Consider the following 139,876-nt stretch of genomic DNA (forward strand, 5'->3'; position numbering starts at 1 on the left):
GAGACATTCATTGCACTTGGTGAATACATCTCTGAGCATCGCTGCACCTCATGGTCAATGGTCCACGCCATAGCCCACTCTCCCCCACAGTCCACCCACTGGGCCATGGGAGGACATACAATGTCTGGTAACTGTCCCTGAAGCACCACCCAGGACAACTCCAAGTCCCAAAAACACCCACACGTCACATCTCTTCCTCTCACTCCCTACCCCCAGCAGCCACCATGGCCACTTTCTCCACACCAATGCCACATTGTCTTCGATTACTAATCACAATAGTTCATGAATAGAGTATCAGTAAGTCCACTCTAATCCATACTCTATTCCTCCATCCTGTGGACCTTAGAGTGGTTGTGTCCACTTCACATCTATATCAAGAGGGGGCTTAGTTTCCACATGGATGCTGGATGCAGTCCTCCTGCTTTCAGTTGTAGGCACTCTTGGCTCCCTGGTGTGGTGGATGACCTTCTTCACCTCCATGTTAGCTGAGTGGAGTAAGTTCAATAAACCAGAGTGTAGGAGTCACAGGTCTATCGAGGCTCAGGGCCTGGCTATCCTATGGTCAGTCCAGAGATTCAGGTCCCCTGGGTATACATTAAACACCAGCACCAACTACAGTTCCAGTAAAAGTAACAGGAGAGGCTTGTGGACAAAGATCACATCTGAGTCCAGCTCCATCACACAGAAACACAAACTCCAAAGTAGGGCCAACTGACATGACACTGAACTCCATCTGCCATGACCATAGAATGTGTGGGTCTCTGTATCCCTCAGAAGAATCAATACCTGGGGTTGTATCTATTTTATCTGTCTCTGGGATTCTGCTGAGGTGTGCATAAGGGCAACCCCTCTGATAACCTCCTGGCTCTTTTTGGAGACTCATAGCCATATAAACTCATTTGTCCTTTCCATTTCCCCCTTTTCTTCAGGTCAAAAAGCATTTTTAACTCCTGGTATTATATGTAGACTGAGATATTCTGCTGGTCCGAGTTGAACCTTTTATTCAAGGTCATTTTCTAATTACATCATCAGCTGGTACTTGGTAGTAATCCCTTGGCACCAGGGAGGCTTATCCCCAGGAGTCATGTCCTATGCTGGGGAGAAGGCAGCACATTTACATGCTGAGTTTGGCTTCGAGACTGGCCACATTTGAGCAATACAGAGGCTCTCAGGAGGTAACTCTTAGGCACCCTGCAGCTCTAGGCCTTGTTCTTATTTCAGGTGCACAGGCTTACAAGCATAGTCATTAGTATCAAGGGCTCATTGTTGTACCTTCCTTCTTTTTTGGTCTTTTCCATTGCACTTGGGGGATTGTTGCTGTTCCTTTAGGGACTGTGATAGAGCTCCCCTGGCTAGGAACTCAGCCCTCCCTCAGTTATTGTTTTTAATTGTAACCACTATGAAAATATCCAAACATTTTTATGTACCCTGGATATATGCCCTGTAGAACTCTCTGCCAACCATATGTCCCCTATCAATAACATCCCACACCAGTATTCCTCCCCTGCCATTATTGAACCTCTCTGTGATCCAAAACTTCTTCAAAAGTGAAGGGGATAATATGATGCAGGACAGGCTCCTAGGGAGTATGTGAGTGCTCATTTTGCCATAGTGGGTTATATCATGGGATAGAGACCCATATAATGAGAGTGAAAGTATACCCACATCCTGGGGAAGACTGATGTTCTTAAATAGAGGGAATTGTATCTCTCGAGAGAAATGGTGGCCCCCAGTGCATTAGGGCAGTTGAGCATGTCAAGCCCTCAACACTGTTGCAAGTATCTCTGAACATGGCCCTTCAAGCAATGAAGATTGACTGTCACTGTGGACCCTAAAGGGAGGGGGAAAGAGGTATTGAATAGATGGAACCAATGTAACCGTGTGGGCAGTAGAAGTGTTCCACAAGAGTATGCAAGGATGGATATAAGACATGTTAAATTACACCAAAAATATATAGGGGCTGATAGGCTAAAATGTAAATCATAACATAAAACATAAGATAACTAAAAATTTAGAAAATTGTATAGTCTAAAATATAAACCACAATGTAAACCCAAATGTTACCTTGTTTGAAAGCTATTGTCTCAATATCTGTACATCAATTTCAGTAAATATAGTATGAATATGTAAAAAGATTATTACAGCAGGTCTTAGAACTTCATTCCTTCTTATGGCCAAAAATATTCCATTGTGTATATGTACCACATTTTGTTTGTATCTGTTTGCAACCCTGTTTCATTCTCTTTTAGTATGTATCTAGAAATGAAATTGCCAGGCCAAATTGTAATTCTATATTTAATTTTTGGAGGAACTGCCATCTTGATTTCCCCAGTGGCTGCACCATTGAACTTTCCCACCACTGATATACTAGAATTCTGATTTCTCTACATCCTACCAGCTCTTGTCATTTGCTGTTTTTCATATCCTTGGGAATGTGAAATACTATCTCACTGTGGTTTTAATTTGCATTTCCCCAATGGCTAGTGATGTTGAGCTTCATTTCATGTGTTTGTTGGCTATTCAATGATCTTTAGAGAAATGTCCATTCAAGTTCTTTGCCCATTTATTAGATTGGATTATTTGTATTTTATTATTGAGATGTAATAGTTCCTCATATATTCTGACTGTTAAACTTTTACCCAATTTATGGTTTGAAGCTATTTTCTCCCATTCTGTAGGTTGTCTTTTAACTTTCTGGATATTTCCTTCAATGCACAAAAGTTTTAAATTTTGATGGAATCAAATTTACCTATTGTGCTTGTTGCTCATACTCTTGTGTCGTATCTGAGAATCCATTGCAGAATCCCAGATCATGAAGAGCTGCCCCTCTGTTACCTTCTAGGAGTTTTGTAGTTTTAGCCTGTTTATTTAGGTCCTTGATCCATTTTGAGTTGAGTTTTGTATATGGTGTGAGGTAGGGGTCTAACTTTGTTCTTCTTCATGTAGATATCTAGTTTTCTCAACACCGTTTGTTAGACTATTCTTTCCCCACTGCAAGTGGTTCTATATGAATGCGTTGATCAGTTTTTCCATTTCTACCAAAAAGCCTGTATCTTAGTTTGCCCCAAAGGACTGCCAATGCAAAGTACCAGGAATGTGTTGGTTTTATAAAGGGGATTTACTGGGGGTTAAAGCTTGCAGTTCTGAGGCTGTAAAATGTCCAAATTGGGGCACCATCAGTGGTGCTTTCTCACCCACGTCAGCTACTTTTGACCCTGAGGTCCTGCCATGTGGTGATCAGCCTACGGCAGGGCTCGTCTCCTCAATGCTGAGCCGCTCCGTGGGCCCAGCCCCTCGGAAGCCTCTTTCTGTGCCTCTGTGCTCAGCTGAGTCGAGTCCAGACTCCAGGACCTCTGCCAGCCCCCGGGTCTTCTGTTTTCCTGCAGTCCTCTCTCACATGGCAGGGTCAGTGTGGCAGCTTCCTCTCTCTCTGTCTCTCTCTGTGAGTCTCCTTTTATATCAAGCCCAGCAAGTGCGTGGGGACCCAAGCTGGCTCGTGCCTCACTAGTGTAATCCAATCAAAAGCCCCAAATCGATCTTATCAAGTAATCTCGTCAACGGCCCCTCACCTGAGTTTAGTGCAATCAAAGGGCCTCCTACCCACAGGAATGGATTAGTTCAAGAGCATAATCTTTTCCTGGGATTCACAAAATTCAAACTGTTCCGGGTTGCTTGATTTTTAATAGGGATTTCATTGGGTTTATATATTGTTTTGGGTAATATTGACATATTAACAATGATTACTCTTCCAGTCTGTGAACATGGGATCCTTGTTTTGCCATTTATTTAGATACCCCTTCATTTCTTTCAGTGGTATTTTATATACAAGTCTCAGTTAAATTTTATTCCTAGATATTTTATTTTTTTAGGTACTACAGTAAATGGAATTGTTTTCTTAATTTCCTCTTCAGATTGTTTATTGCGAGTATATAGGAACATAATTGTTTTATGTGTGTTGAGTTTGTATCCTGCCACTTGCTGAATTCATTTATTAACGCTAACAGTTTTCTTGTGGATTCTGATGGGTTGTCTAGAGATAAGACCATGTCATCTGTGAATAAAGATAGTTTTATTTCTTCCTTTCCAAAATAGAGAGCTTCTTTTTCTTTTTCTTTACTAATTGCTCCTGCAAGAACTTCTAGTACAATATTGAAGAGCAGTGATGAAAAGCAGGCATCCTTGTTTCATTCCTGATGTCAGGAATGCCTGAGTTAGGAAGTGTTCTCTCCTCTTGAATTCTTTTGACGAGTTTGAGAAGGATTAGTATAATATTAATTCTTTAAATGTTTTATAAAATTCACCAGTGAAGCTATCTGGTCCTGGGCTTTTCTATAGTGAAAGGTTTTTGATTATTGTTTCAACCTCTGTACATGTTGTAGGTTTGTTAATACTTTCTATTGCTTCTTGAGTCAATTTGAATAATTGATGTATTTCTAGAAATTTCTCCATTTCTTCTCGATGATCTAGTTTGTTGGCATTCAATTGTTAACAGTATTCTTATAATCATTTTTATTTTTGTAAAGTCAATAGGCTATCACTATTTTCCTTTCTGGTATTAGTGCATCTTTTTTTTTCTTTGTTGCTCTAGCTAAAGTTTTGTCAATTGTATTGGTTTTTTTTGTTGTTGTTTTGCTAAAAGACCAACTTTTTGTTTAGTCTCTCAATTTTTTTTTTTTTTTTAATTCTCTGCTTCATTTGACTCCCTGGTCTTAATTATTTCTTTTCTCTGCTAACTTTGGATTTATTTTCTCTGACTTTTTTAGTTCCTCAAGATATAAACTTAGATTACTTTGAGACTGTTCTTTCTTTTTAATGTAGGCATTCATAACTATGAATTGTCCTCTAAGCACTGCCTTCACTACATCCCATAACTTCTGGTATATTATGTCTTTGTTTTCATTTGTTTCTAAGTATACTTTCTAATTTCCCTTGTAATTTCTTCTTTAATTCTTTCATTGTTTTAAGAATATGCTATTTAATTTCCTTATATTTATAAATTTTCTAGTTTCCCTTGTTACTGATTTCTAACTTAATTTCATTATGGTCAGAAAGGTTACTTTTCATGATTTCTATATTTTTTAATTTTTTTATTTTTTTTATTCCTCCCCCTCCCCCCCCCCCCCCCCCCCCCGTTGTCTGTTCTCTGTGTCTATTTGCTGCGTCTTGTTTCTTTGTTCGCTTCTGTTGTCCGCATGGGAAGTGTGGGCGGCGCCATTCCTGGGCAGGCTGCACTTTCTTTCGCGCTGGGCAGCTCTCCTTACGGGGGCACACTCCTTGCGCGTGGGGCTCCCCTACGCGGGGGACACCCCTGTGTGGCAGGGCACTCCTTGCGTGCATCAGCACTGCGCATGGGCCAGCTCCACACACATGATTTCTATATTTTAAATTTTATTTAGACTTCTCTCACGCCCTAACATATGATTTATCCTAGAGAATGGTTCTGTGCACTATAAAAGAATATGTATTCTGCTGTTGTTGAGTGGTGTTCTAGATATGTCGGTGAGATCTATTTGGTTTAAAGTGTTATTCAGGTCTCTATTTCCTTACTGATCTTCTGTTTAGGTATTCTATCCTTTTTACAGTGATTTTTTTTTTAAGTTAGGTTTTATTTATTTGTTATTTTATTTTTTTCCCTCCCCCCTCCCCTGCTTTGCTGTTTTTGCTGTCTGTGTCTATTCACTGTGTGATCTTCTGTATCTGTTTCTCTTTTTGTCTTCTCTTCTCTAGGATTCCCCAGGATTTGATGTGGAGAGAGGTTCCCTGTCATTTGCACCACCTCAGTTCCTGGTTTCTTTTGCGCCTTGCTTTGACCCTCCCCTTTGTCCCTGTTTTGTTGCGCCATCATCTTGCTGCATGACTCACTTGCACAGGCACTGGCTCACCACATGGGCACTGGGCTTGCTGCAAGGGCACTGAACTTGCCACGTGGCTGGCTTGCCACGTGGGCACTGGTTCACCATGCAGGCACTCATGTGGGCACTCAGCTCACCATATGGACATTCACATGGGCACTCAGCTTGCCATGTGAGCACTCACACAGGCACTTGGCTCGCCGTGCGGGCACTCACGTGGGCACTCAACTTGCCGCACAGGCACTTGACTCACCACGCAGGCACTGGCTCACCACACAGGTATGCTTTCTCTTCTTCTTTTTCACCAGGAAGCCCCAGGGATAGAACCTGGGTCCTCCCATATGATAAGCAGAGGCCTTATCACTTGAGCCATTATCTGCTTCCCTACAGATATGTTGATATCTCCAACCATTATTACAGAATTGTCTACTTTCCCCCTCAATTCTACCAGTGTTTGCATCGTATATTTTGATAGTCTGATGTTAAATGCATATATGTTTATTATTGACCCTTTTTTCAATACACAATGTCCTTCTTTGTCTTGTGTGACAAGTTTTTACTTAAAGTCTATTTTGTCTGATATTTATGTAGCCACCCCCTGCTATCCCTTGATTACTCTTTGCATGCAATATTTTTTTTCCCCAAACTTCTAATTTCAATCTACCTGTATCTGTGGACCTAAGAAGAGTCTCTTGTAAACAGCATATAGTTCGGTATTGTTTCTTTATCCATTCTGCAACCTCTACTCTTTGATTGGAAATAATCCATTTACATTTTAAAAAATTGCTGACAAGGCAAAATGTACTCCTGTCATTTTGCTAATTGTGTTTTGTATGTCATAGATCTTATTTGTTCCTCCTTTCCTCCATTACTGCCTTACTTTTTGTGTAGTAAGAAGTAACATGAGCTGTTTTGAATCACTTATCCTTTCCTTTTGTGTATAATTGTTAGATATCTTCTTTATGGTTACCATGAGGATTACATTTAGCATATTAGAAGTCTATTCTGACTTTTTGTGTTGATTCCAAGTTGACTTCAACAGCCTGCACGTAAATAGTACCTACATACCTCCCTCCCTTTTGTATTGTTCCTCCCACATATTATATCTTTATGCATTGTGTGCCCAGTACCAAAGATTTATGTTTGTTTTTTTATGCCATTGAATGTTATGCCTTATAAGAAGTAAAAGAGCATTACAAATGAAAAATTAAATAATACTGGCATTTTTATCTACCTATATTTTTACTTACGGTGGGGATCTTTATTTCCTCATCTTACATTGAGACACTGTCTAGTATCTTTTCCTTTCAACGTGGAGTACTTCCTTTAGCATTTCCTGTAAGGCAGGTCTAGTGGTAATGAGCTCCCACTGTTTTTGTTTGTCCAGAAATGTCTTAATTTCTCCCTTATTTTTGTAGGTAACTAATTGTCGAGCAACAGTTTTTTTGTTGTCTTTCAGCACTTTAAAAATATCCCCCCCACTATCTTCTGGCTTCCATGATTTCTATTGAAAAATCAAATGTTAATCTTATTTAGGGTCCCTGGTATGTAGCATTTTCTTCTCTTGCTGTGTTTAAACGAGAGTCTTTGTCCTTGGCATTGGACCATTTGATCATATAATGTGTCCCAGAGTAGGTCTCTTTGGGTTCATCCTGCTTGGTATTTGTCGAGCATCTTGGACATAGGAGATTTGGGAAGTTTTTTACCATTATTTATTTGAATCTTTTTTCTACCCCTTTATCTATTTATTCTCCATCTGGAACTCTTAAGAGGCAAATCTTGGTCCAGTTGATGGTGGGTATCTATAGGTTCCTGAGGCTCTATTCTTCCACGACCCCCCCCCCACCTTTTTTTCCTTTCTATTTCTCAATCTGGAAATTTTTAATTGTTTTGTCATCAAGTTTGCTGACCATTTCCTCTGCTACCTCCACTCTTCTCTTGAACCCCTCTATTGAATTTTTCATTTGATATTGTACTTTTTAGTTTCAGAATTTCCATTTGGTTCTTCTTTATGACTTTTTTCTCATTACTGAAATTCTCATCTTGTTCATATATTGTCTTCCTGATTTATTTTATTTCCTTGCCCATATTTTCCTTTATTTCATTGAATCATGAGAATTGAGAATTGTTGTAATTATGAGAATTTTTGCAATGTCTTTGATTAGCAGTTTCAGAGATAGTACATCCACTCTTCCATTGAATTCTTTTATTCCTGTGCCTGGGCCATACTTTCTTACCTCCTTATATATTTTGTCATTTTTTGTTAAGAAATGAACATTCTGAATATTTTGTTGTGGTCACTCTGGAAATCTAGTTTTCCCACTCTTGATTCTGCCAGACAAAGAACATGAAGGGGAAAAAAAGGGTGGGAGAAAGAGAGAGAAAGGGAAAGAAAAAAAAAATTCCTAACCATCAGAGAAAACACTCACAGAGAAAACAAGTAAGGAAAAAACTATTGATGTACACTGCTTCTGCAAGTCTCATTATGTGAGAAGTCTCTCATTTTGGTGAGAAGCCAGAAGCTACTGTTTTTGAGGCCAAAATGTAGGCCCAGAGTCTCTGCTCATCCTTTTACATTTGTTTTTGGTAAAACCTGTCCTGATGGGGATGGGTATATTAAAGTGTTGACTGAACCTGGGTCCCTGATGAGAAATTAAAGAACTGTGAACTTCAGAAAGTAGATCTTGGGGAATATTCGCCAATACACTGACTCCCGTATTTGCTCCTCCTTCAGCCACAAACATTCATTGTGTGCCTCCTCCCTACCAAGAACCAAGCGAGAAAGAAATAAGAGGACTGAGTCCTTGCCACTTAGTCAGCCAACTGTGTTAGTTACTCTTCTTGGCCAATAACATCTCCAAATGAGGAAGGCCATCTCTTTATATAAATGATTAAGACCAAGAGGAGCTGCATAAAGCAGAATCATGGCTGTAGTAAAATTAGTTAATAGTGTTTGAAGACTTGGCTGAGTAAAGGGGAAAGTTTAAATACATGGACGCCCGCCTCTAGAATGAGCCAGTGTGAATCCGCTAAAATGATGGTGACGAAGGCCTTTATTGACATAGCACAATGTTAAAAAGAACAAGCAGAATACAGAATGAGCTATACCGTATGAAACTTAGATTTAAACTCAGATCCTGTGGCCAAAAGGGGATAAAAACACTTGGTTGAACTTTCCTGATTTTAAAAGTCCTTCTCCTCGACGCCCGCCCAGCACAGCCCTTCCCGCCCAGTTCTGCCCTCCTGGGCCCACCCGGGCCCGCGTGCAGTGCGCCTGGCATTGCCCGTGGCGTCTCGGGGTCTGGGACGGCTCCCGGATCCGCGTCGCGCCTTTTTTGCTCCCCGGAAAGGCAGGGCTCCACTTCCTCCAGCTTCTGTCCCCTTCCGCCCAGCCTGGGCCAGACGGGACAGCCCTGGCCTGGGTGGGAGGCCTCAGCTGGGGACACAGGGGCAGCGGAAAAAGGGTCTGATGGGGGCAGAGCGGAAGGTGCGGAGGGTCGGGGCGGTGTGTGGTCAGGCCGGGGGGAGGATTCTTGCCCAGCTTTGGGCCTAGAGCTGCAGGCGGAGTGGTCAGGAGGCTACTGCAGGTGGCCGGTGGTCCCAGCCGGTGGACTGGGAGGAGGCAGAGGGGCGGTGGAGGCGGGGGACACCCCCCCCCCCCGCCGGCCCCGGCGTCCGGGCGGTGCTCCTGGACGGCGCATCTGTTTATCTGCCCCTCTGGCAGCCGCCCTGCCGTGTGCCAGACGCTGGGGGATTCCAAGTGGCAGAGGCACATCTCATCCAGGTGTCCTCGGGACCAGGCGGTCACCCCAGAGGATCCCCTAATTACTACCTAGGAGTTTGTGAAAGGAAACCAGGGACTCTGATCCCACGTGTCCACCTTGGCTTGTGCGCGTCTGGGACCTGTAAGAGCCGGTGCCACTGGCCACATGGGCAGGCCAGGGATTTTATTCTCCGTCGAGCCGAGCCTTCCTGTGGGCTGTTTCAGTAGTCAGCATTTTAAGGCCAGTTAAGATGGCCCTATGGGGAAGGACGCTTTTGTATTTCTGCATCTTCCACCGGGGACGAGGGGTGGGAATGAACCTGAGTGTCCAGAGGAGCCTCACTGGGCAGAACGGATGTGCCTGAGCCGTCCACCCTCATCCCATCGGGGGCTTTTACGGGGGGGTGTCTTTAGGGCCCCTGAAGTGTGCGGGGGGCGCGGGAGGCCGAGGCGGGCAGCGCTGCCCTTCCAGCCTGGGGAGGCTCGTCTTCTCACAGGGTCCCGCGCACGTCCAGAGCGCAGCCCCTGGGGTTCAGCCAGTGGGGAAGTTCAGTTCGCGCCCTGGGCGAGCTGGTTACTTTCCGTTCAGGTTTGCAGCCAGGGGGCGGAAAGATTCCCCCCCCAGCCCCCCACCGGCCTTCCCCAGCCCGCCGGGGCCCCTCCAGCTAGGCCCGCTCTCTGCGGGTTTATCCCCTTGTCTCAGATCTCAGTTCTTCTAAGCCCCCCTCTCTGCCTCCCCAAACAACGGCCCCCTCTCCTCCACCCGCGGGCCCCTGCCCCCAGCCCGGCCCTCATGAGGGGAGAGCGGGCCTCGTGGGTGCTTCGTGGAGAACAAACGTGGACCTTGTTCTGCCCCAGTAAGAGGTGAAGCTTGTGGGTTTTTGGATTTTTTTTTTGGTCAGTGCCTTGGAAAGCTCCAGATAGAAAAAAGCAAAATAAAAAGCCACCAGGGCCTGGGTTGGGACCACTGAGACATTTGCATCTGAGAAAGACTTGTAAATGCCTGCCCTGGGCCACTTTCTGTGCTTGCCTGGCAGGCTCTGATTTGAACTGGGTTTGGGAGTTCAAGTTTTGCTCCAGGTGGTGACCTTGAGCTGATTGCGGGCCTGCAAGGACAGTGGCTTTCCCCTATCCTCCCGGGGCCCTGCCTGCACAGCTCCTACCCCAGGGGCGCAGTTCCCTTATCCTACGGGCCACAGGGAGGGCACGGATGCCAAATCCCCCACCCCAGGACCTCACCCGGCAAGAAGTCCTTCTGTTGAGCACCTGTACCAGCAGCACCTCCTGGTGGGAAGGGCTACACGCGTCACCACGGTCACCTGACCCTTTGGCGTTTCGGCATCCGTAAAATGGGGTGACAGCACCCACCGAGCGGGATGGCTCACGGGAGCACCTGGGCAGATTCACGGAAAGCATCGTGTCGTGCGCACAGGCGCCCGCGAGCGTTGTCGCTTCCTTCCTGAAAGGCTTGAACTGACACTTCCAGAAAAGGCAGCTCAAGTGCAGAGCCACTGGCCTCACTCCCCAGTGGCCGGTCCTGGCCGACACAGCCCTGATGTGACTGGAGCCACGGCCAGAGGTGCTGAAGACGCCCCGCCACCCTTTCCCTAAGGGCCCCCTGAAATGGGAGGGCAGGTGGAGCCCGGCAGCCAGGGGGAGCCCAAAGACCCAGTCCCCAAGACCCAGCACCCAAAGAGGCAGCCCCAAAAGACCCAGCCTCCAAAGAGGCAGCACCCAAAGACCTAGCCCCCAAAGACCCAGCCCCCAAAGAGGCAGCCCCCAAAGATGCAACACCCAAAGACCTAGCCCCCAAAGACCCAGCCCCCAAGACCCAGCTCCCAAAGACCCAGCACCCAAAGAGGCAGCCCCCAAAGACCCAGTCCCCAAAGATCCAGCACCCAGACCCAGCACCCAAAGACCCAGCCACCAAGAACCGGCCCCCAAAGATGCAGCATCCAAAGACCCAGCCCCCAAAGACACAACACCCAAGATCCAGCATCCAAAGACCCAGCACCAAAGACCCAGCCCCTAAAGACCCAGCACTCAAAGAAGCAGCCCCCAAAGATGCAACACCCAAAGACCTAGCCCCCAATGACCCAGCACCCAAGACCCAGCCCCCAAAGATCCAGCACCCAAAGAGGCAGCCCCCAAAGACCCAGTCCCCAAAGATCCAGCACCCAAGACCCAGCCCCCAAAGTCACAACACCCAAGACCCAGCACACAAAGACCCAGCATCCCAGCATCCAAAGATGCCTCGCAATGGGCCAGGCCCTTTGGGACAGAATTCAGCAAGGAGCCAGTAAGGCCTACAGGTTGATTCCAGATAGCACCTGCCCAGGTACAGAGTGGGGGAGAGAGAGAGTTTGGAAATGAAACAGGTCGACCTTTTCAGGGGTTTTACTTAACTCTGGGTTCACAACAGGCTCTGTTTGCAGAGACTTCTGGGGACCTTTGCTTTGAGGGAGGTGACAGTCAACCCTGGAGCCCTGTGGTGGTCGGGGGTGGGCACTTCCTCGTTGCAGAGGAGCCGGCTAATACCAGCTGCATGGGGTGAAGGGCGCGCCCAGCTCCTGGCCTTGCCTCCAGGGGTCTCTGGGTGGCCCCTGGGGCTTGAGAAAGCCGGAGCTCCCAGGCAGAGGTGGCAGAGGAGGAAAGAAGGAGCGAGGTCCCCGGAGCACAGCTGGGTGGGCCACACTCCAGCTCTGACAGCCTGGGCCCCCCGAGGCCCTTCACTTTCAGGGACCTCGTGTTCTTGCAGAGGGAAGGGAGAAGGCAAAGCCCACGAGAGGGCAGGCGCTGCAGGTACAGGCAGGGCTGTCGGCCCCGAGGGCGGGCCAGCCCGGTGTGCTGAGCGCTGAGTGAGGGCGCCCGCCCTCCCCATCCGCCAGCTCCCTCCGTGCGGCCACCACTGCCAGCCGCCATGATTGGGGTGCCGTCCCTCCACGCCTGGGCTGAGCCCAGCCTCTTCCTTTGTAAGTTGGGTTACTGTGGTGTAGGGAGTGCACAGTGAAATGTCCCCTTTGTAGGCATGGAGTCCTGTGAACCCTAACCAACGTACACAGCTGTGTAGCCCCCACACAGTCATGACGTGGGATGCTCCATCTCCCCGCAGCCACCCCAGCCCCCTCTGCGGCCACCCAGCCCCCTCTGCAGCCACCCCAGCCCCTCTCCATCATCCCAGCCCCCTCTACGGCCACCCAGCCCCCTCTCCATCATCCCAGCCCCCTCTACGGCCACCCAGCCCCCTCTGCGGCCACCCAGCCCCCTCTGCAGTCATCCCAGCCCCCTTTGCCATCACCCCAGCCCTGACACCCCCTGTTCTGCTTTCTGACCCTGTCCCTTGGCCCTTTGCAGATGGTGCCACAGCTGGCTGAGCTGGGCTTGTGCAGGGCAGGAGCAGGGTCCCTCGTCCCCTGAAAGGGCTTAGCTTTCACTGGCACCTGCTCTGAGGAAAAAACCCACGCACCCAGCAGGCCTGGAAGATGCCACCCGAGGCCAGCCTTTGGTGGGGGAAGTTGTGCCGTGGGCAGGTGCTGCTGAGCATTTGCTCCGTCTGCACCCTCCATCCGCGCCCTCCATCCACGCAGCAGCCTTCCGTGGAGGATGCTGTTGTCCCCATTTCACGGGCAAGGGAACCCAGGCTCAGGGAGGCTCAGTAATTCACGGCGGTCACACAGCCGAGGCGCGAACCCGGGTCTATGCACTTCCCTCTTCCGTGCACACCTAGAGCTGCTCAGGTGGGTGATCCTCACCAGAGGTGGGTCCAGCCCTGGCACCTGCTGCAGCTGGGGGTGGAGATGGAAGGAATCCCCCAGAACTGAGCCCTGTCTCTAAGGGGGGCCCTTTCCGGGGAAACAAGCTTGCGCCAGGTCCTCCCCAGGAGGCCAGGCCTTGAGCCGTTTAGCAGGCACGGGGACTCGGGCACCGCGTTCCGTGCCCTCCCCGTGTCTCCCCTGGGCCCGCCCGGCCATGCAGGGGAGAGGGCGCCTGGCGTGGGAGGCAGGGCAGGGGCGCCTGGGCCCCCAGGCCTGGGCTGTGGGGAGACTGGAGCCGTCCTCACGGGGCCCGGAGCGGACGGAGGCCACCAGAGCCTGGGCGGCCGCGCGCCGGCCACGGGGCGAGCTCGGGGCAAGGACGAGAGCACAGGCCGGGGCCAAGTGCCACTCTACCCTGCGGGTCATGGGTTTTCAGCCCCTGGGTAATAGGAGACACCTAAAATGCGGCCATGACTCAGCGAGTCCCTCACCTCCCCGGCCCCGCCGTTCAGCAGCCTCGCACGAAGGACGTGGCCCCGCCTCGCGCCCGGTGCGGATTTAATGGGGTTTCCAGCCAAACCTTCCATCAAGTTTACGGCGGGGCCTGTCTCCTGACCTCCCCCCTCGCACACGTGCTCGGGCAGGCAGCTGCGAGTGGGCTGCGAGGTGTCACTTCCCCACGCGGGAGATCTACGGCCGGAGCCGGGGGATTTAATCAGCGGGTCCCGCAGGGGCCCTGGGTGGGCGGCGCGGAGTGGGCAGGACAGGTAAGAGCCAGTCCGTTCCCGGTACTTTACATATGGCAGCCTGGGGCAAACTACAACAGAGACGCGTCCCCACCTCCGGGGTGGGGGTCCGCGGGAACTGTGGCAGCGTCTGTGGACTGGGGGTCTGCCACGGAGTCAGGCCCGACGCTCGAGAACGCACAGGCCACTCGGGGATGTGGGCGAACACCGGACGGTGGTTTCCGTGGGGTTTTTTGCTTCTCGGGCCCTCACGATTCAGAGAAGGGGGTTCTCGCCACCTCCCCCCAAGTCTCAAATGGCGCGCTCTGGGCCCTGCACACAGCTCCTTCCTCCCACCCGGAGTGGCCCCTTCCCCTGCTGCCACCGCCCGGAGAAGCAGACAAGATGTCACCGGCACCCCCCCCCCCGGCCCCCTCGTGTCCCTGCTGGGCGCGGCACGTGCTTGCCGCTGTCCCTTTCTGGGCTGCACGTCTTCCTTGCTGGCTGCACCGAAGGACCGCTGCGCCCCCGCGGACAGACAGCTCAGGCAAGGTGACTGCTGACACCGGGGGTGGGGGGTGGGAGCAGGTGGCGAGTGCCTGGACTGGAGGCCACATGGAAGGATGACGAATAAAACCGGCCGCTGCTCAGAAGCCTCGGCGCTTTGGGTGGGGAGGCACGCTCAGACCTAGAAGGAGGAAAGTGGGTCGTGCCCACCCTGCTGCCTGCCGTGGGAGGGCGCGCCCAGGACGGCCACGGGCGTCGTTCGCGTTAATCATTCCCAGGCTTTCCCACGCTGAGAAAGAGGCAAAGGGACTCCCACCCCCTGAGCACCCTTTCCCGGGCGCCGGGCGTGCCTCTTCCCGCTTGGCCAAGGGGCTGCGCACGAGCCCGAGACGGAGAATGCCTGAGCGGGCCACGGGGGGGCAGGGTGCTGCTGGGTGCCCTCGAGGGCAGGGAGGGTGCTGGAGGCCCACGCTGGCGGGGAACGCCCCGAGTGATGGATAGGAGAGAATTCTGGGCCCGCGATGCGGGCTCAGAGCCGCGTAGTGCAGCACGCACTGGCGACCCGCCCGCGTTCCTCTCTGTAGGGGCCCCTTGAGGAAGATTCCTGGCCCCCCGGATCAGAACGGGCGCCCCAGGGCCTTGTCTGGCTGGCGGGCTGCTCCCCCGGCAGGCTCGGGGGCAGCTTGCCCGGCCTCGGCGCCCTCCAGGTCGGCCTGGGGTCAGCCCGGCCCATGCCCTGGGGAGACGGTCAAAGGAGGCGGCGCGTACGCACACCCCCCCGCGGCTCCCAGCGGCCCGGCGTCCAGTGGCCGTGTGTACACAGGCGTCATTGTCGCCAGGCCCTTCTCCCGCGGAGCCCATTGTCCGGGGGCAGGGTGCTGTTTGCCTGGTTTTGTTTGGGTCCCGATTTGCATCCACTTGATGGATTGCCAGGGTCGGGGGTCTCCTCCTCAGGGAACAGTCGAGTGGCCCCTCAGCCACTCCAGGACGAAGGCAAACACTAGCGCGGCACTCGCCCGGGTTGGAGAGCCGCGCCGCCGAGCGCCGTGCTAGGCCGACGCGCTGACAGGCGCCGAAGCGGCCCTGCCGTGCACTCACGAGCTCCTTTCATCGCCAGGCACAGCCGGGCGCCCGGGGAGTCCACGTGGAGGCAGGGTGAGGGCGCAGCGGGCACGGGAGCGCCGCGTCCGCGTCTCTGCTTCTCCCGGGGACCCGGTGTGGTTGGCGCCTGCCAGCGTGACCAGAGCAGGCTGCCCCCGCCAGCCCCTCTGCAGCCCCGTCACTTGCCTACTTTCTGTCCTGACTGGGTGCTGAAAAGAAACCTCCAGAAGGGAGAGCGCGGGGCAAGGGGAGGGTGGAGGGCCGCCAGTGCCCACGGGGGGATGCGTGGCCCACCTCGCCCGGGTGAACAGTCGTGCTGCCAATTGCCCTGCAGTTTGGGGGTGCCGCTGCCCCTTTAGGCGGGGCGGGCAGTGTCTTTGCTCTTCTCCTGGGTGTCTCTCTGGAACACCTGGGCACCTGCTGCCTTCGTGTGTCCTCTGACAGGCCATCGTGGCATCAGGAACAAAGCCCAGGCTGCTCAAAAACAGGAACCGCAGCGCCCTCCTGTTTGTCTCTGTGCTTTTCATCGCCTTTTCCTCTCCAGAGCCGAAAGCCTTAGCCCCATGCAGCGCAATGCAGGGGCGTGCTGAAAAGAAACGGAAACGTACGTCCACCCCGAGGCCTGCGCCTGCGTGTTCACAGCAGCTTTATCCGTAACGGCCCCAAAGGCGAATCAGCCCCGACGGCCCTCGACAGAACGGCTGAGCAGACCGGGGTGCGTCCCTGCCGCGGGACCCGCCCCAGCGATGGAAAGGAGCGGGCTGTCGAGGCACGCAGCCACCCGGGGGAATCTCCAGGGGGTGGCGCTGGCTGGAAGAGCCAGTCGGAAGAGACGTCGATGGCGCGATTTCATCCCCGTGATCCTGTGGAAATGGCAAGCTCGTGGGCATGCAGGACAGATTCGCGGTTACTGGTGAATGGGGAAGGTGACAAAAAGGTGACATGAGGGACACGGAAGTGCCTCAAGCAGCTGGGTGCCCGCCTACCACATGGGAGATCCCGGGTTTGGTCCCTAGTGCCTCCTAAAGAAGATGAGCAGGACAGCAAGCTGGCACGACAGGCTGGCATGACGAGCTGACGCAACGAGCTGATGCAACGAAGAGACACAGTGAGGAAACACAGAGACACAACAAGCAGGGAGTGGAGGTGGCTCAATGATTGGGTACCTTCCTCCCCCGTGAGAGGTCCAGGGTTCAGTCCCAGGGCCTCCTAAAAAGAAGACGAACAGAGCAGACAGTGAGTGCAAAAACAACAGACGGGGATAAATAAATAAAAATGAATCTTTAAAAAAAACCACAAGGGACACATGTAGGGATGGAACTCTGCAGTGTCTTGACGGCGGTGAAGGCTGTGACTCTGCGCCCACAACGAAATCGCGTTGAGCTGAACGTGCAGCCACGCACGCGAGAACGCGTGAACTGGGGGCGTCTGAGCAAGGCGGCTGGGTTGTAGCCGTCTTGGTTGTGAGGTCGCTCTCTAGTTCTGTAAGACGTTTTTGGGGAGACCTGCATGAAGGGTAGCCAGGCTTCCTCTGTATTATTTCTTACAACTGCTTGCAAATCTAAAATGATCTCAAAACAAAACTTTCCATCTGAAGAGTGCCGCGTGGCGTAACCTCGTGTGTTCTTGGGCTCGTTGCTCTTTCCCTTGGTGTCAGGCCCACTTCCGACACCTCTGCTTTCGTGGAGACGGGTGCACTATAGAGGTGGGGCAGGGGTGCCCCCAAAGCGGGCGCCCAGGTAGTCAGGAGGGGCGAGAGTGAGGGTCCTCAGCCTCTCCCTTCGCCACTTCACCTGGGTCTGCCCCCTGGGAACGGCTTTCCCCCACAGGCTTGCCCAGGACTGCACACCTGTGTTCAGCCGTGAATCCGTTTGTCAGCAGCAACGAGGGGGTCCCAGGCTTGGGGCCCTCCTGTCTTGGGGTGCTGACAAGATGTGGGAGCGGTGGGCAGGGAGCCAAGTGATGTAGCTCATCCGTGGGTAACCCTCACCCCAGTAGTGGGCAAAGAGGAAATCAGGAAGACTTCCCGGAGGAGGCGGTGCTTGAGCTGCCCATCAGAAAACAGAAGCAGAGCAGGATTCCTTGTGGGGCGGTCCTGCCTAGTGGTTAAGAGGCCCAATTCTGGTGTTGCTCGGCCAGCTCTGGTCCTCAGGTTCCTTTTCCATGAAACGAGGGCCAGAACGGACCTACCTCAGAAGGATTGTGCTGAGGGTTCCAGGAAACAGCTCCAAGTGAGTACCTGCTCCGTGGTGAGTGGGGCGCGTGTGACAGTAAGGTGAGACAATGAGGTGAGATCAATAAGGTGTGATCAGTAAGATGAGGGCGGCTCTCCCAGTGTCCCCGGAGTGGAGAGGCGAGAGGTTAGGGCTGCAGGGCCAGCCTGTGGCGGGAGAGCAGGTGCCAGAAGGCTTTGCAGCCGAGGGCAGGGCCCAGAGTTTCCCCAGAAGACTCTTGGGGTGCCTTTTCGTGGGGTTCCCTCGGCTCATGTTCCTGAGGATTTTAGAGCCGGGGGACGCGCTTGCTTTCTGTGGGGCAGAGAGTGCTGCTCCTGCCTCGCGACTCGTCCCTGCTCCCTGTAGCCCCCCATTTGGGGGGCCGCAGAAAGGGGCACCTTCCATTTCCCAAGGACGGAGACCTGGGGGTGGGAGAAGCTGGGCCGACTCTAGGGATCGTGAGTTCCCACTGCACCCCCAGACCCCAGCGCGGCATGGAGGGGGAGCCCCCGCCCCAGCCCCGCCGTTGGCTGCTGGGCTCTGCAGGTGGGCCCTGGCGGCTGAACCCCGCGCACTGGCCAGAGCTCGGCATCGCAACAGGCCCCCCTTTAAAAATACCACCTGTCCCCCCCATTCCAGGCGGCGAGGGGGCAGAGGGTGATTGGGCCTCGCCTTTTCTGACCTCTTGAAGGTTCTCCTGGGTCACGGGAGAAGGAGTTTTGGAAAAAGAAGTTTGTTTCAGAAGCGGCTGCTGCAGGGGGTGGGTGTGAGCCTGCAGGCTGAGGTCTGGGCCGAGGAGCCTCGCGGCCCCCTTCAGGGGCAGTCCTGCCTGTCGAGCGGTGCACAGAGCCGCCCGGGCCTCCCGGCTGGCCCGCGACCACTCGGGCCTGCACTAGCAGCTGCTGCGCCTGCACTTGCTGCCGCCTCCTCACAGTGTGCGGACGCTGACTAGCCCCGGCTGATGTCCAGCTGTGGCGTGGCTGCTCCCCTAGTTGGGGGGCCAGGATGATAGGAAATCAGCACCCAAATGGATGACCCTGATTCTCAGACAGTGGGTGAGGAATCGGAGAACAAATACCCCAGCTCCCTCACGCCTCGGCTGGGGTGTCTTCCCCGGCTCCCGGGTCCTTGTTTGCCCCCTTCCTCAGTGCCCTACGGTGTCCTGTCACCTCCAAAACGAATCCCTTGCACACACGTCCTGGTCTCAGGGCTGCTTTTGGGGGAACCCAAACTGGAGGCCGCTCCCCCGGCGGGCCTCGCGGCTCCTCATTCTGCAGGACAGAGCGCCAGCGGGACAGAGCGCCAGCGGGACAGAGCGCCAGCAGGACAGAGCGCCTGCGCCCGCCGCCGTGGGCGTGCACCCTCGTGCCTGCCCCGCGAGCCCCCCCACCCTATGCCGCGGGGTTAGTCGTCTTCAAGCGACCCGCCAGCCGGGCCGCGGGTTCGAGGGGGCTGACGCGCCGGGCGGGGGGCTTCCACCGTACTCCTTTCTCTGACTTTGTTTTTGTTCTTGCTGTCGGCGGAAGTGGGGGGAGCAGGGGGAGCTCAAGGTGAATGACCACCCCGGCCGCCCCGGGGAGGGCTGTTTTCAAAGCCGGCGGCCCCTGCCCTCGCCGCCCCTCCCCTCCCGGCGCATGTGGGTGGCACCCGGCGCTCGCAGGGCGCCTGAGAACTGGCTCCTTTCTGGGCGCGTTTGTAAGAGATTTCTCATGGCTGAGTTCCCCTATAGAAAGTGGGGATTGTCAGGCTTACGTCGCTCCGGGAAGAAAGCGGAGGAGTGAGTCAGAGCCCACAAGAATACGTTAACAGTGCTCCCGACAGCGTCTTGGGAGGAATTACCTAAATTTAAAAAAAAGAAAAAAAAATTAAAGGGAAGAAAAGAGAGAGAAGAAAAGCTGGGCACAAAACCAACCGTTATAAAAAAGAAAGCAGAGAAAAAGCTCGAAGCAGCCTAAGAAAAGGTGGCTGGGAGGCCTGCACACGTCCTTTTCTGGAAGCCACCTGCCTCGGCAGCCCAGGCCTTTGTGGGCCTGGTTTGGGGGAATATTTAGCCAAGCTGTTTATTTTGCATAAACCCGAGTAATAGCTCAGGCCGAGGGAGCGGGATTGTGTGAGGCTGACAGCAGGGTGATTTAGGGATTAGCTACCTGACCCCTGGCACCTCCGCAGCCCCCTCTGCAGAATAAATTCACATTCTTCGGAGCCCGCTCAGCCGAGCCTGAGCCCCCCTCGCCCTGGAGGCCCATTGTGGGGAGAAGAGCCCTGGAAAGGGTGGCCAGGCGTCCCCAGGGGCTCGGCCGCTGCAGCTGAGCGCGGGGCGCTCGCGAGCCTCGGTGCCTGCTCTTGGCCCCTTGCCCGAAAGCCACCCCGCCAGAAGCCTGCTCGCCGTGCTCCTCAGCTGACTTGCTTTCCTGGTTCTTCCTGAGCGTTTGCCAGAATCCGCTCGTTGATGCTTTCATGCAGCTTTGGTGACAGCTGCCCGTCAGCCCAGCACCGACGCAGACGGCCCCTGGGCCCACCTGGGTGGCCCCGGCAGGGAGGGCGCGCGGCCGCTGTGCCTCTACTTCCCCGGGCACCTGCTCTGCTGCCTCTGGAAGGGGAATGCTCAGAGACCCGGCGTGGCTCCGAGTCCATCCTGGGCGGATGGCAAGGGCAGACGGAAGGCGGGTTCGGGTCCCTGTGCCAGCCGTCCCCTTCGCTCCCCAAGCAGCTCCGCGGTCCTGCTTTCCAGCACCCGGCCGGGCCTGCCCTCTGCCCCCAGGCCAGCAGGTCTTCCCTCTTTCAGAAACCGGGAGGAAAAAGACAACCACCGTGAAAAACAAAAACAAAACGCGCGCACAGCTGCAGAGACCGACTGGGTTGTCAGTACAGAGCAGAATACTTTGCTCGGGTTTGGTGCTGCGGGAATTTATGGACAGAAGGGTCAGAACATCAGGGAGGGCGAGGGAGGGGAGTCGAGCCTTTTCTTTTTAAAATCAGGCTGGAACGTGGCTCCGTCAGGAAGAAATGCCTACTTCTAAGTGCCCTGCTGCAGAGATGAGGAACCTTCCAGAAGCCGGTGGGTCTGGGGGTCGAGGAGCCCCGCAGGGAGTCCCTGGTCCTCCCCATCGCTGAACCCCTTGGGGTCTTCCTTGCCCCTTTTTTGGAGTGGAGGCGACGCTCCCACGGCAGCTGCTGCGGCCCCGCAGCGCTGCCACCTCTGGTGTCTGCAGTCGTTGGCGTCACTCGCACTCGCTCTCCCGCATCACTTCCGGTGGGGCACGTGGGCACCATGGCCCCGTGTGGTGAGGACACTGATCAGGAGAGCGCCGGACAGAGGAGCACCAGGCCGGGACGTGCGGTGGGGGCTCCAGGCCGGTGGCGCCACCAGGTGGAGAAGGATGCCTGGCAGGTCGCCCGGCCCCCCTCGCCCCCCCTGGAGACCCCGGCTCGGCTCCCGCCCGCCTCGGTGGTCGATGCGCCTCAGGGTTACATGGCTCAACCTCTCCCTCCCTCCCCTGGCCCTTCTTGCTGCCCTCCCCCTGTGCCCGCCGTGGACCCCCAGGAGGGCCCCCGCCCACCCCAGACCCTGTGGTTGGGAGGGGGTCTGGTTGGAGGCTTTGTGCACCCAGAGGATGACGCGCTCGAGCCAGCCCGTTCCTGTGCCTGGGGCCCTGGTGCGCGGGCCCTTGGGGCTGCACCCAGGGCAGGACCTGCGGTTAGGCAGGGCCCCGGGGGCCCAGTCCTTCTCCCGGCGTCCTATAAGGGGAAGGAGAACACCACACACCCCGTCCCGCAAGGGAGGGCAGCCCGATCGCCCGCACCTGTGCAAGACAGGCTGGGGGCTGGCATCGGCAGAGCAGCCGGGGGGGGGGGGGGGGGACGGGGGACGGGGACGAGCCTGCGCCCGACGGCCCACCTGAGCTCAGGGAGGAGGCGAGCCTGGAGGGGGCGGCGGAGAGCCTGACCGCCATCGTGCCTCGCCACGGGGCAGGAGTCCAGAGCGCCAGCACATCCTGCAAGACCACATCTCCGATGACACTTTCATTTTGGACACTTTCACAGCCTTGCACCTGTGAGCTTTTTTTTTTTTTTTAAAAAAGCAAGACTTTTTCTAGCCCCTGCCCCCCCCCCCCCTCCGCCTCATTGTTTGAGCTCACTGTGCTCGTCTTCTTTATGTTAGGAGGCACTGGAACCCAACCAGGGACCTCCGATGTGGAGGGAGGCACCTAATCGCTTGAGCCACCTCCGCTCCCTGTGTTGTTGTGTCTCTCATTGTGTTTTTCCTCCTGTGTCTCTTTGTTGCACCAGCTCTCCGTGCCAGCCTGTCACACCAGCTCGCTGTCTTGCTCTTGTCCAGGAGGCACTGGGAATCAAACCCGGGGCCCCCCATGTGATAGGAGGGAGCTCAATCGCTTGAGTCACATCTGTTTCCCAAAACCGTAAGCTTTTCATCTAATCAATTCCTGTTATAAAAGCCAACCCATTTCTGGTATGTGGCATAGGGCAGCTTTCAGCAAACTAAGGCAGTGGGAGCCGGAGCTTCAGAGCTTCTGCCGGAAGGCTGTCGGGAGATCTCTTCCCGAGGGCTGGGGTGGAGGCTGAGATGCGTTAGCCAGGCAGAGGCGCTGCAGAAGGGGCTTTACAGAAGAAGGGAGCTGGCCTTCCTCTCTGAGAGGACACTCTTTCTAAAGGCAGGCAGTGCCAGGGGGTCGTGGTGGCAAGGCCAAAGGGTGCCCCCTGCACACGCACCTGGCGTTTTGTTCTAAAGGGGAGGATCCTGGAAGGCTTCGACTGGTGCCCTTTGAAACCCACCTGTGCAAAACTCTTTTGAGGCCTGGTCATTTCTTCTCTTTCTGAAGGAAAGGAATCCCAGCCAGCTTGGGTACTGATCACCCAGGAGTTAACTCGGGTAGATCTGTTTATGGACTTTACCTGCATGTTGTTCTGGAGGCAGTCTCCCAAAATGCCGAGTTTAATAGAGTCAAAGCAGAAGAGGAGGAGAACAGAGAAAAAACAAGGGGGTCATAAAATAAAGATTAAGCAGTGGAGCTGGGTGCCAGCGTGTGTCCGGCATGCAGGATTCTGGCTCTTCCAGGACCCGGCTGGGGCGTGGGGGGAAGGTGACGGTGGCGCCTCGGGGTGAATGAGGGAGGGCAGGGGCTGGGGGAAGGCCTCCATGCTGCCCTGTGGGCAGACACACGGTGCTGGGTGGGAGGACACAACCCCCTCTTCAGGCTCCCCCAGATGTGGCCGTGCTCGCCCAAGCTCCTCTCCCTTTGGAGCTCCGTCGTGCGCCTGCCTGTGGCAGATCCGTGCAATTTCCTGACCTTGCACCAGCCTTTCCAGCGGGCCAAGTCCTGCTGGGGGGGAGGGCTCTGCCCCGGGCTCCTGCGCCTGGAAATTGTGTGCGCCCTGTGCCCTCCCGCTCTCCAGACTCCTCCCAGCTCTGGAGAGCATCTTCGCAGTGCTCAGCTTCCCCTTCCCACGGGGAGCAGCCTGAACGCTCCGGCTTTCCTAGAAGAGATCCGCTGTTAAAAAATGACAGCAACAATAATAAAAAGCAATTGAAATGTTATTTTTGTTAAGAAGGCGTCAAGTCAGGGGGCCAGGGTTTCGGCGTGACCCTTCCTGGGAATTCCGTGAGCCTGTCCCGACTTAGCTGCTGGCAGGACGCTCGTCCACAGGGACCCTTTCCCACCCACCTGACGGCCCTCACCGGTGTCGTCATTAGGGACACTTGACATCATTGTCGCAGACACATTTCACAACTCTTTTCTGGAAAAACTGGCAAAGGAGACACGCTATCGTAGGCTTTGGTCTTTAACAGGTGTGCTCAGGGGAAGGCAGGTAACATTTGGAGCCTCAGTTTCCCTGTGTGTGCAATGAGCAGTGCTGACTGGTAAGGACTGATGTCTTCAATCCTATGCACAACTTGATCGTGTTTCTAGGTCCCTAAAATTCTATGAGAATTTTCTCACCCGGTTGCATGAGACTGTCACATAGTTCCACCCCAGGGAGTGACAGTTTAGCACTCAGTAGACCTTACTGTCTCGTTCTGTAAGACTGACCTTGGCCCTAAGGCTTGGAGTTGACCTTTCCAGCTTGCACTGTTCTGAAGGCGTGAGTAGGGTTTTTATTACCTACCCCACAAGGACCCCTTCACCCTTCGTCTTTTTGTATTGTGATATGGTTTCCATCACCCAATAGCAGTACCACCCCCTCCCCCAAATGAGGGTGTGATGTAATGGCATCATGCACTGATCTCGTAGATTTTTGCAAAAAAAAAAAAACCAAAATGATAGGCATAAAAATAAATCATTCCGACCCTGGGAAGTTGGAATTCTTCTTTCCCCGGGCATTTGCTGTGTTTACAGAGAAAAAATAAAGATCTCTCTAAATATGGGCTATGTTTATGGTGAAAATAAACATCTAAATAAATATCAAGCTATTAAAATGAGAGCACTCGCAGAAGTCAAGGCAAATGGATGGAGGCAAGGCTGCTAATCCAGGCACAGGTTCCCAGATTCGCTTACCTGGTGTGCTTGTCTTTCTGTCCACGTGGGGTGTGCAGGGCCTGGCTTTCAGGTGGGGGGAGATGAACATTTATTTATGGCGCATCCACTCTGAGCTCGGCATTTTATTCCATCGCTATCCAACCCTAGGGGGTAAGAATTTTTAAGGAAACTTAGGCTCAGGCTGCTTAAAAGCTTTGTGCAAATTGACATGATAACCAGTTGATATAACTGGATTTTTCCCTCTACCAGAACGAGAATTACTGACTGCATGCATGCATGTGGGAGGCAGCACCCTCTAAACTCAGAATATGGACCAGAGCAGAGGGCAGTGGCAGTGATAGCACATGCCAGCTCCATGCTAGCACACGTCATCTCCATGCTAGCACATGCCAGTTCCATGCTAGCACATGCCAGTTCCATGCTAGCGCATGCCAGTTCCATGCTAGCATAACCGCCTCCATGCTAGCACATGCCAACCCATGCTAGCACAGTAAGCTCCGTGCTAGTGCACCTCAACTCCATGGTGCTGCATACCAGCTCCATGTGCGCCTTCACCAGCTCTGATACCACATGCCAACTCCATACTAACACATACCAACTCCATGCTAGCACACAGCAGCTCCATGCTAGGGTATGTCAGCTCCATGCTAGCACAGCCAGCTCTATGCTTGCACACGCCAGCTCCACGAGAGCCTTCTCCAGCTCCATGCTACTGCATGTCAATTCCATGCTGGTGCATGCCAACTCCATGTTCCCACATTCCAACTCCATGCTAGCACATAGCAGCTCTGTGCTAGCACATGCCTGTTCTGTGCTGGCACACGGCAGCTCTGTGCTAGCCCCTCCCAGCTCTGTGCTGCCCTCACCAGCTCCATGCTCACCTGTGGCCACCCTCGGCTGGGACATGGCAGCTCCATGCCAGCGCACAGCGACTCTGTGCCAGAGAAGGCAAGGGCTCCTCTCTGCACTCCCTCCAGAGCAGGGCACCTGGCTGCTCTCATGTTCACAGCTCTCCACCCCCTACGGGGGCCTTCCCCAGAAACTCCTCCAGGCGGCCAGCCCCACACCCCACCAGGACGGCCCTCCCCTTAGCTTCCGTGAGGGGTCTGCAGAGAGCGGGCGGGCCCTCTGTGAGCGGATTTGCAGCTGGGCCTCGTCTGTGCTTTACCAGCGGGCGTCTTGGTGGGAGATGGGTTTTGCAGATTCCTGTCACAGAGAAGCAAAGCCCCTGGGAGCGGCGGGACAGCACGTTGCTCACTTCAGGGTCAACTCCGGAGGGCTTCCCTACCTGGAGAATGTTCTGTCTCCTCCTGTACACGCGTTTTTCTAGCGGCTCCTCGCGTTGCCTCTGCAGAGTCAGCAGCCGAGGCAGGCGCGTGGGGGAGCTGCAGGGAGCGGCTGCTGAGCCGCAGCCCCCGCACGACGATGCCCACCGCGCGGGCCGGGCCGCTGCGGCCCCGCGTCGCCCCTGGGTTCCGAAGGCCCGGCCGGCTGTGTGGGGGCAGCGTCCAGGGAGCTGAGGGCGATCAGGAGAGCCCCGGTGGCCGGACTGGGAGCTGGGCCCACGGGCCGCCCTCGTTCCAGGCCTGGGCTGGGGGGTGACAGCACGGGGCCTCGGTCCCGCAGGGGCCCTCGACGAGGCCGTGGCCCTGGGAGGGGACGCGAGGTGAGGGAGGAAGACGCCAGGCCTGCCCGGCCAGTACAGGTGCAGCCTGTTTTTGTCCCTGCTCTCCTGCCCAGGTGCAGGCCTGCAGTAAAACGTCACCGGTGCGGGGAGCAGACAGTGGCCCTTTGCGGGCGCGGGAGGCCGGGCGGCCCTCCGGCTGGGGCGCTGCCGGGCCCTGCCCCCCTGCTCTGGCTCTGCACGTCGGGGCGGGCCTGAGCAGCTTCGTGTTAATGCAGGAGGTGCGGGCGCAAGGACCACGCTCGGAGTCCAGGACTGAGCCCAGGCGATTGACAAGTTCCGCGGTCACTTCCGCTGGGAGGCCGCGTGTGTCCTGTTCTCCACGAACCTCTCCAAGCAGCTCACCCACTAGCTCCGCGACCCCGTGCAAAGGGTCTGGGCGCCGTCCTCCTCCGTGGGGCAGGAGTGGGGATAGACCTGGCGAGCGGGGTTGGGGGCGGCTAAGTGAGAGGAGAGGGATGTGCCTCGTGCGTTTTCAGGCCTGGATAGACATTAGCTCCTGCCCTTCTCTGAATATCTTTTTTTTTTTAAGATTTATTTTATTTCTTCCCCCTCTCCCCACCCCCCGCCCCAGTTGTCTGTCCTCTGTGTCCATTTGCTGCGTGTTCTTCTGTGTCTGCTTGTATTCTTGTCAGTGGCACCGGGAATCTGTGTTTCTTTTTGTTGCGTCATCTTTTTTTTTTTTTTGAAAAATTTATTCTTATTGATGATTATACCAATCTGAACAGTACTGGGAAAACTATGGAAATACTGTATCAATAGAAATACCAGGTTTAATGTGCACAAAGCCAAGAAAACCAACGATGCCAGATACTGAATTTCTATAGCACTGTCTTTTGAACTCCCCAGCAGGAAAAAAATGCTGAGTGCAGATACCATGCAGTGCAATGTTGCGTCATCTTGTGTCAGCTCTCCGTGTGTGCGGCGCCATTCCTGGGCAGGCTGCACTTTCTTTCGTGCTGGGCGGCTCTCCTTAAGGGGCGCACTCCTTGCGCGTGGGGCTCCCCTACGCGGGGGCACCCCTGCATGGCAGGGCATTCCTTGCACGCATCAGCACTGCGCATGGGCCAGCTCCACACGGGTCAAGGAGGCCCGGGGTTTGAACCGCAGACCTCCCATGTGGTAGGCGGATGCCCTAACCACTGGGCCAAGTCCGCATCCCTCTGAATATCTTTTACCTTCACAGCCCCTCCGTACATCGGCCACGGGGCATGTGGCGATCGGGGTTGTATCAAGAGAGTAGAGTTCGGCGAGGTGGGGCACTGGGCTCTGGGGAGGTCCAGGAGAGGCTGCCCTGAGGGTGAAGAGGGGAGACCCGCCAGAGAATCTCCTTGGCCTGACTCTTCAGGAATTTGAACTCGTTCTTCCTTTTTTTTTTTTTTACGGTAAAAAAGGAGACCAGGTCGCTTTTGCCTAATGGGTACAAATCTTAGCTTTGGGGGTTGTGAGGTCTTTCTCACCCTCCCACATGCTTAGCCTCACCCCTGTTCTTGTCTGTAAATGTTTTTTAAATGTGCATTTTCTTTCGAAATAAAGCCACTTCAGCTTTACCAGAATGAGTTGCTGACGTGGAGTTCGTGTTTGGCAACCCTCTGTCATCCGTGTTTTACTGAGTATGGACTCTTGTAAATTAAGTGAAGTCACCGCCCCCCCGAAGTGGTTCTGGAATCTGCGCTGTTCCTAAGTAAAAGATAAATTATGGCTGGAGCTAAAGAGACATCGTTTAAAAAGTGTCAGGATACAATTGGGTTCTTAAAAACCATGCCGAGCCGCTAAATTCCCATGAAAATGGAGTGCTGAGGGATTGCCTGGGGTGACAGTGTCCTTGGCACTGATTTATCCCGTCTCTTGGCCAACCCCATTACTCTCGGGCTCTGGTGTGAGGCAGCATCTGCCCGGGAAGGCTTCTCGGGGAGTCTGCAAGTCCTCGTGCCCCCAGCCCCCCGCCAGCTCCCAGCACCTGGAGAGCAGGGACCCCTGAGAAAAGGATAACGGTGCATGTAGAATTGGACTTGGGAGAGGCCACCTCGGCAGGGAGAGCACCCTTTTCTCATGATAAAATCGCTGCCACATCCCCTGGAAGGGGAAGTGTAGGCTCCCTGTAACCACTTCTACCCCATGCTGAACTTTTCAGTTACCTGCAGCTGTTTGAGCCAATCATTTTTCCTGAGGTTTTTATCCAGCACTTGATTCCCAAAAGGTGGGTGCCTGAGTCAAAGGGTATGAAACTTGGGATGTATTTCCCAATTATTTCAACAGGGTGCTTCCCAATGCCCTTTCCAGCACTGGATATTCTTGTTAAGAAAAAAAGTCTCGGTAATTTTTTAGGTAGAAAACGGTATTTGATTTGTCAGAAATAAAATCAGATTTTGTTTAGTTTTAATTTAAGGAGAGAGTCCTTGCTTTAGGGGGGTTTGGGGGCATGGAGGCCTGATTTGGCAGGGCTGTGCTGGAGCCTGCTTGTGCCACCTCTTCCCAACTCCATATTCAGTGACTCTTGTTGGCAGGTTGAAATCAGCCATGGTAGGAGCATTTATACCAAAGGAATCAGCAGGAATATTTACACCAGGGGACTTGGCAGAGCACTCACACCATGGGAATCGGGAATGCTCACACCACAGGAATCAGCAGGCATGCTCATGCCATGAGGATCAGCAGGTGTGCTCACACTGTGAGAATCGGTGGGAATGCTCACACCACAGGGATCAGCGGGTGTGCTCACACCGTGGGGATCAGTGGGCATGTTCACACTATGAGAATCAGTGGGAATGCTCACACCGTGGGGATCAGCAGGAATGCTCACACTATGAGAATCAGTGGGAATGCTCACATCATGAGGATCAGTGGTGTGCTCACACCATGGGGATCAGCGGGAATGCTCACACCGTGGGGATCAGCAGGCATGCTCACACCATGGGGATCAGCAGGAATGCTCACACTATGAGAATCAGTGGGAATGCTCACATCATGAGGATCAGTGGTGTGCTCACACCATGGGGATCAGCGGGCATGCTCACACCATGGGGATCAGTAGGTGTGCTCACACCATGGGGATCAGCAGGTGTGCTCACACTATGAGATCAGTGGGAATGCTCACACCATGGGGATCAGCAGGTGTGCTCACACCATGAGGATCAGTGGTGTGCTCACACCATGGGGATCAGCAGGTGTGCGCACACTATGAGGATCAGCGGGCATGCTCACACCATAGGAATCAGCGGGCTTGCTCACACCAGGGATCAGTGGGCATGCTCACACTATGAGAATCAGTGGGAATGCTCACACCATGGGGATCAGCGGGCATGCTCACACCATGGGGATCAGTGGGCATGCTCACACCATGGGGATCAGTGGGTGTGCTCACACCATGGGGATCAGTGGGCATGCTCACACCATGGGGATCAGTAGGTGTGCTCACACCATGGGGATCAGCAGGTGTGCTCACACTATGAGATCAGTGGGAATGCTCACACCATGGGGATCAGCAGGTGTGCTCACACCATGAGGATCAGTGGTGTGCTCACACCATGGGGATCAGCAGGTGTGCGCACACTATGAGGATCAGCGGGCATGCTCACACCATAGGAATCAGCGGGCTTGCTCACACCAGGGATCAGTGGGCATGCTCACACTATGAGAATCAGTGGGAATGCTCACACCATGGGGATCAGCGGGCATGCTCACACCATGGGGATCAGTGGGCATGCTCACACCATGGGGATCAGTGGGTGTGCTCACACCATGGGGATCAGCAGGCGTGCTCACACTATGAGGATCTGTGGGAATGCTCACACCATGGGGATCAGTGGGTGTGCTCACAGCATGGGGATCAGCAGGCATTTTCACACTATGAGAATCAGTGGGAATGTTCACACCATGGGGATCAGCGGGCGTGCTCACACCAGGGGAACTGGCAGATACTATAAGCCTGTGCTCCCTTTCTACCCGCCCCCCCCACACACACCCCAGGCCTGGTTGTTGTTTTTGTCAGCACATCATTGCAGGCATTTGACAATTGATTGTAGATGGCTCCTGGAGAAACACAGAATTCTACTAAGAAAAGCCTTCGAGTCTAGTAGAGGGAGAGGTAATGAGTCGAGTCGAAGGAGCAGTGCTGGTTAATAGTAACTGACATTCTGTAAGTAGGGGCTGCAACTTTGCAGCGCATAGTCCCTAAATGAGACAGGAAACATTCCCATCTGGCTTGAGTGTTCCAGAAAGGCCTCGTGAAACAATTAAAGCTCCAGCCAGGTCTCAGAGGTGGGGTGTGGGGGAGGAGTGAAGGCCGAAGCGCTGTGTGCTCACGGGCTGCAAGGAGACACTGGTTTCTTCTCATGGGTGATGGCTGAAATTAAACCGCCAGCGGTGCTGTGAAATGAGCCAGAGCCCCTCCAGGGCTGTGGGCCCCTCCCCGGCCTCCCGGGCGGGAGTCATGGTGGGGGGACGCTGGCCACCTCCAGTTCACCCCTGGCATCTGCTTCCTATTCAGCAGAGGTTGGAGTTCTCCGCGAGCTGCGGCGTGAATGCATTTCAAAGGAAAGGCGTAATTGGTCCCCAGCCCTGGGCTTTCTTCATCTCCCGAGTTTTGCCTCCCTGACAGATGAGGGAGGACAGGTGGGGTCTGTGAGTAGGTTTGGGAGCGGCACAAGCCTTCCTTTTGAGGACTCTGTAATAAATGATTCAAACCGAGGTGGGGGAAGGAAGCGAGAATCCAGAAACGGACAGCGTTTATCGAGGCCAGGTCTCCCCAGCAGAATTTGGGGTTCGTGGCTAACCTGGGGGTTAAAAAGTACAGTTTGGACAGTTGCCCTAAACTGCCTGAAGATTGGCTCTGTGGGAGAGCACTCAAGGTGGGCCTTGGCCTCCTGAGAAGGTTCTGAAAAACTGTCCCCAGAATCCTCTGCCTAAGGACCTCTGGCCCAACCTGAGGATTCGTGAGAAAAGCCAGCCGGGCTCTGAAAGCCAGACTTGCACTTGTTGGTCCCTCGCTTCATTTCGTGCGTCAGATCTGCAGCAGGCGCTGCACGCGGGGTGACATAGTCTGCGTAGATGAGGGACCCGCGCCAGCAGCCTCCACCAACCGCGCGCGCCTCCGCCTGCTCCGCTGCCCAGCCCCCTTCTTCCTCTGGAGCCCGCACCTGCGCCTCCGAGCACCGCCTTCCCCGCAGGGCGCTGAGTTGGTCGAATCCACTTCGTGTAGTTAGAAGTCACGCGCTCGTTCCCTCGCCCGCTCGTTCTTCCTCATCCTTTTTTTTTTTTTTTTTTATTTTCTATTATTTATTTTCTATTTTATTATTATCCATTCTTACCATTATTATTTCATTTTTTTCTACTTAATATTCTCTTTTTTTCTTTTTTTTCTTTTTTTTTTTAATTTTTTTATTTTTTATTGACTTTGTAATAATATTACATTAAAAATATATATGTGAGGTCCCATTCAACCCCCCCCCCCCCACCCCCCCTCTCCCCCCCCCCCAACAACACTCGTTCCCATCATCATGACACATCCATTGGATTTGGTAAGTACATCTTTGGGCACCTCTGCACCTCATATACATTGGTTCACATCATGGCCCATACTCTCCTCTATTCCATCAAGTAGGCCCATGAGGATTTACAATGTCCGGTCTTCCTCATCCTTGAGTACAAACCGGCGCCTCTTCCGGAGCGGCCCCAGGTCCCCTTCCTCCCAGGCCGTCGCTGCCAGCCTGGCTGGTCCTGCCGGAAAGAGCGTGGCGTCATGTCTCCACCGGCTCTGTGTGCCCTCGTGGCTCCTGGGTTTCGGTTCTCTCCCCATCGCGCGGAGGCCGTGGGAGGGCAGGACCGCGCGCCTGCGGGAACGTGCCGGGAGCGGTGGAGGTGGCCGCCCAGGGCAGGCCGCGCCGAGACCGAGGACCCCTGCGGGGAGGTGGCACAGGGGGTCTGCGCAGCCCCCGCCCAGCAGGATCACCTGGCACAGGGGTCCCGAGCCCCCAGGGAGACAGTCCAGGTGATCAGGGCTGGGGTGGGTGCTTCTCATTTGTGTCCAGGACTTGTGCCCCACGTGGGGTGAGAAACAGGGGAACTTTGTGCCCCCCACGTGCCCCTCTGCCTCGGCCTCTGGCTGAGTGGGCAGGGGGGAGCTGTCTGACTGCAGCTGGCCGGTCGGCACGGGGCAGGGAAGAAGGAAGGGACAGGAGAGCCCCGAGCGGCAGGCTTTCCCTCGGCCATTAAAGTTTATTGCTGCCACGGACAGTGATTGAAAAAGGCTTTTTGCGGGACTGAAATGTGAGCAATGAAACTTGCCAGTTGATGCCGACACAGGGCACTTATCTCATAAAAATATCCTCCGTGTCAAAAGGCTTCAGTAAATGTGCCTGGAAGTATTAGCAGTCATTTCAGCCTGCCTTGTGCTCCCCCGGGGCCTGCAGCGAGGGGCTGTAAAAAAAAAGGGGGGGCACTTAGGAGGGAGGGGAGAGAAAGAGAGAAGGGTAGAGGAAGTGAAAGCCAGCCAGGCCTGCTGGGAATGGGAGAGGGTCTGATCCTCCCAGCAGGGGCCTCCCGTCAAGCACTCCCTCTGACCCCTAATTGCCAGCTTGCAATTGGTCACCCGGCAGCGAGCTAAGACCGAAAGTGATGGGCGTGATCTCTTCAAGTGTGCCCGGTGGCCCAGCAAGGGCAGGAAGTTTCACAGGAAGAAACGTGGGCTCAGAGAGGTTAAGTGACTTGCCCAAGGTCACACAGCTAGTAGGTGGGCCAGCTGGGATCAGGAAACCAAGCCCTGCCCCTTGCAGACACCTGGTGCCTGGAATGGGCTCTCTTGCTGTTCAGAAGCTGTGGAGCCACCAGAGGCCTCTGTCTGTCCCCCCAGGGCCGCTCCGGGGCCTGGGCTTGGTGGGCAGCTCAGGCTGAGGCGCGCTTCCCCCAGGTGAAGGGCTGCTCACAGGGTGCGGGGGCAGGCCTGGCTTCTGTGCTCTCTCTTCCCACGCAGGAGCCAGCCTGGAGCTCAGCCCGCAGCTGGAGCTCACAAGGCAGGCGTCGGCCGCCCCCGGGCTTCCCAGGACGGCTGGGGAAAGGCCTGTCGCCTTGCACCGGTCCCCGTGTCCATCCCAGGCCCCGGCCCCGCTGGGCGCTGCTTCCCCCTCAGCCCGGGGTCAGGCTGGCTTCTCTCCGCGCAGGTGGCTCTGCTGGCCGTGGTGGAGCCACCGGCCTGCTTGACCGGCTGCCAGCACGCCCCTGGCCAGGTGGGGAGTGGGTGGGGTGTGCCCCAGGCAGGCCTGGTCAGGGCCTTGGGCACGGCCGGGGCTCCTGAGCCCTGATACTGGAGTGCTGTGGGTGGCTGGGGGTGGGGGGGCTCAGCTTTGGCGTGGCTTCCCCTCTCCCTGCCCACACCCGAGTGTGGGTGATGACGGTCACTCCACAAGGAGGCGCTGAGTCCCGCGGGTGCCATGCGGGTGGAGAGGTCAGCTGGCCTCCTGTCTTGGAGGCCGGGCCGGCTGCCCGAGCACCCGGCACCCAGGACCTGGCGTCAGCTGCACAGTCGGCCAGGCCAGCAGCTCACTGGGGAGCAAAGGGCAGCTCAGGCCACAGCCTGGCCCCCCAGCCTTGGTCTCGGCTCCCCCTGCTCTCAACACTCACCTCGTACAGTTTCATCCATACTTACGGCCCCTCCACCAAAGGCCCACCTCCCCCAGGTCACGGCCTCCCGTCCGGGGCACCGCCCAGTCACCCAATGCTCCCTGAGCATCTCCAGCTCAGCAGGTCAGAAGGCACCCGTCATCCTGCTGTGGGTGACGCCTCCAGCCACCTCAGCCCCCAAGTTTCCACCTGGCCTGGCCAGCTGCGCCCACCCAGCACAGCTGCCGGCCGCACGCGTGCATCCGGAGCTGCTCACGAGTGCACGCCCTCTCCCACACCGCCTGCACCTGCTCCATTGCTCACCAACGTGGTCCCAAGGTCAGGGGGTCTTCATTCTTCCCGGTGGCGCGGGCGTCATCTACGCACTCTGCCCTCCACCCTCTAGGACGTGAAATGCAGCGTGCCCTGGCGTCCCTGCACCTCCACCAGCCCATGTCCAGGGCCCTTGAGGTCGCCAGGACCTGCCGTGCCCAGCCCTGCCCACCACCCTGCCCTTGACGCTAACAGAACAGCACTGCCCGTGTCCCCTGGCCCTCCCCCTGTAGACCAGTGTGTCCCCGCTGGCCTGGGGACTCCATGAGAGCAGGGCTGGCGAACTTGCCTTTCCGAGTCGCCAGAGCAGAGCCTGGGCCTGAGCCCGCGAGATTTCTCCAGGCGTTAGAGCAACTTCCCCGGCTCGAAGAGGCGGGAGTGTAAAGCCGAGAAGCTTCTGGACCGAGTGCCGGGGACCCCGAGGGGCTCTCAACCCAAGTGGCCTCCTTTGGGAAGAGCCACAGCGCCAATTAATGCATGAGCCCCGGGAGAGCAGTTCCTGCAGCTGGGGGCCTCTGTGTCCCCACATGCCAGCCAGGTATTCTACAGCCTTTTAAGAGCGGTGGCTCCTACCCCCCAGCCAAGGGGCAGGTGAGGAAGGCTCTGGAATCAGCCAGCCAGGTACTCGCCGTGTGACCCTGGGCACAATCCTTGGCGGGGGAGGTGGCTAGAAGGTCGCCTTGGGAATCTTGGTTGTGCGTCCGCGAGAGCCCTTTAAATCCAGCCACAGCCCTCTGGGCAGCAGGGACGGCCACGAGAGTGGAGGGAGCGCGCCTGGGCGCCTGTCGTCCAGCGGTGATGGGGAGGCCCTCCACCTGGTCTGACGCCTGCGGGGCTGGGGGCGCATCTGCTGACCCCAGGGTGAGGCACCCACGGCCGCGGGAAGGGACATGCTCCCTCCTCTGGTCGGCAGCTTCGTAGGGCAGCTTTTCCTGAGCCCTGGCGTGTCCCACGGAGGACGCGGCCTGCTCTGTGCTGCTCTACAGTGCTCCCTGCTGTTCCCTGCTGCTCTGCGCTGCTCCCTGCTGCTCCGCGCTACTCCCTGCTGCTCCGCGCTGCTCCCTGCTACTCCCTGCTGCTCCCTGCTACTCCCTGTTGCTCTGTGCTGCTCCCTGCTACTCCCTGCTGCTCCACACTGCTCCCTGCTGTTCCCTGCTGCTCTGTGCTGCTCCCTGCTACTCCCTGCTGCTCTGCGCTACTCCCTGCAGCTCTTTGCTGCTCCGCGCTGTTCCCTGCTGCTCCACACCACTCCCTTCTGTTCCCTGCTACTCCACGCTACACCCTGCTGCTCCCTACTGCTCCCTGCTGCTCCCTGCTGCTCCCTGTTACTCCACGCTACACTCTGCTCCTCCCCGCTGCTCCACGCTGCAGGCCTGTGCTCTGGAAAGGGGAAGAAGGCAAGGCCCTGTGATTCGACTCTCCACTTTCCAGGCATGGGACCGGAGCAGGCAGGGCTCCCCTGGCCCCTGCAGGCCGCAGCCCCACGTGGCATCTGCCTGGAGCCGTGGCCTGGGGAGACATGTGCTGTGGGATCCGCATCGCCCTGGCTGCTGCGCCTCTCCCCGAGGCATCTGAGTAGGTGGTTTGGCTTGAGAATCTTCCTCTGCCCCGAAAGCAAGGAGGAATCAGGTGCAGAGCAGCGCCGCTGGGCCGGGCCGGGCCCACGGTTTACGGGGCGATGGAGGCGGAGACCAGTTCCTTTCGGCTGCCACAGTTACCTTCCTCCTCTGCCCGGCAGGTGGGCCTCCAGCTGCGTGCCCTCAAGAGGGCCTCCCCCAGGGCCGCCTGGACTGTTCCTAATGGGGTTAGGATGCTCCAGAGCAGTTTGGGGTCTCCCAGTGGCCAATGGGCCTGGGGCACGGGGTGGCTGCGAGACCCTCCACTGTCCGCCCCCCTCGGCAGGGCCCGCCCGGGCTCCTCGCCCTCAGCGGGGGCTGCGTTGTAATTTATGCACGTGGGGGAGGGCTGGAGGTGGGGAGTCGGGGACCATCCATCACCCCACTTCCCGGCACCCGGCCATTCGTCAGCGGGGCCCTTTTTGTTTAAGGCAATTACTTAATCTCGACCAGCTCCTGTGTTAAGCAGCGCTGTTGGCGGCGCCCGTCATCAATCAGCACGGAGCCAGGTGGGTGCGTTTCCTGAGCCGCCGTCACTCCTGGGGACCCGGTGGGCCCCGTGCCATCCTCGCCACCTCGTTCCACGAGCAGCACGCTGACAGCGAGCACCCCGCACGTGTCGCGGGGCGCCCAGCCACCGGCGGGGAAGGGGCCCATTTTTAATGCCAGGCGGGATGTTTTCCGAGCCAGACAGAGTGATCCATGGGGGTGATTAGCAGGCAGCAGGGACACAGCTGGGGGAGACAGATAACGCCCAGACTCGCCCGCCACTCGCTGGGGACCCGGGCGGCCGCGGGGCCACCCTTTCTGTTTTGGGGGGCCGCGGTCCCTTCTGGGAAGGCCATGGACTGAACAGAAACCCGCAAGCCAGGTTTCTTGGATCTCGGCGGCCCTCCTTGCCGGGGGAAGGCCCCTCTGCGTCTGCACCTGTGCCCTGGCCACCTGCAGCCTCGAGCGTGGGGAGCAGGGCGAGCAGGGTTTTATTCTCATCACCCTGGAAGACCTCCCGCCACCCTGCCTGGCCCGTAGGACCCTGCCTGGAGTTTCTGAGGCGCAGCGTCGCTGCTTGGCGTGCGGGTGTGGCCTGTCGCCCTGCCCTGTGCCTCGGTTTCCCCATCTGTAAAACGGGGATAATGACTCCCCGGCCTGGTCACGTTGCTGCCAGGATGAAAGGCCATGGGGCAGGTCGGTGCACTGGCTGGTCGGCCTCTCCGTTCGGGCCCCGGGAGAGCTGCTGGCCTCCCGTGTGACGTCTCTTCCCCAGGGCCCCGGCTCCTTGACATGTGACCGCCGCAGCTCCCGGCCCGCCGTGTTATTCTTGGGGTCTGTTTTCCGGGGGTAACGAGACCTTCGTTCGTTCGCTGCCTGGGCTCATCGCCCTGGCTCCTGCCATGCCAGGTGCTGGCTGGCCCGGGCCTCGGGGGCTGCTGCAGAGGGGGTGCCACTGCCCGGCTTGGAGGTGGGGCAGAGGCAAGGCCCGGAGAGTTGCGGAGAGGCTTCTAGGGCGCAGGATGGGCCGCCTGGGTGGGGAAGCCTGGGGGGTGGTGGGAGGGCCTTGCAACCATAGCCAGGGCTGGGAGCAGGCAGGGGACCGGCGGGGCCGAGCGGCAGGAGCTGGGGCTGCAGCAGGCAGGCGAGCCTGCTTCTGGGCGCCCGTCCTTGGGTGGACCTGGGCCATGGAGTGGAGCCTTTTGCCCCGTACTACCTCGAGCGAGGATGAAGGGCCGGGGTTCGTGAGGGCAGCCCGAGCGCCTCCAGCCCTGTAAGGCGTTGTGTGCGGGAGCTTTCCCTGGACTTTAAAGCCTGTTCATTTCCAAAGAAGTAGGCGCTGTCTGCTTTCAACTCACACACTTAGCTCATCAAAATACGGTTTGGCAAGAGGTCTCCTGGATGTCCAGGAAGGCTTGGGAGTGTTTTTCTTCTCTTTTCCCTTTTGCACCAGCCTCATTCTAGGAAACAAGATTCTGGGGGCCACGCGGGCAGCAGGTAGGGCTGCAGGGCCTTGCTTTTCTGTGCCTCAGTTTCTCCACCAGCAACAGAGGGGGAGTGAGCCCTCCCCAGGGATGCCCCCTGCCGGTGGACTCGCCATTTCTCTGGTCGAGGGAGCCGCTGCTCCCGTTAGCCAGTGGGCATTTGCAGGATTGGAGGGAGGTGCTGCGAGCGACTCTCAGTAGTCGGTCCAGAATGGGGCTGGGGGCCACCCCGCCATCCACCTGCTTCCTAGGGACCCTCTTAGCCATCAGAAGGTCTCAGGAAGCTGCACGCCCGCTGCTTTGCTTACCCCAAGCCTTCCCGGAGAGCAGTGGGCATCCCAGGGCAGAGGGCGGGAGGCACTGCCGGCCTGGTGGGCCCTGGGCGGGTCCAGGGGCTGGGGTGGAGGGGATGGGGCAAGAGGCAGCCCTGACTTACCCCTGGACCCCACCAGCTCTCCCTCATCCCTCCTAACTGCCCCTTGAACCTCTGTGCATTGAATGTGCGGGGAAAAGGGAGAGGGAATTATGATTATTAAGCAGTTGACTTAAATGACCACGTAGAGGCTTGCAGGGAGCTGGGATTCAGCAGTGGGGATGGTCTGAGGTGCGGGAAGAGCTTTCCTCATCGCCCTGGTGCATGCAGAGGGACGACGCTTTCATCGGGCCACACTGGAAATCCATAAGCAAAGTTCGAGAAGTGTGACCCGTGAGATCTGCACCCACTCTCAAACTCTTGAAATGGGATTCGTCCAAATTGAGCCGTTCTGTGCGTGTAAAAAATAAACCAGATTTTGAAGACTTCCTACCAAAAGTAATGAAACCATCTCATTAATAATTTTTATGTTGAATACAAGGTGAGCCGGTAACATTTTTTGCTATACGGGATCGATTAAATTGCAGGATTAAAATTAATTATATCTGCTTCTTTTTATTTATCTGATTTTAAACGTGGCCACTGGAAAATTTAAAAGTACAGATGTGATCCGCGTTGTGTTTCTATCGGCTAGGGCTGAGTTAGATGAATGAGTGCCTAGAGAAGAGGCTCGTTTGAGGCAGTTTTATTTAAAAAAAAAAAAAAAAGAAGTCGTTTTAAGCAACGTATCATTATTGGAACTGTGCTGATAAGGGGCTCCCGGAAAATGGTACTTCAGGGAACCGCTCCAGCGGAGGCTTGAAAAGCATTTTGTAATTAGCCCATTGATTGCAGGGAGGTAAACAAGAGCCGCTGGGGGTGCTCCAAGGCTGTTAGACCCTCCGGGGTTTGAAGGGCCTGGGTGCCTGGAGGAAAGGGTGCTTCAGCTCAGCCCGCGGGCTCTCCCCAGCACCTGGCGGGACCGAGGCCGGGCTTTCCTGTCCCCCGCGGGGCCACAATGGAGTTGAAGCAGTGTCCTGCAGTGCCTCCGCTGGCTGTGCGGGCACGAGGCTTCTAGAAGGCTCTGTGGGAGACCACCCCAGGCACTGGGAAAGTGACAGCAGCAGGACATGGGGGGACCAAGCAGGGGAGTGGACCGAGGTCCCCTTGGAAGGACTCAGAGCCCCCCTGAGAAAGGGGTTTCTTGGGCACCGGCCGAACAGCACCAAAGCTGCCGGCTTTCGGGGTCCCTGGTACAGATGGGCCAGGAAGTGTGTCAAAGGGCAACCCACGTGGGTATAGATGGCGCCGGCCGGCTGCGCGGCCTTGAGCCCCATGCTGGACATACCCGCATCTGTCCGAGGCCACCTGGCCAGCCCCGGGCCCTGTCACGGCAGCTGGACGGAGCCGTGGAACCGGGGTGCCCGCTTGCCGACCACGAGGGTCCCGGGCTGGGCCCGTGCTGCCTGTGCCCCCTCTGCCAGGTCCCACCCAGACCGCAGACCTCTGAGCTTCAAATCTTGTATTCTCAGGGGCCTGCCTGCTACTTTTTTAAAAAAATTGTCAGTCACCGAGACGGAGCTTTCAGGGCTTCCCAGGTGCCTCTGCAGCACCCCTAAGAACGGCCCCCTTGCCACGGAAGCGGGAGTCCCCCCGGGAGGGCAGTGGGCAGGTCACTCTCGAGCGGCCCTCCCATCTGCTTGGCCTGCGCAGGCTCTGGAGGCCTGGTAACCTCCCTGCCTCGGACTCTCCTCAGTGCTGCTGTGGCCCTCGTTTAGCAGATGGGGAAACAGAGGCACGGGGAGGTCAAGTCCTCCACCAGGACCCAGCCGTGAGAGGCCCAGCCTGGACCCGCTGTCGGCCGCGGGCCCGGGGCTCCCACTGCACCCCTGCCTCGGGAACGGGGCGCTCTGCTCCCGTGACCTGTCCCCCTCCCCTTCTAGCCATCAGTGGGTGAGAGACCCCTCAACTGCGCAGCTCCTGTCAGCAGGGCCGGCTCTCCGCGGGGCGTTTGCTGGAACCAGGCCGGCCCCTGAGACCCACCCTGCAGCCAGCCCCCCGACGCCTCCTTGGAGAGGCCAGCCCTGGGGTCTGGATAGCCGTGGACGCTGGCGAGCCTGGCGGGACAGGAGGGCAGGACAGGTCCCCGGGCCCCAGCCAGGGCAGGGGTGGAACTGACTGTCTGGTTTTACCCCCCACTCCCCCACGGACATGAGACAAAAGTGCTTTCCAGTTGCACGCTGTGGAGGGGCTGTGCAGGATACTATTATTTCTAGAAAGTGCTTTCGGTGGGCCGGCAGGGGCCTCTCCGCAGCCGGGCCTGTGGCCTGTCGTTGGGGACAATAGTGCCATTTGCGTAAGGCCTGGGAAGGAGCCTGCCTCCCTGGGCTGCCGTCTCAGGCCCTCTTGGGCCCTGCTGGGAGAGCACCTGGGCCCTGTCCACAGGCCTGCAGGGCTGGGCCTGGGCCTGTCACAGCGCGGGCGAGGACAGGCCCACCCAGGCCAGGGCGGGGTGCACAGGCGTCCTCCCCGGGCCGCGCCCAGCCCTGGCACACCCGGCTTCCCGCAGCGTCGCCTCGCACCGCCACCTGGCCGCCGCGCCGACAGTAGGCCCCGATGCAGAGGTTCCGGCAAAGGCAATGGGTGGCGGTCACCGGGACCCGGGCGCCCCTCCCCAGAGGGTGCAAGTGGGGCCTCCGGAGGCGCAGCGAGGATACTGGCCAGAGGTTCCCGCGGCTGGTCCCGGCCAGCGCCTCAGCTTACTGGGGAGCGGGTTAGGGATGCAACTGCTCAGGCCTGCCCCGGAACCCCTGCATGAGGGGCTGGGGGGGGGGGCGGGGGCAGCCCCGGGGATTTAAGAAGCCCTGCTGGTGATTGTCGGGCCTGTGCAGTGGGGTGCCTGTGCTCACGCACGTCACGTCATGTAACGCAGCCCAAAGGCCATGTGGTTTGCGCCAGGATCCAAACTGCACAGCCTGGGGCCAGGGCACGATGGAATCACCTAGGCTCTCACTCCCTGCCCTGGCCCGGGAGCCCCTTTCCTAGCCCCTGCCTTCCTGCGTACCCCTTTTGGACCCGGGTCCAAAGCCACCTCCTCCAGGGAGGCTTCGGCGCTGCTCCCAGCCACGCGGCCTCTCCTCCCCGACTCAACTCTCGGGCCTGCCCTGCCGTGTGCGTCGCCTGGATCTCTGAATTGCACAGGGCGTGACCACCGGGAGCTGGGCCCGTCGTGCTCTGTGGGTGGGTCCTCAGACGCTGGCCCAGGGGGCTGGTGCACGGGCAGGCCACGTGGGGCCTGCAGCCTCGTGGTCAGGGCCACTTCAGAGGAGGAGGAGTCCCAACGGCACCATGGGCCGAGGCCAGACCATTTCCAGTGTTGTCTGGAGTTTTCTGGGAAGGCACCTGCCCCGAGGAATAGGCCAGGGATCTCCCCAGCACCGGGGCAGAGAAAAGGGCCGTGCATGCAGGACAGCCGAGGGGGAGAGGCTGACCGCAGACCTTCCGCGGGCGCCCGGCGTCATCGGATGGCTGGCTGCCCTCCCGGGTCATCGGAGCGCGCACCGCCGGCGCCGGTGGCCGTCTGCTCCCGCACGGTGGACACTTCGCTCGGCAGGGCGTCTACGTTCCTCACGCAGCAGGGCGTCCGGTGTGCTGGGCAGAGCAAGGTCTGCGCCCCTTGAATGCGGTGGGAGAGCTGCTGACCAGGGCGCCAGCCGCTCCGGCCGGAGCTGGCCTGGCTCTGATTCGGCTGACTCGGGCCTGTCCCGCAACCACAGATGGCGCAGAGGGGCGCGTGGGCGCCACCCTCCCCCGGGGCCGGGGCAGGCACCGCGAGGCAGATGCAGTCTGCGGCCCGGCCTGCCGCCCTGCCCTGTCCGGCCCCTCCAGCCCCCCGTGCTTCCTGGAGGGGAGTGCTGGACCTGGTTTACAGAAGCTGGGTCAGAAGGGAGGAGGTGGGCTGACAAGCCCTGCTCTTTCACTGGAGTCTCGGCAGTGTCCACCTGGACTGCCAGGCCACCTGGCCAGTGCCCTGGCCTCTGCTTTGTGTTGGCTGCCGTGGCCACGGCCACCAGGGGGAAACTGTGGGAGACACTGGAGTTTGGAGTACCCATCTCGGAATGGGGGTGAACAGTCAGCAGGAACAATGCCTGGAATTTGTGGAAGGCCCTTCCTACACAGCCCCAGAGCCCATGCTGCCCGCCACTTCCGGCCATCCTCCTTGTCACGCAGCGACTCGGGGAGCAGGGGGCTTACCAGAGTGCACCTCTAAGCTCCTGTACTAAGCAGCCAAAGGGGTGCTGATGCAAAATACCAGAAATTTTGGTGTTTTTTTTTCAAAGATTTATTTTATTCTCTCCCCTTCCCCCTTCTCTCGTGTGTCCATTCGCTGTGTGTTCTTCTGTAGCCACTTGCATTCTCAGCAGCACTGGGAATCTGTCTCTCTTCATTGCATAATCTTGCTGCGTCAGCTCTCCGTGTGTGCGGCGCCACTCCTGGGCTGGCTGTGCTTTTTTCATGCGGGGCAGCTCTCCTTGCGGGAATCACTCCTAGCGCGTGGGGCTCCCCTACTCCCCTGCGTGGCATGGCACTGCTTGCGCGCTGCTGCACTGCGCGTGGGACAGCTCAACACGTGGGCCAGGAGGCCCTGAGTTTGAACCCCGGACGCCCTATGTGATAGGCTGACACTCTAGCAGTTGAGCCACATCCGCTTCCCTGGTTAGTTTTTATTAAGGGTATTTATTTGAGGTAGTTGCTTACAGATACCAGACCATAAAGCATAAGTTACTTCCCTCACCCAAGTCTGTTTCCACGTGTTGGAGCAAGACGGCTGCCAACGAAAGCGAGGGCTCAGGCTTCCTGGGTGCCTCTGGGCTCAGCTCCAGCTTCAGCACCTAATTCCAACATCAAAATTCCAATGTCAAAAACCCTGGCCTTTTATCCCTTGGTGGGTGGGGACTCAATGCCCTGCTGGCACAAGAGGTTTCCATAATTCCTTAATCAAGTAAGCCTATGAATCCAGAATAATCTAGCATGCCCAGAGGAGAAGACCAGTTTACAAACATATAACGCGATACTTCTTTTCGGAATTCATCAGTAATGTCAAACCGCTACAGCTGGGACGCCTCGTGTTTCTGTCTGATGCGTCTGGACGTGCCCTACCCTGAGAACGGAGGGAGAGGCCCCGTCCCTGTCGTTGCAGCGCCGGGGCACTGGTCCCCGTGTGCTCTGAGGCTCACTGATGGGGAGAGGACTAGCGCTTGTTAAGTTCCCGCTCTGTACGGGGCACCGGGCACGTTCTTCACGGCCGCGGGGCCGCCTCCTTCCTGCTGTGCAGGTGAAGACGCTGCAGCTCCGTGCACTTGTCGTCGCCAGCACGTGACGGGAGCTGCTCACACCTGGCACCCGCTGGGCTGAGCTCGCGCCTCCTGCTCCTAGCCCCTGCTCCTTCAGCATTGGGCGGGCGATCTCCCTCAGGAGCGGGTTTCGACTGGTGGGCAGCTCCGGAGTAAGCCTGATTTCAGCAGAACTCGCTTCCCACCCTTGACCACCAGGCTGCCCCTTGGGCCACCTTTTTTTTTTTAAATTTATTTCTGTCCCCCCTTCCCCCCCAGTTGTCAGCTTTCTGTGTCCATTCGCTGTGTGTTCTTCTGTGTCTACCTGTATTCTTGTCAGAGACACTGGGAAGCTGTGTCTCTTTTTGTTGCGTCATCTTGTGTCAGCTCTCTGTATGGGCAGCGCCATTCCTGGGCAGGCTGCGCTTCCTTTCGCGCTGGGCAGCTCTCCTTACGGGGCACACTCCTTGCGTGTAGGGCTCCTCTACGTGGGGGTCACCCCTGCGTGGCACAGCACTCCTTGCGCGCATCAGCACTGCGCATGGGACAGCTCCACATGGGTCAAGGAGGCTCGGGGTTTGAACCGCGGACCTCCCAAGTGGTAGACGGACGCCCTAACCACTGGGCCAAGTCTGTGATTTTCCCAAGGTCCATTGTCTTTAAGGAAAAATAATAACGCATGTGCACTGGGGATTACGTCAGGTGCAAGGAATTACTAGATAAAGGGACATAGCAGAGAAGCCGTTAACAGGGAAGTCCGAGCAGGGTCTCCTGGGGAGAGGAATCGGGGCCCGGGAGCCTTCCCTGGTGCAGTGCCGTGGCAACGCGGACCGCCTCGAGCTCGCCTCAGTGCCGGCCGCTTATGCCCCCGAGGGGCGCTTGTCACCCCAGTCACCTGAGAGTGACCCCAGAAAGCCTCCCCTTGGGGGTCACGCTCAGGGAGTTGAGTGAACCCCAGGCCCACGACCGAGCGCCCCGGCCTTGACCCCTGACCCCGCTGCACACCCTCTCCCCTCCCCCACCACGTGGCTCGCGTCAGTGCTCCCCCTTCGCTGTGTCTTGTGGGACCTGGCCCCTTCCGCCACTGCCGTCTGCACCGGGGCCCTGCCGCTCCCCTCCCCTGCCCCAGGCCTGGAGAGGCGGGCAAGCGGGGCGAGCCCCCCCAGGGCTGCCTCGGCAGCACCGTGGGAGCCGCAGACCTGGCTAATCCTGGGGCGGACCCGAGAGCCGGGCACCCCAGTCACGTCCAGTGTGTCGTCGGAAGATGGTCGCCTTGACTGTGCCAGGCCCCTCGGCCCGCGGGGCCGCCCCCCCCAGCCCTGCCTCCTGCGCCTGCGCGTTGTGGCATCACCTGACTTAATCCGAGAATTCCTGGGGCTGCCAAGGTGCTCCTGGTTTGGCTTTTTTCTAAAATTTGTTTTGATTTCCCTTCTCTGAGCCCGCCAGAGGCAGAGTTACCTATACTTTTCTTATTTTCAGAAACCTCTTCTTTTTTTATTATTATTAAGAAAGGAACTCAAATGCACCTGATCTTGGGTGGCACCTGTGACCAGCAGCCTGCACCCAGCCTGCTGCAGGAGGTGTGTGGGAAACTCTTAAAAAGGGGCTTAGCTCCGAAAGAAAGGAAAACCCAAACAAGACAGAGCATAGAAAACAAGGAGGGAAGCAGACTTGGCCCAGTAGTTAGGGCGTCCGTCTACCACATGGGAGGTCCGTGGTTCAAACCCGGGGCCTCCTTGACCCGTGTGGAGCTGGCCCATGCGCAGTGCTGATGCGCGCAAGGAGTGCCCTGCCATGCAGGGGTGTCCCCCGCATAGGGGAGCCCCACGCGCAAGGAGTGCACCCCATAAGGAGAGCCGCCCAGCGCGAAAGAAAGTGCAGCCTGCCCAGGAATGGCACCGCACACCTGGAGAGCTGACACAGCAAGATGACACAACAAAAAGAAACACAGATTCCCATGCCGCTGACAACAGAAGTGGACAAAGAAGAACACACAGCGAATGGACAGAGAGAGCAGACAACTCGGGGTGCGGGAGAGAAATAAAAAATAAATCTTTAAAAAAGAGAAGAAAAGAAAATGGGGAGACCCTTTCCCCAGTCTCCCAGCCCCAGCGTGGATGTCTTTGGCCCTTGCCGTTTCGGCCGCGTGGACGCCCCCTGGCCCCTCCGCCCGGTCGGGGTTCCAGGACCCCTTCTCCGCATCTTTGTCTGAGCCTCTGCTGACCCTGACGGTCCCCCCAAGTCATGATGAGCCAAGTGGCTTCCTCACGCCCTTTGGCGTCGGACTCACACAGCGAGCTCGTCTGTGCAGCTACCCAGACACCTCCCCAACACCGCGTCACAGACGAGTCCAGGGTCCCCTGCAAGCCCCTGCCTGCGCCCTCAGCCGCGCAGGCTGCGGGGCTCTCGGCGGAGGATCATCAAAACCAAATGTGCGTTTTCTTGCGAGGGGGATGGGGCGAGCCACTGAAAACTCCCCCTGAGAGTTTCTTCTTGGAAACTTGAAAAGAGGGTCATTTCTTTGAAATGGCATATGGTGTGTCCCCCGCCCCCGCCGGAAGGACATGATTTAGGTTTTGGTGTTTCGGGTTTTTTAGCTTCCAGGGAAGCAAGCCCACAATGAAAACAGCGTGTGGCCGCTTCTCGTTCAGCGTGTGGCTTGAAGGCAGCGCCGGCCCTTTGTGCTTCTCTCCCCCTTCCTGTGCAGCTTCCGAGGGGCTCCGTCTGCCTGCAGTGCCCTCGCAGGCGTCTGGGGGTGGGATTTCCTCCTCCTGCATGGCCGAGGCGCTCAGAGCAGAGCCTTTGCCTCTGGAAGTTTCCATGAGGGCATGACCTGGGACCTCGGATGAGCCAGGTCTGCCTGCGTCCCTCAGTTTCCCTTGGGGAACAGGCCAGTCCCCCGAGGCGTGGGGATGGGGGTCCACGTCCAGTGGGCAGGGTGAGGGGTGGGAGTGGGTTTAGCGCACCTTCGGGACAGTGAGTTACACAGATGCGGCGGTGGGGGGGAAGCAGCATCTGTGTGTGCAGAGCATGAGCCCCCGTCTGCTGTCTTTGGGCTGCCCAAGGGGGCACCAGCCCTTCCCTGGGAGCGGGCGGCCCAGCAGAGCCACCCCGGCAGGCAGGGAGCGGCGGCTCATCCCGTCCCCGGGGTTCCCCGGGGCGATGCGAGCCCTGGGCGGGCCGTGAGCTTCCCGCAGGCACTCGCTGCCCCCGGCCAGCCTGGGACCTGGGTCCCTGCCCAGCGGCCCATGCACACCCTGCCCCACGCCACCCGACCTGACCGTGGCCCTTCGAAAGAGTTGGATGTGGTCAGCAGACTCCAGCTCACGACCCTCCAGGGACTCCCCAACTCGCCCAGAGAAAGCCCGAACTCCTCCCCGCGGCCACTCGGCCTTCAGGACCTCCGCTCCTGTCTCCCCCACGCCGTCGCTCTCCCCAGCCAGTGAGCCTCGCAGCTGCAGTCATGATGTCCTGTCCCACCGGGGCCTTTGCACCTGCTGCCCCTCTGCCCCGTGTGCCGTTTCCTCCCGAGAGCCCCCGCCTACTCTTCCCCGAGCCCAAGTCTCCGCTCTGCCTCTCCCCTTGCTTGCTTTTGCTTCTTAGCTTTGTCACTCTCCAGCGCCATGTTGCACATGGACTTGCTGGGTTTGTTCACCATCTGTTTTCTGTCACCAGGGGCATAAGTCAACTTTATCAAGGAGAAGTGTAGTCTAACCCAGGGCCTAGGACAGTGCCTGCTACGTAAGCACTTGATACTAGTTAGATGGATGATGGATGGATGGATGGGTGGGTGGGTGGATGGGTGGGTGGGTGGATGGGATGGATGATGGACGGATGGATGGGTGGATGGGTGGATAGATGGATGGATGGATGGGTGGATAGATGAGTGGATGGAGGGATGATGGATGGATAATGGATGGGTGGATGGAAGATGGATGGATGGGTAGGTGGAGAGATGAATGGATGGATGGGTGGATGGATGGGTGTGTGGGTGGATGGATGGATGGATGGGTGGGTGGATGGATGGGTGGGTGGGTGGATGGATGGGTGGATTGGTGGATGGACAGGTGAATGGATGAATGAATGATGGATCGATGGATGCATGGATGGATGGATGAATGGTGGATGGATGAATATTCTTAAAGTGACTCCTCCCTGCTGATGTGAATGGATTAGCTCTTCCTTCTCAGAGTGGCGAGAGGTGTCTGGGGCACCAGGCGGGGGCTTGCATCCCTTGGCCCTTCCCTCTCTAGCTGCCCTTACTCACTGGGACAGATGCTGTGGGCTGTGCACTCCCGTTCGCCTAGGGACCCTGCGCGCCAGGCAAGGCTGGACTCCTTGGAAGCCCCTGCGGAACTGCGGGGGGCTGGGTGGGGGAGAGCCAGTTAAATCATGAGCACACGCTGCTTGTCACTGCTCTCCTGGAAGTCGAGTCACACCTCTCTGGGCCTTGATTTTCTTCCTTGGAAAACAAGGCAGGGAACAGTTTTGCTGGTAAAACTGCGCGAGGCACCGGGAGCAAAGGCCCAGGGGCAGCAGGTCCTGAGCCTGAGGGCCGGCTGCTCCTCGCCTCCCGACCGCGTGGCACGAGCTGCCGGCCCTCCTGACCCAGTGAGCACCAGGGCAGGGGGGCCCACGCGCGTGCCCAGCGCCTCCTGAGATTGGCAGGGTGAGGTGAGGGTGCAGGGCCTAGCCAGGGCCACTGCAGCCTGCGTGTGCCCTGGGCCGGGGGCTGAGGGTTGGCAGCCTGGAGGGCATCGGGGCAGTGGGAGAGCCTGGCCTGTAGCAGGCTTGGAAAGGAGAAAGCCGCCGCCCCTGGAAACCACCGCTGTCTCCTCCCCAAGGTCCCGGCAGGAAGGACCCTGCGAAGGCTGTCCCTTACGCCTCTCCTGGAGCCCCGGCCCCCTCCCCAGTGCACACATGTGCACACGTACACATCAACACGCATGTATGTAGACACACATGCACATGTACATGCGTGCCCACATACTTGTGATGCCCACATGGTCTTGTGCGGCAGCCTCAGTGCCCCTGCATTTCCCGCTTGCAGGAGACCTGCAGAATCCCATTCGTTCCTGCATGTCTCCTGAATAGGAGGTGGCTGAGCTCCCTACAGCCACACCTCCTTCCTGTGCCTTTCACACTGCTGGGCCTCGGTGAAGTTGCGTCAATCCTGAGCAGAACGACCTCTTGGCTCTAGCTGGGGGATGGGTCTGGGCTCTGATGGCGTTAGGGGACCCCTCCGTCACGCAGGAGGAGGGGCACACCTGGGTGCTGGTGGCGGCCAGCATGCTGCTCCCTGGTTGTGCTGTGAAGACCTGAGCTTGGTGTCCGCCCGGTGCTGGCAGCAGGCCCAGTGTTTGCTCGGTTCCACCCACAGGCAAGGCGGGAGCAGGAGGACGCAGGCTGGGGCCACCCCTGGGCCCCGGCAGGGCTGGGCCAGGAGAACGCGCAGCAGCTGTGCCGGGCCTGGCACCTCCTCCTCCTCCTGGCCTTTGCAGACAAGCCCTGAGTCGCCTGCACCTCCTCGTCTTATCTGTGAAATGAGCACAAGAGCACCCCCTGGCTGCCCCCGGGCCCTCTGGGTGTGCCAGGCTCCACAGTGTAGCAATAGCGCAACCTGATCTGCCTGGCCAAAGTGGACAGAAAAAAGAAAAGGAAAGCCCCTTCTTAAACATTCTAGAAGGTGAACCCTGCTTCCCTACTGGCTGCCCTGGGATTCAGGAAACCCCAGGCAGTGGCCCAGTCTATCAGTGGCCAGCGGCCCACCCTCCACCCTTGCCGGGGTTGCAGCAAGCAGAGAGCTCCGGGCCCACCCCCGCTGCTGGTGAATGGGGTGCTCACAGTTTGATTACGGGGTCCCGGGGCTCCACGTATTAGGAATAACTGTTGTCATCAGTAATAACGTTTACTGAGCGTGTCTCACCCGCACGGGCGCTGGGCTAAGACCTACCTGGCGGAACTGTTGGTCTCCTTAGTAACCGGGCCAGGTCGTTACGAACCTTCATTCCAGATGGGCCAGCCGAGGCTAAGAGAGCTAAAGGAGGCTTCCGGGAGCCGTGTAGCCAGTGGGTGGGGGGCTCATGCCCCACTGCCCAGCCGATCCCGCCACGGCCCCCGAGTCACAGCCGGCACGCTCAGGAGAGCTCCCCTGGAGAACTTGACCCAGGCAGCCAGGGCCCGAGCCACGGGGGGCTCACCACTTCCTCTCTGAGTCCGATCCTCAGGTCAGGGCTGGGCAGATGGATTTCATCAGGGCCAGAACCCCGACTCTCCACCCCCAGTCCCCATGGAGGGTGCGAGCCTCGTGGGATCCCGGCGAACGCAGTGAGTGTGCAAAAACTAAAGTGCCGCTTCCAGGAGGGGAGTGCCCTCCCAAGAATCCACGGCGCTTGCAGGTCAGTGCCAGAACCGGCGTTAGCCGTGAGGGGTACTTCCACGCGGTCGCCACGCTGAGCCTGGCGGTCGCCGACCTGCGCGTGCGTGAGACACACCCGGCCGCGTCTCTTGCAGATGTTCAGAAACTCAGACCGCCGCGCGGTTTCCGTGGCCCGCAGGCCGAGCCGGGGGAGCCCTGCTCCCGCCCTCCTCCCTGTCCAGCTGCTTTTCCCAGCGAGCCTTGTTTCGCTGAAGCCCGCGATGACACTTGCCTGCAGGGCGCCCAGGAGTTTGCGGTCACCAAGCCAAGCGCAGCCGACAATTACCGCGGTGATTTGTTGCGGGCAGGCCCAGTGCCCGCGGGGGCTGGCTCACCTCCGGCCGGCCATCCGGCGCCCGCGTCCCCTCCCCGAGGGCGCACCGTCCAGCCCGCAGGTGCGGGGATGCGCGGCTCCATGCGGGGCCGCTCCACGCTGCCCACGGGCGGCGCGGGCGGGGGACGGCTCGGGGCGGCCCCCGCAGCCGCTCCCAGGTGGGTGTTCCAGCCTGCTCGTGCCGCCTCGGGGACACCGGTCCCCGGCCTGTAATCTCCCCGAGTTCAAAGCGTGCCCGGCTGCTTGTCTGTGTCAAGAGCGCGGCCGGGGCTCTTTTATGTGGGGGACGGCTTTGATTATTTATTCATGCCCTCCGCGGCGTGCCACCGCCCCGCACAGTGAGCCCCGCGTCCCGGGCGCCGAGGGGCACTCGGCTTTCGGGGCCCTTTGACAGCGCTTTACGAGGGAGGGGGAAAGCGTTTTGAAGTCCTGTCTCTCTCTCCCCGCCCCGCAGGGCCGCAGCACCTCCTGGCCCCGTTCCACGTGCCCCTGCCGGCTGACATGCGACACCAGGACGGCAGGTACCACTTGGAGCCGCACTCCGTCCACGGTGTGCCCGGGTAAGTCCCGCGCCCCTCCCGCCGCCCCCGCGCCGGCCCCTCCCTCGCTCGGCGCGGGGTCCCTGGCGGGCATTCACCTGCGCCCGGTGTCGGGCCCCGGTGACGCCCGGGGTTCGGGAGGGCAGCCGTCCTCGCTTGGCGCGGCCCCGCGTCTGACTCCCTGGGCTTTCCTGGGGTGCCACAAAGGGCTCAAGGCTGTCTCCCCAGCCCTGAAGCGGGGTGCCCCTCCAGTAGGTGAGGCGACCTTTATTCTGTTGTCGCCGCCCGGGAATTCCTAGCAGCCCCTGGCACCCTCTCCACAGTCCCCATTGGGAGAGTAAGTATGTGGCCGTTCTCACAAGGCCCGGCCGGCAGCTGTGCCTTTGCGGCCGCTGCCTCGTCCTCCTGAGATCCCAGGAGGAAGGGGGCTGCTCACGGCTGGTTCTGGTGTCTGGGCTTCTGTGGCTGAGACGCGGCGCTCTCTGCGCATCCATCCTGCTTCCAGAGACGGGTGAAATCCCCTCCACCCGCAGCTCTCCACCTGCCCCACGTGGACCCCGGAGAGGACCTGCCTTACAGCGTCCCGCGCCGTCCTGCGCCTGCCCCTGGCTCTCTATGGTTCCCGCTCGCCCCCTGCTTGGGGCCCTCCAAGCCTCCGCTCAGGTGCCACCCCCTCCCAGGCACCGGGCCCCTACCTGGCTGCCCCTGCACTATTGTACCAGAATTATCCATTTCCCCACCTGCCTGCCGGCAGTTTCTGCGCTTCCCTCTCTATGTGTCTCACCGCTGGAGATACTCGTTTCGTTTTTTGTTTTTTTTTTTAAAAGATTTATTATTTATTTATTTAATTCCCCTCCCCTCCCCCGGTTGTCTGTTTTCTATGTCTTTTTGCTGCGTCTTGTTTCTTTGTCTGCTTCTGCTGTCGTCAGCGGCACGGGAAGTGTGGGCAGCGCCATTCCTCAGCAGGCTGCTCCCTCCTTCGCGCTGGGCGGCTCTCCTTACGGGGCGCACTCCTTGCGCGTGGGGCTCCCCTACGTGGGGGACACCCCTGTGTAGCACGGCACTCCTTGCGCGCATCAGCACTGTGCATGGGCCAGCTCCACACGGGTCAAGGAGGCCCGGGGTTTGAACCGCGGACCTCCCATGTGGTAGACGGATGCCCTAACCACTGGGCCAAGTCCGTTTCCCTCGTTTCGTTTTATTGACATTAATTTTGATCTGTTTATTAAGGTTCGATCTGTGGGTTCCTCCACTGTAAACATTTTCCCTTCGTAATTAATAAATACCTAAATATTCTCATCGGGGATAAAACTTGGAGGTTATATGAGTATCCTGCTGCTCATCATAACTTCCACCCACTAATTTTGACCTCTGCTGATGATTCTTGCCAGCAACAGTCACTGCTACTGTCTGCCAAATGGAGATTTACTATTTCTACCACTCTCTCCCGACTTAGCCATTAGAATTCTACTGTAAGGAAGAGGCGTCCCATTCATTTCTTCATCTGCTTGTTGTTTTACTTCTGCATGGACACGTGGATATTTGTTTTATTCGATGGGTCAGAACGTACTATTGTTGCTACTTATCTTATTGTTCAGATTGTCCCAGATTTGGCCTCCGGGAGGCCCTCCGGGGCGTCTCCCGCATCCTTAGGTGTGTCGGCCCTCCTCGGGCAGGGCCTGCGCAGAGCCTGGATCTCGACGCAGCAGGTGATGAGGCTGTCCCCACCCTGTGCCGGCCACGGGGACGGCCGGGGACGCGGCCCGGGCAGCCCCTGGAGCGCGTACGATGGCAGCCAGCTGGAGCCACCAACAATCCCCCCGTTGATGGCGTGGAGGAAGCTCGGCCCCCTTGGGGCGGGCGTGGAGGCCTGCTCGTCTGCTCTGGAGCAGTGCCCCGCGGGTGCTGTAACGCAGGCGCCGGCACGGCAGGGCCCCTCGTGCCGGCGGGAGACAGGGAAGGCGCACTGGGGCGTGCGTCGCCGTGCAGGTGCACATCCTGCCTGACGCCGCCCCGTGCCGCAGAGGCCCCGGCGGGGGTAAAACGACCCGACGCTGGTGAGCGCCGTGTGCCGTGGTAACTCGGACCTGCCGTCAACGCTTGGTGCGTTTCCTCTCACCTGGTCTTCTCAACCGCCCTGTGAGACAGACATTTGCTGCCGCCCCCATTTTACAGGTGGGGAAACTGAGGCGGCACAGAGAGCCTGTGAAACGAACCAGCTCAGGGCCGCCCACCTGGTGAGTGGCCTGGTAAGAAACGGGGTCCAGCCTCTGCACCCAGGCCTCTGGCCACACGCCGGCTTCCTCTCGGGACACCTCTCGGGACACCCCACGGGTTGCTGGGACGCTCTTGGAGAGTGCAGCTTAGGGCTCAGCGGATCCCTGACTCGGTTTCCTCTGGGAGCCTGTTGGCGATGCTCTCTGAGTCAGAGATGGGGTGGGTTCACTCTGTGCTTATCATGCAGGCTCAGGGAAGCCCTGGCTGCAGGCAGAGCCTCGCCACTGCAGGCCGAGGCACGGGTGCCTGGAACCCCAGGGCTGGAGAGCCGTGCCTGGGGCTTCCCGTGCTTTTTTTTTTTTTAATTTATTTCTCTCTGCCCCCTCGTTGTTTGCATTTGCAGCGTCCTGGTCTGGAGCCACCGAGAAATGAACCCAGGACCTCAGATGTGGGAGGGAAACACCTAACCGCTTGAGCCACCTCTGCTCCCTGCTTTGTTGTAGCACTCATTATGTTTTTCTTCTTGTGCCCCTTATTGCGTCATCTTGTGTCAGTTTGCCACATCTGCCCTTCACACCAGCTTACTGTCTTCTTTAGGAGGCACCAGGAAATGAACCAGAGACCTCCGTTGTGGTATGCGGGCACCCAATCTTTTGAGGCACATCTTTTTCCCTCCCCGTGTTTTGCACTCCCAGCTCTGGAAGTGGATGCAGGTGGCTCCCCCTCTCTGGGCCTGCTTCCTTCCTGGGCAGTGTGGGGTGCGGACGGGGTGGGTGTGCACTGAGCAGCTGGAAAGGTAGAAGGCGGATGACGATGGGCTGCAGAGCAGTCGTGGAAGCTGCAGGCTGTGGATGTGGCAGGTAGGGCGGGCGAGGTACAGACTCTGCACCTGTCACTTGTCGGCCTGCACGTCCCCTTCGCATCTCAGTTCTCAACGATTCCTGCAACGAATCGCTGCAAACGTACAGCCGGAGGCCGCACTTCTGAAATCAGGCTCGAGGACTGTGCTCCAGCATCGGCAGGGCGGGCTCCTCCCGCGGGCTAGAGACAGGTCCATTTCCATCACTTTCCTGGCCCCCGAGGCCTCCCGCTCTCCTTGGCTCGTGGCCCCTTCCCCACATCACATCGTCCTTTCTCCTGCTTCCGCTGTCCCATTGTCTTCTTGCCTTTTCACTCTCTGCCTCCCATCTTTTAAAAAAAAATACGTATTTTTAATTGAAATGAAATGTACAGAATATACAAATAATTTTAGATCTTTTAAGTGGACAATTCTTTGGTGTTAAGTATGTTTGACAATAGATGTGGCTTTCACCACTATTTCCAGACTCTTTTCATCATCCCAAACCCAAACTCAGACTCATTTAGCAGTAATTCCCCATTCCCCCCTCCTTCCACCCCTGAAAACCACTCTTCTTCTTTCTGTTCTTCTATGAATTTGCTCGTTCTAAGTTGTTCATATAAGAGAAATCATACAATGTTTGTCTTTCTGTGTCTGGCTTGTTTCACTCCAGTGATGCCTTCAGGGTTCCTCCGTGCTGTCGCCTGGACCAGCCCTTCTGAGATTCCTGTGTGGATGGACCTCGTTTTGTGTATCCACTCCTCTGTTGGGCACGTGGGTTGCTTCCACCTTTTGGCTATCATAAATAATACCACCTTGAACATCCGCATACAAATACTCGTCCAAGTACCCGCTTTCATTTCTTTGAGGTATATTCCTAGGAGTGGAGTTACCGGGTCAAATGGTAACTCGATGTTTGATTTTCTAGGGAACTGCCAAACTGTTTTCCACAGTGGCTGCACCATTTTATGTCCTCGCCAACAATGTGCAGAGGTTCCTATTTCTCTGCCTCCTTGCCAACACTTGTAATTTTCTGGTTCCTTAACTAAGAGCCATCTTAGTGGGTAGGAAGTGTTGTCTCATTGTAGTTTTAATTTTTAATTCTCTAATGGCTAATGATGTTGAGCCTCTCCTCAGAGACTTATTGGCCATTTGAATATCTTCTTTGGAAAAATGTCCATTCAAATCTTAACCCATTTCTTAATTGGGTTGTCTTTTTGTTGTTGATTTCAGGTATATGGTTTCCAAGTATTTTCTTCCTTTCTGTAGGTTATCTTTTCATTTTCTTGCTATTGCCCTTTCATGCACAAATTTTTTTTTAATTTTATGAAGCCCATCTATTTTCTTTTGCTGCTTGTGTTTTTGGTGTAAAATCTAACAATCAATTTCCTGCTACAAGGTCCTAAAGATCTTTCCCTGTTTTCTTATAGGAGTTTTCTAGTATTAGCTCCTGCATTTAGATCTTTGATTGATTTTGAATTAGCGTTTTTGTATGATGAGAGGTAGGGCCCACCTTCTTCCTTTTGCATGTGGATTTCCTGTTGTCCCATCACCATTTTATTGCAGAGACTCTTCATCCCATTGAATGGACTTGACACTCTTGTCAAAAATCAATTGGCCAAAGATGTGAGGCTTTAACTCTGGACTCTCAATTCTATTCCATCAGTCTATCCTTATGCCAGTAACACACTGTTTCAATTACTGTTGCTTTGTAGTAAGTTTTGAAATCAGGAAGTGTGAGTCCTTCAACTTGGACTTTTTCAAGTTTTTTTAGCAATGTTTTCGTTTTCGGTGTGCAATGTCTTTTACCTCCTTGAGTAAATTTATTCTTAGGTATGTTATTCTTTTAGATGCTGTTGTAAATAGATTTTCTTGATTTTCCTTCATGCATAGGAACACAACTGACTTCTGTGTGTTTGTTTAGTATCCTGCAGCTTTAATGAATTTGTTTAGTAGATCTAATAGCTTTTTTGTGGATTTTTGGTGGAATCGTCTATATATAGGATCATGTCATCTGCATATAGGCATAGTTTAAGTTATTCCTTGTCAATTCTTTCTCTTGCCTGATTGCTCTGGCTAGAACATATCAGTAAATATTGAATAATAGTGGGGGCAATAGGCATCTTGTTCCTGATCTTAGGGGAAAGCTTTCGGGCTCACCACTGAGTATGATATTTGTTCTGGATTTTTCATGAAAGCCCTTATCATGTTAAGAAAGTTCCCTTCTATTGCTAGCTCTCTGAGTGTTTTTATCATGAAAGCATGTTGGGCTTTTTTTTTTTTAAATAACTTTCCAGCATCAATGAAATGATCATGTGTTTTTTTTCCCTTTATTCTATTTCTATTAGTCAGCCAAAGCGGTGCTGATGCAAAATACCAGAAATCTGTTGGCTTTTATAAGAGGGTATTTATTTGGGGTAGGAGCTTACAGGTACCAAGCCATAAAGCATCAGTTACTTCCTAACCAAAGTCTGTTGCCACGTGTTGGAGCAAGATGGCTGCCGACGTCTGCAAGGGCTCAGGCTTCCTCTTCCTCTTCAGGCTCCGTGGTCCCAGCTTCTTCCAGTATCATCTGCAGGCTGGGATAAATCTCATCTCTCTCCTGGGTCTTGATTCCTCTCTGGGCTCAGCTGCTCTGCTCTCCCCACAAGGCCAGCTGTAAACTCTCAAGTGAATGGCTCATCTCTCTTCCCTGCCGTGTTCAATGAGCCTTCTCTCTTTCCTCACATATCTGTTTCTCTGTTATTTACTTCCCAGGGCTCCAGCATTAAAACTCCAGACTCAGTCCTCTGCCATGTCTTTTTCTCTGTGACTCCCCACCCACCAAGGGGGCAGGAATGCAACGTCCTGCTGATGTGGACCAATCAAAGCCTTAATCATTATTTAATCAAGTGAAAGTGAAACCTCTGATTCCAATATAATCTAATATGCCCAGAGGAACAGACCAGTTTACAAACATGATCAGATACCTATTTTTGGAATTCATAAACAATATTAGACTGCCATACTCTACCCTCTGAATTCCAAAATGACAATATTCAAAAAACCTTATTTCACTAACAAAACTAAGTAAGACAACATCCTCCCTAACTTTTGGCATATAGGCCCAAACCTCTCAGAGCAATGAGTTGACCACCTGGCCTTCCCTAGTCCATGGGGGACAGGCACGCCCCTCTCAGACTATGGGGTGCTGACCTTAACCGCCCTAATCCTTGGGGAATGTGCTCCACCCTCTCTGCACCCTGGGGCAGCAAAACTCTCCCTGAACATCAGGTGGGAACATCTACCCTCTTCAACTGCTGGGGCAAACTCACCCTCTCTGTGCACATGGGTGGGGTTCCTCTCTTGGCCCAGGTGATATCTCAATTCCAGATCTCAGTTTCCATGGTTTTCCTCTTGAAGTTGTATCTCCTTCAATCTCTCACTTCCATGTCCCTTTTAGTCCCAGCTGACAGTGGTTTTGTTCATACAGCACTCTCAGAAAGCTTGTTGGTTTAGCATGCAGGAAGTAGGGGTCCAAGCCATCAGACAGTTCCCTAGATAACTGCATTTTCTATCCTGACTTACAAGTTCCAAATTTAGTTAAGTCCTCAAATGGGGCACTGTTGTCTAGGGGCTTGAGTTCCAGAGACTTGGAATCTCTGCAATCAGTTTCTGATTTCTTTGTGCCCAAAATTCAGCTCTCAGCTTGTCTCTCTCATCTAGCATTTTGCTATAAGCTGCAAGGAGAAGCCAAGCCACACTCTCCAAGTTTACTTTAGAAAGTTGTTCAGCTAAACGCCCAGGCTTGCCATTTTCAAATTGTGCCTTCCGTATAATATCAGGAGTTAATCTTGCTAAGTTCACTGCAACTTTAAAACATGATTGCCTTTCCTCCACTTTCCAATGATAGTTTCATCATTTACTTCTAAGGCTTCGTGACAAGTTTCTTTAGCATCCATATTACTATCAACAGTCTCTGCAAAGCAAGCTAGGCATTTCTATCAAGTATCTCACAATTCCTCCAAAAAAATACCCTTTATCCATTTATAAAACCATTCCAGCATTTCGTTAATTGCAAAAGCACAACCCCACTCTCCAGGACCAAATTCTGTGTTAGTCAGCCAAAGGGGTGCTGATGCAAAATACCACAAATCTGTTGACTTTTACAAACATAATCCAGTACCTATTGTTCAAATTCACAAACAATAGCAAGCTGCCACAGTATTGATGTGATGTGGTATATTGATTGGTTTTCTTATGTTGAACCATACTTGCATACCTGGAACAAGTTCTATTTGGTCATGGTAGGTAATCCTTTTAATATACTGTTGTATTCAGTTTGCCAGTATTTTCCTGAGGATTTTTGCATCTATATTCATAAGAGATATTGGCCTTCAATTTTCTTTTCTTGCATATTATCTTTATTTGGCTCCGGTATCAGGGTAATGATGGCCGCATAGAATGAATTAGTAAGTAATCCCTGCTCTTCTATTGTTTGGAAGAGTTTGAGAAGGGTTGGCATTAAATCTTTCTTCCATGTTTGGTAGAATTCAGAAGTGAAATCATCTGGACTTTCTTTGTTGGAAGGATTTTTGATTACTGATTTAATCTTTTCCCTTGTTATAAGTCTGTTGAGGTTTTCTATTTCTTCTTGTGTCAGATTAAATAATTTGTATGTTTCTAGGAACTTATTGATTTCATCTAGGTTTTCCAATTTGTTGGCATGTAATTGTCCATAGTACCCTCTTATAATCCTTTCATTTCTGGAAGATCAGTAGTGACGTCCTATCTTCCTTCCTGATTTTAGTTATTTGTATCCTCTCTCCCTCCCTCCCTCCCTCTCTCTCTCCCTTCTCTCTCTGTCATCTATCTAGCTAAAGGTTTTTCAGTTCTATTGATGTTTAAAAAGCAAATTTTGGTTTTGTTGGCTCTCTCTTGTTTATTTTAGTCTCTTTCATTTATCTCTGCTCTAATCTTTACTGTTTCTTCTACTAGCTTTGGATTTAGTTTGCTCTTGTTCTAGCTTTTTTAGGTGTGAGGTTCATTTGGGATCTTCTTTTGTAAAGTAGGCATTTTAGAGCTATAATTCCCCTCTGAGAACTGCCTTCACTGCATCCTATAAGTTTTGGAATGTTGTATTTTCGTTCATCTCAAGGTATTTCCTAATTTCCCCTTTGATTTCTTTTTTGGTCCATTGGTTGTTTAATAGTGTGTTGCTTAATTTCCATGTATTTGTAAATTTCCCAGTTTTCCTTCTGTTACTGATTTCTGCTTTATTCTCAGGTAGTCTGATAAGAGTCTTTGTAAGATTTCATTTCAGTATTTTAAAATTTATTAACATTTGATTTGTGCCTTAACATGGCCTCTCCTGGAAAATGTTCTGTATGCACTTGAGAAAAATGTGTGTTTGGCTGTCTTCAGGACTGTTCTGTCGATGTCCATTAGGTCTGATTGGCCAGGTGTTGTTCTGCCTCCTCTTATATGGACCCATTTGGGCCCACCTGAGTCACCCAGGGCAATCTCCCATCTCGGTTTCCTGAAATTTTTTTTTTTAAGATTTATTTATTTATTTCTCTCCCCTTCTCCCCCACCCCGGTTGACTGTTCTCTGTGTCTATTTGCTGCATCTTCTTCTTTGTCCGCTTCTGTTGTTGTCAGCGGCACCCGAATCTGTGTCTCTTTTTGTTGCGTCATCTTGCTGTGTCAGCTCTCCGTGTGTGTGGCGCCATTCCTGGGCAGTTTGCACTTTTCTTTTGTGCTGGGCGGCTCTCCTTACGGTGCTCACTCCTTGCGCGTGGGACTCCCCTACGTGGGGGACACCGCTGCGTGGCACAGCACTCCTTGCGCGCATCAGCACTGTGTGTGGGCCAGCTGCACACAGGTCAAGGAGGCCCGGGGTTTGAACCGCGGACCTCCCATGTGGTAGACGGACACACTAACTACTGGGCCAAGTCCATTTCCCAGTTTCCTGAATTTAATCACACCTTCAGATCCTCTTTGCCATGGTAGCTCAGATTCACAGGGGCATAAGACTTGGAAATCTTTGGAGGTCTCTGTTCAGCTTACACAGACAGGGAGCACAGCAGGGCCTCATGCAGGGACCCCAAGCCCCCGTGGAGTGGCACCACACGGCAGGTACCCAGTAAAGCCTGCCGATAATCTGTGGGAGTTCTGCAGAGGCCGGACACCGTGCTGGGTCCCATGGGCCATATTATGTAATCTTCCCACTTGCCCTGGGAGATGGGGCTATGGGCTTCCTCTTACCAATGAAGATACTGAGGGCCAGAGAGTCACGCCACCTTCCATGTGTCATCCCTGTGAAGGGGTGTGCTTGTTTCTGTTCACGGAGTGAGAAGTCTGGGTCTCGGGCACAGACGCGGCACGGAGGGCGCGTCTAGTTAACGCCCAGGGGTGGGCGAGCACCCTTGCATTCCCAGAGCCCCACGTCCTGCTGACGAGGCTCAGGGCTTCGAGTCAGTCTCAGGGGAGCGGGTCCCTGCCTGGTGGAAGGGAGCCGTGTGCTTCAGGCCAGCCCGGGGCTCTGGCAAGCCCACTCTGCCCCCCCCCACCCCCAGTGCCCCAGGCGGGAAACAGGACAAAGCCTGGAGGAGAACGGCATCCGGGGCTCTGGCTCCCGTGATTAATGTGGCCGGGGCATGATGGAGCACTCGAGCCATCGAGCCCGTGTAGGAGCTGGCGCCTCCTCGCCGGTGCCAAGTGCGCATAATGACACGAGTGTGCGCGGCAAATGAGGTGCCGTGTCAGTGCCTGGAGCCGGAGCTCCGACCCGCTCGGTCCCCGTGCCCCGAGGTGGGCACGCCTGCCCCTGACACGCCCCCCCGCCCGCCTGCTCGCCTCCCACCACCTGCCCTGGCTCTGCGCCGCTCAGGCACCCATGTCGCCCCCCTCCCCCGTTTGCGCTCGGGGTGCTGATGGCCCGGGCGATCGGCAGCCGCACGAGGCAGCTCCCTGCAGTGCGTCCCACCACGTGCCCGTCGTCCTCCCCCCCGCCCCACGTGGCGGTGCACCGGGCATCGCCGGGCAGCCTGCTGCACCGCCACCTCAGCCCCGCTGGACCGGCTGGATAGCATCCCCGCTCTGCGCTCACCAGCCTCAGGAGGGCTCCTCCACGGCGGTCAGTAGCCTCAGTGTCCACGTCTGGTCCAAACGGGCCTCGTCTGAACCAATCACGTCTTCAGAGATCCTGCTTCCATACAGTGGGGATTCCAGACATCGTGGAACCGGGGCTAGACTCGGGCGCGTGTTTGGGGAGGGGGCACGATTCAGCCCGCAGCACCCCGCGGTCTCGGGGCTGGTTTGAGAACCAGATGAGGTGATGTCAGGAGAGCGTTGAGGATGTGGCTGTAGGGGGGCTGCGGTGCTCTGCCCCCCTGCCTCGGGGGGCTTCCTCCAGGCCATGTGTGTCCTTGGAAGGGGAGAAGGTCCGAGGCTGCAGGGTTGGGAAGAGGGAGGAGAGGCTGGAGGAGGGCCCCGGAGAGTGGGGGGCTCTGCTTTCCTAGCTGGGGAATTCACGCTTCCCCTGTTTGGCAAGCGGGAGCCAGAGGAAGCCAGAGGTTTGTTTGGGGGTCATTCTAGGAGCAGTTAGAGGGGATGGGGAAGGAGAGGGGACACATGGCGAGGACCCCTCCCCAAGCTGTCCTCGTGGCCCCGTGCTGACAGGCAGCAGGGCCAGAGCTGACCTCACAGCGTCCCAGACAGGCCCGACTGGACGCCAGCTGCGGCAGGTGGATGGAAGCAGGGGGGCATTTGGGACGGGGACCCCCAGCCAGCGCTGCCCAGCCGGACTGTGTCCTCCTGGACCCAGCCTGCTGCACCCGCCTGGCCCCAGAGCCCCCCCTCCTGCCCCCCAAGGCACGAGCCCGCGGCAGAGCTGGCTCCGTGGCCACCAGGTGTTCTGGAAGAGGGAACGGCACGGCCCGTGGCCCGCGAGCCTGGCAGCACCTTCCGTCTGGGCCTCGGGGAGAGGAGGACCAGGGGCAGGGCGCTGTGCTCGCGGGCGGGCCGGTTCTCGTGCCAGCCCTGGGGGACCGGACAAGACCGCCGGGTGGTCCCTCCAAGCCGTGTGGCTGCAGCCGGCAAGCAGCACGCTTTGGGGCTCCCACCCTGCCCCCGAGAAACGGGCTTGCCCCGGGGCTGCGGCGTGGCTGGGGGTGTCCGGCTGGTGCTCCCCATGCCCCCCGCAGCTGTCGTCCCCCTGGAAGAGTCGGGCAGCCTCGGGCCTGGGGGGTGGGCGGGAGCCTGCTGCTGGAGCTGCCCAGTCCTCCCGTTCGGCTGCACCCTCGACTCCCTGTGATCCTGGGGTCCTTCCCACCCCAGCCCTGCCCTGGGCCTTAGACGGCCAGTCCCAGCTGCGCCGGGACCGTCTCGCGCAGCGGGCAGCACCCCTGACTGCAAATCTGAGCACCCGGGGTGTCCCTTCGAGATGCCCGTTCCTAGCCGGCAGCTCCACAGGTGCTGCTCGGTCTGCAGACGCTGCGGGTTTGCGGGGCCCTCGGGCCGAGCTGGGGGGCCGCCCCGGGCCCTCCTGCTCACTCTCCATCCGGGAGCGCAGGCCGCTGGCCCAAGTCAGAGGCTTTTCATCACAGGCAATGCCTCTGAGATCTGGGGTGTTAAATGTCCCCCGGACCCCCTTGTGACCATTCTCCACCTAGTCTCTGGGGGTTACCTAACCAGTTCTCAACCTGTTCATAGTCAGCTTGTGGGGTAGGGGGCAAACGGGGTGCCGACTAGGACAAGCTCAGCCTCTCTCCTCTTGCCGGGCTCCATGCCTGAGCTCCGACCTCCGTGACCCCCGACACCCGCCGCTGCCAATGCCCCTGTCCCGCCCCCGCGCCCCCTCGCTGCACCTGCCGATCCGTGGCCTGTGGTCACGGCCAAGGGGAGAGGACGGCTGCCTCTGTCAGTTCGGGCGCTTTGATGGCGCACGCCGGCACAGGTCGTTTACAGGAAGAGGGAGCGGCCGGGGGGTGTCAGCCAGCCCGTGGCTCGCTTGGCCACGCGTGCAAATTACCCAGAGCCCCCTCGAGCACTGGGAGGGATGTCAGGATCCCCTTGTCTTGCGTGATAACGGGGTTTTAGCCCTGAGGATGCAGTGCCTCCACATGAGAAAGTCGTTTCTCTGCTGCTGTCGGGCCGAGCTTGTGAACTCCAAGGGTATTTGAAGGGCGCTTGTCCCAAGGTCAGTGCTGCTTACAGGCTCCTCCAGTTCATCATGAGCCCATGACCCTAACCCTAACTTTAACCCCAGTCTAACCCCATCCCCACTCTAACCCTTAAACTAATCCCAAACCCTAACCCAACCCCTAATCTTTTTTTTGTCTTGCTTTATTTTTTTAATATTACATTAAAAAAATGTGAGGTCCCCATATACCCCCCACTCCCCCCACACTCCTCTCCTCATAACAACAACCTCCTCCATCATCATGAGACATTCATTGCACTTGGTGAATACATCTCTGAGCACCGCTGCACCTCGTGGTCAGTGGTCCACACCATAGCCCACACTCTCCCACTTGCCACCCAGTGGGCCATGCCAACCCCTAACCTTAACCCTAACCCAGCCCGTGACCCCACCCTAACCCCAGCCCCCTCACCCTAACCCCTGACTTTAGCCCCAGCCCTAGCCCTCACCCACCTGTGACTCACAGGCTCCATCCTGAGCGCCTGATGACTCAGCGCACCTCCGAGGAGGGGGCAGGAAGAAACTCGGGCACCCCTGCTTTGATTCGTGGCCCGACACGCCAGGCCCGCCGTTCTCAGAGGACGGGCTCTCTTTGTGTCCCGCTGAGAAAGCTCCCCTCCCTTGGCAAACGCGGGCATTTCTCTTCAAGAGCTGAGGGCCGGGAGGCTGCCCCAGGGCACGTGCACCTGCCCGCTGTCTCCTGAGCCCACACCCCGCCGCCTTCCCGGGCTGCCCTGCTGGCCTCTCGTGCCAGGAGACGCCCGTCAGGCCGTGGCGCCCGCCACGGGCCTCTGTCTCTCCCACCCGTGTCCCCGCTGCTGCCTTTAAAACCGGCTGCGCTGACCGTTTCTCAGAGCGACCGGGGGGCTGGCCGGCACAGAGCTCAGGCCACGTGTGGGAGGGGTGAGAGGCAGATAGAGGGGCGGCCCGAGCAGTCTTAACACTCCTGGTTCGCAAATGGGGAAACAGGCAGAGAGTGCCCCCCCCGACCTACTCCTGGTGAGTAGCGCTGCTGGGATTCGAACCCAAGTGGTTTGACCTGGAGACCCCCGCCGTGCCCTGAGCCCCGTGCCGCGGGGGGCAGCCAGCCCGCTCCCAGCGGCCTCTGCGTGCTGGAGAAGGCCTGGCGCCTGCAGAAGAGGCGCTGCCTGGCTCGGGCGCTGCGGAGCCCGTGGGGTCAGCCGGGGAGGGGCGCGGGTGAGGCAAGCCTCCACGTGCAGAGGTGAAGCGGGGATGCAGCGGGAGGGGCCGCGGCTCGGGCAGGTGGTCTCTCGGGCCTCTCCTGCCCTGGGGTGGCCCCAACCTCGTGGATGTTTCCCACCCACAGCCCCAGGGTGCAGGTAGAACGGGGCGGGGTCTCAGGCCCAGGTGTGCCGCGGCTTATGCCTGCTGCTTCCTTGGGCCGGCTGCCTAACCTCCGCCGGCCTCGGTTTCCCCATCTCTGAAATGGGCTGTCACAGAGCCCCACGCCGGGTTGTCGTGACAGTTGGATGCGTGAGTTTGTGTGCAGCAGGGAGGGCAGCATTTGCTCCTGTTGCTCCTTGAGGACCCCAGAAGGAAGCCCCATTTCATGCCAGGCTCCCAGCTGGTCCCTGGGCAGAGGGCGTCACGTTCAGTCCTCCCGGCACCCTGTGGCATGGGCGATAGTCAGCTACCACATGAGACTGGTCCCCGGTCCTGTCCTGAGCTCCTCTCTGTGCCGTGATTGTCCTCAGAGAGGAAGAGTTGCTCTAGTTCTCATGGCCAGAGAATGTTATTGCGCCTGGCAAGCATGGATCTGGAACAGTTCTCTACCCAAAGGAATTACTCTCTAACAGTCAAGTTTCAAGTCTTGGTGTGTGGGATAGGTGGTTCCTTGAGATGGGGCTTCTCTCCACTGCATGTTACCAGGTGTCCTGGCTGGTTGGAAGCTGAGGCCAATGCTCTCAACTCATTCATTTATTCTGCAGAGTTCACTGTTGCTGGATGTACCTGGGACCCAGGGGCCGTCACTTGGGCTCAGTCCCGCGGGGGGAAGGCAGGCATACTGCCCGCCCCGAGTCCATGTGCCCAGAAAGCGCCGGTCGTCTAACCTCCCGTCGCCACAGCATTGGGCACGCGTCCCGGTACCCATGGGGGATGGATACATCATCCGCCCGGGAGCCCCTCCCCGAGCCTCTCCTTCCAGGAGCCGCCATTTCCGACATATGACCCCGGCCTGTCCCCACAGCACGGGGTGGGAAGGTCTGGGTCTCTGCTCCTGTCCGCTTGCCGACGCATGCCCCGTGCCGCTCGGTGCCAGCCGGCTTTGGGGCCCGGCCTTGGGAGGGCACGCTCCCCCAGGGGCTCCTGGTGGGGGGACAGGCGGGAGGAGCTGGCCCCTGCAGGGCGGGTGCTGGGGGGGGCTCGGGAGCCCTGGCCACCAGGAACCCCGGAGGGCACAGGAGGCCTGACACCTGATCCCCCAGCCCCGGCCCCGCTTCCCAGGCCGGCGCCAACGCCAGGCCCGCAGTGGGCTCCAGAGCCTGGTAAAGCGCGCCAGCATGCCCGCCTCTCAGGCGTTTGTCTAAACCGGCCCAGCGTTTCCCGGCTCCTTCCCAGCGGCTTCCGGGAAGGAGAATGCTGCACTCCGCTTTGCGGGCCGCTCCTCTTCTCAAGCCAGAGCCCAGCAGGGGCCCGGCCCCTCCCCCAGCCCAGGAGCCCCCCCCCCCCCGCCCTCCCGCTCTCCCCCTCCCTCCCTGCCCCACGCCTCGTCCCCACGGAGGGCCCCCTCTCTCCAGCCCCCTCACGTTCACCGTGTGTTAGAACAACTCCCCCATAAAGCCTTGACCTTCTGGAAGATTCTGCCCCGCTGCGCTCAGCAGCTCCTGTTCCAGCCGAGAGCCCCCCATACGCGGGCGTTACCCCGTGCCAGCAGGTCACGGGGGGGGGCTGATAGGACTGGCCCCCCGGGACCCCCCACCCCGGGGCCCCTCCCCCCGGTCCAGCTGTGCTCCTGGCCCCAAATCCACACCCCCCGCCCACGTTCTCCCCGCTCTGCCGGTCATCCCTTGGCCAGGAAAGCAGGCCCCTGCTCGTCCCCTCTGGTCTTCTAGGTTTTCTTATTTTTGCCGCTTGAGAACGCCGGTAACCTCCCCTTATCCTGCTCTGGAGGGAAAAGAGAACGTTCTCGCGAGTGAGGGCATTCGCCGCGGGCCGTGGCCGGCGCCTAACAAAGCCCCGCTGGGGACCGCCTCGGCAGGCGCAACTGCGTAACCTCGTTTCCCTCCCGGGACGCCGGTGTTTACTTAGGAAGAAATCTGCTCTTTGTCAAGGGAAAACAGGGATTTCTTTATTACGGCTCCGCGTGGGGGGGCCGCCGAGAGCAGGCCGGGCGCGTCTGGTGGACGTCCTGGGCCGGGAGGAGACGGGGTGAGCGGCGGGTCGGGGGGCCGGGCTGCGGCCTGCTGGCCGGGGCCGGGTGCCGGGCGGAGCCCACCGGGCCACGGGAGGACAGCGCGGGACCCCAAGCGCTTCCCGGAGCACCACGCGCCCTGCAGCCACTCGGCTCCCACCCCGAGCCCTCGCCCATCCGCCAGCCTCTAGCTCCCGTCCAGCTTCGCGGCCCAGCTGTCCTTCTTTCCTAAAACATCAGTCTTAATACTGGAAACCTACAGAAGAATAATCAAAGCATGATTATGAGATAGAGAGTGATAATAGGGAGCAGATGGGACTCGAGCTGTTGCGCTCCTGCTTCCCACATGGGAGGTCCCAGGTTTGGTTCTCAGTGCCTCCTGGGGGGGAAAAAACAAGGAAAACAAAATGAAAAAACCAACTCAGGGGAGCCGATGTGGCTCAGTGGTTGAGCACTGGCCTCCACATATGAGTGCTCAACCACTGCCCCCCCACCCTGGTTGTCTGTTCTCTGTGTCTATTTGCTGCGTCTTGTTTCTTTGTCCGCTTCTGTTGTCAGCAGCACGGGAATCTGTGTCTCTTTTTGTTGCATCATCTTGTTGCATCAGCTCTCCGTGTGGGTGGTGCCATTCCTGGGCAGGCTGCACTTTCTTTCATGCTGGGCGGCTCTCCTTATGGGGCGCACTCCTTGCGTGTGGGGCTCCCCTACGTAAGGGGCACCCCTGCGTGGCAGGGCACTCCTTGTACGCATCAGCACTGCACATGGGCCAGCTCCACACGGGTCAAGGAGGCCCAGGGTTTGAACCGGGGACCTCCCATGTGGTAGACGGACGCCCTAACCACTGGGCCAAGTCCACCGCCAGTTGTTGTTTTTTAGGTACTGGGGTCTGGGGATTGAACCAGGGTGGGGGGGCAGGGGAGAGAAATAAATAAATAAATTAAAAAAAAATAAAAACAACAGTAAAGTAATAGTAGCACATCCACCCTCGCCCGCGCCCAGCCTAAGGCCTAGGAACATTCTGGAACCTTTGGGTTCCCATGTGTGCTGCCTCTTGTCCAGGCCCTCCCACCAGCATTCTCTGGGATTTGGGCTTTATCGTCCCCTTGCATCTTATAACCGTTCACCTCGTGCCTAAATCCTCGTCTGATGTTTAGTTCTGCTCCATCATGCTTTCTAGAAGGGGAGTCGCTCTCTGTCTATTTGGGAACTTTCCTTTCTGTATTCTGTTCCTGAGGCTCGCCCGTGCTGATGCGTGTGGCCCTTCCTTCTTTTTCCTTGGGGCGCGTCTAGAACCTGCTATGACCAGCCCCTGGCGAGCCCTGGGCCTCTTGGAGGCGCTGTCTTTAGAGTAAAGGCATGCTGGCAGTGGGGCTGCTGAGTCACAGGCTTATCCCGTGGCCGCTGCCCTGGGCGACGCCGCTGCTCTGCCGGCGGCTTGTTCCCTTCCTGGCCACCGGTGTGGAGCCGCAGGCCTGTTCATTTTTGCCAACCTGGTACCTCCCTGTGAGCCTGATTTTCTGTTTCCCTCATTACTAACGAGGCTGAACATCCTTTCCTGTGTTTATTGGCTGTTCGTGAGTCCCTCTTGTGAACCTTTAGTGCAGTCATTTTACCTGTATTCTATGGGGTTGTCCTTTTTTTATTGATTCAAATAAGCACTTTATATATTCTGGTTCCTCATCCTGTGGCCGGTTATGTGTTGCAAATGTCTGCTCCCAGTGGTCTCTTCACTCCCTTTATGGCAAGTTTGGATGAAAAGAAGTTCCTGTTGTAACAGAGTTCAGTTTCTCACTATTTCCTTATAATCTGTCTCCCCCGCCGCCCGCCACCTGGGGCCCCCAAGTTCTCCTTACCCTAGCTCCCTGCTCGTGCCTTCAGCCCCTGGATTCGGCTGGCTCTTCCCCAGTGCGAACTGCCCTTCATGTGGGCTCTTCTCCCATCTCAGAACACCAGGCGTCCCACCATTCGCTACCCTTGTTCCATTCACCTATGGCGGTCTGGGCCCAGCGTGGGAGCCACCGCCTACAGGAAGCCTTCTCAGATTGCCTCAGTAGGGTGAAGGACTTCTTTCCCCCTACTCCCTGCTCCGGCCTGTTCACAGGCTGCAAGGCCCACTCTCGCTCGGCACCGCTGCAGCGTGGGGTTTTGCCGAGGCACCCACGTGAACTGTGGGCTCGGGGGGCTGAGATCACCTGGACTCGCGGCAGGCCCTGGGTCTCCCCCCCCACCCCAGCCCCTGGCTTTGCCACAGCCCCCTGGGGTAGCCGTGGGCCCTGCTGGCCCCTGCCCATGTGCACAGTTCAGGGCGGGCCCGGGAGTGGTGGGCTCGGCCAGCCCGCCTCGGAGCAGCCCCGTCGCTGAGCGCCCCCGCCTGCCCGGGCGTGGGGCCGTGGCCGCGGGGCTCCCGGGGCTCCCCCAGGCCACATCAGGACAATGGCCCCTGAGCGTCCACGGCGAGCGAGCCACGCACGGAGCCCCGAACAGGTCCAGAAGCCGGGGTCCCGGCTCCCGTTCACGGTTTCCTTCTTGCTGGGCCTTGCAGAGCCCCCCGCAAGGGGCACCTGCAGCCAGAGGCACTGGGACGTGCAGACGGACGTGGGAGGTCCCCCGGGCCCCGGGGGGGTGGGGGGCAGGAGGGCACACCTCTCCACGGGTCTCTGAAGATTGGCCATACGTCTCTTTAAAAATGCACGCCCCCTCGTCCATTTCAGACAAGGATTTGGATTCTGGAAACTTTTCAAATGCATTTATGGAAACTGCGGTAAGGAGGCTTGCCAATGCACAGTTTCACATACGAATTAAAAAAAAAAAAGCCACAACAAAACGAGCCATTAAAACCACACCACGAACAAAAAGCCTGGGCCAGGAGATGGGGCTTCTCCCGGCCTTGCCTTCTGGAGCTTCGTTTCCGTTTGTTGGGGGGGCCGGGGCAGCAGCGGGCCTGACCTGGCGTCGGGGAGCCCCGGGTTGGCAAGGACACGAGTGGAGCGCACCGGGCCACGGCCGGGGACCTGGTCCCTCTCTGGCCGATGCCAGGGGTGCCAGGCCCCCAGGGACCCTCTTCTGCTGGCTCAGCAGCAGCCACAGGGGCCGCGGCCGCCCGCTCCCTTGCCCCGCTGACCCCACCCCGTCCCTCTGATCCGGGTGGGTGGCAGGCGTCTTGGCCCCGGGACGCCGGCGCCGCCCTGGGGTGGGAAGGCTTGGCGTGTCGGGGCTGCGTGCCCGTGTAATCCCGGGCGGCGGGCGGGCAAGCACGCCTCAGAGCCCTGAGCACCCGGCACGCCCTCCCCTGCCAGGAGCACCCATGCATGGTGGGGGGGGGGGCTGGGGACCCTCCCCTCCCCCGCTACTGCCGCTGAGGAGCACCCTCGGGGGGAGGGGGACTGGGCTATTCCACGAGGGGGCACCCAGACCCCGCTCCCTAACGGTTCGCCGTCTCGGAAGAGCCACGGCCGTCGCAAGGCTGGCGACCTCTGTGCCTGCCAGGCCCCTCTGCGCCAGCACCGTGCGCTCTACATCCCGCCTGGTTTCCTTTTGCTGCTGAGACAAAGAACTGTGCCCGGGGTGGCGCCAACCGACGGCACGTGCTCCCTCGCAGCTCCGGAGTCCGGAAGTCTGGAAGTCGGTGTGGCTGGGCCGAAAGCAAAGGGCCTCCCGGGAGAACCCGCTTCCGGCCTCTTCCCACATCCCTTGGGTGGTGGCCGCACCCTGCTCTGGCCCCTTGCGTCAAACCTCCCCCTGCCTCCTCTACCAGGACACTTGGGGTACCCCAGGATCAGCCTCATCTCGGGGGTCAGGTGGGCTGCACCCTGCAGGCTTGGGGTATCTCCCTCTTTTCTCCGAGACCCCAGGTCTCCCCGAGAAGCAGGCAGGGCGTGAGGTTTGAAGACCCCAAAGCCCCTGAGTGTGCACTGTCCCTCTTCTGCAAAGACCCTCCAGGGGCCGGGCAGGGACAGGGGCAGCACGGCTCCCACCCCCCAGTTCCCCAGTCCTCCCGTGGCCACGTCACTGCCCCCCGGGGCCTCAGCATTGCTGTCTGTGAAGGGGACCCGGCGCCGCGCCTGCTTGGAGAGCATCTCCGTGCAGGGCCGGCCGAGGGACGCCCGAGGCCCCCGCCGGCCCCCGCCTGGCCCCCGCCCGCTGACGTGGGCGAGCCCGGCCCAGGTGGCTGGCGAGGGTGAGTCAGAGCCCCTGGCTCCGCGCTCACCTCCTTCCCCAAATCCCGCACCGTGGGTGGGGTCTGGGGTCCCCCCGTGGAAAGGACATGTGGCGCCTGCCCGTGGCCTCCATCCCAGCCATGCTGTGGGCAGAACGGCCTCCCTTCCCCGCCCTCCTGCTCACCTGCTGCCCAGAACAGCCTCACACTCGCCCGGGCCCCCAGCGCCGGGGACCCCTCCCAGGGCCCCGGGCGCTTTGGCGCGGGCCCACCGGGGCAGTGCCCAGGCACACCTGGCCAGGTCGGGGCTTCCGTCCCGTCTCCCTGCAGCCCCCATGGGCCCCCGTGTGGGGCAGCACCTGGGCCTGGGTGCCAGGAGGCGTGGGCCTTCTGCACCCACTGCGCACCTGCCGGAGAGACGATGCCCAAGCGGAGTAGGCAGACAGGCCGTGCTGCCCCGGGAAGCAGAGCCCGGCTCCGGGGCGATGCCCCCCAAGGGGAAGGCTACCGCCCACTCCGCAACCCCCGGCCAGGCCGTCAGTGTCCCCGTCTGTGAAGTGGAGATGATAAAACCTCCTTGCCGGGTGGTTTTGCGTGTGTCGCGCGTGGTTGGTGTCCCCCGAGCGTGGACGCCCCCGGCAGCCGCGCAGCTCTAGTGGGGCCTCCATGCGCTCACAGCTCAGGCACGCGCCCCCGCCCTGCTCCCCACCCTGCCTCCAGCCAGCCCCCAGGGCCTCGCCAGGGCAGGGCGGGGACGGGGAGAGGCCCTTCCCTGATCGGGGGCCCGTCCCAGCCGGGCAGGCCAGCGTGGCACCGCCGAGCGGGGGGCCCTACGGCCCGGGCAGCGGCCAGCGGCGCTTCGGCCCCAGGCCACACTGCTGGGTGCTGACACTGTGTGCATGTGCACGTGCACACACCCACCCTTGGCTGCACACGCTGCCACACCCGTCCCTAAGGCACACACCCACACACATGCCCACCATACACACCCATAACCGCACACTCACACGCCCACTGCCACACACGTCCATGGCCACACAGACACCCACATACACACTTACACACCCACGGCCACACACGTCCATGACTACACACTCACCCATGTACACACGTCCACGGCCACACACGTCTGACCACACACACCCCCACAGCATGCACACACAGTCACATTGCACACGCTCACCAAGCCGAGGGATGGCTGGCTGTTCTGCCTCCCCGGAGCCCCACCCGTGCCTCCCACCCAGGTGTGGACGGGCCCCCCGAGCAGTGGGGGGCCGCCCCAGCGAGGCCTTTCGCAGGGACCTACAATAGAAAAACTCAGCTCAAACTGGCTTCGGCAAACTAACAAAAAGTCTTGGTTCAAGGAACAGGAAAGGCTGGGGGAACTGGTTTCAGGCAAGGCTGGATCCAGGCCCAGGGGCTCAGCTCAGGACACGGGGTCTACCCTGCTCAGCACCCATGTTCTCGTATGGTCTTGGGCTCCCCCTCAAGGCTCCCAGAAGCCCCGCGCTTGCGTCCTGCCAGCCCAGCTTCCCACGGGATGAGGGCACTTCGTGCCCAATCGTTTCAGCCAAAGCTGCTGTTTGGGGCACAGGTCCACCCCTAGAGCACAGGAAGGGGGGTAGGTCCGACACACCTCCCGCCCAGATCACACCGTGGGCGCCGTTCTCCCCCTCCAGGCACAACCTCACACCCACACGCACACAACCGGGACACTCCAGCCCTTCTTTGCACACACCACTTCCTGTGTTTTGAATGTACCTGCTTATGAACTCTTATGCATCCTGCAGGACCCAGCCCAAATGCTACCTCCTCTGAGAAGCATTCCCTCACAGTTTCAGGCAGACTCCAGGACTCGGTCCTCTGCCGTCGCCCTTACCAAACCGCCCGATGCTCGCCTGCTTTGCAGGTCTGCCTCTTCCCCTGGGGCCCCCCAGCAGCACGCGCTCGGGACAGCCGTGGCGGGAGTGGACAGGCATGAGAAGGCACCGTGGTGGAATCGGCTCAGATACACTCAGAGGTGGTCTCAAGGGGAGAGGGCAGCAGCCAGTCCAAGCACCTCGCGGCACGGGTGGCTGCTGGGCGGCTAGTCACGACCTGAGTGCGTGTGCCCACGGGGCACGTGAGACCGTGGTGGGCTGCCATGGCCACCTTTAAAACGAGCCCACGTGGCCGGCCCCGCCCGCCCCCAAGGCCGCCCCCTTGGGCACTGTCGGCCCCGTTGCCACATTCAAGGCCTGGCGGTCGTGGCTCACACCAGGGCTGGAGGCCCACAGCCGGGAGGGCGCATGGTGGGGGCTGCGGCGGAGGCTTTGGAGGCTGGCCTGCCGCGGTGGCTCCAGGCCCCCAGCAGCCTGCCTGCCTGGGAGGCCCGAGGCACAGCATCTGCCTGCCAGCACCCGCACACACAGGCTCTCAGTTAGACTCTGGGAGGAGGCCAAGCCTCCGAGAAAGACCGGCGCTGGGCCCCGAGTTGCAGCCGTGGAGGGCAACGGTGCCAGCACGATTCCAGGTGCTGGGAAAACCCCTGGTCCCCCAAGTGCGTTCCGGATGCCGGAAATTCTGCCATTTGAAATTCCTTCCTTTGGCTGCATTTGGTGCGTCAAAATGATGATATCTCGAAGGACCTGTACCCTTGGATCCTTAGCAATCATTCACAACGTAGCGTGAGCGAGGTTCCGATTATCTTCCTGAGACTGGACTGAACTATGTGTGAGAAAGGGGCGAGGATTCAGGCAAAAAGGGGGCTGAAGCAGGGTGGGGAAAAAGCTGTCCCCTCACTGTCCCTCCTACCTCCGTTGCTGCTTCGAGCCGCCGTCCCCAGTGCCCCAGCCCAGTGCCCTGCCCACGAGGAGTGGCCAGCCATCAGCAGCGCTCACTTCCCTGCTCGGGCGCAGGCTCCTGGCCACTCCCACCTGGGCTGCAGGTGTGGCCCCCCACCTGCCTCGGAGTGGCTTGGGTGGCCTAGCCTCTCTGGTGGGGTCAATTTGTAAAATGGTCACTGACTATCCACTCTATGAATTAATGGAGAAAATGCGGCCTGCCTGGATGGCCGGCGCAGTCGGTCCTATTCCGAGGAGATGCCAGGGAAGGGCATGACCATGGTAAGCCTGGGCCTGTGCAGAGGGCAAGTCCGAGGAGGCTTCCTGGAGGAGGTGTCTGGACCGTTGTAGCTCTGTTGACCAACGGGCCCATGTCATCTGGATACCCAAGTCGGCAGACACGCCACGTGCCGTGCTGGCCCTGCTGCAAAGGGGAGGAGAGGAATGGGGATCCTCCATCCTGAGAGCGAGGCCGCCCCGAGGCCTGGAAAAGAGACCCCCCCACTACCGGGCACTGAGCCCCCGTGGGCGGGGGCCGGACGTCCGTGCCAGGTTGTTCCCAGCTGGGGCGAAGCTTGTCACGCGCTCCGATGGGCACAGCCAAGCTCCGCGCCCGGCGCTGCTCTCGTGAGGTGGCCCCGCCACCCTGCTCGGCCCCCCGGCCTCAGCCCCGGGCCCCAGGGCCCAGAGAGGGGCGCGCGCCCCGGAGGAAGCAGGGCCCCCGTTTCCTTGGAGGGGGGTGGCGGGCCACGCTGCCCTGCGTGGGGGCTCGGGCCCCCGCCTGCCCCCTCGGGACCAGCAGCTGAGCCCACAGGAGGGCGTGGCCATGGCGACACCTGCGGGGGACCCTGCAGGCGGCACGCTGCTTCGCCGTGGCTCCCCATGCCACGAGCTGGGCGGGCCGGGCGGGCTGCTGGGGGCCAGCGCCTCGCCTCCCCGCGGCCCCACGGGGGCTCTGGAGGAGGACGGTGCGGGCCTCAGCGCTCCCCCCGGCCAGCTGGACTCCCCGCCTTCTCCTGAGCGACACGGCCTTCCAGAAGCTTCCAGAAGCTTCCAGGCGCACTGTCCTCAGCACACAAGCCAGCACGGCCTGCCCCAGGCGAGAGGGCGTGGCGGTCTGCTCATGCTCTTCTTTCCGAGGACCCATGGCAGCGCCGCCCGGTCGCGCCGTCTTCAGCCTGGCGCTCAGGGCCGTCCCCTCGAGCAGGCCGGCCTGGAAGGGGGACGCGCTGGGCGCCTGCTCACGGACGTGGGTCCGTCCGCGCCGCAGGACCCGCTTCTGAGCCCCGCAGGTGGCCTGCTCCCACGCTGCGGCCTGGTGCTGGGAGGGTGCCCGGGGCAGGGCTGGGGGCTCGGCCGGAAGCGCAGGGCGGGCGCCCCAGGGGTCCAGGGTGGGCGCGGGCCGAAGCGAGTGCGCAGGGCTGAGGACGTGCTGAGCGGGCCGGAAAATAAAATAACAGATCAAAATGCTTACCCCCCGGCCGGGGGGCCCCCGGGGGGCCGTCTGGGAGAGCCAGAGCCAGCACATCTGGATATCACCTGTTGGCGCCCTGGGTTGTTGGCGCGCTGTGAGCACAGATTTCATGCACTATTGAATATAATTAGCAGTTGTCTCTGGTTTGCTTCAGCCGACGGACAAATCATCCTCTCCTAAGTAACCAGTTCTAACTGTCTTCACGCGGCAGCATAAATCAGATGTGAAGGGTGTTTTTTTCTTTTCTTAATGGACTGTAGTTTTTGGAACTGTTTTAGGTTTACAGAAAAAATGAGTGGCAAGTACGGAGTTGCCATGGCGCAGGACCGCCTACGCTGACTCTGCTCTCACTATCTGGTGTTAGTGTGGTACTTCTGCGACAGTTTAGGAACCAGTTATTGGATGAACTAATACACAGTAACTGAAGTCCGCAGTTTACACTGGTGTCCTTTTTCCTTCCAGAGTATTTTGTTTTTCTTACAGGAAGATGGGCGTCTAGGTTGTAAACAGTTTTCTGAAATCTCTGTATGGATAAATATATGTATCTATATACGCCTTAAATTGTACTTTCCGAGTGCAGGATTCAGTGGCGTTCACTGCCTTCACAACGTTGTGTAGCCCTCGCGAGAAATTTTCCATCACCCCAAACAGAAACTCTGTGCCCTCTAAGCAATAACGCGCAATTTCCCCCTCTCCCTCAGCCCTTCATTCCACTTTCCACCGCTGTGAATTTACATATTTTAGCCACCTCCTGTAGCTGGAATCATGGAGTATTTGTCCTTCTGTGTCTGGCTTATTTCACTTCGCGTAACTTGTCAAGATTCACCCATGTTATATAGCATGTCTCAAGACTTCGACCCTTTTTGTGGCTGAATAGTATTCCACTGCGTGCACACGCCACGTTTGTCCATCCATTCATCTGGCGATGGACACTTGGTCCGAGTCTCCGTTTGGGCTCTTATGAACGCGCTGCTATGAACCCAGGCGTACGGCATCTGTTTGCATCCCTGTTTCCCACTCATTGGGGTGCACACCTGGAAATGGGACTGCCGCGTCAGATGGTCATTCCGGGCTCTTTGGGGGGCCTCCAAACCTTTACCACAGTGATCGTGCCGTTTTACATGCCCACCAGCAACGCGCAAGGGTCCCCTTTGCTCCATATCTTTTCCAGCAAGTGTAATTGTCATTTATTTTCATTCTAGCGGGTATGAAGTGGTATCTCATTGTGTTTTTTATAACGATTTTTAAAATTTATTTATCCCCACCCCCACCATAGTTTGTACTCGCTGTCTGCTCTCTGTGTCCATTTGCTGTTTCATCTCTGTGTCTGCTCGTCTTCTCTGTAGGAGGCACCGAGAGCCGAACCTGGGACCTCCCATGTAGGAGAGAGGCACTCAATTGCTTGAGCCACCTCAGCTCCCTGCTTTGTTGTGTCTCTCATTGTTTTTCCTCTTTCGGTCTCCTTGTTGCATCATTTTGTTGCATCAACTCATCGTGCCTGCCCGTTGTGGCAGGTCACTGTCTTGCTTGTCTTCTCCAGGAGGCACCAGGAACCAAACCGGGCACCTCCCATGTGGTAGGCAGGAGCTTAATCACTTGAGCCACACTGACTTCCCTCATTGTGGTTTTGATTTGCGTTATAGTTTTAGCTCTCAAATTTGGTTCTTTGATCCATTTTGAGTAAATTTTCATATACTCAAAGGTAAGGGTCTTTCATTCTTTTGCATGTGGATATGCAGTTTTCCCCAGCTGCATTTGTCGCAAAGTCTCTCCTTTGCCCATTGAATTGTCTTGGCACCCTTGTCAAAAACCAGTTAAGCCTATGTCAGGGTTCTAGTCTATTCCATCATTCTGTCCTTGTGCCAGTGTCACAGTTTCAATTACTGTAGCTTTGTATTGTTTTGAAATTTTCAAACTTTGTTCTTCTTTTTCAAGAGGGTTTGGATTATTTGGGGTCCCTTGAAATTCCATGTGATCTTCAAGACGGGTTTTTCTAATTCTTCAAAAAAATGTCACTGGGATTTTTGATAGGGACTGAATTCAACCTGTATATCACGATGGGTAGTATTGTTATCTTAACAATATTGTGTTCCAATTCTTGAACATGGGATGTCTTCCTATTTATTTAGGTCTTTAATTTCTTTCAGCAAAATTTTATAGTTTTCAGAGTACAAGACTTTGACCTCATTGGGAAAATTTAATCCTAGATGTTTATTCTTTTTGATGCTATTGTAAATGAAATTGTTTCCTTACTTTTCAGCCGGTTCATTCCTAGTGCATGATTTTTGAGTGTCGATTTAGTATCCTGTGGCTTTGCTTAGTTCATTTAAAGCTCTTTGCTAAAACTCTTAGAGTTTTCTACAAGGAAGATCATGTCTTATGTGAACAGATCATTTTCCTTCTTTCTTTCCAAATTGGGTGCCTTCATTTCTTTTTCTTGCCCAGCCGCTCAGGGTTCACTCACTGTGTCGTGCAGCCCTGTGGCTTTGACACACTCACTGCGCCTTGTATCCCCCGCTGCGATGTAACACGGGTTGTTCTCACTGCCCAGATGATGCCCTGTGTCCACCCAGTCACCCGCCTGCCCTCCCCGGGAAGCCCTGGCAGCCCCTGACCTTTTTGCATTTGCAGATTGTCATGTAGTTGGAATCCCGCAGAGGACAACCTTCCCAGACTGGCTTCTGTGACTTAGCAATCCGCACATACGCGTCTTCCCTGTCGTTCTGTGGCTTGACAGCTTACTTCTTTCACCACTGATAGTAAATAGCTCACGTACGGATGTACCACAGCTTGTGTCTCCGTTCAAGGACGTCTTGGTTGCTTCCGACTCGGGGCCATTTTGAATGAAGTGAAGGTTTTGGATTCACGGCTCCCCGAGGGCTCCAGGACCCTTTGGGGTGTTGTCCTCAGCGTGCCTTTGTAACGAGGGGGTGGCAGCTGTCGCAGCTCAACAGCCCCCTGGGTCTCAGCCCGTATCTTTTGCTTCAGTCTGCATCAGATCATGGCGAGGCCCTGGCTTCTGTAAAATTGAAAGTTGGATCTCGGTCAGTTTGGCTCTTCGTGACGTCACTGTGATGTCCCAGCCCCTTCCCCTCAGCGTGTGGGCGCGGTGGAGCAGCTGACCTCGCCGTGCCTGCTGCAGCAGCTTCAGGGACCCAGCCAGCGGCCCGGCCCCATCGTCTTGTCGAGCGGCACCTGAGCGCCCTCGGGCAGACGAGGGGCCAGGGGGACAGATCGCTGCCAGGCCAGGCCTGAGGGAGCAAGCTGGGTGCCAGCCTTAGCACTGCTGGGCATCCGAGGAGGAGGGCTCACTCAGCGTTAGGAGTTCCGCCAAGGAGAGCTCAGCCATGCTCCAGAAAGTTAGTGACAGCCCACCATTTCAAACATGCTCTTGTATTTTTTTTATCTGATCCTGTGACTGAGTGTTTCACTCCTCCCCAGATGTCCAACTGAATCTAAAAATTGCCTACTTTTGGGAGCAGATGTGGCTCAAGTGGTTGAGCTCCCACCTCCCACACAGGAGGTCCCAGTTAGTTCCCCAGTGCCTCCTGATGAAACAAAAATGAACGACAAGCAAAACAAACATGGAAAAACAAAAACAACGCGGAATCTAATGTGGCTGAGTGGTTGAGCACCAGCTTTCCACATACAGGTCTTAGGCTCAATCCCCTGCCCTGGTACCTCAAAAAAGAAAAAGGAAAAAAACCACTACACTTTCAGAGCTGCTCCGAGTTCTTCTCTCTCTTTCAATTCCGGTAGGGACACAAGCCCTTTGCATGCCCACACCAGTGTTGGTATTTTCATGTTCTGTTTTTCATATAGAACTCATTCATTTGTTCATTTAGCCAGTGTTTACTGAGCCCTTGCTCCGTGCCAGCCCCGAGCAGCCTCTGGGGAAGCAGTGGTGTCCACACAGAGCTGCGTGGGGCCTGCCAAGCCCGTGATCCAGCAGGACCCAGTCATCTCAGCCAAGAATCCCCAGCGCGGCGGGCGAGAGGCTGCGCCACCGCGCGGGCACTTTAAACACGCCTTCCTGGGTGGACGGAGTCCAGATGCTCTGACCCCGGGACGTCGGTGCCCGACATAAAAATGTACCGGTCATTCCGGAGAGCCTCCGTGTGCGCGGCAAGGCCCGCCCGGGCCGGTTTGGGGTTCACGGCGGGGTGCCCCGGGTGGCCCCCAGTAGGTGGGCGCTGCCCCGCTGAGCTCGCGTCCCTTTGCCTCTGCAGGCCTCCCTCCCTGAGCGGCAGCCCCGTCATCTCCGACATCTCCTTGATCCGCCTGTCCCCGCACCCCGCTGGCCCCGGGGAGTCCCCGTTCAGCGCGCCGCACGCCTACGTGAGCCCCCACATGGAGCACTACCTCCGGTCGGTGCACGGCAGCCCCACGCTCTCCATGATCTCGGCCGCCCGGGGCCTCAGCCCCGCCGACGGTGAGTAGGGGCTGGGGGGGGCGGGTGGCCCGGGCGGAGCAGGCGCCTCCGGCCCTCGGCCGCCCCCAAAGAGGAGGCTTCGGAGCAGGTGAGTGTGAGAAGGCCTCCCGGCTTTTTTGTTTTTTTAATTAAAGATTTATTTTATTTATTCTCCCCTCTCCCCCCCGCAGTTGTCTGTTCTCTGCGTCCATTTGCTGTGTGCTCTTGTGTTTTTTTTTTTTTGTCCGCTTCTGTTGTTGTCAGCGACCTGGGAATCTGTGTTTCTCTTTGTTGCGTCATCTTGCTGTGTCAGCTCCCCGGGTGTGCAGCACCATTCCTGGGCAGGCTGCACTTTCTTTCACACTTTGGCTCTCCTTACGGGGCGCAGTCCTTGCGCGTGGGGCTCCCCTACGCGGGGGACACCCCTGCGTGGCACAGCACTCCTTGCGCGCATCAGCACTGCACATAGGCCAGCTCCACGCGGGTCAAGGAGGCCCGGGGTTTGAACCGCAGACCTGCCATGTGGTAGGCGGACGCCCTAACCACTGGGCCAAGTCCACTTCCCGGTCTCTTGGTTTTTTGCACTCGCTCAAGATGTGTTGCTGAGCAACGTTTTTGCAAAACCGAACACAATTGACTGGGACAATGATGACCAGCTGCTACTCATTCGCTCCGGTAGGTTCTGTCTTAGGAGAGAACCTTTGGGTTGCCATAAGGCCAAGTCTGCAGAGGCTGGTGTTAAGGAAAGGGGGTGCTCGCTGCGGGTGCCCAGAGCACGAGGCGGGCAACGCTGACCTGGCGGCGCAGAGGCGCTGTCGGCCGCGAGGCCAGCTCGTGATCGTCTCTCTCGGCACCCTGGACTCCGCGCCTCCTGCTCGTCCACACGGGGGCTGCAGCACAGGCGCTGCGGGCCTCCAGGCTCCGGGATGAGCGCCTGCGGCCTCAGGGCCCTCCGTTCGATGCTTGACAGAGACAGAGCGGAGGGGCCCAACTCCAAGAGCAGTTTTCATTTGAGCCGGAGCCGCGCAGTGTTACACGGGACAAATGTGGCTTCCAGACTTAAACCGTGTACTTCCCGGGCCCCACCCCACCGACCCACACACACAACACGCTCACCGGAGAGGAATCAGCGCACGACAGCCTGCCCAGCCCGTGCCTCTTGGTTGAGCCGTGTCCCCCCAAAAGTCACGTTCAAGTCCTGACCCCAAGTCCTGTGAGTGGGATCCTGTTTGGAAATCGGATCTTCGCAGCTGTGCTCAGCTGAGACGCGGCCAAACTTAGTTCGGGTGGGCCCTGAGCCCACGTGGCCAGTGTCCTTCCAAGAGGAAATGAGACCGGGCGGAAGGAGGGGTCAGCCACGCGGCGGAAGCTGGGGCGCGTTCTGCGGCCATAAGCCGTAGGACACCCCGGGGCTGCGCAGGCCACCCCCGAACCCCCAGAGGTCAGAGCAGCCTGGCCCAGCTGACGCCTCGTTTTTGGACTTCCGCTCTCCAGAACCGCGAGGCGGCTCGCTGCTGCCGTCTGGAGCCGCGCTTGGTTGTGCAGCCCTAGAACGTGAGGTTGCCCTCCGCCGCTGGGGCGCCCCTCCACATGCTCCGTTAGCTCTCCGCGTCCCTGTCCCTGGAGGCAACTGAGCTCCGTCTTCCCCAAAATCAGCACAGCCTTCCCTCTCAACCGGAGTGGGCTGCAGGCTCGAGGACACGGGCAAGGTGCCTTCATGAGCCCCGTGGGGCCGTGGACCCCTCCCGGCCAGCTCCACTCCCACCCAGGTATGTCCCTCCCGGCTCGCAGGTGTGGCCAGGAAATTCCAGCTGGAGTCTCACAGCGAAACGACACGGTCCGGCCTCCATGCGCAGGGCGTCCCCCTCAAGCATCGAGCTCGTTTTCCTGGCCATGGGGAGCGCACTTCACGTGATCCTCACCAAAGAGGAGCCAGATAGGGCAAGTGGTTCCCGCGAGGGCCCTGAAAATGCCAGGCCGGAAGGCGGCGGCATTCTGAGATGGCCCCTGGGGTCGGTGCCTGGCCCTGAGCTCTGACTGGGTGCCTGCCACTGGCAGAGCCTTGGCGGCCGCTGGCTCCACACTGGCCGGGCGCCGCCGTCTCGTGGGAAACGGCCAGCCTGCCCCGCCCCTCATGGCCACCTGGCCGGCAGTGGGCTTCCCTGAAGCGTGAGAGGTGCAGGCGAGACGCAGCACGGCCCCGGCCCTGAAGCTCGCACGCGGTGTTGCGGGCTCCGTGGCATCTCCCCAGAAAGACAGCAGGTTCTCACACCCGGCACCTGGGGGTGTGACGCGCCGGGAAGAAGGGCCTTTGCGGGTGCGGGTGCTGAAGGTCCGAAGGCGAGCCCAGCGAGCATTAGCTGGTGGCCCTAAACCCAGGGACAGTGCACGGAGGAGAGGACAGAGTGGGGAGCGGAGAGATGCGCCACGAGCCACGGAGCCGGAAGAGGCGCGCGCGGGTTCTGCCAACGCCTCAGGAGGGCACGTGGCCCCCCCCCAGGCCCTGATGGTGGACCTCTGGCCCGTGCAACGGCAGGTGGGCGAATGCAGGTCTGCTGTGGGCAGCCGCCGCGCGCGATGGTTCAGCGGCGTCGCGGGGAACCTCCACAGAAGGCCCCCGGGCTTCCAGGCACAAGGCGGAGCTGCAGCACTGGGGCCCGCGCCAGAACGGGCCCTGCGAGGTCCAGAGGGGAAGAAAGGAGGCGAGCGCTGCCGGGAGGCCGGTCCGCTGCAGCCGACGGCCGTCAGGAGCCCGGGGGCGAGACGGGGCTGCTCCTCTAGGCTGGACGCTCGCTCTGGGCGCAGCAACTTTGGGCCTGGCTTCAGCCTGAACACGGCGTGGCTCGGGGTGATCGTGCAGGCTCACGTGACGCCACGCCGGAGAGGCTCCTGTGTGATAGCCGCGTATCGCGCTGTGTGTAACGAAACCCGCACAGCCGTGCTGCGGCTGTGTGAACTTCGGCGCGCACACGCTCGCCCCCGCGGGGGCCTTGCTCACCCCGACTCCCACACGGCGCGGCCTCGCCGGCCCGTGGTCTCAGGCCCCGCTGCTGTCCGGAGGGCCCGGGCCGGCGCCTTCTGTGGGCCTGCCCTCTGCTGGGTGCCGGCGCTGCCCATGCGAGGTCCGGGACGTTCGTGGGTGGACTGGGGGTGCGGGGAAGGCCTTGCGGGGGGCGTGGGCTGGGCCCAAGGGGAGCGCGTTGCAGGCGGGGAAACGTCCACGCGGAGGGCTTGGGCGGGGCCACGGGCGGTCGGCGCGGGGGACGGCGAGGAGGGCAGCGGGTTGCGTTCTCCACCCAGCGCGCACGAGGCCTTGTTTGCCGTTTGCCAAGACTGATGCAGAGCAGCCGGAGAGAGCAGTGGTTAGGGACCGGGCCCCAATGTGAATCACGCGTCCCCTCCAGCTCCCTCCCTGCCCAGCCCGTGGGCCTCGCGGGAGCCCTTCTCCTCTCCGAGTGCCGGGTTCCTCATCTGCTGGGTGGGGGCGCATGGGTGCTTGCTCCAAGCGTGCCTTGCGCTGCTTGATGGCGGCACTAGAGGAGGACGGGGCTCCTGCAGGACCGTCCCCGCAGACACAGCCAGCGCCCCGGGCCACGCGAGCTGTTACGCCCACCTGAGGGGTGGGTGCTCACCTACGCCCATTTCACAGCCGGAAAACCGAGCCAGCTCAGGGACGTGGCTCCCCGGTAAAAGCCCGGCTCTGCGTGGGCCGCTTTGCTCGGCAAGCGCCGGTTCCTTCCCTGGCGCCGCGCCTCCTCCGCCCGGCCCCGAGTGCGAGGACCTGCAGGAGAACCCGTACCCCCTCCCGCCGGCCTCTGTCCTCAGCCCGGGGCGGCGCGGGCAGCCCGGGGGCCCTGCAGGCGCGCTGGCAGCCCCGGGGGAGCTTCACCTAAGAGCCAGGCTGGCCAAGTCCAGCCCTGCTCGCCGCGCAGGGCTTCGGGGGGGGCCTGGGGCCGGAGGGGCTGTCCGGGAATCTGAGGAGTGGAGGCGCTCGGGGGCCGGGAGCGGCGCCCGCGGCGAGGGGACACGCTCTGCTCGCGCGGACACGGCCGGGCGGGGCAGGACGAGGGGCCGCGCGGCCGGCCGTGTGCCCCCTGCCCTCCGCGGGAGCAGGGCGCGGCCGAGCCACCTCTGACACTGCCTTCTCTCCCCTCTGCCCAGTGGCCCACGAGCACCTGAAGTCTGGGCTGTTCGGCCTCCCCGCCCCCGGCGCCAGCCCCGCGGACTACTACCACCAGGTGGCGCTCATGGCGGGCCACCCCGCGCCCTACGCCGACCTGCTCATGCAGAGCGGGGGCGCCGCCGGCGCACCCCACCTCCACGACTACCTCAACCCGGTGGACGGTGAGTGCCGGGGAGGGCGCGGGGGGAGGGGGGGGTTGGGCTGGCGCCGCCCCCGCCCCGAGGCTGACTGTCCTTTTGGGAGTACGGGGTACCAAGGAGAAGCCTGAGCGTTCCCCCCGGCCCCAGCTGCCGCCCACGGGGAGCCTTTGGGTGGCACTTCCATGACCTCCCAGGGCCAGGCGGGCACTACGCTGCACAGAGCACACTCGCCTCCTCCTTCGTGCAGCTGCCGGTGTCACGGGGAAAAGCAGACAGGACGAGAAAGCTAGAGCATCACGTACGAAAAAGGCAACGCTTAGATGTCACGGGGCGATGGCAAGCAGACAGTGGGAGCAGGGAGCACGAGGGACGCAGCGGGGGGGTCAGTTTTAGACGAGGAAGACGAGGAAGCCTCACTGGCACAACAATATTTGAGCAAAGAATGGAAAGAGGTGGGCGGTGCAAAGGCCCGGATGCAGCCGGTGGCCTGAGAGCTCAAGAAACACCCAGGAGGCCAGGGTCGGGGGCCAGAGGAAGGGAGAGGTCAGAGTTTGCAGGACAGGTCCTGCAGGGCCTCTGGGACATAGAGTGACGGAATCTGGCTTATTAGAAAGAATCCCACTCAGGCTGCTGGGCTGAGGTGAAATGTAGGGCCAGGTGGAAGCAGGGGTGCAGGTGGCAGAGTGGGGAGATGTGGTCAGATTCCAAATGGACCTTGAAGGCAGAGCCACGGGGTTGGTTCCCAGATCAGATGTCCAGTTGCAAAGAGGCAGCCGTGTCGAAGACGACCCTGGGGTCGTGGGCCCAAGCAACTGCAGACAGAGTTGCCAGGAACGGAGGTGGGCAGGGGGCTGCAGCAGGGACAGGCTGGGCCAGGAAGCTGGGGCAGGACAGGTGAAGGTTTGGGTGCCCACCGGCCACCCCATGCTTCCCTCTTGACAAACACTGCTTTTCACAACTGCTTTCAGAAGGGCACCTGCAGTCCATGGCCATGAGCCCCTGGGGTCAGAGTGGAACCCCAGCCGGGGGGAGTGGGGAGGGATCCAAAGGCTCCCCTCTGCTCAGCCAGTGCCACTCCCACCCTCTGGCCTGGAGCTCTGCTCAGAGCTACCCAGGCGCCCGGGCCAGGCCGAGGAGCTGCCAGCGCCTCACCCAGGGCTGTGTGTCCATCCCACCCAGCAGCTTCGGTCTCCTGGCACCCTGCCCCAGCGGCTTTTTCACTCCCTGATGAGTGATGGGCCCATTCAGGAGCCGATGGAGGCCTGGGGGGACATCCCAGTGCCTGGAGCAGGCCAGCGGGTGCGCGGGGTGGGCCGGGCCCGGCTGTCATTGCAGAGCGGGCCTCGCCCCTACCCAGCCCCCAGGGGAGCTCCGCCAGGCCCTCAGGCCACCGTGCACGGGCCTCCTCCAGCGCCCCTGGGCGGCTCCCCCTGGCGTCCGCCCTGCACCCCCAGGCGTGGGTCCCTGGGTCTGGCCCCCTCGCTGCCTGCCCGGGGTGGCGGAGGTCCAAGGCCAAGACGCGGTGTGGGGTGTCAGTCTGTCGCAGGGGCGACGCCCTCGACGCACGTGGGTGCCCCATGTTTCTCAGCGCCCACCTGGTGTTCCAGTGACCCGGTGGGTCTCGGGTGGTCCTGTGCCGTGCACGTCACCTGCCGGTATTGGAAACCCAAGCGCAGCGACGTTCCAGGACTTTCCCGGGCAGTGCGCGCAGGTCACCAGAGCTGTCAGGTTCCCCCAGCAGGGCCCACCCTCCAAGTGCCCAAGGGTGCTCTGGCGGGCTGGAAGGTGGGTGAGGCCGAGAGCCCACACCGGGGTGGGTCAGGGCCAGCAGGGGGCAACACCCAGTGGGCAGGAGGGACGGAGCCCAGTGGCCCTGCCTCGCGCGGTCGGTCAGCAAGCGTGAGCGCCTGCCGTGCACGCGGGGGCCGAGAGCTGGAGCCCCGGAGCCCTCTGTGACGTGCTCGACACCCCACGGCATCCTCCTGGCCCGGGCCACAGCATTCCAAGGCTGGAATTATTCACGGTGCTTGTAAAGGGAGCAAACCAGGCTTCTGGACATTGAGCAACTTGCCCCGGGCCGTGAGTTGGGGTGCCCGCCCAGCTCTCCTTGTCACCAGCTTTGCCCGTGCACTTCCCTGCAGGCCTGCTGCTCCGGACAGGACAGTGCATCCTGACGAGCCTGGGGGCGGGCTGCGGCTGGAGCCTGCGTGGGCAGGGTGGGCCAGAGGTGCAGGGCTGGGGCTGGGGGTGCAGGCAGCGCCCAGGGAGGGAAGAGGTTTGTGGGGACCTGAGGAGGAGGGCTCCAGATACCTGGCCGTGCCGTGTCCTTGGAGATGGTCGGGCATCCCATACTGCTCCCCAGCCCTGCATGCTCCCCCATGCTGCCTGCTGCCCCATGCTGCGTGCTCCCCCATGCTGCATGCTCCCCAGCCCTGCGTGCCCCCCCATGCTGTGTGCTCCCCTGTGCCGTGTGCTCCCCAGCCCTACGTGCTCCCCCATGCTGCGTGCTGCCCCATGCTGCGTGCTCCCCCAAGCTGCATGCTCCCCTGTGCTGTGTGCTCCCCAGCCCTGCGTGCTCCCCCGTGCTGTGTGCTCCCCTGTGCCGTGTGCTCCCCTGTGCCGTGTGCTCCCCAGCCCTGCATGCTCCCCCATGCTGCATGCTCTCCTGTGCCGTGTGCTCCCCAGCCCTGCGTGCTGCCCCATGCTGCATGCTCCCTGTGATGCCTGCTCCCCTGTGCTGTGTGCTCCCCAGCCCTGCGTGCTCCCCCATGCTGCATGTTCCCCCATGCTGTGTGCTCCCCCATGCTGCATGCTCCCCAGCCCTGCGTACTCCCCCATGCTGCATGCTCCCTGTGATACATGCTCCCCTGTGCTGTGTGCTCCCCCATGCTGCATGCTCCCCAGCCCTGCATGCTCCCCCATGCCACATGCTCCCCAGCACTGTGTGTTCTCTAGCCCTGCTGATGGGTGGATTAAACCTGAATGAAATCCCCTGTGCGAGCTCAGCATGCCTGGCATACATAGGAGGTCAATTAATGCTACTTCCCTTTAGCTCCCTTCTCTTTCCACCACTGTCTTTTCCCTGAGCTGAGGACTTTCCTCTTGGTTGCCAGCACCACTGCCCCACCCCAGGCCCGGCAGGCTCACTCAGCAGCCCTCCCACCCCGGCCTCCTTGCTTCCTCGGCATTGGCATCCTTGATCGCCCTGCCCTCTGCGGTCAGCCCAGCATGGCTCCCCATTGCCCTCAGGATGCACCCGCCCCTCGTAGCATGGCGCAGAGGGCCCTGCGGGTTCATCCTGCTCTCCCTGCTGGGGCGCTGCCCCTCGGCCCGCACCACTGCGCCGCAGGCTCCCGGCACTCCCGCGTGTTCTCTGCACACGGGGCCTCTGCAGAGCACGTTCCCTCTGCCTGGAAAACCGTTCCTGCAGGTGTGGTCCTCCTAGGCCTCGAATCAGACACCCCCTCGTCTGTCCAGCCCCCAACCAGGTGGCACTAGAGCCGCTCCTGGGGCCCCCGTAGCCTCTGAGCCGCACAGCAGGACCCCGATGACTACCGGCAGGTGGGGCTCCGTGGTCCAGGAGCAGGGCAGGTGAGGAGCAGCCCTGCCCGCTGGTGGGGCGAGTGCGGAGGGGCATTTAGAGGAGGACCCGGAGTAGAAAGACGCCAGCTAGTTAGGAAAGGAAAACCGCGTGGGGAGAGCCGCTGTGGGCTGGCTTTGTTCTCTGCAGCCGCTTGGCATTTGGCGGCATCTGGGGGGCTGAGCGTCGCCCCGAAAGGGGGAGGCAGGGGCAGGAGGAGGGTGAGCTCGGGGGCAGGCGGGGGGAGCGCCAGCTCATGTCAGCAGCCGCTGCCGACGTCATGGCAGCCGCGCGGAGCCTTGCTCGGCCTGGGGGTGGGCGTGGGGTGAATCTGCTCCACCCGCTTCCAGCCTGGGGAATGGGTGGGCTTCGGGGCGCCGTGGACGCACCGTGGGGCTTCAGAGCTGTTTCCCAGGCCGTGACGGGTGCAGGGAGCGCTTGACCCTGGTGGGTTCCTGAACAGGTGTCCTCTCCTCTGCTCCCGGTCAGTGGCAACCCCGGGGGACCGGAGCCCTCGAGCGGTAGCCCCTCCGCGGTGACGGGTTACCTGATTTCAAACCGTGGAAACGAGAAGCGGGACGTCCGCTCCGGCTTTGGAAGCGGCGCCTTCAGGGCTGGTTCCTCACGGGCCGCTCTGAGCCCCCTGCCCCACGTGTAGTTACGGGGGCGCGGTGCTGGGCCGCAGCCAAGGATGAACCCGGACCTTCCCGTTGCGTCTGCTCGGTGCTGTCACGGCGAGTGCTGTGCTCAGGAGCACGGCTCAGGAGAGCGCCCCTAGGAGGGGCTGCGGGGGTCCACACCGGGAGGCCACCCCCACCGTGACCTTGGACATGGGTGCTCCCGAAGGGGCACAGGAGGCAGCCTCAGAGCTCGTGGGTAGTCAGGAGGCCAGGTCTTTCCTCTCTCTCCCCCATTCCCACTCATTCAACTGGTATTTACTGAGCACCTACTACATGCCAGGCACCATTTGGGGGCCAGGGACACAGCAGTGAGCAGACACCCCAGCCCTGCCCTGGCGGGGGACACCCTGCCTCCTTTCTCAGCACCCCTCCTTCCATTCCTGTGCACAGGAGGAAGGGTAGAGCACTGGGGGGAGAGAAGGTTCTGGAAGCCTTGGGTGTCAAGCCGAGGGGCAGAAACGGGGTCTGCCAGGCAGGCAGCGAGGCCACCTGGGGAAGGCGGCCCCGCGAATGTCCACCCCCCACACGACTGCGTCCCCAGCCTCTCTCCGTCGCAAACCTCCATTCTCACCTTAGCCGAGGACCCTCTGCCTGGTTTTTTACGTACTATCCCATCTTTAATAGGTCGCCTTTTTGGGTGAGATACACTGATCATAGCCGGAACATTCGATTTTTTCCTGAAATGGAAAACCAGATAACAAATGAAGAAGTCTCTCTCTCCCTGTGTCTCCGTCAAGCCCAGAACAACACCTGGGCACACGCTGCGGTGGTAGAAGCGAGGCGAGAAGGCAGAGGCCGTTGTCGAATTGCACACCCTGAGCCCCGGCGTGCGTCCCTCCGAGTGCCACGGCCAGAGCGCGGCCGCACGCCGGGCGTCCCGTGGCCCTGGCGAAGGCTCGCCCTCCTTGGCACGGCCCGGGGGTCCCCTGACTTGGGGCGGGAGCAGCGAGCAGGGAAGCTGGTTGGAATAATAGTAATCAGTCAGGTCATTCAAGGTCACCCCTCCCGCCAGGGCCCTCAAGTGGAAGTTTCCTGCAGGATGCCGTTGAATATCGGTGATTTAACGAGACACAGCCGCAGCCCCCCCACTCCCACCCCACTGAGAAGACTGAAACGTTTCCGATTGAAATGTTGCCTGTTTACTGCCCATATTTCCTCCGAGCTGTATGTTTTATCGTCACAATGACACTAATTTGACGCGGATGTCACCTCCGATGCCTGTTTCTGTGGGTTTTTTATGCTGCCTGCAACTCCAGGGGATTTTTCAGGAGCAAGTGACATTGATCTCACCAAAAAGAGGCGCAGAGGAGCTGGCCTAGGGGCGGCCGGCCGACGGGCGGGGAGACCGAGGCGGAGGCGGGCCGCGGGCCCCAGCGGGGCGTGGGGTGGGGTGGGGGCCAGGGTCAGCCAGGACCCTGCAAACCTTCATCAGGCGCCCCACGAGGACGGCGTTTCGAAGAGGAAACTAAGGTCAGAGCCCATCACTAGGAAATGGGGCGGGGGCCTCACCCCAAGCCTCTTGGGCCTCAAACCCGGGCTCTTGCCACCGGCCCCTCCCCCCAGGAAGCCGCCGTGGGGGAGGCAGGGCGCTTTGGACAGCTGGGCGGGGGCAGGCTCCAGTCCTCCGCGGGTCCAGGGAACAGCAGGGGCGCTCACCAGGCAGGGAGGATTCGGGGATGCGCTCACAGCCCCGGGGAAGGCGTGCTGAGGACAGAGGGGCCCCTGGGATGCCGTGCGGGGAAACGGGCCCCTCCCCAGGCTCCGGGGCCACAGCCTGAGGTGGGCGCTGCTGGTGCTTCCGCCGAGGAGGGTGCAGCTCAGAGAGGTTCAGCGATCGGCCCCAAGCCACTCAGCTCCAAATGGAGAACGAGGGCGGGAGCCTGGCTCTCCCTGTGTCCGGGGCCCGTGCCCGGGGCGCCTGCCTTTCCCACCCCACCCCTCCCCAGCACTGGGGAAGTGGCACAGTAATCCCGCTTACAGGCACCCGGGAGTGCCGCCCGGCACTGTGGGCACCGCTTTCCTCTCTGGCCCTTGGCAGAGACTTGCGTGGGGGCAGGGCTCGGTGGCCTCTTACTTTAGCCCCGCAGCGTCCCCAGGACCGCACGATGACCTGATGAATGAATGAACAAAAGAAAGGGCCAGCAGGGGACGCAGGTCACACACGCCAGGGAGCGGGCACGGCAGGTCCCGCCCCCACTGCCGGTGGGCACGAAGGGCAGGTGCACCCACAGACCCTGGGCAGAGCTCACCGGAGAAGCCGCAGGAATGAGCGCCGGGCTTTTCCTTCCGTCTAGTCATTCATCGGGGGGAGGCACAGTAATAAACACATTTCCCGGGAGGGGTGGGGATAACAGAGATGAATATCACTGTCAAGTTTGGCGTGTTTCCTCTCGTTAGGGGCCCCCAAGAGGCGGGAATCCAAATATTTGCAGCAAAACCTTAAAAAAAAAAAAAAAGGATTACAAGAGTGTTTGATTTCTTACTTTTTGGTTTTTAAGTCCTCTACCCTCGCTCTTCATATTTCTCCCACCTGCCACCTGGTTCATACATAATCAGTCTTTGCGAGGCTTCTCTTTGGTGTCTGATCCTGGTTTCCCTTTAAAGTGAGGATTGACAAGGAGCTAACTCAGAAAATAGGAACTGCAAGGTTCCCAGGAAGGATGGGAGGATGGGTGGGTGGGGTGGATGGGTGGATGGGTGGGTGGGTGGATGGGTATGTGGGTGGGTGGATGGATGGATGGGTGGACGGATGAGTGGATGGGTGGGTGGGTGGGTGGGTAGGTGGACGGATGGGTGGGTGGATGGGTGGATGGGTGGGTGGATGGATGGGTGAATGGGTGGGTGGGTAGGTGGATGGGTGGATGGATGGATGGATAGGTGAGTGAGTGAGTGAGTAAGTGAACGAACAAGCAGACGCCTAGTGATGTGCTGCCGTGTGGCCCGGCCGTCCTTTCTCCACTTGCGCCCTTGACCATCGTAGCGCTGTGCTCCCCTGCCCCCACCCCAGCAGGCCTGCCCCCGCGGGAGCTGCTCTAATTCGCAGCAGCCTCTTGGGTTCCAGGCAAGGCGAGCCGCGCTGCGTGTCTGGAGCCGAGGGGGCAAAAGAGGCTCAGGGAGCTTGAGGCCTCGCTCCCAGGCAGCTGGCTAATGGACCCCCACCTTGCGTCTGTCTGTCCCCTGGGCAGCCCATCCTTCCCACCTGGGCACAGGCAGTGTAGACGCCCTCCGCCTGGCTTCCCAACCTAGCCTCCCGCCTCCCCCTCGCCCTGCAGCCCTGGGCAGCTTCTTAACTGCCTTCACTTTGTCGTCTGTAAAATGGGTGAGAGTAGCCTCCTCCTCCTGGGGCGGTCGTGAAGACTGAATGACGTCACATTTTCAAGTTCCTGGAGCCGTCCCTCGCACCGGCGTCCAGCGCACGCTGTCACTCTGCTCTGCCTCGACACACCGTGTTTATGCCACTTGACTGCTCTTGGCATATTCACCTTGAGGGCCTCACTGGGCCGGTGGTGTTTGAGCCCTGGGGATGTGAGGGTGAGGGGGGGACAAGGACGTGAGTCCCTGACTCACGAGGGCAGCAGAGGCAGAAGTACTGTATAGCCTCGCCAGCGAGTGGAGCTGCTGGGGCATCTAGGGGAGCCTATAGGGAGAATCTCACCTGCTTGGGCAGATCAGGGAAGGCTTCCTGGAGGCAGTGATGGCTGAGCCGAGGTCTGAGTAGGAGGAAACTAGAGAAGAGGGAAGAGCATTGCAGGCCAAGGAAGCTGCATGTGCAAAGGCCCTGCGCGGAAGGGTAGTCACGTGAAGGAGGGACTGGAAGGAGACCAGTGTGGCTGGAGCAGAGCGGGCAAAACAGGGCAGGATTGGAGGGGGGGGTGCAACCGCCAGGCCCTGTGGCCACAGTGCGGGCTTTAGCCTTCCTAAGGAAGAAGCTTTGGCAGGGTTTGATGGGGACAAGGACATAATCAACTCACGGGTTGAAACGCTCTCTGGCCGCAGCATGGAGCGTGGATTGGATGGCAGTTAACCGAGCCTTCCCCAGAACCAGCCGGGGCGAGCAGCAACGCGGGGCCGGGCCAGGCAGGGCTGGGCTGAGACCTCGCGAATAGGGACTGGACGCGGCGCCGTGGGCAAGTGCCGCAGGCCTAGGGGGGGCTCCGCTCCTGCGTCGGCGGGTTCCGGGCCTGGCGGCTCGGCTGCTGCGCGGGTGATGGGTGCTCGCTGAGCTGGGAGCCCCGCAGGGGGAGCCGGCCTGGGGAAGAGGGAATGTGGATGTGCGGAACCGGATGCCCAGGGCGCCAGGTGGGCAGTTGATGGGCGGGGGTCGCTGAGTTTGGGGGCAGAGCCGCTTAGGGGAGACCGTGCAAAGCTTTCCGTGACAAGGGACATCTTCCTGGTCCCCCGCCCTCTCCCGCCACTCTCCAGAAAGACAGAGTCCCCAGAAAATCCACACACCAGGGCCCGGGTTCGAATCCTGCCTCTGGGGCTCGGTGATCTGGAACAGGTCACCAGCCTCCCCGTGCCTCTTGATCTGCCAAGGGGGTTGGGTCGGAGGGGCCACGCAATGGAAGGCTCGCTGGTAGATGACACGGTGGGTCTCGGTGGTGCTGACCCGTGGCTGGAGCTGGGTTCTCGGTCACGCGAAGATTCAGCAGCTGACACTTCTCCAAAAGCTGCACCCAAGGGACGCCTGCTGTGGTTGCTGACTGACAGGACATGTCTGTTTGTCATGCGGTATCGTCGTCCCGGATGGGTGGTGATATCCATCGGGTGGCTGGGGTGTCGGGGCCCTCCACGAAGGGAGGACCAGTCTGCACCCTTGTGTCCTTGGGCGTGTGGGTGACAGCAGGTGGCAGGTGCCTGGTGGCAGCAGGAAGGCGGTGCTGTCTGGGTGATTTACTGCTGACCCAGGGTGCCCCATCTATCCAAGCCACACTCCTAGGCCCCTCTATGAACCAAAGTGATCCAAAATCACACAGAACATTTATGAAGCACCTTCTGTGTACCCACCTCCACTGGCTCAGAACCCAGTGAAATAGTCAGCCAGCCAAAAATGTAAACTCCAGCTGGCAAGGATGTACCGATTGACGCGGCCTTTTCTTCCAGCTGGGAGCTTTCCTACCAGCCCCTCCCCCTTTTTGCTGAAAAGCACTTTGGTCACGTGAGCATTTCAACAGAAGGGCATCTTAGAATGCACACGCATGCCAACCTCACCTCCGTGGGGCAGGGGAACGATTACGTGCTCAGCTCATTGATGGAGTTTGGAGTCTCAGAGAGGTGAAGCGATTTGCCCAGAGTCACACAGCCTGGAGCCCGGGCCCTAGCCCATGTCTCCCTGCCCTGCCCCCAGCCCTCCATCCCCCTTTGCTGTCCACTCCCCTCCCTCCCCTCTGTGGCCTCTGGGGGCCTGTGAGGAGGGAAAACCCCGGAGCAGGAGCCCTGCACAGGGGCTGAGAGGTGTTTTTCCCCATGGCCCCCGCAGTTAAGGGGTGCCCCTAGGACTGCCCCAGGGAGCTCAGGCGTTCCCTTCTACCCGCAGGCTGAGCTTCAGGGAGCCGGCCGGGGCGGGGGAGGGCCCGGGCTCGGTGTCCCCATCCGTCCCCAGCAGGACCCGGGTCCCGGGAGGCGTCCTCAGTGGCCTGGGGCGGGCTGTGCCAGCTCACACACACCTGCGCGTGCCGGAGCCCTCCCTGCAGCGGGCAGGGAGCAGCCCAAGCCCTGAACAGGCTGCAGGGACCGCGACGGACAACGGGGCCTCTCAGATCAGGGCAGGCAGGAGGGGCCCAGGTAGGCACAACAGACAGGCCGGAGCAGCCTGGGGGGGGAGGGGACGAGCCTGTGTTTGGGCAGCACCTCATTTCTAGAAGAAAAGATCCAGTGCCTCCAGCCTGTGGGGGACCTGGATGCTGAAGTGGGGGGGCAGGAGCCAGTGGGGCAAAGCGAGAGGCTGCACCTGCTCCATGCAGGTGTCCAGAAAGGCAGGGACGTGTCCCTGGGGTTGACTTTGGCCCTGCCCTGTGCCAGGAGCTTCCCGTACTTCCATCTACATAAAGCTCAGAATTAGGCAAAAGGAAGCTGTGGTGCTGGCAGTCAGGCCAGAGGCAGCCCCTGGGGGCCTTGGGGGCACGGGGGCGTCTGGCTGTGCAGTTTCTTGCCGGCTGCTGGTTTCCCTGCCTGGAAGGTGGCGGGGGTCATGCACGTGTGCTCCGCCGCTCTCCCTGGCCTGTGCACCCCCACAGCAAAAGCGCCTCCGCGCATCTTCACTCGCTGGGCCTGCCGCCCCCTCCCCCCACAGAGCCGGCTGTTTTCCAGATGAGCACCCGAGGCCGAGGAAGGCCAGCGCCCTGCCCGAGCGTCCCCTCTGCCCCCGGCCCGGCCCCGCCCGGTCCCCCTTCCCCGCGCACCCCCCTCACGGGCGATGCGAACGTGCCCTGTGCTTGCCGCCCCCCAGTGTCGCGTTTCTCCAGCCCGCGGGTGACCCCCCGCCTGAGCCGCAAGCGGGCGCTGTCCATCTCCCCGCTCTCGGACGCCAGCCTCGACCTGCAGCGCATGATCCGCACCTCGCCCAACTCGCTCGTGGCCTACATCAACAACTCCCGCAGCAGCTCGGCCGCCAGCGGCTCCTACGGACACCTGTCGGCCGGCGCGCTCAGGTGAGCTGGGCGGGGCCGACATGATGGGGCGGGGCCACCGGGGGGCGGGGCCTCCGTGGTGGGGCGGGGCCACCAGGGGCAGGGCCTCCGTGGTGGGGCGGGGCGCCAGGGGCGGGGCCTCCGTGGTGGGGTGGGGCACCAGGGGCGGGGCCTCCGTGGTGGGGCGGGGCACCAGGGGCGGGGCCTCCGTGGTGGGGCGGGGCACCAGGGGCGGGGCCTCTGTGGTGGGGTGGGGCCACCGGGGGTGGGGCCGCCACAGTAGGGGTGGGGTGAGGCTCGGGCAGGGCTGGGACCAGGGGGGCACAACCGTGGTGGGGCGGGGCTTGGGCCGGCGTGGGGGCTCCCGTGGGGACGGTGGGGTCTGGCTGTGCAGTTGGCTCTGTCGACCTGAGGACAGAGGCAGGACTTGCTGCATTTGTGGTTCAGCGTCCTCGCAGCATTTTTGTGAGTTCAAGACGGTAAGGATGAGATCCGAGATTTGAGGTCAGCGTCACGTGCTCCTATTCTTTCCCCTAAACACAATTTCTGATGCGAAAAGTGGTGCTGACCGGGCCTGTCACGAGCATCCCGTGTGAAACCAGAGGGTAGTGGGGCTTGGACAGGGATTCCAACAGTGGATGAATGGGCTGTGGACCGCGCTGGGGCCCCCCGAGGTGTGCCCTTGCCTGACCTTGACTTGGGCACGCGCTCTGAGCCTGGCTCTGGGCCGGCAGCAGGCCCCCCGCTGTGGTCCAGCACAGCCCACCTGAACCCTGTCCACGTGGTCCACACTTAGCTGTTCTGAGGACTCAAACCACAGCTTGACTGATACCCATGCTCATCCTCCCACCTTCCCAGGAGGCCACGGATGTCAGAGCCTTCGGCCCCAAGGCCCCCGAGACAGAAGTAGCAACATGTGCATTAGTTATCCATTGCTGCGTAACAAATGACTCCAAAACGTAGCAGCTTAGAACAAGAATAAGCACGTACTACCCCACACGGCTTCAGAGGGTCAGGAATTCAGGAACGGCTTGTCTGGTGGCTCTGGCTCGGCTTCTCTCATGAGGTGGGGACTGGGGACCCCTTCCAAGGTGGCGCTCGTGGCTGTCGACGGGAGCGCCAGTTCCTCCACCCGTGGGACTCCCCCACAGCTGCTTGAGCAGCCTTGTGATATGGCACAGCCTTCCCCCTGGAGCAGGTGATCCAGGAGAGCGAGGAGGACGCTGCTGTGTCTCCTGTGACAGCCTCAAGTCACCATTACTTCCGTGTCCTGTTGTGGAGAGTGGCCCATAGGCACGCGGTCCAGTAGAAAGACCGGAAGTGAAATAGAAGGTCAAAGAAGAGAGGGGACGGGGGAGCCAGAGGGCTCGGGATGCTGAGTGGAGGTGGCCTGAGAACAGGCTTCGGAGGCCAGTAGAAGTTTCACACTGCCAGGGAGCATCTCAGGCTCCAGCACCAGAAAGCGAAGTCTCACGAGTACATGCTTTATCTTTCGCTGTGTAACAAATGACCCCAAAACTTGGCAGCTTGAAACAACAACATTCAGCCTGGGGCAGTGGGAATACCCGGGTGTGGGGGTGAGATGGAGGCGGCCCCTCCTGAGAGTCCTCCTGCGAGAGGAAGGACCTGAGAGCTAAGCGGGGAAGGTGAGGCCTGAGCGGGCAGGCAGCAGGGAGCCCTCGCTGGTTCTTGAGTGAGAGACTACCACGGGTCAGCCACCTACCCGCCTATTCCCGGGCAGGGTCCACCCCGTCCAGCGAGCGTCAGCCTGACAGGCACCTGCCCGCGCCCGCCCCACTACCCCGTCCGTTCTCCTTGCAGCCCAGCGTTTGCCTTCCCCCACCCCATCAACCCCGTGGCCTACCAGCAGCTCCTGAGCCAGCAGAGGGGCCTGGGCTCGGCCTTCGGACACACGCCGCCCCTCCTCCAGCCCTCGCCCACCTTCCTGGCCCAGCAGCCCGTGGCGCTCGCCTCCCTCAATGCCACGGCCCCCCAGCTCGGCGCCAGCAACTGTCTGAGTGACACCAGCCAGGTCAGCGGGCCCAGGGAGCAGGCGGGCCCCCCGGCACTCAGCCGCGCCCCGGGGGGGCGTCCGGGCCCGCCGCATGGGAGATGTGGAGGGGTCTGGGCTGGGAGCTGAGGGTGCCCTCTGGGCAGAGGCATGTGGTTGAGTGCTCCGGGCTGGGTCGGGGCCCGTGCCCACACCGCTCCCACCGGGGCGGCCCCAGCCCCCCCGAGCTCAGCTTGTGCGAGGGGCGGGTGGACGGACGGACGAGTGGACGATCAGCCCTGTCGCTGAGAGCCGGCAGTACCAAGGCCGCCCCACACCTCACCTGGCCCCACCGCGGCCCGGCGCCTGGGCACCCACACGCGCACGGCAAGGGCCCCAAGTCTGCAGCAGGGCAAGTGGGTTTCTAGAGACAGGGTGTCTGCTGGACAGCGCCCAAGCCGTGGCCCTCCTCGGGCCCCGTTCTGAGCAGCCTTGAAACCAGACCCGGCCCCTGCCTGAGCCAGGGCGGGTCCTCCCTGCTGCGCCTGGGCATGGGCTCGGGGGGGCCTGGTGGGGGGCCCCTCGCAGGACAGTCCTAGAGACCCAGCAGGTGGCAGGGCCTGCGACCGTGCCCCAGGGAGGAACGGCAGGCCCCGTCTCCTCCCGGTGTCCCCCCGCCCCACCCCATCACAGCGTCTCAGGATGGGGTGGGGGCTCCCTGGTGGAGAGGCCGTGCCCCTGGCGGGAGGACCGTGCCGGGGTGCTCGGTTTCCCCTACTCGCAGTGCAGCCGGTCCGTGTGGGGAGGGCCCCGGGACTCGGGGTGACGGGCTCTCCCCTGCACCCCGCCCTCCAGAGCAAGCCGAGCAGCGAGTCGGCCGTGAGCAGCACCGTCAACCCCGTCGCCGTCCACAAGCGCAGCAAGGTCAAGACCGAAGCCGAGGGCCTGCGGCCCGCCTCCCCGCCGCCGCTGACGCAGGTGCGCCGTTTCGCCGGACCGGGGCCCGAGCCTGTGGGCGGGCGGAGGGACTGGTGGTGCAGGCTCGAAGGAGCGAGGGAGGGGTCAGAGGGCGGTGGGTACGGGGGGCTCAGGGAGGACCTGAGCTGGGCACCGCTCATCAGACGCACGCGGGCCCAGCAGCAGATGAGTGGACTTCCGCCCGCCCACCTGTTCTCAGGCGCGGCGTTCTCTCCTCCCTGTATTAGTCAGCCAAAGGGGTGCTGATGCCAGTACCAGAAATTGGTTGGTTTTTATAAAGGGTATTGATTTGGGGTAGGTGCTTACAGATACCAGGCCATAAAGCATAAGTTGCTTCCCTCACCAAAGTCTATTTCCACGTGTTGGAGCAGGATGGCTGCTGACATCTGTGAGGGCTCAGGCTTCCTGGGTTCCTCCCTTCCAGGGTCTTGACTCTCTCTGGGTTCAGGGTTCCTCTCTTCCCAGGGCTTGCTTCTTCCTGGGCTCAGGGTTCCTCCCTCCTAGGGTCTTGTTTCTCTTTCCTATATGAGCTGACTTTCCAGGGCTCCAGCTTAAGGCTTCAGCATCAAACTCCAACATCAAAAACCCTCAACTCTGTCCCTTGCCATGGCTTTTATCTGTGAGTCCCCACCCACCAAGGGGCGGGGACTGAACACCCTAATGACATGACCCAGTCAAAGCCCTAACCATAATTTAATCACGCCCAGGTTCAGACCAGATTACAAACATAACCCAGTATCTATTTTTGGAATTCATAACCATATCAAACTGCTACACTCCGCACCCCCAGCACAAGCCCCCACCCTCCTGAGGTGCTCACAGGCCCTGAACTCGGTCCCCCGCTCAGGTCGCCAGGGTTGGCGCAGGGCCTGGCGTGCAGCAGCCACGAGCTCTTACTGAATGAGCGGCACGGGGAGGGGGCAGGGGGGTGGGATGAGGGGCAGAGCACACCTGGGAAGGGCCTTTGCTGGACCCTGATGGCTGGTGGTGTGGCCGAGACCCTTTGGCCGTCCTCCCACTTACGCCAGCTCTGGGGCAGAGGGCAGGCGGGGGCTGGCAGGGGCAGCAAGCCACCCTGCCCGGTGGCTGTCACCCAGGCCCCGTCCATTCCCGCCGAAGTGCCGGCCCAGGGTGCCAGGGCCTCTTGTCCTGCTTCAGCTGGACCGTCCTTTATCAAAGCCGTCGGCCGTCAGGCATGCCCTAGGCGCTTAATTTTCATGAAATATCAGGTCCTGCTGTTGTCAGGCAAACAGAGAGCTTGATGACAAATTCTTCTCCCCTCGGGGTCGTGGCAGAGCTGGCTGCGGCATGATGCATGCTTTGCAGGCGGCCGGCCATCGCCGGGGCCGTGGAAATTGATGAGGGAGGCACATCCGGGGAAGATAACCACGCCAGAGCAGCGAGCCCTGGGCCGGGTGGGGGGCGCCGAGCACCTGGAGCCCCCGCCCCGCCCCCGCGGGACCTCCACCCCTAGACCCAGAGAAGGCCGGCCGGGAGCCGAGTGTCCCTTCCTGCCCAGCTCCAGAAGAAGAGCCGTTTCTCGTGGGGCGTTGTCACCGTGCCCCACGGTGTCCCAATTCCATGAGCTCCTGTGGGCGGCAGGGCAGCGTGGCACAGCCCCCTTCTGCTCACCCCCAGGCCTGCGCGCACCCACCGCCTCTGCGCTTCCCTTCGCTGCACGCCGAATCTGGCAGCTCCTCGGGCTCCTCTCTGAGATGCGCGGGGCGGCACTCGTGAAAGTGTAAACTCCCTTCCGGCCGTTCTTCGAGGGCAGAGAGAGCTGTCGTCCACCTCCCCCCGCGGCCTCGCTGCGCAGCCCCTGCGCACGACCTCGGGGAACCCGCGCCGCGCCTCACGGGGCTTTTGCTCCCCCAGGGGAGTCGATTGCACGGGACACGGTCATTTTCCTTTTTTGGAATGAGGGGGTTCGTTGGAGCAGCCGGGAACCCCTCTTCCTGCGGCTCTGTGGGAAAGGTCAGGGGTGAGCGGCCGAGGGCCCGGAGGCCGCTCTGTGCCCTCAGGAATGGGCCCCGAGCCTGGGACGCGGGAGCAGCAGCCTCATGCCCTGGACCTCGGAGGTGGCGGGGGTGGCTCCTGGCCCGGGGAAGGCATCCGCTGTCTCCCTGAGCTGTAAGCCAGAGGCTTCTCTGGAAGACAGCCTTCTCCCCTTGCCTTCTGGCCGTCGTCTGCAGGCAAAGCCGTCCCTCTAACTTCCAGCTCCGCTCGGCCTGGCCTCCAGCTCTGCGGCGCGTCCTGCCGTCCTTGGCGGTGGCCCGCAGGAGTCCAGCGCCTCGAGCGCCCCTGGGTGAAGGCCCGTTCCGCAGGGGACCCTGCCCCCGTGCTAAATAAAACCCCCAGCCCCCCCGGCCCACCCAGCTCCCCCCGAGGGACAGAACCCAACACAAAAGCGGCAGCCCGGGCCCCCGTCTCCTGGCCATCAGGAGGCGCAGGCCGTGACGGCGCCTTGGCGATGACGGGCAGGCGCGAGGAAGGAGGAGCAGACGGCAGGAGAAGGGGGCTCGGGCGTGTGTGCGTGCGTGCGCAAACCTTCAGCGCCCTGGGGTCCTCGGCGGTGCCGAGCCTCCCAGCGGCCCCTGCCCGGCCCTGCCCTCGGCCAGCGCGCTGGGGGTAGCTCACGTGGGCGTGCTCTGCTCCTCCCCCAGGAGCAGCTGGCCGACCTCAAGGAAGACCTGGACAGGGACGACGGCAAACAGGAGGCCGAGGTGGTCATCTACGAGACCAACTGCCACTGGGAGGATTGCCGCAAGGAGTACGACACCCAGGAGCAGCTGGTGCACGTAAGTGCCCGGGTGCCCTTGACCTGCCTCCCGGGGCAGGGCTGCAGAAAAAGGGCGAGCGGAGGAGGCCCAGGAGATGCCTTCTCTGCTACTTCCTAAAAGGGACTTAGAAATTCATACTTTTTTTTCCTGAGGTTCCTAGCAACCATTGCAAAAAGGGAAATGGGATTAATTTAAACAGCAGAATCCACAAGATAATAAACCTGGCCCTGGGTTCTGAAAGAAGTTTCTCCCGTGAAGGAAGGAATTGGCAATTTCCTCTTAAGAGAGCGCTCATGGGTTCCCAGTGTGTATGGGGGCAGGTGGGTTTGTATACCAAAGTCAGGGAGGGGGCTGCTGAAAATGTGACACTGACAGATTAGGTGTCTATTGAAGGCCACAGACACCCACTGCCCCTCCAGGGTGTGCCTCTTGATCCCCACTCAGAACTTTTCTACAGAAGCATCCGCAGGGGGGGCTGTCGGGGGCCAAACGTGGGGGAGAGGCCTGGCGTAGGAGGCGCCCGGCCTTCGACCCGGCTCCACCACGGCTTCCTGGGTGCCTCTGAGCACGGGGCTCGACAGCTGTGCGCCTCAGTGTTCCTTCTATAAAGGGGGCGAGGGGAGGGTGGCGTGACGTCCCGGGCAGCACGTGGCAGTCAGCAGGCATCGGGGGTGTGGGCCCCGCCCCCTCCTCTCCTCTGCTCCCCGCTTCAGTGCAGGAGTGAGCCCCACTCCTCGTGAACGAGTGGAACGGCTGCCGGGTAGAGCAGGCACACGCATGCGGACACACGCACGCTCCTCCCCGCGCATTCGCCATGAGCTCAGGCTTTCCGGGCGCCGCCGCCCCCTCCAGCCACGTGACGTGCTCCCCCGGCCTGTGGGTTTCCTCGCGTCAGGGCGCATCTCCCCGAATCCTCACCCAGAGGACCAGGATCCCCAGCAAGCTCCCCGGCGCGGCCGCGGAATCTGGAGCCAGGGTGTTATCTAATCCCTTCTTGGTTCGAACGTGAAGTTTCAACCTGGACCACCTCTTGGGGGTAAACAGGTCCCAGATGGAGAAGGGGCGATTTGAGCTGCGGGTTGTAGGACAGACCAAATTAGATGAAAGGAGAAGACAGGGGAAGAGAGCAGCGCACGCCCAGTCAGCACCTGGCAGAAACGCGGAGGTGAGGATGCAAAGCACGTGCGCAGTGATGAATGGGTCAGCCGGGCAGGACTTCCGGAAACAAAGGCAGGGGGGGCCAGACCTGGAGCAGGCATTTACCTTCTGCCGTGCCCAGGGCTGTGCCGGCACCTCTGGGTGGCTGCAGGAGAGTGGTCGCCCCCCACCCCACCCCACCCAGGGTCGAGCAGGCTCTTTCACCCCGCTGCCTCTGCTCCCTAAGTAGACCAACAAGTAGACCAACAAGAAAGAAAATGGACAGCATTGCCAGGAAGCCTTTTTATCAGGAGAAAGCCTTTACAGGTGGAAGGTGAGGCTCCGGGGTAAGAGTTCCCCGGAAGCTGGACTCGCCGTCACTTTCACCGGCTCGGTGTCAGTATTTGTATGCATGATGGAGAGGCCAGTTTTGCAGGGCAAGAGAGCCCCCTGCTTTCCTTTCTTCCGGGGTGAGGCGCTGCCAAGTAAACGCCCAGCTCCCCGGGCAGCCCTGCCAGGTGCAAAGGTCAAGGGCAGTACTCTCCAAAAAAACAGAAGGGGAGGCGCAAATGCCAGCTACAGCTGGAAGCTTACATTTCCTAGGAGCACAGTTTTTTAAAGTTCAAACAAGCGGGGGGTGTTCATTTTAATATTTTCTTTCACCCCACGGAGCCAAAATATTATCATGTCAGCAGGATTCAATAGAAAATAAAAGGATCGAGATGGTTCTCTCCCTGGTTTTCCTTCTGAGTCTCTGGAGCCAGTGTGGATTTCACCCTAAGAGCACGTCTCGGTGTGGGCCAGGCACGTTTCTCAAGTCCTCGGGAGCCGCTGTGGCAAGCGGCTGCTGCGCTGGGCGAAGCAGGTCCAGAGGCTGTGGAGGTCGGGCAGGGGAAAGTGGAAGCGGGGAGCGCATTTTGAGAAGAGAGAAGAGGGCTGTGCCCTTTCCGACAGCCCGGGGAAGCAAGCCCAGGCTGAACTGTGATCCGGGTGGGAGGGGGCCTTCAAACTACGGGGCAGCTGGAAGGGGAGGGACCCGGCACTGATGGGGCCAGAGAAGCCCCCTGGTGGTCTTCAGAGAGAAGCCCCAGAGGGAGGGGAAGCAGGAGGACCAGTATGCGTTTTCTCACTACTGTGTAAATGACTAGCAGCACCCGTTCCTCACTCATTTAAATAAGCAAACCAAGGGACAGCAGCCTTCAGTTAAATAGCCAAAGCAGGTGCCTAAAAGGTCTGCTCCTGTGGTACCGCCTCACTGCTTGCGCCCGGAGAAGCCGTTTCCAGGAGGGCGCATGACCGAGCCAGGGCAGAGGCCCAGCAGGCTGGGCACGGAGACGGGAAGGAGAGAGACGCGAACCACACGCTGCTGATCCAGGCCGGGCGCTGGGTGGGACGGGTGTGGGGCCCCTGCTCCCAGGAAGGCTTCCAGCCCGTGCGCTCCGCAGCCGTGTCCCGATGGCCCGTCTGCCCAGCGCGGATCCCTATGGCGCTCGTGCCCGCCGCCTGGGCAGAGGCCAGGAGGCTGCGGCCACTGGCCCTCCCAAGCCACCTCGTCCTGGGGCAGTGCCCCCCTTTCAGCCAGCGGGCCCCGGGCAGACCCCTGTGCCTCTCCAGGCCTCTGCAGAAAGGGGAAAGAGGCGTCCTCTCGTGGGGTCACAGTCAAAAATAGAGGCGAGGATGGGTTTGCTTCTTGAACAATAACAAAATTTTTATTTTAAGATCCCCGAAAGAGCAGGGGCGAGCTCGGGAGGTGCACACACCTACCTGTGCACCCCCGGCTCGCGGCAGCCCTTGGCTGCCCGCTCCTGGCACATCCTAAACGCCCCGGCCCCATGGGCCTGAGCCCGGGCCAGCCGAGGGCAAGCTGGACACCCCTGGCCGTGGATGGGCACTCCAATGACTAACCGGCAAATGCTGGCACAACAAGAGCACGCAGTAGGCTCACTTCCTGGCAGCACACGGCCCTTCACGAGGAGTCCTGTTACTGGGGAGAACGTGGGGGGCCGGCACCTAGCCACGTGGGGGAGCAGGGGGGCGGGCGCACAGCGGGCGGGCGCGCGGGGCCGGGGGGCTCACCCCTCCACGGCCTGTCCCGGCAGCACATCAACAACGACCACATCCACGGGGAGAAGAAGGAGTTCGTGTGCCGCTGGCAGGCCTGCACGCGGGAGCAGAAGCCCTTCAAGGCGCAGTACATGCTGGTGGTGCACATGCGCAGGCACACGGGCGAGAAGCCGCACAAGTGCACGGTGAGCGAGGCCCCCGCGCCCCCATCTCCCCTCTCCCGGGGAAAGGTGCCTCTTGGCCACGGGAGGGGCGTGCGGGCGCCTCTGGCCGCGCGGGCCTGATGGTGAGCCCCGGGGGTCTGGCTGGCAAGCCCCCCACCCCCGCGTGCTTGCCTGGGGACGTCCCGGCGGAGGGGCTGGCTCCAGCACACCTGTGTCTGGCAGGTGAGTCGCGGCTTGGGCGGTGGCGGGTAGAAAACCACTTCGGCTGAGATTTTTTAAAACCTGAGCTCAGAGCTAAGACCTTCTGGGCAGCCCTCCTGGTGAAGTCAACAGGGCGTGGCCCTCGCCTTCTGCTTTGAATATGGGGGAGCTCTCCCCCTGCCAAGGGGAGCTGGCCCAGGGGTGCCGCGAAGGCAACTTTGGGAATGACCGGGTTTCACAGATTGAGACACACATTTTGTTCTCGTTGTCCTAGCTCTGAAATCAGGCTGTGTCTCAAAATCAATGGTGGCCAGGTTCAGTGCAATAAGGCTTCTTTGTTGGCGGGAGCTTTTTTTCCTACTGAGCTACAATCGGCATATCATAAATTCACCCTTTACAACTGTACAATTTAGTGGTTTTCAGTCTAGTTGCGCAGTGGCACAGCCATCACCACTGGCTATCTGCAGAACATTTTTGTCACCCCAGAAATCAACCCCATACCCATCCACAGTCATCCCACCCTCTGACCAGCCTCTGGCCAACTCTGATGTACTTCCTCTCTCCAACCTGGACGTTTCGTATAAGTGGTGTCATACAGTACGCGCTCTCTCACGCCTGGCTTCTTTCACTCAGCCTAATGTTTACAAGTCTCAGTCTTGTTGCAACATGAATCAGTACTTCATTCCTTTTGATGGCTGCATGGTATTCCATTGTATGGATCCAGCATTTTGTTTATCCGTTTTGCAGTTGAGGGACTTCAGGTTGTTTCCGCTTTTTGGCATGTTACAAAGAATGCTGCTATGAATGTGCGTGGACAAGTTTTTGGGTGGACAGATGTTTTCCATTCTCATGTGTATACCTCCAGTGGTGGAATCCCTGAGTCATACAGCAATTCTGTTTAAGTTGTTGAGGCTTGTGAAGGTCCCAGTTTCCCTGTCTTCACCATTTTTTTATTATACCCATTCTAGTAGGTGTGAAGTCATTTTGATTTGCATTTCCCTAATGACTAATGATGGTGAGCTTTTCATGCACTTATTGGCCATTTGTGTATCTCCTTTTGTGAAACGCCTCTTCAAATCCTTTGTTCATTTTATAATTGGGTTGTCTTTTGATTTTTGAGTTGTAAGAGTTCTTTATTCTTGATAGTAATCCCTTATCAGATACATGATTTGCAAATATTTTCTTTCATTCTGTGGGCTGTCTTTTAATTTTCTTGAGAGTTTCCTTTGAAGCACAGGACTTTTTAATTTTATGATGTCCTCCTTATTTCTTTGTTTCTCGGGCCTTTGGTGTCAGCTCTAAGAAACGATGGCCTAATCCAAGGTGCCAAAGATAGACTTCTATGGGTTTTTTCCTAAGAGTTGTATAGCTGTAGCACTTCCATTTTAGATCTTTGATCCATTTTTTAGTTCATTTTTGTGTAAGCATGAGAAAGAATTCAACTTCATACTTTCACATGTGGATATTCTGTTGCCTGAGCATCATTTGTTGGAAAGACAGTTCTTTCCCCCGCTGGCTGGTCTCGGCACCCTTGACAGAGCAATCAGCCGTAAACGTCGGGGTTTATTTCCGGACTCTCGGTTCCGGGCCACTGGTCTACATGCCTGTCCTTCTGCCAGTACCACTGCCCTGCTCACCGCCGCTTTCTGGTCAAGTTTTGTGAGTCCTCCAACTCTGTCCTTCTTTTCCAAAATTGTTTTGGCTATAGGGCCCCTCGCAGCAATTTATTTCCTTACTATTCCAAGCGACAGTAAACCATGACCCTTTTATGTGAGCTGTGACTTAACGGGAGGAGGTAAAAGGCACCTGAAGCCGAGGTGTCGAATGAGATCGGCGGGAATCTGGAGCTGCTAGCCAGGAGAGCGCGAGCCTGTGGTTCACAGTGGCGTCCTGAGCCAGACGTCAAAGTCCCGCAGCTGCAGGGTCTTGGCAAGTCGGGCAGAGCCTGCTGCCTCGCCCAGCTCGCCTCCCCCCTGCCTTCCTCTCCTGCTCTTTCTCCAGTGCCCCTTTGCGTCAGGGGCCCTCCCTGAGCTTGTGCTGCAGTGGGAGGGCTAAGTCACAAGCAGATTAAGAGCATTCTCAGGTGCATATAGGAAAAATCCCCGAGTGCTGTGGCGAACGTAAAGGAACCCTTCTCGTGGAGAAGACCCCAAAGGAGTGAGCCCCCCGGGGCTGGGGAGCGTGGGGTGGAGGAGACACCCTGCCAGAGGGGACGGTGTGTGCAAAGACCCCAAGCCCGGAGGAACTCGGGGTTCGGGAGCTGAAAGGGGCCAGTGTGCCAGGGGAGGGGGAGGCCGGAGCAAGGGCAGCTGGCCGTGGCACTCGAGGGCTCAGAAGATTCTCGATTCTGTTGGACTCAGAAGGATGTGGATTCTATTCTCCGCTCATTCAGATGCACAAGAATGTTCTCATCAAGGGCGTGACGTTGCAGGAACTGTGAATTTTATGTTCACAACGAGTTCTGAATGTATGGGAAGCACCACGTGCTGTTCTGTTTTTAAAAACCACATGGGGGAAGCAGACGTGGCTCAAGCGATTGAGCTCCCACCTACCACACGGGAGGTCCCAGGTTCAGTTTCCGGTGCCTCCTGGAAAAAAAACAAGGGAGGCTGAGCATACAGCGAACAGACAGTGAGCACAAGCAACGAGGGAGTGGGGAGAAATAAATAAGTGAAACAAGTCATTAAAACACACATACACACATGTGGGAGGAATTGGGGAAACACCTGCACGTTGGCAGCGGCTGCTCCGGCGGCCAGCAGTTTTCGTTGTCCTTTTCAGTCCTTCCCAAGTGTCCTAGAGTGACCATATGCCCTTTTTCACAATCGGCGAGACGCGTGAGCATGCCCGTTAAATGCGGGCTCTGCTCGCGGCCGGGGCGGGGGGTGGCCCGAGGCGGGCGCCGCGCGGGGTGGGCCCTCACACCCCACCCCTCTCTCTCCAGTTCGAGGGCTGCTCCAAGGCCTACTCGCGCCTGGAGAACCTGAAAACGCACCTGCGCTCCCACACCGGGGAGAAGCCGTACGTGTGCGAGCACGAGGGCTGCAACAAGGCCTTCTCCAACGCCTCGGACCGCGCCAAGCACCAGAACCGCACGCACTCCAACGAGGTAGTGGCCGCCGGCCGGCGCAGGGCCGCGCCACCCCCGGCCCTCGGCTCGGGACGGCCCGGCAGGGGCTGGCCCAGGGCTCTGGAGCAGAGCGCCTCCAACGCAGCGGCCTCGGCGGCGGGGACGCCTGTGTCACCGTTCAGGGGGCCGGGCAGGGTGCCGCGGGGCCGCGCTCCCCCGAAGGCTGCGGGGAAGGTGCTTCCTGGCCTCTGCTCAGAGCCCACCCCTGCCCCCGGCGTCCTTCACGGTCCCTGGCTGGTGGCCCTCTCTCCCCCGTCTTCCCGGGGCCACTCTCCCTGGGCGTCTCTGGACCCTCTTCTTGCGAGGCCCACCCTAATGCGGTCTGGCCGCGTCGTAACGCGTCACCTGGCTGTATCTGCAAAGACCCCGTTTCCCACTAGGATCACATGCGCAGGTGCTGGGTGCTTCAACTTCTCCTTCGGGAACACAAGTCAATCCATCCCCCCAGATGCCTGGAGTGCCCCCCCACTGGCCCCCACATCCCTGGACACAGAAGCAGGAAGCCCCGTGGACGGGCTCCTGTGCACCAGCTCCCGCTGAGGGGTGGGGCAGGGCCGACACGCTGCCTGCAAGGCCGTCCCCGGGAGCCCCCCGTCCCTGCCCCCCTCCTCGCCTCTGTGATGGAGGGAAGCATGCCCTTCTCGGGGCAGGAGGCCCAGCGGAGGTGCGGGCCAGCTGGCTGGGCCCTCTGCTCCCCTCGGGGCCTGCCACATGCCTCGACGCCCCTCTCTCCCTGATCCCACAGAGCAGCGAGCTGCTTCCTGAGCACAGAGAGAATAAGTCACTTTTCCCGATGCCACGAGTCTGTCAGTTGAGCCACGGGAGGGAACTCTGGAACGCTGCTTCCTGCTGGAGCTGTCGGGAGGGAGAACGACGCTTTCACCCTCGGCCTGGCAGGCTAGGGTGACGGCAGCCCCCTCCCCGGAGGCCCCACGCTGGCACGGAGCAGCCTCGGTCAGCCCAGGCGCCAGCGCCCACGGGGGACGGACAGAGCCCGGGAAGGGAGGGCGCAGGTGGTGCCGCTGCACCCGCCCCGAGCCCCGGCCTCACAGCTGTCCCTCAGGCAGACTCAGGAAAGGGGATTTCTAAAAGCTGGGAGACTTGGGACCCCAGGGGCCTGCGCCAGAGCTTACAAGAAGGAAAGCACTCCCCAGAGGCGTGGGCCGCTCTCTGGAAAGAGCCAGAGGTCGAGAGCTGTGTGTGTGTGTGAATGTGCACACGTGTGGGCGCGTGTGTTAACGTGTGGTAGGTGTGCATACACGTGTGCATGTGCGTGTTTTTGTGTGCATGTGTGTGAGGCCCGCACTGGGTGACCTTGACCCGGTTTCTTGGCCTCTCTGGGCCTCTCTTTGCTCAGCGGGGCTCCCACGGAGTGCTCGCGCCATCTCACCGGCTGCCCTGAGGTCCTCGCGCCCTGTCCCCAGGGGAGGCAGTGCTCTGCTCACACCAGGCGCATCTGTCCCCCTCACACAGCCTGTCCAACCTGTGTCCCCGAATGACGGCGGGAGATCCCTTAGCCGTGTCCTTACCCACGTGGACAGGTGGGAGCGGGGGCGGGGGAGGGCCCTGCGGGGTGGGGTTCGTCCAGGGGCCCCGGTGCAGGTGGACGGCTCCGGGCAGACGGGAGTGCCCGCCAGAGCCCTCCTGCCACGTCCCCACCCCTGGCGTGTCCTGCTGCCCTCCCCAGAAACCCTACATCTGCAAGATCCCGGGCTGCAGCAAGAGATACACGGACCCCAGCTCTCTCCGGAAGCACGTGAAAACGGTCCACGGCCCCGAGGCCCACGTCACCAAGAAGCAGCGGAACGACGCGCACCTCCGCGCCCCCCCTCTTCAGGGAGAACGGGGACAACGAGGCCAAGGCGGGCGGCCGGGGCTCCGAGGACGGCGCCGAGGCCGGCAGCACCCGGCGGGCGGTGGACGACTGCCTGCACATCAAGGCCATCAAGACGGAGGGCGCCGTGGTAAGTGGCCTGCCCGCGCCGTCCCCCCAGCGGGCCGAGCCCGGCTGGCACCAGGGCCACCCGGCCTGGCCCCCATCTGGGTGGGGAGGGGCCCTCCTCTCTCCAGCTCGGCTTCCTCCCGCCCCCACCACCTGGGGCCCGCCTCGTCCCAGATCCCGTTCTGCCTCGGACCCAGGCCCTGCTGGGCAGGTGCAGCAGGGCCAGGGGAGATGGGCCCGCCCACGGCCCCCAGGTGGCCAGTGTGCACAGGCTGGGGAGGTCCTGAGCACCCACCTCCCCAGCTGGCGCCGAGCACACGCGTGTGCCCCGCCCCTCTGTCTTCCTTTGTCCACGCCCCTCTGGCCCTTCTCCTTTCGTTCTAACCACCTGTTCTTTGTCTCCACCTTTTTCCCCCGACCGTACCTCCCCTAAGGATAGACGGTACTGAGGTGAGCAGAGAGCCCGGGCGGGAGCGCGTGGTTGTGGCGTGAGCGAGGGCGGGGCGGGTCCTGTCCAGTGCCGCGGCGCCTGGCAGCCGTGTGGGTCCCCAAAAATCTCCTCGCGCGTGCTACGCCTGGCCCCTGTGCGCGAGGAGGCCTTCCGGGCTGTGGGAAAGTGGGTTTAGGTAGGCAGGTGGGGGGTGCACCAGGATGCCGTCGGGGTGGGTAACGGCCAGCAGCAGGGGGCACGGACACCCGGCCGGCGGGGGGCCTGGAGCAGATGGGGAGCTGCTAGTTCAGGCTGCAGAGCTGGGCCAGGCTGACCCACAGAGGGTCTCGAGGGCTGAGGAGTGGAAGGGGTCGATCCCCTGGGTAGGAGGAGCATTCCAGCATCCCCAGGAAAGGTCTGGAATTTGGGGTCTTGTAACCCAGGGAATCAGCCTGGAACCCAGGGGGGCGCTGCAAACAAGGAGGGGGGTCCCAATTGGGCCACCCGATGCCAGGTCGCTTTGTAGCTGGTGGAGCTCTGTGGAGTTCTGCCCCTGCGTGTTGTGCCAGGAGCTCTCTGCCCCCCGCCATACCTCTCAGCCCCTCCAGCACCCAGGCCGGGAGCTCAGCAGACCTTCCCACCCAGAGGCAGGGCTGGCTTGGGGTGGCCCTTTAGACCAGGACCGTATGGGACAGTTGAACCCTTGCCGTCACCTTATCCCTTCCCAGCCGCCTGCCGCTGGCCTGCCGAGGTCTCCCTGCCCAGCGAAGGCTCCAGGTCGACAGGCTGGCCTTGCCCCTCGCTTTTAAGGCTCTTCTTTCACGCCAGCTCCCTTAAGTGCAAACGTTGAAAGCCCCCAGGCTGAGCCCTGGCCCAGATGTGGGCTGGGGGGCGGGGCTGAAGGAGTCCAGCCGAGCTCACGTGGTGCCTTCTGCATGCCGGGCCTTTCCATCCACCCTCCAACCTGCAGTGTGGGCAGCTCAGCTCCATCTCAGAGTGAAGGGAGCAGGGTTCCGGGAAGCGACGAGCACCTTGGCATCTCAAGCAGATAAAGATGCCGCAAAAGCTCCTCCCGTGGCAGCTTCCTTCCTTCCCCGGGGAGCAGGTGCAGGCGTGTGCAGGTGCATGATGCAGGTATGTGCAGATGTGGGGGCCCCCTCTGAGTCCCCGCCTCCTCGCCTCCCCTGCAGCTGTGTCAGCCCAGCCCCGGGGCCCAGTCGTCCTGCAGCAGCGAGCCCTCCCCCCTGGGCACTGCCCCCAACCATGACAGCGGCGTGGAGATGCCGGGGCCCGGGAGCCTGGGAGACCTGACGGCGCTGGACGACACGCCCCCGGGGGCCGACGCCTCCCTGGCCGCCCCCTCCGCCGGGGGCCTGCAGCTGCGCAAACACCTGACCACCGTGCATCGCTTCGAGCAGCTCAAGAAGGAGAAGCTCAGGTCGCTCAAGGACTCCTGCTCGTGGGCCGGGCCGGCTCCACACCCCCGGAACGCCAAGCTGCCTCCCCTCCTGGGAAGCGGTGAGTGGGGGCCCGGGATGTGGGGCTGCGCCTGGGGGGAGGGGAGCCTGGTATGGCACCCACGAGGTGCACCCCCGCCCAGCTCCGTGGGCCGTCCCACTGAACACCCACCAAACGGGATCGATCTTACCAGCCCCCCCTGGGAAGGAAACTGAGGCTCAGAGAGTGGAAGTGCCTCATTCAAGCCAGCGGCAGCGTGGAGCCTGAGCCCAGGCCTGCATGGCTCTCGCTTTTTCAGGTGCATGTTGCTGCACCTCGTAACCCCGTAAGAACAGGCAGCCCCTGCTCTCATCGTCCTCTTCCTTATCCCGTCACTCAGTCACGTAGTGGGCACCTGTTGTGGGGCACCGTGGCCAAGAAAGGAGGAGGGGGGTAAAACCCGGCCCCTGGAGGACCTGTGGTTAGGAGGCTGTGCCACCAGATGCACACACGAGGCTGCAGAACAAGCCAATCCCGCGGCCCCGAAGACGGAGCTCAGGTTAGAGCCGCTCAGAGGAGAGAAGCCACGCCTAGCTGGGGAAGAGCGGGGGGACTTCCTGGAGGAGGCGGCACTGTGCTCAGCCTAGGGGGTTCAAGAGCCAGCCTTGGAGACCCAGTGAGCATTTTCTGAGTGCCGGGCAGCATTCGGGTACCAGGCATACAGGGCACTTGGCCCCAGTGTGCCCTCCAGGGACCAAGGGCCCTTGGGGCAGACACAGTGGTGGGCCGCCCTGCTCGCCCTCTAGTGGGGGATGTGCTGCCCGGCTGCTGGGAGGGCTGTGGACAAGCGGCCTTTAACGCACAGCCCCCACGGGGACCACCCAGGCTGTGGAGAGCTGTGCCACCCAATGTCAGGCCCCTCCCCAGGGTGGCCCACGACCACGACTGACCTCCCGTGCCCTCAGGCATGGTGGCGTCCACTGCCTGCCCCTCCTCCACTTGGCCCTCCCTCGCACAGTGCAGGTACTGGGGCACTCTGCGTTAAGCCTCCCTCTCGTTAAACTCCCACCCGAGGGGAGGGCACCTCCTCCCACCAGCCCAGCCCTTTGGAGAGGCGGGCTTGGTCTTCCCACTCCACCGATGGAGAAACTGAGAGCCAGCCAGGCGCTGGAGGCGCTCACATTGCAGCCGGGCAGTCCAAAGGCACCTACAGAGCACCAGCTGTGTGCCCGGTGCCCGGTGTCTCCGCAGCCCCCACCCGCGGCCGCGGGCCCCTGAGCTGACCTCCGTCCCCTCCCGCAGGCTCGCTCCTGGAGAACCTGGGCGGCGGGGGCGGCGCGCCGGCGGGGCTGCTGGCCAACCCGCGGCTCTGCGAGCTGGTGGCGGGCGAGGCCACCCTGCTGAGCCCCCCGCAGGAGCGGCGCGACAGCGCGGCCAGCACGGTCAGCTCGGCCTACACGGTGAGCCGCCGCTCGTCGGGCGTCTCGCCCTACTTCTCCAGCCGCCGCTCCAGCGACGCGTCGCCGCTCGGGGCCGGCCGCCCGCAGCCCGCCAGCTCGGCCGACTCCTACGACCCCATCTCCACCGACGCGTCGCGGCGCTCGAGCGAGGCCAGCCAGGGCGGCGGCGCGGGGCCCCTGCACCTGACGCCGGCGCAGCAGTACAGCCTGCGCGCGCGCTACGCCGCGGCCACCGGCGGGCCCCCGCCCACGCCCCTGCCCGGCCTGCGGGCCCGCCTGGCCCTGCTCGACGGCCCCGCGCCCGCGCCTCTCCCGGGCTGCCCGCGCGCCCTGGGCCCGCGGAGGGGCAGCGACGGCCCGGCCGGGGGCTACCCGGGCGCCTTCCTCCACGACCCGGGCGCGCGGCGCGCCAGCGACCCAGGGAGGCGCCCCGAGCCCCTGGCTCCGCCGCGGGTGCAGCGCTTCCACAGCGCCAGCCACGTGGGCCCCGCCGCGCCGCCACCCGGCCGGGAGAGAAGGGGCTTCGGCCTCCCCAGCTACGCGCGCCCCGACGGGGGCCCCGCCCGCGGCGCCTACTCGCCCCGGCCGCCCAGCATCAGCGAGAACGCCGTGCTGGAGGCCATGGCGGCCGAGGGGGACGGCGTGGGGCCCGACGACGACCTCGTGCTGCCCGACGACGTGGTACAGTACCTCAAGGCGCGCGCCATCGGCGCCCTGGACGACGGCGCCCCCCAGGGCTATCCCACCGAAAGCACGGGCTTCTCCGAGCACCCCAGACTGCCCAGCCCGGGGTTGCACAGCCAGCACAGAATGGCGGCTGCCGACTCCAACGCGGGCCCGGCGGCCGCGCCCTTGCTGGGCAGCTGCCAGCTGGGCTACGGGCTGCCCTCGGGCCTGAGCAAAACCAGCATGCCGGTGCAGTGGAACGAGGTGAGCTCGGGCACTGTGGACGTCCTGGCCAGCCAGGGGAAGCCCCCGCCCTGCCCGCAAGGCAATTTGGCCATGGTGCAGCCGAAACAGGCCGTTGGCCAGTACGCAGGCTACAGTCAGCAGGTCTCACAGCCTGGCCCCCGGGGCCCGGATGGCACACTGCATCCCCGCAGCGCAGGCCCCTTGGGGTCCAGGGTCAGCTACCTGCATCCGCTGCGGCAGCCAGCCGCGGGCGGGCCGTGTCCAGCCATGACCGCGGCCCTGAGTCCCCCCTCCGGCTACGGCCATGCCCACTCCCAGCTGAGCCCCGGCACCACGGGCAGGACCCTGAGCCAGTTCTCTCCGGCCTGCAGCAGCTTGGCGGCCAAATCTGGCCACCCGGGGCTCCCTCAGCAGATGGAAATTGCTCCCAGCCACAGGGAACTCGGAGTCCCCAATCCCGCCCTGGCTGGAGTGCCCCCACCTGCCCAGAGCTTCCCATCGGCAAGCCATCCCCTGGGAGCCCCCATGAGCCAAGAGGGCTACAGCCAGGGCCCCGGCCTCCTGCCTTCCCACCCGCCTGGCTTCACGCTGCCCCAGCAGGGCTTGATGGCAGCCGGAACGAGCTATGGCCTGGTGCAGCCCCGGCCGCCCCCCCGAGCCCAGCCCCGCCGGCCGCCACCGTGGGGTCCGCGCTGGGCAGCAGCTGGCGTACGCCAGGGCCGCCGGCCAGGCTGCGACGGCCAGCCAGCAGACAGCAGAGGCCGTGGCCGAGGGCAGCCTGGGCAGCCTGGCGTCCCTGCCCCGCCAGCCGGCCCCACAGGAGGCGGCCGGCGGCCAGGACCACAGCCTGCTCTACTACTACGGCCAGATTCACATGTACGAGCAGAACGGAGGCGCGGGCCGCCACGCGGACTGCCAGGTCGTGCCGCCCCAGCCCTTGCCCTCGCCAGGGGTCAACCAGGTGTCCAGCACCGTGGACTCCCAGCTCCTGGAGGCCCCCCAGATCGACTTCGACGCCATCATGGATGACGGCGACCACGCCAGCCTGCTCTCGGGCGCCCTCAGCCCCAGCCTCCTGCACAGCCTGTCCCAGAGCTCCTCGCGCCTCACCACGCCCCGGGGCTCCCTCACCCTGCCCTCCATCCCCGCCGGCGCCAGCAACATGGCCGTGGGGGACATGAGCTCCATGCTCACCAGCCTGGCGGAGGAGAGCAAGTTCCTGCACACAATGACCTGAGGCCCGCGCCGCACCTCCCCAGGGCGTCTGTCTGGTCTTCTCCCCGAGAAAAAAGACGTGGTAAATACGTCGGAGGGATGTTTGTTAACGGCTGGTTCAGATCACAGATGCTTTAAGGAAACGTTTACGTGCCGCCTCTCTGATGGCTTGGATTTTTTCCCCAGAACACTGAAAAACATCCCAGTAGGAAAGGGAAGGCGGGAATGAAAAACTCCCAGTGCTGTCCAGCCTTCTCAGTTTACAGAACCGCTTTGTTCTGGCTTCTTGGCCTGCGGGATTGTGTTGACCCCAGGGCTTTCCGAGGACACGGGGAACAAGAGGGTGGGGAACCAGGTTTGGGTTTGAACCTGAGAGCCATATTGGATGTATGCTCCGGGAAGAGTAGCTTGTTCAAGTACCTGCAAGGAAAAGAAATTCCTGGCCCACCAGAATTCTCTCCTGAAGCTGAATTTTTGAGGCCATGGAGACAAAGGGAAAGAAAGCTGCTTATTCTCCCTGGATTATTAGGGTGGCACATCCTGATTCCACGTATGGCAGCGCCGGCATCTCTACCCCATAAAGCCCCGTGTGGGACCAGCAGATTGTCCAAGTGTATGCGAACGGATAAAGTATGGTAGCCTCACCAGGCAGAGGACAGACACAGAGGCATGCTCTCCGGGCAAGTCCAGAAACGTCCTCGGCTTCTCCAGACCGTGTTTACATGTTCATGCATGCAGCATGTAGTCCTTCCCGAAAAGAACGCTCGTTTCCAAATACCTCGGGGCTGCTGGAGCTGCTGTGGGTGGACCAAGGCGTGCCTGAAGGACGAGGGTCCACGGAGGCCTGGCCTCGCAGGCCGGTGGAGGGGGGAGGTCTCCTGTTTACCCAATCCTCTGTTTCTCCAATGCCCAATCTCCTCTCCCAACTGTGCGAAACTCTCAGCCCTTGGTGGCAGCAGTTCTCCAGGCAACTCAAGGGGCCGCTACCTGGCGACAGGCAGCCCCGCACCACCCCGCCCCCCCCGACGCCAAGCCACGTGGCGCAGGCCCTGGCATGTTCTGGATCTCCTTCCCTCTGCCCATCCTGTTTGCTTGGCAGAGAATGATGCCGTGCACGGGTGGGGTGGGAGGGTGGGGGGTTGATGCTGGGGACACTAAGGGACCATCCCTGAATATTCCTGATTCGTGTAACCAAGCCCCACCCAGAAATGAAATTTGGGACTCGGCCTCCGGGGGTGTTACCCGCTCACCAGGCTTAAATGCACGTGCCCCAAACCCTTCCGTGTTGGATTTGTGCCAACCCCATCAAACCAGCTGCAACCCATCAAACCCTTTATTGAAGCCCAAAGGCAGGGCTGACTCCCGACGGCCAGCCCGAAGGGCCGGGGGCTCTGCGCTGGTGCCCGCTCCCCTCCCGAGATGGGGCTTCTCCAGCCATTCTCAACCGGTATATGTTCTGTGCAGAGGACGTCATTTCCGAAACTACTGTAGTGCGTCACCCAGCCAGATTTATAGCTCCAGAACGTTTTTAGCTTTTTCTACATCCTATGAATTGAGATGACACGCTCAACCTGTAAATACGTCTTTTTGTACATTAAAAAAAAAAGTAATTTTTTCATAATTTATTTTGTCCGTCCGGTTCTTCCCCGACAGCAGTTAATGAGAACCTGGCCCGTAAATTTGGTACATCTGAATGAAAACTAGGCTGTATTTTTTCTTGACAGTGTCAAAATTTGATGACCCCGCCTTCGCCAGGAAATGTTTAATGCCGAGGCACTCACTGGCTGTTTGTTTTCTCTTAGGGGTCTCGGGGAGGGGGCAGAAGGGAAGGGTTGAGATACTGGCATTTTACAGTGAAGAGCCTGCTGTCCCCTGCCCTGGGCAGCTACGTTGGTTTGCCAAGCACCTTGCCTTCTACGTCCACTTGTGGAGCCAAACGCTCATCACTTCAGCAGCCCCTCTTTGATGGGCATCTGATGGGGCACATTTGAGGTGGGGTGGGGGGGTACAGGGAGAAGACAGGAAGACGCCAAGGCAAGGCAGAGCCTGTGCTTTGGTGCAGGTGGGAGGAGGGAGTCAGGGCGGGCAGGTGCAACCCCGAGACTGCCCGCAGCCGGCCGGCCGTGAGCAGCCCCAAGCAGGCTGCTCTGAGCAGTCGGGCTGCCCCGGCAGGTGGACAGGGAGGGCCCGGGTCTCATGAGCCTGTGGTTAGCCCTTGGCAAAGATCCTGGGGGAGCCCGTACCTGGGGCCCTGGAGGGTGGGCTGGCTCCTGGGCCAGGACGGGGAGGGGAAGGAAGGGCCTGGCTTACAGGTGAGAGGGGCCTGGCGTTCTGAGCCTCCAGCGCCCGGCCCCATCCCCTCCTCTTCTCTTTATGAGAAAAGCTTTGACAGGTGTATTAGTCAAAGGGGTGCTGATGCAAAATACTAGAAATTGGTTGGTTTTTATAAAGGGTACTTATTTGGGGTAGGAGCTTACAGATATCAGACCATAAGCATAAGTTACTTCCCTCACCAAAGTCTATTTCCACGTGATGGAGCAGGGTGGCTGCCGACAGCTGCGAGGGTTCAGGCTTCCTAGGTTCCTCCCTTCCAGAGTCTTGTCTCTCTCTGGGTTCATGGTTCCTCTCTTCCCAGGGCTTGCTTCTTCCTGGGCTCAGAATTCCTCTCTTCTGGGGCTAGTTTCTCTTTCCTCTGTATGCTTACTTCCCGGGGCCCCAGCTTAAGGCTTCAGCATCAAACTCCAACATCAAAACTCCAACATCAAAAACCCTCAGCTCTGTCCTTTGCCATGCCTTTTATCTGTGAGTCCCCACCCGCCAAGGGGTGGGCACTCAGTACCCTCTGATGTGGCCCAATCAAAGCCCTCATCATAATTTAATCATACTCAGCTACAGAACAGTTTACAACCATAATCCATGTCTATTTTTCGAAATCGTAACTATATCGAACTGCTACAGCAGGTGAGTTAGGCAGACTGGAAGCCAGAGAGCAGGGACGCCCCAAGGCAAATGCAATCCAGCCTGTTTCCTTCCTGCGGAAGATCCCAGCGTCTTCAACGGGCAGTAGGGGGTCTGATCCTCTGGCCTCGGGCTTCCTGGTCCCGGCTTGCCGTCCTGCCAGCTGATAATTTTCTGGAGGAACTGAGCAAGCCTGGCTCGGCTCTGTCCTCTTCCTCTCTCAAAGCCAGCCTTCAGGACTCGCCGCTTCTCTGCTTTGCCCCACGGGGAGCCTGTTGAAGCCACCCTGCCCGGCTGGGGTGGGGATGCCCTGAAGTGCTTCTACACTGCCTAAGATGGGGAAAGCCATGGTATTAAGAAGACCCTCAGGGAGCAGCCTGTATCAGCTATGGCTACAGTGATGCTGTGTAACAAAAGGCCCAAAACCTCAGCATCAAGTCACAATAGAGCTTTTCTTCCCTCAAAAACCTGGGCCAACGTAAGGGTCCCGGCCAGGCCAGGCAGTGATCTAGCTGGGTGTGCTCCTGCACCTGGGGGTCAGCTGGGGTCAGCTACTCCAGATGGCCTCGCTGGGGCACCTCAGGCCTCCCCCACATGTCTCTCATCTTCCTCTTGGGACCCAGAGGCTAAACCTGGGCATTGCCTTCCTGTGACAATGGCAGAAGCACAAGAGGGCAAGCAGAGCACGCTGGTATTCTTTAGGCCTCTGCTCGAAACCCAAAGACCATAACTTTCACCTCATTCTATTGGCCAAAGCAAGGGACCCAGCCACACCCATTGTCAGGGATATGGGGAAGAATCCTCCTAGCCCCGGAAGCGAGAGGAAGAGGGTGACTATTTCCCAGCTGTACCCCCGTCTGCCCTCTTAGGGCGGTTACCCATGTCCCTCCCACATGTAGAATATACTTGCCCAACACCCCCCACCCCCCAAACTCATCCAATCAGCCTCAGAGCCTTGGATCTTGTGCATCACCTGCTTTTTGGTGTGGCTCTTCTTGATCCAGAGACTTACAAGGGCAGACACACACCCTACAGAAGGTGGTAGAACAGGGCTCAAATAATGCAGGCAGCACTCCTGCCTCAGTATGGGGACTCCAAAGCACACCGCAGCTGCTGGCCCCTGCAGGTGAAATCCCACTCGGCGGATTTCCCATCTGGGACCGTCTCTAGGGCGGATGGTCCTTGAGGGTCCCTGGTCTGCTGTGCTCCACAGCTCTGCTTCCACCTCTGGGGCTTCATTCGTTTCCCATCATCTTTTCCACTTCTGGAGAAGACCCCAGAAAATATGTCCTCTTTGTCAGCAGGGTAGCTCTTCAGCCTCTTCCTCCCTGTAGGACATGGGGAGCCCAAGGTCTTTTAGGTTTCAAACAGTCTCGGGTCCCTTGGGTCCAGGCTGGCCAGCCCTGCTCTCTCGGACATTGCCTGGCTTTTCTATCTAGTTGATTCCAGCCTACTCTATGTTCCAAAGCCATGCCCATAAGTCCTCTCAAGATATACCTCTCTGCACCTGTGATTGCTGGTGCCAGGGCACCCAGCTGCGCGGGCACCCTGCCTTCCTGCTGAAAGGGTGTTCTGGATGCAGCCTTCCAAGGCCTGCCAAGGGCAGCCGAGCAAAGGACGTTCTATCCGTCCCTTAATTTCCTGTTTACTTCCTCCCAGGCCCTGTTTTGCCCCTCGGGCCAAATCATGATTTGAGGAACTTAGACCGGCTGGAGAAACTGGATCTAAGAAACAATTTTCATTTCTACCCCTTCTAAATTCTGCCTGCAAACTGGCCAGTTATTTTCTGAGCTCATCCCTTCTGTGCACGGCCTTATCATTTGCAGCTCCAGGAAACTCAGGCTCACAAGATTCCACCCAGAAACCATCCCACTTGATCCTGCAAATTCGTCAGGTGCATTTTCTCCCTCCCAAATTTCCACCGACGATAACTTTGCAGAAGATTCCTTCATGATGTAGCCCAGGCCGCCATTTTTCCGGCCATCTTCCCAACCTCCGCTGAGTTTCTCTGCTGCCCATTTCCAAAGCCAGGGCTGCATGTTTTAGGATTCTGCTGCCCAACATCCCAGTCGAGGTACCGGTTTCTGAATAAGTTCTGCAGCCCAGTAAGGCGGGTATTTATTTAGCTCGTGGTCTGTGAGTCAGCATGGGGGGGGTTGAGCTAGGCGGGCTTGCTGAGGAGCTCAGCTTGGCCCTGCTCTCCCTCCCCTGGGGCACTTTACAGTGGTGATGGCAGAAGAGGGCAGGCAGAAACACGGGAGGCCCCTTCAGGCATAAGGCTCAGAACAGGAAGCAAGCCACATGATCTGGCCCCAGACTCAGTCTTCAGAAAGAAAGTATCGCCTTGCTGATGCCTGTTTTGGAATTCTCCTAATCTCAAAACCATGAGCCAATAAATTCCATGGTCTAAGCTAATCCATTGTATGGTATTTGTTTCAGCAGCTGAGAAACTAAGACATATCCAACAAAGGACTTGTATCCAGAATATATAAAAAATCCTCAAAACTCAATAGTAAGAAAACAAGCGATTTAATTTAAAAATGGGCAAAAGACTTGGAGGATATATGGATGGCAAATATGTACATGAAAAGCTGCTTAACATTGTTAACAATTAGGGCAATACAACTTAAAACTACAATGAGATGCAACCACAGACCTATTAGAATGGCTAAAAAAACAAACAAACGAACAAAAAACCCCATCAAGTGTTGACAAGGGCGCAGAGCAACTGGAATGCATGATCTGCGAGTGGGAATGCAAAATGAGAGAGTCACTCTAAAAAAAACAACTTGGTGGTTTCTTATAAAGATAAACATACTTACTATCCAACTCAGTAATCCCATTCCTGGGCATTTACCTCAGAGGGGTCAATTCACTCCAAAACCTGTGCAGGAATGTTTCCACCACTTCCATTCAGAATCATCAAAAGCTGGAAACAATGCAGATGTCCATCCACGGAAGAAAGAATACACAAATAGTCTCCCGTCCTCACCATGGAATCCTTCTCGGCAATGCAGAGGAAAGAACTGCTGATCCATGCAACGACTTGGGTGACTCTCAACGGCGCTATGCTGAGTGGGTGGAGCCAATCCCAGAAGATTAGGTACTGAATGCTCCACTGAGACGACATTCTCAAAAGAACAAAATGGCGGTGATGGAGAACAGACCACTGGTTACCAAGGCTTAGGAGGGGGGAAGGGTGGCCTTACAAAGAGGTAGCTCAAGGGCGTTTTCTGGAGTGAGGGAACTGTTCTGAATCTAATTGTGGTGGTTATGCAAATCTATACATGTGTTATAATTCATATAACTGTACACTATAAAAATAATAGGGAAAGAAATAAAGAATGAAGCCTCATTTTTGAAAAAGTTGGGAAACATGGCTTTACATCCCATTTCCAGACTACTTGGGAAGGGATTGGTTAGACTGAAACCTTGGAGATGGAACTGGGATAGTGGGACAGCCACTGGGAAGGAAATAGAGGTAGAAGAGGGAGGCTCTTCCCCCATAGAGCTCTGTCCTGGTAAGGGAGATCTGTCCAGGTGGGGAAACCAATGCAAAAATAATTAATGATCAAGACCACCATTCCAGCAGCCCTTCTGGGCTCCAGACCAGAGCCAAGGACAGTAAGTGCTCCAAGACCCTCGAGCTAGATGTCTCCAAGGGCCTCCCAGCCTAGATGAACCAAGAGCGTGGCCAGCTGCGGGCACGGGGGCAAGGATTGCTCCAGCCTCCCTGCCCTCTCTGCCCACCTCAGTGCCCAGGGCTGCCTCCCAGCTGCTCAGCCTCTAGTTCCTCCATATTAGCAGCTCAGTGGAATGAACCACCCAAACCAAGTCCTTCCCAAAGACCAGTCCTTCCACCCCCAGTGCCTCCCCGGCTGCTCATTGCCTTTCCCCCTCCGGCAGAACCCCGATGACGTTGGGGTATGGCGTGCCAGCTGAGCCTCACAAGCTGCCCTCCTTCTCCCCAAGCTGTGATAGGTTGGGTTCCGTCCCCTGGCAAACACGTGTCCTTCGTGTTACTCTGTGTCCCTGTGGGTGTGAGTCCATTGTAAATGGGACTTTTGGAAGATGTAGTTTTTAGTTCAGTTGGAGCCAACTGGATGAGGGTGGCTGCCAGTCCAGATGACTGGAGGTGCCAGGAGAAGCCAGAAGTCACAGAAGCCAGGAAGGAGAGGCCATCGCCAGGCCGCAGGGAGCAGAGAGACCAGCCAAGGGGCCTCCAGGACTGCCGGCAGCAGAACACTCCGGACTCTGGGAGAAAGGCAGCCTGGCCGTTTGGGCTTCTGACCTGACACCCGTGAGCCGGTCCATCGCGGGTCGCTGTGTGACATTTGCTGTAGCAGCCTGGCAGACTCAGACACCCGCCTGGAGCCCGTGCCTGCCCTCCTGCAGCCCCGCCTCCCGGGCTGCCTGCTCTTCATCTGCTCACCTCCACATGCTGATGGTGGACCTCCACATCCCTTTGGCTCTCGAGCCCTGATGGTGGGATGCTAACAGGCCATGAGCCTCAACTTCATCTCCTGGGTTTGGTAAACTGCCCACCTGGAAACCTGTTCTGAGAATTAAAGGAGACCACCGATGTCCAACCTGTCCCTTCAACGGGTTTTACCTCCTTCTCCTCCATGTTCCTGGTATGTTGCCGTCACAGAAACATCCCTTCGGCTCCAAACCCAAATAGCCTTGGAAAAGATGGCATTTTGTCCCACCTTTGCAAGAATTCCCATGACCACTTCCTTCTGTCCTAAAATCAGTCTGGGGGTGGGTGTTGATGGGGCTTTGTCAGGCGCCAACTTGGCGAGTCTTCGCGACATCTCCCAGAATTCCCTTTCCTGCGTGTTCCTGGCTAGGGTGGGCCGCAAGAGAGACTCTCGAGGGGGATTGGGGGTGGGAGCAGGGGGCGCTGGGGAGGTCTTGAGTCCACCATGCACCTGAGAGCGGGCAGCCCTGGATGAGTGTCGGCGTACCCGGGCGGGGGGCAGCGCCGGCCAGGTGGGGGCGGTGGGCCGGCTTTGGACACGGGCTCTGGACCTGCATTTGAGACATCCTAGTGGAGAAGCCTGGGGGCCCAGGACCAACCTGGGAGTCCACAAACCACACGGGAGCGGGGAGGGCCTGGCAGTAGGTCTTAAGGAATTCCCACCCCGGGAGGGGCGGGAGGAGGAGGAGGAGGGGAAGGTCAGGAGAGGGAGGTGGGCGTTGGTGCACCGAAGCCAGGGAGAGGGCACTGCTGGGGGCAGCGGCCCCAGTGGGTGGAGGTGGCCTTTTCTTGCTCTCCTGTCCCACGTCCAACCTGTCAGGAGAGCCTCTTGGCCTTGGAACCAGCAGGACGGGCTCGTAAGAACCTGATAGCGGGTCGTTGGGCCCTGGGCAGCCTGTGCCCTGCTGGGGGGGGGGGCGCCGCCAGGCCAGGCCTGTCCCCACTGGAAGAGCCAGCCTAACCCTCCGCTGCTGCCCCTGTCTCTCCAGCAGGCTCCCACCCTGCTCCCTGCCAGGCCAGTTCTCAATCTGAGCATCCGAGCCGCCCCACCTGCTCACCCGGCTCGTGTCCTGTGGCCCACGGGGTCGTCTCGGGCCTCCTGAGCCCTCCTCCCCTCTCGTCACTCCACCCCTGCACCCCGCCTCCTTGCCGTCCCGTGCCCTGCTGCTGCGGGCTCTGCACTGGCCGTTCCCGGCCCCTGGCCTGCTGTGCCCGCTGTCCACAGGACGCACTCCTGCCTCCCGCAGGCCTTTGCTCACCGGTCGCCTTCCTGACCACTCCCCTGCGCACTGTCAGGCACACATGCTGAGTGAGCTGCCTGGGGCCGGGAGCAGGGGCCAGCCCGCGGAGGGGTGAGGGAAGGCGGAGGAAATGGGGGCGCCGGGGGGGGAGACAAGTCCTCCGGGAAGCTTGCCAGAGGAGGGGCGAGGCGAGAGGAGAACACCAGCTGTGGACGTTGTGCCTGTAGTTTGGTTTTTACAGGAAAGACGTCAGCGTGCTCGAGAGCTGGGGGGATGGATCCAGGCGAGAGGGAGAGGCCGAGCTGCCCCGAGCAGGGGTGGTAGCCCTGGAGCACGGCTCCCAGCCAGCACGAGGGGTGGGCGCGGGCCGCAGTGGGCGGAGGGGGGAGACACCTGCCCTGTTGAAATGTGGTGAGAGCAGGCAGGAGCAGGCAGCAGGAAGGTTTGTAGGCCTGGCACCGAGTTTAAAGAGAGAGCTTCTCTCCTTTCCAAAGAAATCGAAGCCACGGCGGTCTGCTGGACAGGGTGGCAGGGTATGAGTGGTGGTCCAGAAGAGTGGAGCAGGCTTGGGATGCTGCATTGCTGGGGAGGGGACTGTCCAGAGAAAATCTGAGGGCGGGGAGAATGATTCCAGCAGGGCTCTGCTGCTCAGGGGTCTAGAGAGAGCTGAGTCATCCCCGTCCAGACTTGCCTCGAAGGGGCGAGAGGGGAGCGGAGGGGCAGGGGGTTTGTAGGTGCAGCAAAACCAGCCCCCAGGGCACCCCGCGGGAGACGCAGAGGAGCCAACGGCGGCCCCGGCCTCCTGCGCGGGCATTTTGAATTCCAGGCGGGTTGGGAATCAGGGACACTTTTGTCACCTTGCCTCTCTCAGGGGCCTGCCGCGCTCCCTGCCTGAAACAGCCTGGGCAGGGCATGTCTGATGTCCACCACTCTGCCGGGAGGGCGCGTTCGGCCGTCCGTGTCCCCACAGGGCGCTGCTGGCCGCGCTGAAGGTGAGCTCCCCGCCCTTGACTGCTGCGTCTCGGTGGGAGCAACAGCGGCCAGGCTTTACGAGCTGGCAGTGGCTTCCACGCGCAGGCGGCGGTAGGGTATGTCCTACAGGACGGCAGGACGGTCTATCGGCCGATGCGGCACCCCTCGGGCCGCCATTCGGCCCGGGAGGAAAATGACCGACTGGTTAACAACTGTGGACGCCAGAAAACAGCATGTGTGTGTGAGTGTGAGCACGTGTGTACGTGGGTGCATGTGTATGCATATGTGGGCACGATGTGTGTGCAACCCCCACAGGTGCGTGGGGCTCTGTCCATGCCCGCTCCACTCTGCCTTTTCGGCTTAGTGGGTGCTGAGATCAGAAGCAGCTGCGTTAAGTCCGTCAGCCATAAAAATGAAATGAGATAAAACGACTCGTTTCCCTCTGGGTACGGCCTTGGCGTCACGTGCTGACAATGAGGCTTTGGGACGAGGCAGGAGAGCAGGGTGCCAGTTCCTGCCACGTCAGCCTGGCCTCCTCCTCACAGGCAGGTCTAGCTCTCAGGAGAACGCATCATCTAGTCTCCCAGGAGAGACTCGGGTCTCTCTTCCCTCTAGGCTCTGAGCGCCTCGGAATCAGGATTTTGTATTCCTAATTCCTCTTGGTGTGTCTTGCACAGAGTAGGGGCGTAACCAGTGGTTGTCGCATTACTGCTTGAATAAACGCGCTTCGTATCTACGCAAGCACCGCAGTGGTCTGTCCAGAGTCTGTCCCTGCACTGAACAGTGAGCCTCGACCTGACACACAGTAGGCCCACAAATATGTGGGTTTAGCACACTTTAAGACTGTGCAAATCCTGTTTCTCCTCAAATTTTAGGATTCATTCGTGAATCTTGTCTGCGACAATTATTCCTGTGGTGGGTGCCTCATGGGAATTTTCTATTTCCCTCTTTTCTCCTGTATTCACTGGAATTCTACTATTTATATATTCATTTATCTGGTTTTATTCATATCAATGTGAGCATGAGGATACTTTTTTATTTGGGGAATTAAAATTTAAGGCTGTCATTGTTTATCTTGTTCAAACTGTTCCAGCTTTAACTATTTGGAGCTCCTGGAAGTTGGCTATTATGTTCTTTTTTTTTAAATTCCTACTTTAAAAAAAACAAAAACAACAACTTCAATTACATACATGTTACGGAGAACATATAGGGGATTCCCATAGGCCCCGCTCCCCACACCTCCCACATTTTCCCACATTAGCAACGTCTGTCATTAGTGTAGTACATTCATTGCAATTATAAACACATTTTGGAGCACTGTCACTCAGCATGGGTTATAGATTACCTTGTAGTTTACCCTCTTTCCCATTCGACTCTGTTCTATGGCTGACTATATAATGGCCTGTATCTGTCACTGTAATGGCATTCAGGGTGATTCCCAAATGCCGAGAATGCCCCCGATTGCACCTGTTTCCCCTTTCCCTAACCCCAGAACATGCATGGGGTCACTGCCTCCACAACAATGGTAGTGCTCCCCTTGCTAGAATCTCATTAAGTCTTTAGTAGAATACTAGTAAGTTTATCCTAGTCCATAGTTCGTTTCCCAGTCCTGAGGACTCTGGGATGGTGACGCCCACTCGACCTTTAATCAGGGGGCCTGGATTCCATACATCCAATGGATGGGACTCTCTTGCTTGCAGTTGTAGGACTCCCGGTTCCTTGGTGTGTTGTTTTTTCAATACTATGTTCCTTTGTTATCCCTCTCCCTCTGTCCCTCTCTCTGGTTCTCTGTCTCCTCTCTCTTCTCTCCTCTCTCTCTAGGACTTGTTTCACTTTCTGGCATTACCGGGCTTATCTTGCATTTTCCCTGCCTTAGCCTTGGAATCAATGACTACTCTGAGGGTTCCTGGTTCCTTTTATTGGAGAACGGCGTTTAAAAACCAGATTCTGGGCCCTAGGTAAGGTCAGTGCTACAGGGGTGTCATTGCTGCTGGGTCCTCTCCACAATATGTGTCTGTATACTCACCCACGTGTACACACGCCTGTTTATCTCTGTATCTGCCTGTCTGTGTACACACATTAATATGGATATTAAATGCCATGAGTTTCATGTGAGTCCCTGTGTCCCTCGCCCTCCTACTGCTTGACGTCACCTTGGTTACTTGCGGGCTCCTCCATTTGTTACCTGTCACCCACATCCCCACTAGAGGAGTCACTCCACATCCTATGTACCGCGTACCCCATATTACGCGGCACGCAGGAAGTTTGCTGACTGTTACGGACACTGCCAGGGCCCCTGAGGGCCCCACAGACAGTCCTGCGCACACAAGGGCTTCCATGTAAACCCGAGGGCCTTCTCTGGCCATGGGATGCCTGGGCAGTTCTGAAGCGTGTTCGACGTAATGGCCAAGGCCCCCAGGGGGTCGCCCCCTTGCCCGTGGCTGAGTCCCTTTGGTGAATTCCCACTGTGCCTGCTCTCCCCGCCCTCGGGCTCACGTCCCCACCCCCTCAGCCCGCGGCCTCGCATTGCCTTCCAACCCGTGTCTCGGCGTCTGCCTGGGGGAGCCCAAGCCGAGGTGTTTCGGCAGGACCACGTGTCTTCCCGGGCTCTGTGGAAACAGAGCCCTCCCACAGGCTCCCCGGTCCGCCTCTAAGCCACTCAGAGGGACGACAGGCCAGGCGGGCCATTGCCCCTGCTGGCCGAACATGGCCAGTGCCCGGGGGGGGCAGGTCACCTTGACAGCGGCCCGTGGGGGCCCAGCAGCCGAGGACGCCACAGCTGCCTTGGGCTGCGTCGTGACTAGGGGCGAGGGAGGCCTGCACGGGGGACACGGCGCCACGCGGTGGCAGTCCCCAAGGCCACAGCTGAGGGCGCAGTAACCACGGGGAGATCCAGAGGCCCTGCCCGTGGTGGCTGGGGCCTGGAAAATCCCAGCAGCGCGTGCGTGCGGGGAGGCGGGGAGAGGACGGGGGCGCCGTGGCGGGCACCGTGGCAGGGGCTTCCAGCCTCGCTGTGGCAGGAGGCTCTGGGAGCCGTTTAAGGCAATACCACTCGGGGTATTGCTAGAGAACGGGAATCCCTGGGTGGGGGGCGCTTCCTGGAGGGGCGCGGTGTGAGGGAGGGGCTTCTCTCTCTCTAAGGACCCTGGGCCCCCAGCTCCTCCCTGGCCCCACCCCCCCATCCCCCAAAGCCTCCCCTGGCTCCTCCAAGAGCTGTGGTGACGCCGTGGAAAGCGCCAGCCCGGCCACCTCTCGGCGGGCAGGGCCCGGCCCTTCCCCCGGTCCTCTCCGCAGGCCGCAGAGGGACGTGGCCCGAGCTCCTCTCGCAGCTGAGAAAACAGAGGCCCGAGGTCGGCCAGCGGAGCGCCGAGAAACCACATCTGCCCCTGCCACGCCAGGCTGTCCCGCCCCAGCCCTCCACCTCGGGTCTGGGGGCCACCGACGGCCCTGCTGGGGCGAGTGTCTCCACTAGGACAGAGAAACTGAGGCACAGCTAGGCCCCTGACCAGCCCAAGGTCGTATGGTGAGCTTGGCCTGATGGCAAAGAGGAGGCGCGAGCGCTGGTTCCTTAGGGGGCAGCTGGTGTTGGGAGGGTGACATAGGCCGTCCTGGGACAGCAGAGCCTCTCCAGTAATGACCATGCAGTGGGAAAAGTCAATGGCCAGGAAAGAAGCACCCACTGTGGACATTTTCTTTTCTTGAACACTACACTTATATATAAAAGTGTATACAAATAAAAATAAATCATACATACTTATTCATATTATAATAAATATATAAGGACTACATTATAATCATTCAGAAGAAGAGAAAGAAAAAATTTTAAATACTACAGTGTAGAAAAGAAAAATCGCAGCTCTTTATTCAATACTTTTTATAGCTAACTAACCATATAAAATTTGATCTTTTAGTTACAGTGTGAGGTAATACTATTTTAAGTAAATAATTGTCTAGTCCCTAATGAGCACATTTTAATAAAACCAAAACATCTGCAAAATGGACAACTTAAGCAATTACTAAATCATGCAATGATGTAATGTTTTATTTTCTTGATTTATTATTTAGTTTTAAAAGAACCAATTGACACTGAAAAAATAGAAATTCAGATTTTGGAGAGGTTATTCAAATTCCACCAAGCACGTCATGTATGAATTAGAGTTGGCGCTTACCAGACAGAAACACTACCCCTTGCCAGGAGGGCTGCATCACTGCATTTCAAATTTCAATGCAAATGATGACTTCACGTCCCATCCCCTCCTTCCAATCACTGTGCTCTCCTGGTTTCTTTCCGCTGCGGTTAGAACATAAACTGAGCTTAAAATGAGCCTGAGGGATCCTGAATCCTCAGGAACTTACAGTCTAGCAGTCTAGTGGAGTCCCCGGGTCAGGGGCCAACTGTGCACCCAGGACTTCCCCAAATTACCTTCCACGGAGAACACGATGTCTATTAAGCTATCAGCCATGAAAGTCTGCTCATTTGAAGCACACACACACACACACACACACACACACATATATATATATATATATTTTTTTTAACTCAGCAGGAACCACTACAATTATTTGGAGCTTAATCCAACAAAAGAACTTTTCCTAGGAGGAAATTTTTATCACAGAGATTGTTTAAAATTGCAGGTGCACGGACACAATAAAAAGCAGACCTACTTTAGTCTGTTCTGTTGTGCTAAAATCCTTATCTGGGGGAAGCAGCTGTGGCTCAATCGATTGTGCTCGCGTCTACCATATGGCAGGCCCTGGGTTCGTGTCCCAAGACCTCCTTCTAAAGGCAACCTGGCCCGCGCCCCGTGCATAGATCTGACAGCCCGCGCCCTGCACAGAGAGCTGTGCAGCAAGATGACGCAACAAAAGGGAGACAAGCAGACACAGAAGAACATGCAGCAAATGGACACAGAGAGCAGACAGCAAAACAAACCTTGGGGGTGGGGATAAATAAATAAATAATAAAATAAAATAATTTAAAAAAAAATCCTTTCCTGGGAGAGAATGTGGCTCAAGCAGTTGAGCTCCCGCCTCCCACATGGGAGGTCCTGGGTTCAGTTTCTGGTGCCTCCTGATGAAACAAAAACAAGCAAGCAAAACAAATGAAAAAACCAACTCGGGGAAGCTGATGTGGCTCAGTGGTTGAGCACCGGCTTCCCACATACAGGGTCCTGGGTTCAATCTTTGACCCTGGTACCTCAAAAAAAAAAGTCCTTTTCTGCCTGCACCCAGAGTGGGTCCCGGCACCACCCAGCCCGGTCCTGAGGGGAGACCCTGACCCTCTGAGCATCTACTGCCGACAGTGTGTGACGAGGAGGCCCTCCTGGCCTCTGGAAATGTCCACCGTCTGGGTGCTCCCTGCTCCCCGGCCGGCTCGTTCTCGGGGCCCTTAGCCATCAGCTCAGACCGTGGCCTTCTGGTGCCGTAAGGCCAGCCCACCCCACTTTCCTCAAGGGGTCCCCACAAAGCATATCCTTCTCTACAACATGGGGGGCCTCCTGATTACGCCTGGGTGGTGGATTGAGACCGTGCGGACCCCAGAGGATCATGTCCTGAAGCTGGCCATTCCTGTGATGTGGCCCTCCTGGGGAGTCCGTCAGTTAAGTGGCCAGGTGGTCCTAAGCCTCTCATGGGATTCCTCTAGGAGAGGGATGAGTCTGGAGAGACAGAGAGCGCCCCTGAGGCCACCGCAGAAGCCCGGAAGGGGAGGGGGCGCGCAGCAGGCGCCGGCGCGCCTCGCCGTGGGCAGCAGCCCGGGAGCCCGCAGCCGGCTCGGGGGAGAGCACCGCCTGACGGTGCCTCGGTTGGACGTTTTCGCCGCCTCAGAACTGGAAGCTGGGAGGCTGGTAAATCCGTGTCGTGGACGGCAACCCGTTCCTTCCGCAGCCCAGGAGACGGCACCACCGGGCCTCGCCGGGCCTGCCGTCCCGCCCCGGCACCCTGGAGGAGACCGCGGCCGCTCCGCCCAGCTCCAGGCGTGTGTTCCAGAAGGCTGCCGACCCACAGCCAGCAGGACAGCCAGCCCCAGCCCCGGTGTCCCTCCCGGGGCTGCTGGGCCCCGGGCCGCTGGCGGGCCGCTCCGACTCCCCGGCGCGAGTCCCGCTCTCCGCCCCGCCTCCGCCGGGCGCCCTTACTGCCCCGCGCCGCCCGGAACCAGGGCATTGTCCACGCCCTCCCAGCCACCTTCCCGCGTGGCGGGAGGGACAGCGCGCTCCGGTCCCAAGCAGCAAAGAGGCTCAGAGAGACAAGCGGAGGCTCTCGAGGCCCAGCGGCCAGGCTCGGGGGGCTGGGATGGAGCCCCCGCCTCGTTGCCCTCCCGCCGCGCCGGGGCCTCGTCCGCTGCCCGCTCCCCTGTCCCGCTGGTCCCCGCACCGCCCCAACGCAGTCGCTCTGCCGCAAGGTCCCGGCTCGCCCGCAGCTTCCTTTACACAAAATCCCCAAGCGGGGTGGGGGGGAGATGTGCACAGCCGCCCCTGCCCCTGGCCCGGGCGCCAATCAGGGGCTGGGGCCAGGCGGCCCAGGAACCCTCCTCTAGGCACGGGGGGGGGCCTTCGGTGAGGACGGGACGGCGCTCTATCGCTAGGGGGACGCTGCAGGCCAGAGCGCTGTGATGACCAGTACGACGAGGCGCCCCGGGACCCAGGCCGGGCCTGGCACCCACCCAGGCTGGGCTCTGCCCAGTCCTGCCCAGCTCTTACCCTGGCCCAGGGAGTGAGGCCCCCAGAAGGTGGCACCCCCACCGTGACCCCTGGAGGGGCACCCCTGAAAAGGGCACCCCTAGGACTGACACCTCCTGGACGGGGCACCTCCAAAGAAGGGGTTTTTCTAGAAAGGTTATCCCCTGGGAGGGCACCCCTGGAAGGTGGTCCCAGGGCCGCCTGCTGTCCCCCGGGGAGCATAAACGCACGGCGTGTCCTAACTTGTGAGCGTTATTAAGCTGCTCGAAGCTGTCAAGGGAAACCTGCCGTGCATAAATATCAGCTCCATTTGGCAAAACACCGGAAGCGGGATTTTATTTCTGCCAGGCGCTATTATGGGTATTGATTTGGGAATCGGAAAATTCAATAAAACAGATTAAACCTTCCAAGGAACGCGCGCACGGGGCCATCACGCCCTCGCCGTCGGGGCGGAGGCGGTGGGCAGGTGGGAACCTGCGGTGCCCCGCGCCTCGCCCACCCGGCTGCCCGCCCCCACCCATCGGCCCCCACGGCCGCCCGGCCGCCCTCCTGCCCCGGCCGGGTGCTGAGGACACGGGGAGACAAGCACAGCCTCCTTCCGCAGGGCCCCGGCCGGCTCCCAGGAGGCCCACGGCCTGCGGCCCACGGGCCAGGATTCCAGCGCCCAGGCGACCACGAGGCGGCCACCAGACGCCCTCCCGCTGCGGAAGAGGACAAAGAGCTGCAGAACCGCCCTGGCCGGGGTGCGCCACGAGAGTGGACGGGGGGGTTAGGCCGTGTCGGGGGACTCCTGCTGGCCCTCCAGGGGCGGCCCGGGCGCCGTGACTTCGGACGCCGCTCCCTGGGCTGGTTCTGCTCTGATACGCAGCAGGAGGCCAGGAGGAGGGGACGGCGAGGGTCGCTGGCCCCGAGGGAGGCGCTGGGGGCAGGCCTTGGGCTCCCCCAGCAGCGCCCTGCGCTAGGGTGAGCCCCCGCGAGCACCCGGCACCCACACGTGTCCCGGCAGGGGGACGAAGGGGCAGGGCGGAGGCAGGGCGTGCTGGGCGGGTGCAGGCCAGGCCGGCGGAGGGAGGCGGGGGGCAAGGGGCGCTGCTGACCTCGGGGCGCCACTCTCCATGCCCATTTCATCAGAGCTGTTTTCATGACGTTGCTCCGACAGGCCCTAAACACAAACACGAATTCAGCAGCTTCTGAAAATACCAGCACGCACGCTGGAAAGCAGGGAGCACCGACGCGCCCAGACGTCAGCCTCCCGCCAGCCCCCCGCGGAGCAGCAGTCAGCCGCGGGGCCGGGACCAGCGTCAGGGGTGGAGGGAGCGGTGAGGGGACGGGGGGCACTCAGGGCCTGAGGAAGCTCCGTCAGGAAAAGCCGGGGACACTTCACGTTACTGCGTAGAGTTCAGAATCCTTGACCTCACGTTCGGACACGGCCTTGGGGTTTCGTGTTTGTTTATATATATAATAAAGCTGGCTGACAACAGCTACGGCGGCCCTCGTGGGGAATAGCCGATTCCAGGGCTGGGCAGGGAAGGTACCAGGGGAACGGGGCCTTGTTTTGACAGCAAGTGAGGGACGCTGAGCTACCCACGAGGGCGGCCCTCACCACCGCCATCTGGTCCACACGTCACCAGCGCCCACGTTGAGAAACGCTGTGTCTGGGCTGCCACAGGGCTGCCGGCGCCAAGTGCCGGAAATGAGGGGGCTTTTATGACGGGGCTTTCTCTGAGGTAAAAGCTTGCAGTTCCGAGGTCGAGAAACGTCCCGATCGAGGCACCCCAGAGACGCTTCCTCACCAAGTCGGCCGCCAGGTGGTGAAGCAAGATGGCCGCCGCCTCCCCTCCAGGGCCTGCCCTCGCCCGGGCTCGCGGGCGGCCTAGGGCTTGTCTCCTCACGCCTCTCCTTTCTCGCTGCTCCACTTTCTTGCCGAGTTCACCTGTGAACGAGCAGGCACACGCTCCTCTCCTCAGCCCCTTGGGGGCCCCTTTCCGTGCCCCTGTGCTCTGTTGGTGCCAAACCCCAGGACCTCTCGGCCCTCAGGGCTTCTCCACAGTCCTCCGTCTCACACGGCAGAACCAGCGTGGTGGAGCTGCCTCTTCCTGTGCGTCTCTCTGTGTCTCTGTTTTCATCAGCCCCAGGAAGAGAGCGGAGACGCTGATGTGGGCTATGGGTGGCAGGCTCTTTCTCTCTTCAGGGTAACCTAAACTGTGACTTGTGGGTGTGGGATGATGAAAGGTTGTAGGCCTGCCCTTGGTGAGCAGGAGACAGTTTAACAACACAAGGTCTATAAACTTTAAGTATTCAGAGGAAATGCAAAGAAAATATGCTAAAAACTTATCGAATGCCTGAGGTCCATGCTAAAAGCTTACTAAGATGTGGAAATATATGCTAATTCAAGCCTATTGAGAACTGAAACAAAAGGACCATTTGGCCTTTCCTCTCTGTATAAAAGGGACTAAAAAATCTTGTTTGGGGCTCCAGATTCAAACAGAAAGTTCCCGAGTCCGGCCAGCCGTCAATAAACCATTTTTCCTTCTCAAAATCATTCCTGAGTCCTGGCCTCTCTATACTCAAGTAATTGAACATCTCTCAAATTCTACAACAACGCGACCTGAGTCATGCCTCACTCCCGACATGGTCCTGTCCAAAGGGTCTCACACCCACAGGGACAGAGTCGTTCAAAAGCATAATCTTTCTCCTTTTGGGATTCATGAAAGAACTTCAAACTGTCACACCTGGTTTTCACTGAAGATAAATAACTACTAATTTATTAAAAGGGGAGGAGGGAGGGTTGTCCTTCCAGTAGAACACCAAGGGCCAACTGGTAAGTATAAATATAGAGGTGTCCCTTAGTTGGAAGATTCTCATTTTTCAACTCTCAGAGTAAAGATCGCCTCAAGGGATGCTAAATCTAGTATTTGCCTCACGTGAAACCATCTCCCATAGATTGCTTATTAGTTACAAAGGGGGAAAAACACTATTCAGTATTAGAGTAGAGAAACTGCGCCACACCTCAGAGTGATAAAATGCCTCTCACAGATGGGGGCAGGCAGAGGCCGTGGGTCTCAGAGGTGACGCCCTGTGGAGACGGCTCCATCATTTCTATGGTATTCTGAATCTAAACTAAAATAAGCAAGATTCTGGTTTTTAAAGAGCCTGTATTTTTCAAAAAATAGCCAACATCATAAAAGACAAATAGAAGCCAGGGATAGGTTCCGAATTACATGAGACATGGTAACTCAATGCAATGTACAATCCTGCTCTGAATCTTGTACTGAAGGAAAAATAAATCTGTAAAGAACATTATTGGATTGCTTGGCAAAATTAGAATGTGGACTGAAGATTAAATAAGAGTATGGTATCTATTTAAAATGTCCTGAGGCTGCCCATTATACTACAGCTATGTAAAAAACAATCTTTATTCTCAGGCAATACATGTAGAAGTTGTTAAGAGTAAATTTACTCTTTACAAAATTTACTACCAAACATGTCAGTTTGAAGCTATTGTGGACCCCAGAAAATCATTCCTGTGCATGTAAACCTATTGTAGGTGGGACCTTTTGATTAAATTACTTCAGTTAAGGGCCTTTGATTAGCTTGCATGACCCAGGGTGAGTCTTAATCCTTGTACTGTAGTCCTTGATAAATGGAAGAATAAAAAGTCACCGATAAAGAAAAGAAGTTGCAGAGACAGAGAAAAACTCCTAGACACTGAGAGAGAAGGACCCGGGAATCAGAGACTGAAATCAATAGAACACAGAAGCTGAGAGGAGGCCACTTTAGTCAGAAGCTGAAAGTATCAAGACCTGGAGGAGAGGGGGGAGATGGGCAGACACTGCCATGTGCCTGATCCCATAGCTGCACCTCGGGGAGAAAGCATCTCCCAATGATGCCTTGGTTTGGACACTTCCACGGCCTCAGAACTATAAGCTTATAAGTTAATAAATCCCCTTTGTAAAAAGCCAAGCCATTTCTGGTATATTGCCACAGTCTTCCCTAGACTTTCTGGAAGGAAACAGTCCAGCTGACACCATGGCTTTAGCTGAGGAAAACTGGTTTTGGACTTCCGGCCTCCAGAATTGTCAGAGAATAAATTTGTGTTTTTAAGCCACCAAGTATATGGTAATTTGTTATAGCAGCCACAGGAAACTCATAGAGATGTATTAGTGTGTGGACAGAGAATGAACAAATGCAAGGGAGCTCTGAATCTGGGCACAGCATGTAAAAGCATGCCTTGTATCATTCCTGCAACTTTGAAATTACTTCCAAATGAAATCTTAAAAAAGGAGTGGTTGTGTCAAACAGTTGCATCCAAACAGCTCTCATGTCAAATCGGTGTTGTTGGCACTCCATGCTTTGAGCTTGATCAGATGCTGCTACCAGGGCAGGAGCCCCGGTTGGCACCAGAGCAGGCCCCCGGGGAGCCGACAGGGGAGCCAGGGCAGAGCCGTCTCCACAGTGACTGCACCAAAGTGAGGCAGGAGCAGCGGGTGAGAGGTGAGGGCTCAGGGTCCCGGCCTGAGCATTGGGGTTCCCCCGGGGAGCGACCAGGGGGGCCGCCTGGAGCTGCTTCTGTGCTAAAGGCAGCTGTGTGGGAGACGAGGGAAAAGAAGCCCAGGAGTGCCTGTGTCCACACTTCCCCTGGGCAGGAGGGGCCGGGCAGCTCAGGGGGAGCCTGGCCATCTTCTCCTTCTAAGCGAAGGCTGTCCTCAGTCCCCCAGCCACGGAGGGCAGAAACCTGACCCCCACACCCAAGGACAAGCACCTCAAGCCCTCCCATTTAGGTGACATCTTTACTTGGCCATCTCATCTCAAATACAGTGTGTGCAAAGGGGATTTAGTTTGCTCTCCCAGGCTTCCTCATCGATGTATCCCTCATCATTCCCCTACTTGCCCATGCCCCAAACTTTGGAATGATTCTCCAGCCTTTGTTTTTGTTCTGCTTTGTTTTGTTTTCCATTGTTTTCATTTTGGAAAAATTTACTTACAGTAAAATGTACAGATCTTAAGTGTTACATTTGATGTTTCAACAAAAGCATATACCTGTATAACCTAGATCTCAGTCAAGATATAAAGTACTTTATTACCTTGAAAAGTCCCTTCATCCCCCCTTCCAGTACTTTGTTTGCTTGGCAAGTGTTAAACCATCCTTGCATTCCTAGATAAATTCCACTTAGTCATGATTATTATCTTCTTATATATTGTTAGATTCTACGTGTTAATATTTTGTTAAGGATTTTTGCATCTAAATTCATAAGGGATATTGAGCTGTGATTTTCTTTTAATGCCTTTGTCAAATTTTGTGTCAGGGTTATGCTGCCTCATTAAACAAGTTAGAATGTGTTCTGTGCCCCTCTATTTTCTTAAAGAGTTTTTGTATCCTTTCTTCCTTCACCATCTGACACAGTTTATGAGCAAAACTGTCTAGGCCTGGAGTTTTCTTCGTGGGAAGATGCTTAAATTATTAATATAATTTCTTTAAAGATGTAGAGCTATTCAGATTTTCTATTTCTTATCAAGTCATTTTTGGCCAGTTGTGCTTCTCAAGAAATTTGTTCATTTCATCTAAGTTGTCAAATGTATTATCATAAATTTATTTATAATATCTCCCTTTTTAACCTTTTAATATCTGTAGGATGTGCAGTGCTGGTGTCTCTTCCATTTCTGATAATGATAATTTTTATTTTCTCTTTTTCTTGATCATTCTTGATAGTGGTTTTATCAATCTTTTCAAAAAAAAAAAACAACTTTTTTTCCTAGCTTCTTAGGGTGAAAATTTAGATCATTGATTCTAAGTCTTTTCAAATACAAATGTTTAAAACTATAAATTTACCTTTAAGAATTGTTTTATCTGCAACCCATAATTTTTTATGTGTTGTATTTTCATTACCACACAGCTCAGAATATTTTTAAATTTCCCTTATGAATTCTTTGACCTATACGTTATTTAGAAGTGTGTTGTTTAATATTGGAGATTTTTCTAGTTTTTTTGTTTTTTGTGTGTGTTTTTTGCTTCCTAATTAAATTATCTTTTGGTCAGAAAAAAACAGTTTTTAAGATTTTAATCTTTTGAGACTTCCTTCATGGTCTAACAAATTGTGTATTTTGGCAAGCATTCTGCACACCAGGAAACAACATATATTCTTCTAATTACCCGGGCTTGAAACGTGTTCGGCTATTTATCAGCTGTGTGACATTAGCATGTAACATAACTTCTCTGAGCCTCAGTTTCCCCACGTGTAAAATGGGAAGGACAACATCCAAAGCTCCTAGCCCAGGATGCCCCGTGGAGACACAGTTCACGGGGGCTGCTTGCGTTGCCACCATCGTCACCATAACCATTACTGCTACTCTCGTGGATATCATATGGTTAATTGAACCTCTGAGGCTGCTGTTAAGCTCTGCCCCCAGGAGAGGAGCTTCCCCGGGGTTCTTTTTCTGTCGGTCACAGGGCTATTCTCGCCATGATGGAAGCCCTTTAACTGATGCCTTGCTCTCCTTGGGCATGTCTCAGGTGAGGTATGCTGAGTTGACAAGCCACCTGGAGGCTCCCGCTCTGGTACACTGCGGCTTTCTCATGCTTGAGTTCTTTGTTTTGCTGCATTTGGGGTGCTCTAGAGCGTGTGTCTTGGACGCACCGATTGGTCGTTCTGGGGTGCTTGCGTATTAGGCGATGTCTTTTGTCTTCATTTGGTGTCAGGTTGTCACGGGCTACAAACCTTCTTCAAAATTGCTTCTCCAAGCCGCCCTCGCCTGCTGGCACCTGAAGTGGCAGAAGAGAACTCAGGGCAGTCCGGGTATTGTTCTTTGGGTTGCATCTCCTTTATTTTCCTTTCTAAAGGGCTTCAGGATTCTTTTTTTCATAATGTAATTTTCAAAATGTTGCAGGATGTGAGGTTAAATGAATCTTCCTTGAGGGGTCTTTGCCTTTTCATGATCCTTTTTGAGCCATAGACACAGGTCTGAGCTGAGGAATATTTTTAAATAACGTATTTGATTATACTTCTACACTATTTCATTTACTCACAAAATACTCGTGTGTGTGGAGAACCTCCAGGCCAGGCCCTGGGGATGCAGCAGGGAACAAGGCAAGTTTACAGGTCAGTAAGAGAGCCAGTCAGTAAACAAATGGAAACAACGAGCAGGACTCCACGTAGGGATGGAGGGTAATGGAGCAGAGGGAGGGGCACAGGGTGCCTCGGGGCTGGGGGGCCTGATTTGGGGGAGGGGGCTGCTCCTTCCTTAGGAAGAGCCACTCCTGTTCCCAGTGAGCTTGGGTCTGCTCGCTGTCCTCGGCGTGTGGTGTATTCACCCCATCACCTGCAGCTCGCTGTGCTTGCAGGGCGCTCCACGGCCGCCCCCACCTCGTCGCGTCCGTCCTCCAGGGCCAGCGCCGCTCTCAACCGCGCTCCTGAGCACCTGGAGCCGCTCGGCTGGGGCTGCCCTGCGTCTCCCTCGGCTCCCCGCCCCGTTTCCCGCGCACCCGACTCCTGCCCTCCCCCAGGGCCCTGCCCTGGGGTCATGGGTGGTAGGGGGGGCGCTCCACCCTCGCGGAGACCTGCTCCTGATGTGAGCCCACCCCTGCGTGCGGACACTGCCCACAGGCCCTTAACGATGCTCTTTTCCGTTAAGCCGTGGCCGGCTGAATCGGGGGATTAATCCTAAACCGGAGGCCCGCAGAAAGCCGCAGAGAGGGGCCACGGGAGAAGAGGGGGCGCGGCCGCGGCCACGCGCACCGCCGGGGACAGGGCGCCACGGGCGGGACGCCCCGCAGCCAGCCCGGAGCGCGCCTCGCTGGGGCAAAGCCTCGCCCTGCCGACACCTCAGTTTTGGACTTCCCAGCCCTCGAAACCTGGGACCGCTAAATTCCCTTGCTTAGGTCCCCCCGTTGTACGTTTTGTTCTGTTTTGTTTTAGGATTTATTTTTATGTCTTTCTCTCCCTTCACACCGCATTGTCTGCTCTCTGTGTCCATCCTGGGTCCGCTTGCATTCCTGTCAGCAGCACCGGGAATCTGCTCTTTTTGTTGCATCATCTCGCTGCATCAGCTCGTGTGTGCGGCGCCACTCCTGGGCTGGCTGCACTTTTTTCACACGGGGCAGCTCTCCTTGTGGGGCACATTCCTTGCACATGGGGCTCCCCCATGCGGGGACACCCCTGTGTGGCACGGCACTCCTTGCGTGCATCAGCACTGCGCATGGGCCAGCTGCACACGGGTCAAGGAGGCCGGGGTGTGAACCCTAGACCTCCACATGGTAGGCAGAATAGGACGCAGGCTGGATGCTGGGACCCGGGAGGTCAGTCTCCACACATCTTCTCCAACCACCAGACAATTCTCAGAGGCTTTGCTCTGACTCGGGCCGGGCTCCGTTTGCAGGAGCCTCTTTGTCCCCTGGGTCGGCCACAGGACTCGGCCTTTCTCCCACGCTGTGTGCTTTTCCATAGGTCCCACAGAGAAAGCGTGCTTTCCTCCACTCTCCTTTGGACGTGGCCGTGAAGCCCCTCCCTCCGGGGCTAGGCAGGCAGGGTGCCCCCTGGGCTGCAGCGATGGGGAAGCCCCAGCGTGGACGGCTGCACGCCGGCCAGGGTGTGGCTCGCACCCTCCACTGGGCATGGGGGCGCCGGGTGGCCCCTCCGTCCGGGACTCACTGCCCCTCTCCCCACGCCCCGTGGGAGGTCTCACCCCGCCCAGCAGGTGGGCCTCTGAGCTCAGCCCGGCCCCCTCCCTGGCTGCCGGTCCCTGCCCCGCTTCCAGCTCTGGGCTTGCGGGAGAGAATTTGGAGGGGCAGATTTTTCCACGAAACCACAGAATTCTGGGCCCTGAAGTTTCTCTTTGTAGCGCCCTCAGAAGTCCCACAGCTGGAGAGGTTATTTTTGTTAACCTCCTATTTAGAAATTAAGCTCCGATTTGGAAATTAAGGATTGTAATTCAGCATTAACCCAGATGTCACGACGTAATGAGACACACTGTGGGGGAAATTGAATTCCATATTGCCAAAGACCCGTTTTATTTATAATAACCAGCCGCTCACATCACGCCAATATTGATGGATCATATGTTTAACTTTTTGATAGCTCATTCATTTCTATAATTGCATTTATTTCAAATTAAATAAGCCTCGCACGCCCTTGATATACAAAGAGACACAATTAATTGGTGGATCCGAACTAACCTGCCGTCCGCCCCCGGGACCGTCCTGCCTGGAAGCCCTTGGCGAGCTCCGTTCTGTCGTTTCAGAGAGGGCCATCTGCGCAGGAAGGGGCTGCACCCTTTGGCTTGGTGGGATGTGCCATCGCAGAGGTGACCGGGTCGTAGCGGGCCTGCACGTCCACAGGCTCAGCTCCACAGGCAGGGCCGTCTGCCGGCACAGCCGACCTGCTCAGAAAACGGCAGCGCGAACGCAGGGGCGGACGCCTGGCATTGAGGACGAAGGG

At 58.7% G+C, this 139,876-nt stretch overlaps 1 protein-coding gene and 1 non-coding gene across 2 annotated transcripts; one reads left to right on the forward strand and one right to left on the reverse strand.

The window, feature by feature from the left end:
- Positions 1–26,845: 26,845 nt before the first annotated feature.
- Positions 26,846–26,984, reverse strand: LOC111762298 (small nucleolar RNA SNORA8). The gene has a single exon (XR_002795445.1). It is a non-coding gene; the product is annotated as a small nucleolar RNA SNORA8 (small nucleolar RNA).
- A 23,526-nt stretch (positions 26,985–50,510) lies between these two features.
- On the forward strand, positions 50,511–115,738 carry GLI2 (GLI family zinc finger 2). The gene is given in 14 exon segments (XM_058301159.1): positions 50,511–50,612; positions 78,884–79,086; positions 83,227–83,409; positions 94,097–94,298; positions 96,099–96,309; positions 97,123–97,245; positions 99,909–100,043; positions 103,262–103,411; positions 106,536–106,700; positions 108,409–108,546; positions 108,548–108,685; positions 110,284–110,611; positions 111,833–113,550; positions 113,552–115,738. Coding segments are annotated over 14 exon segments (4,341 nt in total). The 5' UTR covers positions 50,511–50,553; the 3' UTR covers positions 114,140–115,738.
- The last annotated feature ends 24,138 nt before the right edge of the window (positions 115,739–139,876 follow it).

Source organism: Dasypus novemcinctus, chromosome 7 (assembly GCF_030445035.2).
Source record: "Dasypus novemcinctus isolate mDasNov1 chromosome 7, mDasNov1.1.hap2, whole genome shotgun sequence".
Lineage (NCBI taxonomy): Eukaryota > Metazoa > Chordata > Mammalia > Cingulata > Dasypodidae > Dasypus > Dasypus novemcinctus.